The sequence below is a fragment of the Equus asinus genome, chromosome 5, assembly GCF_041296235.1.
Source record: "Equus asinus isolate D_3611 breed Donkey chromosome 5, EquAss-T2T_v2, whole genome shotgun sequence".
NCBI lineage: Eukaryota > Metazoa > Chordata > Mammalia > Perissodactyla > Equidae > Equus > Equus asinus.
In genome coordinates, this window is record NC_091794.1 from 82,691,228 (window position 1) to 82,835,406 (window position 144,179).

At 40.8% G+C, this 144,179-nt stretch overlaps 4 protein-coding genes, 1 long non-coding RNA gene, 1 other non-coding gene and 1 pseudogene across 22 annotated transcripts; 1 reads left to right on the top strand and 6 right to left on the bottom strand.

Annotated features, from left to right (window-relative positions):
- Nucleotides 1-15,997: 15,997 nt before the first annotated feature.
- Nucleotides 15,998-23,445, bottom strand: LOC106823130 (uncharacterized). 2 transcript variants are annotated; one of them, XR_011503463.1, is made up of 3 exons: nucleotides 22,935-23,445; nucleotides 21,286-21,501; nucleotides 15,998-16,590 (listed from the first exon to the last, which is right to left on the bottom strand). It is a non-coding gene; the product is annotated as an uncharacterized lncRNA (long non-coding RNA). The 2 variants fall into 2 exon arrangements; XR_011503464.1 differs by having other exon boundaries at nucleotides 16,463-16,675.
- A 2,479-nt stretch (nucleotides 23,446-25,924) lies between these two features.
- On the bottom strand, nucleotides 25,925-35,067 carry LOC123285822 (zinc finger protein 684-like; annotated as a pseudogene).
- Nucleotides 35,068-41,910: 6,843 nt separating this feature from the next.
- LOC106823129 (zinc finger protein 684) lies at nucleotides 41,911-52,929 on the bottom strand. 3 transcript variants are annotated; one of them, XM_070510234.1, is made up of 6 exons: nucleotides 52,752-52,893; nucleotides 51,546-51,633; nucleotides 51,102-51,140; nucleotides 47,554-47,680; nucleotides 47,130-47,225; nucleotides 41,911-43,475 (listed from the first exon to the last, which is right to left on the bottom strand). In XM_070510234.1, exons 3-6 carry the CDS (start codon nucleotides 51,114-51,116, stop codon nucleotides 42,571-42,573), a joined length of 1,143 nt encoding a protein of 380 aa, XP_070366335.1. In that variant the 5' UTR covers nucleotides 51,117-51,140; nucleotides 51,546-51,633; nucleotides 52,752-52,893; the 3' UTR covers nucleotides 41,911-42,570. The 3 variants fall into 3 exon arrangements, with proteins under 3 accessions (XP_070366335.1, XP_044626402.2, XP_044626404.2); XM_044770467.2 differs by lacking the exon at nucleotides 51,546-51,633 and having other exon boundaries at nucleotides 52,752-52,929; XM_044770469.2 differs by lacking the exon at nucleotides 51,546-51,633 and having other exon boundaries at nucleotides 47,130-47,317; nucleotides 52,752-52,909.
- Nucleotides 52,930-63,414: 10,485 nt separating this feature from the next.
- Nucleotides 63,415-81,183, bottom strand: EXO5 (exonuclease 5). Of its 11 annotated transcripts, none has more exons than XM_070510230.1 (5): nucleotides 80,923-81,047; nucleotides 80,315-80,393; nucleotides 80,062-80,105; nucleotides 79,159-79,241; nucleotides 69,166-73,278 (listed from the first exon to the last, which is right to left on the bottom strand). In XM_070510230.1, the coding sequence occupies exon 5, from the start codon at nucleotides 70,703-70,705 to the stop codon at nucleotides 69,551-69,553; it is 1,155 nt and encodes a 384-aa protein (XP_070366331.1). In that variant the 5' UTR covers nucleotides 70,706-73,278; nucleotides 79,159-79,241; nucleotides 80,062-80,105; nucleotides 80,315-80,393; nucleotides 80,923-81,047; the 3' UTR covers nucleotides 69,166-69,550. The 11 variants fall into 11 exon arrangements, 9 of the variants coding, with proteins under 9 accessions (XP_070366331.1, XP_070366332.1, XP_070366330.1 ...); XM_070510231.1 differs by having other exon boundaries at nucleotides 69,166-70,699; nucleotides 80,923-80,995; XR_011503465.1 differs by lacking the exons at nucleotides 69,166-73,278; nucleotides 80,315-80,393 and adding an exon at nucleotides 63,415-63,550 and having other exon boundaries at nucleotides 80,923-81,061.
- Nucleotides 81,184-93,334: 12,151 nt separating this feature from the next.
- On the bottom strand, nucleotides 93,335-108,173 carry ZFP69 (ZFP69 zinc finger protein). Of its 2 annotated transcripts, none has more exons than XM_014828603.3 (6): nucleotides 107,695-108,173; nucleotides 106,048-106,532; nucleotides 104,610-104,695; nucleotides 99,772-99,898; nucleotides 99,353-99,448; nucleotides 93,335-96,092 (listed from the first exon to the last, which is right to left on the bottom strand). In XM_014828603.3, exons 2-6 carry the CDS (start codon nucleotides 106,172-106,174, stop codon nucleotides 94,957-94,959), a joined length of 1,572 nt encoding a protein of 523 aa, XP_014684089.1. In that variant the 5' UTR covers nucleotides 106,175-106,532; nucleotides 107,695-108,173; the 3' UTR covers nucleotides 93,335-94,956. The 2 variants fall into 2 exon arrangements, with proteins under 2 accessions (XP_014684089.1, XP_014684088.1); XM_014828602.3 differs by having other exon boundaries at nucleotides 99,353-99,451; nucleotides 107,695-108,093.
- On the top strand, nucleotides 104,019-104,123 carry LOC123286179 (U6 spliceosomal RNA). The gene has a single exon (XR_006528451.1). It is a non-coding gene; the product is annotated as a U6 spliceosomal RNA (small nuclear RNA).
- An 8,129-nt stretch (nucleotides 108,174-116,302) lies between the features above and the next one.
- On the bottom strand, nucleotides 116,303-129,429 carry ZFP69B (ZFP69 zinc finger protein B). 3 transcript variants are annotated; one of them, XM_044770449.2, is made up of 6 exons: nucleotides 129,312-129,429; nucleotides 128,363-128,795; nucleotides 125,813-125,898; nucleotides 123,951-124,077; nucleotides 123,591-123,686; nucleotides 116,303-120,394 (listed from the first exon to the last, which is right to left on the bottom strand). In XM_044770449.2, the coding sequence occupies exons 2-6, from the start codon at nucleotides 128,487-128,489 to the stop codon at nucleotides 119,226-119,228; spliced, it is 1,605 nt and encodes a 534-aa protein (XP_044626384.1). In that variant the 5' UTR covers nucleotides 128,490-128,795; nucleotides 129,312-129,429; the 3' UTR covers nucleotides 116,303-119,225. The 3 variants fall into 3 exon arrangements, with proteins under 3 accessions (XP_044626384.1, XP_070366328.1, XP_014684085.1); XM_070510227.1 differs by having other exon boundaries at nucleotides 118,290-120,394; nucleotides 128,363-128,641; nucleotides 129,301-129,413; XM_014828599.3 differs by having other exon boundaries at nucleotides 118,297-120,394; nucleotides 129,301-129,428.
- Between the last annotated feature and the right edge of the window lie 14,750 nt (nucleotides 129,430-144,179).

The window sequence follows — 144,179 nt, forward strand, 5'->3', positions numbered from 1 at the left end:
ATTTTTTATTCCAACTCATCTTATTAATTTGTAGTTAGAGTGCTAAGATCGTCCTTGTTTTGGTAGGTTCCTTATTTTTACCCTAATGCTATAGTTGAATACTTGCTATCCTGTTCTGGTTCTATCCATTGGTCTCCCTAGTCTGTGGATTGTGTCCCCTTTCTCCCTTTTTTCTTTTTTCAAGTATGAGAGCCTTCTTGAGGATTTCTTGTAATGGAGGGCTTTTAGTTACAAATTCCCTTTTGTTTGTCTGGAAAAGATTTAATTTCTCCCTCATATCTGAAGGAAATTCTTGCTGGATAGAGTATTCTTGGCTGAAGGTTTTTATCCTTTAAAGCTTTGAATATATCACTCCATTCTCTCCTAGCTTGTAGGGTTTCTGTAGAGAAATCCGCTGACAGTCTGATAGGGGCTCCTTTATAGGTTATTCTCATTTTTTTATTACTTCCCTGAGTATTCTTTCCTTATCATTCCTATTTGCCAACTTTACTATTATGTGCCTTGCAGTGGGTCTTTTTACATTGACAAATCTAGGCGATCTAAAACCCTCCTCTACACACATTTCTCCATTGATCCCTATATTTGGGAAGTTCTCTTCAATAATTTCGTTAAGCACACTTTCTGCTCCATTTTCCTTTTCCATATTCTCGGGAATTCCTATGATCCTTATGTTCTTACTCCTCATTGAATCCATTCTCTCTCGGAGATTTTCCTCATTTTTTTAAATTCTTAGTTCTCTTTCTTCCTCTGTCTGGCACCATTCAGCCTGTCTGTCCTCGATTATGCTGATTTGCTCCTCTATGTTGTCTACACGGGCATTCAGGGAATCTGTATTCTGTTTTATCTGGTCCATTGTGTTTTTCATCTCAAGTAATTCTGTTTGATTCTTCTTTATGATTTCAATCTCTTTTGTGAAGTAACTCCAGAACTCGGCTTGTTTCTCTCTCTTTCTCTCTACCTCATTGAGTTTTTTTTATTATAGCTGCTCTGAATTCATTATCACTTAGTTTACCTAATTCCAAGTCCTCAGGACTTAATTCTGTGTTTTTATTGTTTTCCTTCTGGTCTGGGGCTTTTATAAATTGCTGGATGGTAGAGGAGCGGTTTTTTCTCATGGTGGTAGAATTCAGTTGCAGTTACAGCCTGTCGCCACTAGATGGGGGTCGAGAGCGGTGTGTTAGCTCTCCGCCTTGGGGCAAGATGGCTGCGCCCACTGGCTTTGCTGGGGGGGAGGGGCTGTTACTCACACGTGCCGGTCTGGGTTCAGATCAGTTCTGTTCTCTGGTCTCCCAAGGCCCTTGATTTATAGGGTCCCAGCGGACGGAAGCTTTCCCCCCATCAGCGGGTCTCCACTGAATCAGCGGCAGGAGTCCTGGATGATCCCCCGGTCGTGCGGCCCCTCCCCCGCTCCTTTCCGACCCACACCGCAGTGATCGCAGACTCTAGGGGAGGGAGTGATGTTCTCTCCTACCGTTCCAGCGCCTCCGAAGGGGTAAAGCTAGGTTTATGATCTCCACCTTCTTGGTATTGTAGGTCTCTAACGAGCTGGCATTATGTGTATTCTCTGAAATTCAGTTCTTCCAATCTTTTGTTGTATTTTGGAGGGGAGAGAATCCCGGGTCAGCTCACCCCGCCATTTTGCTCCGCCCACTCCTCTTTTCTTTTCTTTTTTAAAGACTGGCACCTGAGCTAACATCTGTCGCCAATCTTCTTTTCATTTTTCTCCCCAAAGCCCCCAGTACATAATTGTACATTCTAGTCGTAGGTCTTTCTGGTTGTGCTATGTGGGACACCACCTCAGCGTGGTCTGACGAGTGGTGCCATGTCCACGCCCAGGATCCAAACGGGCGAAACCCTGGGCCGCTGAAGTGCAGTGCGTGAACTTAATCACTCGGCCACAGGGCCAGCCCCCATTTATTTTCTTATTGTTGAGTTTTGAGAGGTTTTTAAAACATGTATTCTAGATATATTCCTTTGTTATGTGTCATACAAATGTTTTCTACTAGTCTGTGATTTATCTTTTCATTCCCTTAGGAGTGTCCTTCACAGAGTAAAAAAGTTTTTAACTTTGATGAAATCACATTTTTTCTTTCATGGATTGTGCTGTTGGTATCATATCTAAGATCCCTGCTTCACTAAAGGTCATGAAGGTTTTCTCCTGTTTTCTTCTAAGAGTTTTATAATCTTATGCTCTACATTTAGGTCTCTGACTCATTTTTAAAAAATAGCTTTATTAAGACATAATTCATGGGGCCGGCCCTGTGGCCAAGTGGTTAAGTTCGCACGCTCTGCTTCGGCAGCCCAGGGTTTCGTCAGTTCCACCCCTGGGCATGGACATGGCACCGCTCATCAAGCCATGCTGAGGCAGCATCCCACATGCCACAACTAGAAGGACCCACAACTAAAAATACTCAACTATGTACCAGGGGGCTTTGGGAGAAAAAGGAAAATAAAATCTTAAAAAAAAGAGATATAATTCACATACCTTACAATTCACCCATTTAATGTGTAAATTCAATGTTTTTTAGTATATTCAGTTATGCAACCATCACCACAATCTAACTTTATAATATTTTCATCGCCCCAAAGAAACTCCATACCTATTAGCAATCAATCACCTTCTCCACTTCCCATCCTTAGCCCTAAGCAACCACTAATCTACTTTGTTTCTATAAATTTGCCTATTCTGAACATTTCATATGATTGGAATCACACAGTATGTGGTCTTTGGTAACTGACTTCTTTCACTTAGCATATTTTCAATGTCCATCCATGTAACATGTAGCAGTATTTCATTTCATTTTATACCTGAATAATATTCCACTGTATGGATATACTATATTTTATTTATCCATTCATCAGTTGATGGACATTTTGGTTGTTTCAACTTTTTAGCTATTATGAATGCTGCTGCTATGAACACTTGTGTACAAGTTTTGATGTGGACATATGTTCTCATTCTCTTGGGTATACTTAGGAGTGGAATTGCTGGGTCTTTTGGTAACTCTTTATCTTTTTGAGGAACTGCCAAAATATTTTCCAAAGTGGTTGCACCACTTTACAATTCCATCAGTAATATATGAGAGTTCCAACCACCTCCACTTGTTATTGTCTTTTTGATTATTGCCCTGCTAGTGGATGTGAAGTGGTATCTCACTGTGGTTTAGCTACAATCCATTTTGAGTTAATTTTTGTATACAGTGTAAAATGTAGATCAAGGTTCATATCTTTGCTTCTGGATGTCCAGCTCTAGCACCATTTGTTGAAGACTGTCCTTTTCTACTGAATCGCTATTGCACCTTCCTCAAAAATCAGTTGATTATATTTGTGAGTCTATTTCTGAATTTTCTATTCTGTTCCATTATTCTATGTTATCCTTTTGCCCGTATTACACTGTCTTGACTGCTGTAGATTTATAGCAAGTCTTAAAATCAGGTATGAGTCCTCCAACTTTGTTCTTTTTCAAAATTGTCTTGGCTAGTCTAGTTCCTTTACCTTTCTATATAAATTTTTGTCTGGAATGCATTAACTCTATATGTCAAGTTGGGCAGAACTGATATCTTAACCATATTGAGTCTTCCAATCTGTGCACATGGTATGTCTCTTCATTTCTTTAGTTCTTTTTTCATCTTTTCATTAGCACTTTGTAGTTTTAGCATATAGAAGCTGCACATATTTTCTTATATTTATTTCTCTTTCTCTTTTGGAGCTATTACATATGGTACTGTTTTTTAAATTTCAGTTTCCAATTGTTCATTGCTACTGTGTAGAAATTCAATAGATTTTGTATATTGATCTTGTATCCTGCAACCTTGTGAATAAACTTATTAGTTCCAGGTCCTTTTTTATAGATTCCTTGGGATTTTCTGCATAGACAATCATATCATCTGTGAATAGTTTTACTTCTGCCTTTTCAACCAGAATGTCTTTTGTTTTTCTCTAGCCTTACTGCATTTGCTAAGACTTCCAGAGCAATACTCAATAGGAGTAGAGACAGTAGACATTCTTGTCTTAGTTTCCAATCTTAGGAGAGCATTCCATTTTTCACCATTAATAATGTTAGCTGTAGTTTTATGCAGATGACCTTTACCAATCTGAAAAAGTTCCCTTCCATTCCTAGTTTGCTGAATTTTTATTATGAATGGATTCTCTTGGGTATACTTAGGAGTGGATGTTAAACTTTTGTCAAGTGCATTTTCTGCACCTATTGATATGGTCATGTGATTTTTCTGGTTAAAACTGTTAATGTGAATAATTACATTGATATTCAAGTGTTGAGCCAGCCTTGTATTCCTGGGATAAACACTATTTGGTTAAGTGTTATCTTTTTATATACTGCTGAATTTGATTTGCAAATATTCTGTTGAGGAATTTTTGCATCTACGTTCATGGGGGATATTGGCTTGTAGTTTTCTTGTACTCTGTCTAGTTTTGATATGAAGGTACTGCTGGCTTTATAAAATGAGCTAGAAAGTACTGCCTCTATTTTCCAGAGTAAATTGTGAAGAGTTGTCATGTCTTCCTTAAACGTTTGGTAAAAGTCACCAGTGAAATCATCTGGAGCTAGTTTTCTTTTTTGGAAGCCATGAATCAGATTTCTCTAATAGGTAAAGAACTGTTCATCTTATTTCTCCTCAAACGAGTTTTGGTAATTTGTGTCTTTCAAGAAATTGACCCATTTCATTCAAGTTGGTGCATATACGTGCACGGAGATGTTCATAGCATTTCCTTATTATACTTTTAATGTTTGTAGGGCAAGGAATGATGTCTCCTCTTTCATTCTTTATGTCAGTAATCTGTGTCTTCCCTCTTTTTTTCTGGGTCAGTCTGGCTAGACATTTATCAACTTTATTGATTTTCTTTTTAAGAATCAGCTTTTGGTTTCATTGATTTTCTACTCTTATCTATATTATTTCCTTCTGCTTGCTTTGAGTTTTTATTTTGCTCTTCTTTTTCCTAGGTTATCTAAGGTGAATTACCCCATTTTGGAGACTGCATAGCCATAATACCAAATTCTGATTAAAGTAGTGCCAGGAAAAAAAAAAACTTATAGATGCAAAAATTACATATAAAATATTTTATGAAAAATAATCACATAATTAATAGAAAGCCCAATATTATATCAATAAATGCTAAAGAGCCATTGGCTCTCATTCAGCATCATTTAAAAATGAATAGGTAGTATGTTCACATTAAAACTATATTTAAAAATACAAAATGAAAAAGTACAGAAAAGCCTCACTCCCACCCCTGCTCCCCCAGACAACCATTTTATTCGTCCCTTGTTTATCCTTCCAGTGTGACATTATGCAAATATAAGCAAATATGAATATTCTCATTCCTCTTCCTACAGAAAGTGTATATTTTTATACAATATATATTTCTATATACATGCATACACACAGTGTTCTTCACCTTGCATTTTTTGTCTTATAATTTATCTTGGAGATATTTCCATTTCCATAAGAAAATTTTGTTACTTTTTATTTCAGCTACGAACCGTTCCAGTGTGTGAATGTAGTTTATTAAGCCAGTCCTTTATTGATAACATATGTGTTGTTTTCCATTTTTTACTATTGGAAACAATGCCAAATATTTTCAAAGCACATGTGCAGGTGTATCTGTGGGATAGATTCTCAGAAATAGGATAATTGGATCAAAAGGCAAATGTATTTTGGTACATATCGCCAAATTCCTCTCCATAGGAGTTCGATTTTGCAACCTCCACCGCAATGTATGAGAATGACTATTTCTCTATAGCCTCATTAACAATGGGCTTTTTAACTTTTCAACTTCTTGCTAATCTGATAGGTGGGAAATGGTATCTTGCAATGGCTTTGATGTACATTGCTCACACTAGGAGGAAAGCTGGACACTTTTTCATACATTTAAGGGCCACGTGTAGGATCTCTGAACAGTCTTTCCACATTTTTTGTACTTTTTCTTCTTGATTTCTAAGAGCTCTTGATAAATAGGAGATGAATCCCTTTGTCTGTGAGATGGCCTGCAAATATTTTCACCAGTTTGTAATTTGTCACCCAGTTTGTATTCTTCCTCAGGGAACTGGTGAGGGGGAAAGCCTTCTTTTTTCCTAAAGCCCTTCCTCAGGGTCTCTTTCCCACTCAATATTCATTCATTCATTCAATCATTCACTCATTCAGGGGGATTCAACAGAATATGGATGAAGGCAGTGACTGGAAAAAAGTAAAACTATTTCATGATCACATAAACCCCAGTGAGTTGACACTCCACCATAAACCAGTTATACTTACCTTTGCTTCATAATATGTTGATAATTGACGAGAGATATATATCATTTTGTAATTAAAAGAATCAATACTGTTGTCAATAGGGATTGGGAAGCATTAGAGACTGCTTGCAAAGTCCTAAAAAGCATAAAATAAAAAATAAAGGGGCCGGCCCAGTGGTGCAGCGGTTAAGTTCACACACTGCGATACAGCGGCCCGGGGTTCACTAATTCGGATCCCGTGTGTGGACATGGCACCGCTTGACAAGCCATGCTGTGGTAGGCGTCCCGCATATAAAGTGGAGGAAGATGGGCATGGATGTTAGCTCAGGGCTAATGTTCCTCAGCAAAAAGAGGAGAATTGGCAGCAGTTAGCTCAGGGCTAATCTTCCTAAAAATAAAAGAAAATAATAAAAAAATAATAAAAATCATCGATTGACATTATTAATATATTAGTGTATTTCTTTCCAGTTTTTTCAGAAATTTCTGAGTCAAATAGCATAGACATTTTAAAGGTTTTTTGATATATATCACCAAACTGTCTTCTGGAAAGGATGCTGCCAAAGTATTCAGGGGAAACTAAATTCACTGAAATGCACTTATTAGAAGAGAACAAAAAAGGCTAAAAATAAATAAGCTCTAACCATGTAACTCAAGAAGCTAGAAGAAAATGATAAACCTAAAAGAAGTAGAAGTATATAATAAAGAATAAAAAATTTACAGCATTGTAGAAGCACAATGTGTCCTCATTAGGAAAAATATAAGTAAACCTACATCTACATACATTTAGTAAAATGGCAGAACATTTTTCTGCTTTTCAGGATTTTGCAAAACCTCTTTAAAGATAAAGAGGCCATCTTAAAAGCAACCAGAGAGAAAAGACAGAGTGTCTCAAAGGGAACAGAAATTAGGCGAATAACAGACTTTTCAATAGCAGCACTAGAGGCTAAGGAACTGCTGAGTAAAAATAAACGTCAATCTCGACTCTATACCCAGCTATGCTGTAATTCAAGAGTAAGGGAGAAATCAAGAAGTTACTACTCTCAGACTCACTTGCATAAAAACTACTGAGGGATTCATTTCATTTATATAAGAAACTCTTCTCTAAGGCTTAGTATGTGCCAGACACCATTTTAATCATCCTACATGTATTAATTCGTTTGATCCTAATACCAACCCCACAAAGTAAATAATATTATCATTTTTATTTTTAAGATGGAGAAACTGAGGCACAAAGAAATTAAGTGATCCACTCACAGCCAGAGAGCAACAGAGCCAGATAGCAAACCCTGGCAGTCTGGCTGCAAAGCTGGTGCTTGTAACCACTATACAATCTGCCCCTAATCTGGGAGGCTGGGAAATGGAACTCAGAAGGAAGGAGGAAATGCAAGAACCAGTTGCAAGAAATTGGCAAATGTGTATGTTAATCCTAACTTGCACTGGCTATTTACAATAGTAATAACAGTGACAAATTTTTGTTGTTGTTGTTAAAAACACAGTGAAATTAAAACCATATACAACATAACATGTACCATGGGAGAAGGAGAAGAGTTAGTGTTCTCTACAGTGTTAAGGAGGGCATAACACGGACCTTAAGTTATGCTTGTTAACGTAAAACAAAAAGAGATAAAATTTGACCACTAACCTTGTAGAGGAAAATAAAGGGAGAATAAAGAGAACATAATCCAATGGAAAGAATGAAAGGAGAGAAAAAGGTAAAAAACATCCCCCCGGCCAAATCCCAATCCAACAGACTTTTTCAAGGATTTTGACATGTTGATCCTACAATTTATATGAAAGAATAAAGGGCTTTGAATAGCCAAGACAATTTCTATAAAGCTGTAATAGTCAAAAGTCTGTTCTTGGAACAGGGATATACAAATACTCTATTAAAAGAATATATATCTGATAGCTTAGAACATGACAGAAATCAAAATCCATCAATTAGTTCTAAAATATCAGCATAAAAAAATCTCAAAAATGTAATGTTCAGTGAATAAAGCAAATTGGTAAAAAGATAATATACAATATGATATAATCTATATAAAAATTTAGAATACCATGGACATACAGGTCATAAGAAAAAAACACATAACAGGAGGAATACACAGTAACTTAGGCATGGTTACCTCTGAGCAGAGTTCAGAGAAAAGATAGGGCATGAGGCTTTAGTTGTATGTGTTGTTTGGTTTTTTTCCCCTAACAAAAGATCTGAAGCTATCTGTCAAAAGTTTTAACATCTACTTAATCTCAGAAGTGAGAAAATAGTTATTTTCTGAACTTTTCTTTATGTCTGAAATACTGTATACTTAAAATATTTTTTTAAAATCTAAAAACAGAAAGAAAAAATAAAAGGGAAGAGATAGAGAGAGAAAAGAAACTAATATAAAACCTCAGAGGTGTTGTGAGAATTTTATTAATACCTTCATTGACCAATATTTGAGTGCCCCACGCGTGCCAGTTGCCGTTATAGTCCTTGAGGATACCAACCTCCTTTCCCACGTTAGGCCAATGGGCCCCGGACAGCGCAACTGGCAGCCCTCTTAAAGAGCCTGAAAGTCTTTCTAGTCCTGGATATCCCTTCCTCTGAAATGGCTGCTCAGGGGGCACAGAGAACATGTTGCTCTTAGGTGAAGGATTTGGTGGAAATGTTGACAAACCTCTCTTCTCTACCCAGATTGAGTATGAAACTTGGTTACTGACCTCTTCCTAACCTCCACTAGCTCAGGTCTTCCCTCTCCACAGCCAGGCCCCCAGCCTCTGTCTCTGATTAATCTGTGCCTCCTGAAAGGGGTCAACCTTATTATTGCCTTCATATATGATCCCTCCTTCCATTGGAGGGATAATGGTCCCACCTGACGTGGCCCACCTGGGAAAACGATGGGGCATGGAGCTGCCTGCCAAAGCCCTTCACAGCAGCTCCTCTGCTCCTGGTCCCAACTGGCCCTGATGCTAATGGGGCCCATCTTTACCCACTACAGGCCACTCTCTCGCCAGCACAGATCTCTCCCTGGACTGTACTCGGGGTCAAAACACCTGCTGGAGACTTTGAAGAAGCCTCTGGGATTTCCACCCCACCATCCCAAAACCCACCTCCCAGGCACTGTTCTTTTCCTTTTCCTTCTAACCATTCCCTACCCTTTCAGAACTGCTTTCCTCTCCTCTAACTGCCTTCCATAAACCCTGACCCAGCCCCTTTCTTTAGTCATCTCCTCTACCCTGCAGATGCCTTACCTGGTGATTTCTACAGTGCATGGTGCAAGACATCCAGCAGTTTGGTGACATGATCGACAGGGAGACACTCAATTAGGGCCAGCAGGCTCATAGCCTAGAAGGGCACTTTGCCAGGTAAGGGGCATCTTCCCCAGAGGAAGACCTTGTTAGTCACTGGTCCTGGATAACTCATGGGTTATGTCTAACACATGCCTCTTTGAGATGAAATATAAAACAAAAGAATAGCTACTGCTACCCAGATTCTAGTGGAGTCGATCTTATGTGGAGGTGGTCAGTCCAAAGCCTGACACGTAATTCCATTTAGGGTAATCATAGGATGTTTTTCCTGAATAATAATCAGATATGTGTTTTAACATATGAGTTTTGACTATTTTTATAATTGACAGTTCTGGGGTTCTGGATTCTTATGTTGAAGATATGTATTTTTAAATTTACTACACTGATTTAATAATATATCTCTGATAAAGTCCATTAGTATATTCACCAAGTTAACAGGATTTCTCTCCTGTAGGGATTAACTCATGATGAAACCTGTGATCTGACTGAAATCTTTACCACACAACATGTTTTAAAAAGGTTTGACTGGGGGCCGGCCCCATGGCTGAGTGGTTAAGTTCGCGCGCTCTGTTTTGGCGGCCCAGGGTTTCGCCGGTTCAGATCCTGGGTGTGGACATGGCACCACTCATCAAACCATGCTGAGGCGGTGTCCCACATGCCACAACTAGAAGGACCCACAACTAAAATATGCAACTATGTACTGGGGGGATTGGGGGAGAAAAAGCAGGAAAAAAAAAAAGATTGGCAACAATTGTTAGCTCAAGTGCCAATCTTTAAAAAAAGCCACTTTAAAAAATAAAAGGTTTCCATGTGTGGACCTTGAAGCCCTCACCACACATATCACACAAACAGGAGCTCTCTCCCACGTGGCTTCTCATTCAACAGATATTTACTGAGTGGCTCCTCGTGCCAGGCACTGCACCAGGAGCTCGGGACACAGGTGAGCAAAGTGTGCATAGCTGTGCTCTCATGGAGCTCCCAGAACTGTGGGAGAAACGGCCTCTCTGGTAAAGAGGGAGATGTGCACTCCAGCAGCAGATCTTACCACACTCTCCACACTCAGGTTTCCTCCCAGGTGAAATCTGATGGATGTGAAGACCTGAGCTCACTTCCCGCATGCACAGCGTTTCCACCCTGTGTGGACTCTCTAACGAACATGAAGGTTTGTGCTGCAACTGAAGCCCTTATCACAGCATCGCATTTAATGGTTTTCTCCGGTGCAGACTCTCTGATAGAGAAGATCTGTGTTCCAAATCAAACCTTTACCACACTCAGCACATCTGTAACATTTCTCTCCTGCGTGGATTTATTGAGGAACTCAAGGTGAGCCTCCTTCCAAAGCCCTTACTACATTTATCACATAAAAATGGTGTTTCTCCTGTGAATTCTTTGACAAACTCGAAGATCTACACTCTGACTGAAGAAGCCCTTTCACGCACATCACATTTGTAGAGCTTCTCCCCAGTTTGACTCTCTGGAGAATGTGAAGATCAGAGCTGTGACTGAAGTCCTTACCACGCTCCTCACTCTTGAAGGATTCTCTCCTGTGTGGACTCTGATAAGCATGGAAGTTTGTGCTTTAAGAGTTTCATACTTAAACAGTTTCTCTTGTGTGGACTTTGTGATGCACGTGGAGATCTACGCTCTGACTGAAGCCCTTACCACACTCACCACATTTGTACACTTTCTCTCCAGTGTGGACTCTCTGATGGTTGTGAAGATTGGCGCTCTGATGGAAGCCCTTGCCACACTCCTCACACTTAAAAGGTTTCTCTCCTGTATGAACCCTCTGATGAATGCGGACATTTGTGTTATAACTGAAGCCTCTGCCACATGTATCACATACGAAAGGTTTCTCTCCAGTGTGAATTCTCTGATGATAGCAAAGATCCGTGCTCCGACTAACGCTCTTGCCACACTCAGCACAGTCATAAAGTTTCTTTCCTGTGTGGAAAAGGGGATGCTTTAAGAATGAGAAAATTGGGGACCAGCCCTGTGGCCGAGTGGTTGAGTTTGCACGCTCTGCTTCAGTGGCCCAGGGTTTCACCAATTTGGATCCTGGGCACGGACCTAGCGCCCTCATCAGGCCATGCTGAGGCAGTGTCCCACATGCCACAACCAGAAGGACCTACAACTAGAATATACAACTATGTACTGGGGGCTTTGGGGAGAAAGAAAAGAAAAGAAGATTGGCAACAGATGTGAGCTCAGATGCCAATCTTAAAAAAAAAAAAGTAAGAGGTAGAATTTCAAAATAATAACAGAGGGGAAAAGGAAAGAAATAAGAATTCATTTAGAACTTCCAAATAATAAGGAGTGGGGGATTAAACAGAATGCATAAAATAAGATATCAGGAATCAAATCAAACATATCAATTACCACAGTAAATGTGAATGGGCTAAATTCCCCTTCGAGTCTTAGAGACTCCAAGATTAGGTTAAAAAAAGGCCAACCATATTCAGCTTGCAAAAGACAAAAATATACCAGGCAAATGCTAACTAACAGAAAGAAGATAAGTAATGTCAATATCTGACAAAGCAGAATTCAAGGCAAAACACACTAAACAAAAGGTATAATCCACCAGAAGAATATTAACAATCATAAAGAAATTGTCAAATCCAAAATCACTGCATAAAACTTTAAAAAACCCTAAGCAGAAAGGTACATAAGAATGTTAACTGCAACATTATAATACTGCCAGACTGGAAATAGCCTAAATGTCCATCAAGAGGAGACTAGAATGAGTTACGGTGTTTCTGTACAATGGAATACAGTCCAGCTCTTAAAAAAGGATGAGGTTAAAAAAACAGGATGAGGCAGATCTGGATATACTGATATGGAGTCATGTCCATGATGAACCAGTGACTAAAAAGTAACGAGGTTACAGAATAGACAGAAAAATAGATATCTGTGCCTCAGTTTCCTTCTCTACAAAATGGGGATGATGTTAATACCCATCTGTCTCACAGGGTTATTGTAAAGATTAAACCAGTTAATTCCAGTGAAGTACTTTGAACAACGGCTTGCATAGAGATATTTCCATTGCGGGGGTGAGTGTTAAAAGCCTTAAAATGTACTTACACTTTGACATCACAATTCTACTTCTAGAAAGTTGTCTTAAGGAAATAATCAGACAAATGTACAATAATGCAGATTGAAGTACTGTTTAACAGGAAAATAAGTGGAAAGGAGGCGTACATTCAACATGCTATGGTCTGAATATTCATGTCCCCCCAAATTAAGACCTAATGCCCAAGGTGATGGTATTAGGACGTGGGGCCTTTGGGAAGTGACTAGGTCATAAGGGCGGAGCCCTCAAGATTGGAATTAGTGCCCTTTTAAAGGAAGTCCCACAGAGTCCACCAGCCATATGAGGATACAAAGAGAAGTCTGCCACACGGAGACCAAACTGGCACTCTGATCTTAGACCTCCAGCCTCCAGAACTGTGAAAAACAAATTTCTGTTGTGTATAGCCACCTGCTCTGTGGTATTTTGTTACAGCAGCCCAAAGGGACTAAGACACAATAATAAGGGACTGTTTATGGAATGTTCTTCCCCCAGATATCCCCAATGCTTGCTCCCTCACTTCCTTCAGATCCCCGACCAAACGTCACCTTATCAGAGAGGCCTTCCCCGATCACAATCCACCCTGCCATTACCCCCACCTTTCCTCACCCTGCTTCGGGGCACCCACTGTCATTTAATACATACTTATTTATTTATTTATTGTCTATCTCTCCCCCCATTGTAAATGTCACATGGTGATATTTGTTTTGTCCACTGCTGTATCCCCAGTATCTAGAGCAGTGTCCAGTATATTTAATTCAATTAATAAATGTTTGGATAAATCAAGGTAGTTCCACACAATGGAACACTATTAAAATGGATAGGGGTTCACAGATGGGCTTAAGGAGTTGATGAATCTCCTGAAACGTATAAAAAATTTTGTATGCATGTACTTCCGTTAACTTTTAGGGGTAAGGGTCTTCTGAAAGAGATTGATGAGTCAGAAAAGATTAAAAAAAAAGAAAGATGGGCACAATAGATTGAATGCAAAGTGCAGATTACAAAAGTATGAATTGTATAACCCCATTTTGTATAAATACATATTTACATATGTGTATATATTATGTATCAGAAATAATAATGGAAGCACACACATGAAATGTTACAAGATGTTTTCTCTGGTTTGTGGGTTTGATTTTTCTAACCCCAACTGCTTTACTTTGGTTTTTTGTTTTTGCTGCAGTGTTTTGTTTTTTAAATAAACTTTATTTTATAGAGTAATTTTAGATTCACAGCAAAACTGAGCAGAAAATATAGAGTTCCTATATGCCCCCTGCCCGTTCCCCTTTTCCCTCAACAAACCTCCCTCACTATCAACATCCCTGGACAGAGTAGTACATGTGTTATAATCAACAAACCTATGTTGAAATTATCACCCAAAGTCCATACTTTACATTAGGGTTCATTCTTGGTGTTGTATACCCCATGGGTTTTGACAAAGGTATAATGACATGTATCCACCATTACAGTATCATACAAAATATTTTCACTGTCCAAAAATCCTCTGTGCTCTGCCTAATAATTCCACTGCCCCTCTAACCTCTGGAGACCATCTTTTTTATTGTCTCTATAGTTTTTCCTTTTTCAGAATGTTATACAGTTGGAATCATATAGTATGTAGCCTTTTCAGATTGGCTTCTTTCACTTATCAATATGCATTTAAGTTTCCTCCATGTCTTTTCATGGCTTGATAGCTCATTTGTTCTTAGCACTGAATAATATTCCCTTTTTAATAGAATATACTTAAAAACAAAATGTGGGGGCCAGCCCCGTGGTCAAGTGGTTGAGTTCACATGCTCCACTTCAGCAGCCCAGGGTTTCACCAGTTCGGATCCTGGGTGCGGACGTGGCACCACTCATCAAGCCATGCTGAGGTGGCGTCCCACATGCCACAACTAGAAGGACCCACAACTAAAAATACACAACTATGTACCAGGGGACTTTGGGGACAAAAAGGAAAAATAAAACCTTTAAAAATAAAATGTGGAATAGAATTTCATTAATCATCTGTATTTTCTAAGATTTCTACAGAAAATATATTTTTTCAAATCAAATTTTTATAATTTTGCTTCCATTTAAGATGATGAGGTCAATAATTCACAGACCTCATTCGAGTTTCACCAATTTTATATGCACTCATTTGTGGGTGTGTGTGTACTTAGTTCTACGCAATTTCATTACATGTGGAGATGTGTAACTCCCACAGTCAAGACGTAGAACCGTTTGATCACAGGACCCCTCATGCTGCTCTTTCATAGCCAGATCCATCTCACTCCCCACTTCTCCCCATCCCTGATCCCTGGCAACCACTAGGCTGTTCTGCATCTCTACAATTTTGTCTTTTCAAGAATGTTATATAAATGAAATCATACGGTATGTAGTCTTTTGAGACTGACTTTTTTTTTTTTTTTACTTAGTACAGTTCCCTTCAGATCTGTCCAAGGTGCTGTGTGAATCAACTGTTTGTTCCTTTCTACTGCTGAGCAGCATTCCATAGCATGGACGTACCACAGTTTGTTTAACCATTCACCAGCTGAAGGACACTCATATGAAAAGGTTTGCATTTGAATTAGAGTTTTAAAAGATGAGAGTGATCGCCATATGAAAAACGGGCCTGGATGGGGTGAGGAAGGAAGGAAGGCCAGGCAGGAAGCTACCATAATGAGGGAGGAAGGTTGGCCGATCAGGTTAGGGTACCGGCAGTGGAGGTGGTGAGGGGTTACTGGATTCTGGATACAACCTGAAAGCGAGCTGGCAGATTTGCTGATGGATTCATTAGGAGGTGAGAGAGAAACGGAGTCAGGGATGACTTCAGGGTTTTTGGCCTAAGCAACTTGAAGAGCAGAGTTTCTATTTTACTGTGAGGAAGAGAAGACTAGCAGAAAGTCAGAAGATGGTAATTTCTACTTTTCAGACAGGCAAAGAATAAAAAGATTACGAGTCAGTGAGAGTGTGGAGAATGGGAATTCTCATGATGAGAAGATAACTGATTCAAACTTCTCAAGGGGCAATTTGATAGCAAAGTAGAGATATCATCTCTGACCCACCAATTCCTCTTCTAGATATTTATTCTATAGAAATAATGGAGTAAGTATCCGAAAATACAAGTACAAGGACATTTATTTCAGCATTATTTATAATAGAGAAAAATTAGTATCTTAAATATCCATCAATAAAGCACTGGTTAAAAAATCAATTTCAGTACATCAATACATCATACAATGGAATATGATACAGCCATTAAAAAGACTGAAATAGGTCTAAATATTTTGACATGTAAAGATATCTAGTATATATTAGTGACTGAAAGAAAAGTTGTAGAACTTATTTTTGTAAAATAAACAAATAGATAAATACATGAATAGACATTAAATATATGTGTGAGCTATATATTTTCTGCTTGCTTACACATAAATAGAAAATAGTCTGAAAGACACTTTTTACTTTATATGCAATATACTTTGTTTCAATAGTCTTCTAATTAAAAAGCAATTACAGGGAGGGGGGAATGGGGAGCGACTGCTTACCAGGTAAGGGGGTTTTCTTTCCGGGTGATGAAAACGTTTTAGAGACAGAAGAGGTGGTCATACAACACTGTATGTAACTAAACGCCACTGAATTGGACACTTTAAAGTAGTTAACATTGTTGTGTGAATTTCACCCCAACAACAACAAAAAAGAAATACAAATGGGGGAGGGGAAGCAGGTTTTTACTTAGGTAGCAACATTTTTCTCTCAATACTGATTTGGACATTCTGATATTTGAATCGCAAGCTCTCGCTTAGTTAAACACTTTAAGAGCTGACAGCTTTTAACGACCAAGGAAACAAAAGTTCTTGAAAGCACATTTGTCCTCACCCACTGAGACCAGGCTGCCGTAGATCTCCAGCATCACCTCTTTGTACAGGGCCCTTTGTGCAGGGTCTAGTTGCCCCCACTCCTCTTCGGTGAAGTCCATGGCCACATCCTTGAACGTAACAGGTTCCTAAAACACCAATGAACGGTAATGCCTCTTCAGTGAGCAAGCATCTACACCAGCGTTCGTGGTACAAAGGGTCAACCTGGCAACACTGAGAAGGGAAGGCAGAATCAAAGGGGCTTCAGAGCTCTGCCCCGAGCCATAAGGATAATTAAAAGAATAAAAACAATTTAAAAGATACGTATATCTAACATAGATGCTCACCAACCCTACTAATACAAAAGGCTCTTAAAAACCAATTTAAAGGGGCCGGCCCTGGGGCTGAGTGGTTAAGTTCACGAGCTCCGGTTGGGCAAAATCCGGCAGCCCAGGTTTCGCTGGTTCAGTTGCCGGATGCGGACATGGCAGCGCTCATCAGGCTGTGTTGAGGTGGCGTCCCACATAGCACAACGAGGCATTCACAACTAGAATATACAACTATGTACTGGGGGGCTTGGGGAGAAGAAGAAGGGACCCAGGATCTGAACCGGCAAACCCTGGGCCACCAAAGTGGAGCATGTGAACTTAACTGCTATGTCACCAGGCCAGCCCCTTATCTCTTATTTCCTAAGACTATATATTATATACTTGAAGGTACCCTTAATATGTATGTTCTGGATACCTATCCACTGTCTTAATTCTGTTTCTCAACTATCAAAAAGTTATTTCCTATATAAAATATTCATCATAACAGTGAATTAATGCAAAATTGCTAAATCTAGAGATATAGCAACTTTAAAAACAAAGCGGATCAAAATAAATTCCCAGTAATTAGGTATGTTCATACTCTAGCACTCATTTTCAATTCTTAATTATGGGAAGCTTTTGGGAACTGGCTGTAAAAATGAAAATATTCAAGGTGGTCTTGAATATAGGGACACTGCTAATATTTTGACTTGGTCTTGAATATCAGGAGATTGACAAAACTTATTGAGGAGTTTGTTTTACAAATTTACTCAGATACATACATAAAATTGGATTTGTTCTTAGTCAATAATGAATAACCACATCAGTTACAGTTTGTTATTTTCTAAAATTTATTCCTAAATATAATAGAAATATGTCATATAAATGCCTAAAACTACAGTTTTTAATGCCCAACCCTAGGTTTTAATTTCAGCTATTAAAGCACAATCAACCTCAAGTGTATACATGGCTGTACCACTACAGATTATGCTGAAAAATCACTTGCAGTGTTGAAACGTTCTCATATCTATAATGATCCTGCACACAGTGAGTAGCAGACACACATAAATTAGCTGCTGATATAAGGGAAACCTCTCAGCCCATGCTCTATTTGCTTTTATGTAAAGAAAGTACAATCTCTGGTTTTTCTTTACATTCCTTGCTTCTAGAATGTCTCTGCAATACAGCTGTACTATTTATTCACTTGGCTTAGGATTTTTCTAAATGCTCCAAACTCTTTTTATATAATAAAAAAAAATACATTGGCAACTCTTAGTCTCTAATCTAGCCTACCAGTTTGACACGGTGCTGGCTTGTATTTCTAGGCTAGACACTTAAATTATGACTTTTTTCCTAGGGTACGTACTGACATAATTACCATTCATCTATGGAAAGAAAATTTGATGTCAAAACAACAAACACGTCAAATAACCCCCACCTCCCACCCCCACAAAGAGAATCACATTTCGTTTGCTTTTTTCTGATAACAAAAGTGCTAATTATTATAGAAAATAAGAGAAAACTACAGAAAAGAATACAAAATATATAATCACATTGCCCAAAAATAACTACTGCAGTGGTCCCTCCTTATCTGCAGGGGACACATTCCAAGATCCCCAGTGGATGCCTGAAACCGCAGACAGTACCCAACCCTACATACATTGTGTTTTCCTGTATTTACATACTTATGATAAAGTTCAATTTATAAATTAGGCTTAGTAAGAGATTAACAACAATAACCAATAATAAAATAGAACAATTATAACAATATACTGTAGTAAAAGTTACCTTAGATCTTAGCAACCTCAGCATACAATTTTTTTCTTTCCTTATTAAGTAAGAACTTTCACCTTTTCACTTAAAGGAAGCACCTTACGACTTCTGTTTGGCATATCTGAATTGCCAGCATCACTACCCTTGTGCTTTGGGGCCATTATTAACTAAAATAAGGTTACGTGAGCACAAGCACTGAAATACCACGACTGTCGATCTGATAACCAAGAAGGCTACTAATGACTATGAGGCAGGTAGCATATAAAGGGTGGATACATTGGGCAAAGGCATAATCACATCCCAGGTAGGACAGAGTTGATGGCAGACAGCATGAGATTTTATCACACTACTCAGAACAGTGTGCAATTTAAAACTTATGAATTGTTTATTTCTGCAATTTTCCACTTAATATTTTTGGATGGCAGTTGACTGTGGGTAACGGAAACTGTGGAAAGTGAAACCATGGATAAGAGAGGACAACTGTACTTACATTTTGGAATATATATGAAAATTTTAAAAATTGGAGATTTTTTTTTAACATTTTTGAAAGAAAACATCATGAACATTTTTCCTTATTAGTAAATATTCTTCCACACCTTGTTAATGACTGCATAGTGGTTCACCACGTGGTTATATCATAATTTATTTAAGAATCTCCCTATACTGGACACTTAAGTTGCTTCCCAGTTTTCATTATTATAATGGTACCGCAAGTGATATCACTGTATTTAAATTTTATACATTCATCAGCTCTTTTTCTTATGGAAAATTCCTAGAAGTAGAATTGTGAGGTCAAAGACTTTTGACACATATTTCCAAAAGCCCTTCAAAAAGTTTGTGGCAAAATGACATTTAATTTAAAAGTATTTGAGAGTCTTGGTTTTACTGGAAATCTCTGCCAATTTGACAAGTGGCAAAAATGCCATTTCATTATATTATAATTAACATCTCCTGGATTACTAGTGAAGTTGAAAAATACCAAATCAGATGGTAAAAATATTTATAAGTTTTACAGGTCAGTAACATTATTTTACAAAAACAAGGAATTCCATCTAACTAGAACCAAAGAAAAAGGACAACTCTTTTCCCCACAACTGAAAAGGAAAAAATAAAACAAAACAACCCAGTGACCTGAGACCAGAGTGACAGGCAGTTGGAAGGGATGGGTTTGCCCCTTGGAGAGATGCCAACAGCAGCAATGCTATGGGATATGGGACCCTGTATCCTGCAGGACGGGGAGCTTAGCCTAACCCGGGACCCATGAGGACTTGGAATCATCCCATGTTAGTGGCATCTTCTAAGCTACTGGCAGAAACAGAAGTCAATTCTCTCTGGAGATAAATTTCCCATGGGACTCATACATATATACTAAGAGCAATCAGTGAGCTTACAATTAAAGTCAAAGGTGAGAGTCAGCAGAAAACAGATTTAGACTACCAACAATTACAGATATTTAAACTATCAGATACAGAACCAGAACAGCAATACAAGAGTTATTTAAAAAAATAAAAGATGCAATTATAACATGATCAAGCAAAGAAATTATCTGGAAATAACATGCAATTGTGAAAAAAAAAACCAAATGGAATGTCTAAAGATGCATTAAAAGGGAACGTCTAAAGAATGTACTTCCAGAAAAAGAAAAGTGATCCCAGAAGGAAGGGCCGAGATACAAGAGGGAACAACAAGCAAATAAGTGGTAAATATATACGTAAATCCAAACAAACACTGTCTGTATAAAATAATGGCTTGAATAACATCTAATTTATTAAAAGGACAGAATTAAAAAGCAGAAAACAATAGCTTATAAGTCAAACAGGGATATGATCAGTACTAAAGAGTTTTAAAGTCCTTGCATTATTCTAAAAGGGATTAACACATTTAAACTTAAACTTGCAAATATGCATAATAAAATTTCAAGGGTAATCTCCAAAACAATAGATATAGGTTATAAATTTCAAACAAGAACACAGGGAAAGAAGCTCTGACCACTTAAAAAACAACAGGAACAAAAAGGTAAGAAAGGAGGGGAAAACAGGAAAAAAAATGGACAAATAAAATTAAAATGTAAGATAAACACATCAAATATATCAACTACACTAAATGCAAATAGACTAAATTTGCTAATTAAAAAGGCAGAGATCATCAGATTGAGGGGCAGAGGGGGAATTCAGCTATAAACTGTTAACAAGATATACACCAAAAGCAAAAGGCCATGAAAAAGTTGAAAGTAAAATTATGGGAAAAGATAAACCAGGCAAATAAGACCAGAAGAAAGCTGGAATAGCTATACCAACATCACACAAAATAGATTTCTAGACAAAAAGCATCACCAGTGATATAAAATGTGACTACATAAGGATAAAAAGTTCAATTCTCCATGAAGATATAACAACTGTAAACTTATATACCTCATAAAACATCTTCAAATTACATTTTTAAAAATGGAAGTACAGAGAGAAATTGAGATATCTAGTACTCAAAGAGATTCCACACATATTTTTCTCACTTACTGATGGGTCAAGCAAAGAAAAATAAATTAGTAAAGGTACAGAAATTTTGAACAAGTCAGATTTTACGGACACCTACAGAAGTTGGCACCTACTGTTAGAGAATATACATTTCACTCAAGCACACATGAAACATTGTAAAAAACTGATCAGATACCAGCTCATAAAGCAATTATGAGCAACAAAAGAGAAGACTTGAAAGAGGTATGGAAGCTCACTATATACTCCAATCTTTAAGAAATATAAAGCTCACCTCCTTCAGGAAGTCTTCCTTGATCACCTGGTGCACACTGATTTTTCCTCTTCTCTAGCACAGATACCACTGACTGCAGTCCTCAGACTGGCACTCAGCGATGGCTTCTTTTCAATTTATTTACTGTATACATGAGTAGTAGTCTCCCCTTACCCGTAGTTTCACTTTCCTCAGATTCAATTTCCAGACTTTCAGTTACCCCAGGTCAACCATGGTCTGAAAATAAGAAATGCAAAATTCCAGATATAAACAATTCGTACATTTTAAATTGTGTGCCAGTTGTGACCCGTGCTGCCAGCCTGCCTGGGACGTGAATCATCCCTTTGTCCAGCGTATCCACGCTGCATACACTACCCGGCTGGTAGCCTGTTGCTTAGGAGAAAACACAGTATGTATAGAATTGAGTACTATCCATGGTTTCAGGCACCCACTGGGGATCTCTGAATCCCTCCCCTCAGGTAATGGGGGACTGCTGTCATCTCTATTTTATGCATGAACATATTGATCTCCCCCAAAGAAACTGCACACTTTGAAGTAAGAACTGTATCTAAGTCAATTTGTTTTGGTCTTACAAATGAGCACAGAGCAGCCATGACTGAGCAGATAAATGAATGTTAGGTACAGAAGAGACCAAAATTAAAGAAGGGAGCACTTCCTTTGGAGTTCTTCATTTCACAGATTAGGCCCAGTCCTCTAGTTGTGGACAATTTAGACTCAGTCCCTGGATAAGAAGACTTGTCCACTGACAACACGGACAGCAGAGACAACAGACTTAAGAGATGAATCCCGGCTCCACCATCTAATAGCTTGGCGAATTTGACAAATGTCTACACCTCACTGAGCTGGTTGCTTCATCTATAAAATGGGAATATCATCCACTTCTCACAACCGTTGTGAGAATTAAGAGAAAAATCAACGTTATGTATATCTAGCATGCAGTAAGTGCTCCATAAATGTTGGTTTCTTTCTTTCCTAAGGAAGGAAGAGGAACTATCTTTTTCCTCTAGACACCTTCTAGACTGAAAAAGGAAACCTGTACCTCACCTGGGAATTGGTCATCTCATCTTCCTCTTGGGCAAGGTCAGGGAGTTAAGGAGGCAGAGCTGGGCGAGAAAGGAACCATGAGACACCAAGCCTGCCTTGCAGCTCCCAGAGCGGCCAGCTGGGACAACTGTTTATGCCCTGCCCGAACCATTCCCTCAACCGCCCTGACCTATGATGCCCTCTCTTCTCCACCCTACAGATCGTTCACCATCTTAGGTAAATCGTCTCCCCTCTATTCTGAGTCAAAACCCGCACGGTCCCTCCCTGTTCTCTGAAAGTGGCCGCCTGACCCAAGCCTTGCTAAGTAACCTCTGCAGCCCCAGCAGCTCCAGAACCCCTTCCACCTCCAGACTCCAGCCTTAGCTCATAGTTTTGGCAGGAGGCCTCAGGTCACAGGTGCGTGCTCTCAAGACGGGTACCAGCTGCCTGTGGAGGGGCAGCCTTCACTCGAAAGAGCACAGCTGACTCCTATGGGCTCGCGAAGAGCTTTTTCTTGGCTGGCGTTTTTCTCCCGGGCCCCAAGTCTCTGCGCGGCCAGCGAGAGGCCCATAGTCGGAAACCCAGCCAGGCTCAGAGTTACACTAAGCTCGTCCCTGGATACATACCTGGAGGAACTCAGGATAGGGGGCTCTGGACACAGGATTGCAAAGCAGGCGACCAAACACTTAGGGAGAAACCTGAGGCACCAAAGGGTGGAGGCACCTTGCACACACTGCTCTGCGAGGGGAGAGACACGGCGGACCCGCACTGCCGCTACCCAGTGATCGCGGCCCCGATTTGAGGGGCTCACAGCCGGGAGCAGCCGGGCACAGGGCTGTTGAGACAAGACTGGAGTCTGAAGGAGAAAGGGACCCTGAAGTCACTCGGGCGGCAGCTTCCACTAATGCTCCTGCCCGCGGTGAGCGGAGCTGGGTGAAGAGACTGCTTTGGAGAACCCTCCACAGGCAAACCGCAGCGCCACACTCTTTTGGGGACCATCGCTCCCGGGCCCCAGATTTGAAGTTTCAAGTCCCTCAATCCCACCCTCATTCTGGCCCTTTGATCTCCATCTTCCCGCTGACCCAGGAGCCCCTCCAGTCTTGCCGTGAAGAGCCGCCCAGCCTCACCCCCACGGCGCCTGGCGTGTGGAAACGCCTCTTTCCGCCTTGCTGAGGGGAGAAAGACCACTTTTTAATTTTATTTCCTGGTCTGCGACAATGGGAGTGCCCGCAGCCTCTCTCCTGCCGCTGTAGAAGCTCGGCTGTCCCGCGGAGCTCCTGGAGGGGCGGGCCGGGATGACTTCTCCTCCCTCGCACGTCGGGGTCGGGCTCCTTTGGGGGTTGGGGACTGAGAGTGCGAAGAGGTATCGGTGTCTCCCTCGTGGCCTGTCGCTCTCTGGGATGTCACCGCGCTGGTTCCCACTGACGGCTGCACAGGCGCCTCTGGCGGGCAGGCGTTCTAAGGCAGGGTGGCGCGGCGCCGGTCTGGGCGGCCCTCCCTCCCGCACGGTCCTCTGATGGGTGGCTCCACCCCAGTGTGACCTCTTCCACCCTCTGGGTCCACCCCTCCCCCAGATAGTGTGCTTAATGTGGTAGCCACTTGGCCGCCCCTCTCTGCCTTGCTGTCTCCATACAGGCTTCCAGGAGCTTCTTGCAAGTAGCCCCAGTCTCTGTGGGGGGAATCTCTTGGAATCCTTACTTGATTTTTGGAGAGAAACACCAGGGCACTCTCCCCCAGGGCTGATTCATGACGCTTGTGATTCCCATTCCGCCCCTCCAACCAATCTTCTAGTTATATGAGGTTGAGGGGATGGGTGGAGCAGGTCTGGAAAGATGGTTGAGGATGCAGAAGTCGGTTTGGTTACTTTTTACTAAGTCGTGGAAGTGGAGAAGTTGCCTGGCCCCCAATTATTTGTGGCTTTAAAAAAAATAAATAATGTAGGGTATTTGATGCTCCTCACTTGTTGATCCTAGTTTCCATCCTGGGCTAAAGGAGAAATCCTGCTTAAGATCTGTTAGAGTTAGAGTTACATCATGTTCTGTACGTGGATGTATCAAAAATTTTAAACTATTCTCCCACTGTTGAACCTGCAGCTGTGGTAGTCAGTGCCACTCACAAATATAATGGATTTCCTTTTCCCAGTATGTGGTAGAATTGCAATTTCCCATCCCTTGGAAGTTAGTGGTGACAACACGATTTGTTTGGCTGCAAAATATGAGCAATGTAATGTGTAGTAATGTAATGTAATGTGTGCCACTTCCAAAAGGAATCTTTTAAGAGCCAGTGCACAATTTGTCATGTTTCTTTACCCTCTGCCCCAGAAATTGTAATGTTCACTGTGGCAGGCAGCCTCTAAAATGGCCTCCAGTGACCCCTTCTTCTGATACTCAAGCCCTTAAAATCCGCTATCCTTGAGTGTGGGCTGAACCTAGTGACTTGCTTCTAAGGAACAGAATATAGCAAAAGTGATAGGATACCACTTCCGAGATTAGGTTACAGAACGATTCTGGCTTCCATCTTGCTTGCCCTCTTTACCCTCCCTCGCTCCCTTGCTCACTCTAAGAGCAGCCAGCTGCTTTGTTGTGAGCTGTTCTTGTGGGACCTGGAGAGGTCTGTGTGGCAAAGAACTGATGTCTCCCACCAGGTAGGACCTCAGGCCTGCCAACAGCCACATGACTAAGTTTGGAATTGGCTCTCCTGAGGCCTGCCAATCACCACATAAGTGAGCTTGGAAGCATGTCCTTCCTTTTGTTGAGCCTACAGATGACTGTAGTCCCAGCCAACACTTTGACTGCAGTCTCATAAGAGACCCCGAGCCAGAGGATCTAGTAAAGCTATGCCAGATTCCTGACCCACAGACTGTGAGCTAATAATTGTTTGTTGTTTTAAGCTACTAAGTTTTTGAGTAATTTGTTATTCAGCAGTAGGTAACAAATATGTTCAGGATGGTTCCAGAGTGAGGCAACATGGAGTTGAGTCCCCAGCCTGTCCAGCATGGGCTTGTGTTAGAGGTGAGAAATAAATTTATGTTGTTATAAGCCACTAAGTAGATCTGAGGGCTGGTTGAGTACTGCAGTAACCGTTGCTAGTGTAGATAACACAATGATAAATACCTTTGTACACGAGTCATTTACCAAATGTCTAATTATTTCCTTAGGACAGATTCTTAGAAATGGAATTGCTCAGTCAAATGGTATGAAGTTTTAAGACTTTTAATCACATTAACAAACTGTGGTCCAAAAGATTATGCCAATTTACATTTCCGCCACTGAGGAGGAGTTCGATTCACCAAACCCTGACCAGTTCATTCACCTTGCAATCATAAACACATATGTTGATGTAAAAACCTGTTCATCCCCGCCTCATAAGTATCTTTTAAATATAACGCTTTCTATCCCCCAGCACCTAACAATGACTTGGTTTAAATAGTAAAATAAATAAATAAATTATACCTTGTTTCAATTTTCAAACATCTGTTTAATTTTGATTCATTATGGTTCATACTTAGCTAATTCTTTTACTCTATTAATTCTGGCATTTAAGAAAGGGAGCAAAGAGCACAGAGCGCAGATCATAATGCCAAATAAAACTCAAAATTTTCTGTAATCTTTTCAATAAAATTAGTAATATTACTTACAGAATATGAGTTTCAGAACATGCTTTTCCCTGTTTATTCAGTTGACAGGGCTTTTTCATGATGAATTCTTTGCTGCTTTATTAAAAAGCTAATTTTAAGTTTTCCCACATTCACAAAGCTTCCATGTTTTTATGACTTCTTTGATGGAGAATGAGATGAATCTTCTGGTTAAAAGATTTCCCACGTGTGACATTTATTTTGTTGCTCTGCTGTATGAGTTAAAGAATGTTTAAGGAGATGTGACTTCTTGATGAAGGCTCTGCCACATTCAGGACACCCACGGGGTTTCTTGCCTGTATGAATTCTCTGATGCATGACAAGCACTGATGAGTCTGCAAAGGCTTTGCCACATTCTCTGCGTCTGTACGGTTTCTCTCCTGTATGAAATCTAGAATGTTTATAAAGGGACGAACTGTACCTGAAGGTTTTCCCACATTCCTTACATGCAAATGAGTTCTCGAGTGTATGAGATTTCACATGTTGAGTAAAGGAGGAGTTTCAAGTGAAGGATTTCCCACACTGACGGCATTCATAAGGTTTCTCTCCAGTGTGAAGTCTCTGGTGGACCACCAGTTGTGCTTTATGCATAAACGCTTTCCCACAATCATTGCACACAAAGGGTCTCTCTCCACTATGAATTTTTTGATGAGCTATAAGGTGTCCCCTACTGTTAAAGGCTTTCCCACAGTCATTGCATTCAAAAGTTTTTTTTTTTTCCTTGTATGATTTTTTTCTATGTCTAATGAGATGAGACTTCTTTTGGAAGGTTTTCTCACATTCATTGCATCCAAAGGCCTTTTTTCTTGTATGCTTTTTTTTTCATGTCTAATGATACAAAACTTGTTTTTGAAGGCGTTTCCACATTCTGTGTATTCATAAGAGTTTTCTCCAATATAACTTTTATTATAACTAAGTGTAAATTAGGTTGCAAATTATTTCCATTTGATTCACATTTATGTTGTCTTGAAGAAATAAAGTTTATACTCAGATTACAATTTTGGACTCTCTGCTTGGTCAGTGCTTTCTTGAAAGTGAACATAAAATTGTCTTTGCTACCCTCCTGTTTCTCTGGCTCATCAAGTAAGTAGATAACTTCTAAACAGGAGCAAAATGAAACATTCCCAGTTACTCCTTCCAATATCATGTTATAGAAAGAAAAATTTTAAAGACTACTGTTCTAGGCAAGATGCCTATCCTGACTGCTCCTATTCAACATAGTACTGAAGTCCTAGCTAGACCAGTTAGGTAAGAAAAAGAAATAAAAGACATCCAAATTGAAAAGGAAGAAGTAAAAGAATCTCTGTTCACAGATGACATGATTTTATATGTAGAAAACCCTGAAGATTCCACAAAAAAACTATTAGAACTAATAAACAAATTCAGCAAAGTTGTAGGACACAAAATCAACATACAAAAATCAGTTGCGTTTCTACACACTAAAAACAAACAATCCAAAAAGGAAAGAAAGAAACCAATCCTATTTACAATAGCATCAAAAAGAATAAAATACTTAGGAATAAATTTAACCAAGAAGGTGAAAGACTTGTACACTGACAACTACAAAACACTGCTGAAAGAAATTAAAGAAAACACAAATAAATGGAAAGACATCCTGTGTTCATGGACTAGAATACTTACTATTGTTAAAATGTCCATACTACCCAAAGCGATCTACAGATTCAATGCAATCTCGATGGCACTTTTTGCAGGAATAGAAAAAACAATTCTAAAATTTATATAGAACCACAAAGGACTCCAAATAGCCAAAACATTCTTGAGAAAGAAGAACAAAGCAGGAGGCCTCACACTTCCTGACTTGAAACCATATTAGAAAGTTACAGTAATCAAAATAATATGGTACTGAAATAAAGATGACATATAGGCCAATGGAACAGAATAGAGCCCAGAAATAAACCCATGAATGTACAGTCTTCAACAAGTTGCCAAGGCTACCCAATGGGAAAGGATAGTCTCTTCAACAAATGATGCTGGGAAAACCAGATATGCACACATAATAAGAGTGAAATTAAACCCTACTCTTACACCATACACAAAAATCAACTCAAAATGTATTAAAGACTTAAATGTAAGACCTGAAACTATACAACTCCTAGAAGAAAAGATAGGAGAAAGACTTCATCACATTGGTCTTGGCAATGATTTCTTGGATATGATAACCAAAAGCACTGGTAACAAAAGCAAAAATGGACTAAAACTAACATCAAACTGAAAAGCTTTTGTGCAGCAAAGGAAACAATCAACAGAGTGAAAAGGCAACCTACAGAATAGGAGAAAATATTTAAAAAACACATATTGGATAAGAGCTTAATATCCAAAATATATAAGGAACCCCTATAACTCAATAGCAAAAAAAATGGGCAAAGGACTTTAATAGACTTCTCTCCAAAGGAAACATACAGATAGTCAACAGGTATATGAAAAGATGCTCAACATCACTAATCATCAGGGAAATAGAAATCAAAACCACAATAAGATAGCACCTCACATCAGTTAGGATGTCCATTATCAAAAAAACAGAAAACAACAGTGTTGGCAAGGGCATGGAGAAGTTGGAACTCTTGTGCACCATTGGTGGGAATGTAAAACAGTGCAGCCACTATGGAAAACATATGGAGTTTCCTCAAAATATCAAAAATAGAACCACCACAGTATCCAGCAATCCCACTTCTGGGTATTTATCAAAAAACCTGAAAACAGGATTTCCTAGAGATATTTGCACTCCCATGTTCATTGCAGCATTAGTCACAACAGCCAAGAGCTGGAAACAATCTAAATGTCAACTGACAGATGAATGGATAATGAAAATATGGTATACACATATTTTAAAAAAGAAGGAAATCCTGTCATATGCTACAACATGGATGAACGTCAAGGACATTAAGCTAAGTGAAATAAGCCAGTCGCAGAAGACCAAATACTGCATGATTCCACTTATACCAGGTATTTAAAACAGTCAACACACAGAAGCAGAAAGTAGAATGGCGGTTGCCAGGGGCTGGGAGGAGGGGGAAATGGGGAGTTGCTGTTCAATGGGTACAGACTTTCAGTCACGCGAGATCTGCTGTACAACACTGCGTAAATGGTTAGCAATACTGTACTGTATGCTTAAAAATCTGTCAAAGGGTAGATTTCATATCATGTGTTTTTTACCACAAAAAACATCTCCGGTTTCAGGTCTAGTTTCCCATTTTGGACAGCAAAACAAAGGAGAAATCTGTATTTCTCCTGCCCCTGAGCTTTAAGGAAAACATTGCTGAAATGGAGGCTTCTGGAAAACAATAATGAGAACAAGTAGCTTTTTCTATTTGTAAATATGACTTTCCAACCTGTGAGAGATGGTGAAACAGGCACAAAGTCAAGTCATAACGATGACATAGGAAGTTAAAGAGGACTCTCGACAAGGATGCAGAGTAAGCTCTGAGAGGGCAGTGAGCCATTTCAGAGGAATGACTGAGTCAGGTAATCAGGGAACAAGGAGATAAGGCTTTATGGGGAAATGAGAAGAGGTGGATTGGTTTGGAGAAATTTGATCAGAGTCAAGGTCTACAACATCTAAAATTTAAATTATCCTGTTAGGACACTCCCTAGTCTCTTTCATACACCTCTCTTTCTCCTTACTCATGCCGCACATAACTACCAAATGAATTTTGCTAAGCCATTAACTCCCTTGTATCTAGAGGCACATTTCTATATCCTCCTAAACCATCCAAACCACAGTTGTGGCATATTTGTAGAAAGTTCTCCAACTCCCCGTCTAGCTAGGATTCATTCTCCAACGCCTAGATATACCCAGGAACACAGAGGCCCAGCAGAAGGTTTAAGAGAGACCAGACTTAAATTCCTTTTGCTTCTATCATCAGCTGTTTCTACCACTTGATGTGAAATTTGTCCTAATAATTAATCCTGCTTTTTATAACCTCTTTCAGTCTGCCAGATGTACTGGCCTCCAGAATCCTTCTTTGCCCCTGACACCGCACTCTTCAACTCAAATTTCACATTTTGTTTTCCATACTTAGGGCTTCCATTAACTCTGGGGACCTGAAACACAAGACTCCTAGTCTTTACCAACCTTTGCCTTTATATATTTTGTGCTTAAGAAAGTTAATTCTGACTGTTACCATGATGCCACACCATGTCCAGTGTGACACTATCCCTGCCAAGCTCAACACTCTACAAATGCTAAGTCCACTGATATGATAAAGTCAGGGAAAAGGGAGGAGAAGAAAATTCCTCACTATTTCTGAGGTTTCCTTCTTTCAAGAGGGAATCTTATTAGTGCAACACTCTGGACTCTTTTATCATTCCTCATTTCTCAAATCCACACAATCTGCCTACATTGTAAGAACTAACTGTATGGAAAATATCTGCGGTCACGTGGAGGAGGGAAGAATGAGGATTGCAGGAATTGAGGGAACAAAGCAAGGACCTCGCTGAAACAGGCAGTGCGAGGAGCCAGAGGAGAGAGGAGAGGCACATCCCTCCACACGAGAGCTGAGCAAAGAGAAAGAGCAGCTGTGTGGGGACAGTGAAACGGAAGGTGTCATTTGGGGAGATGATGATGCTATGTCAAGTGTACCCAGTCCCTTCCAAAGGTGTGTGGCTTTTAAGAGGTGCTTCCTGAAAAGTATTTCCAAGCTGCCTGTCGCTCACTGACCCACCGGCATCTCAATTCCAAAGACTCCACCTGCCTGGTTCCCACACTCACCTGGACAGCTCCAACGTGGGCTCTCTCCCTCTCCCATCCGCGCCTCTTGTCCCTGCTCCACCTTGAAGATCACTTTAGTTTTGGCAACTGGATCCCCTGTTCATGGGAAACAACACAGAACTGGAGGCAAAGTGCTAGGGACAAACAACTACCTCACAATTCAGGGCTGCCTCCTTGAGTCTCAGGGCCTGTAAAGGATGACAAACGGGCTTTAGAACAGAAAAGACCCTTCTCCTCCATTTGGGAGGGAGAAGCATAAACAGACTATCTGATCCCTAAAGCAGATTAAGAATCTCTGACCACTAAAACTCAGGACCAAACTTACTAATTCAGAACGGTCACAGCCTTCACAAGTCTTAAAGGAAGGGCGCTATTAATACATTCTGAGTTACACGGAAAAGCTACCACCCACTGTCCTTACCCACTGAGACGAGGTTTCTAAAGTTCTCCAGCATCACATCCCAATACAAGGTTCTCTGATCACAGTCAAGCAGCTGCCACTCCTCTGGGGTGAAGTCCACAGCCACATCCTGGAATGTCACTGATCCCTGTAACAGCACATTCATTTTCAACCTAGAGAGAGCTCCACTGGGGGATGTGGAGCGGATTCAGAGCAATTCCTCTGATTATACTCACTGTTCAGAGTTTGCAATAAGTTATATAGGATAACCAAAAACTACTATGTACTTGATTTGGAATTAAAATTTGTGAGAGAACAAAATCATATGAAAACTCTCCCAATATATACATTATATACATACATGTATACATATATATGCAGAGAGGGAGAGAGGAAGAGAAGGAAAAAGAGACAAAATATTAAGTTCACTGAGCACTGCTCTGGCCTCATGTATTCTGCTTACATAAAGTGACACTAAAAAATGGTCACATGAAAACTGCTACTGCATTTATAACAAAATCTCCTACGTAAACACTCATCAAAAATTTTTCTTTTATAAGTGCCAGGAAAACCTTTACTTATGGAATTGTTACACCTTATTCTCTAGGACAAGGCTGATAATTTCACTGATTGAGTATTCTTTTTCTATAACTTTCAAGATTGGCATCTCAACATTACAAACTTGTGTAGACCCTATAGCCTCCATATCAATTTTCTAACTTTCTGTTCAATTTAACTTTCAATCTATATTTTTCCTGTTTATATTCTTATCTATTAATAGTTTTCTACTTTGATATATGGATTCTTACAAGTCACTGCAATTCACCAGAAAACAAAGTAGCATTTGAACGAATAAATGGATGGATAGGTGGAGGGATGGATGGATGTCTTGCCTGGAAACTGGTTATTTTCTGCTGCTCATGGGAAAGGACACAGATCTACGAAAACAGGACTTGGGGGAGTTCCCTGCCTTTTCAGCCAAGAAATAAGTGCCCATACACCAGCTACAGAAAAGGCTATTGGTGGAAGAATGACCTTTCAAACAAGTCAGGGAAGGCCGTGTTCTGGAAGCACAACTTGTCTCCTTTTAATTCTGATATGATTCTAGGTAACTTGCACAAGGATGTTCTCTCTTAGGTAGATATACATTTCTGCCCTTTTGATCTATTGCAATATATTGTTAATTTATGATCTAGTGATTTCTTTTCTCCCAGAAATTTATCCTAAAGAAATAAAAATGGATGGATAGAACTATTAAAAGCCTGAGCTCTGGAGCTAGGCAGCCTGAGTTCAAATTCAGCTACTCCACTTACTAGTGGTGTGACTCTGAGAAAGTTACTTAACTATTCAGTACCTCGGTTTTCTTATGTGCAAAATGCTGATAACAGTACACACATCATAGGATTTTTATGAGGATTAAGTAAGTTGATACACATAAAGCTTTCAAAGCAATATACGGCACATACTAAGCATTCAATAAAATTGTTATTATCTTAAAAAATGAGTGGCCATCCTGGTGGCATGGTAGTTAGGTTAGTGGGCTCTGCTTCAGTGGCCTGCGGTTGGCAGGTTTGATCCCAGACGTGGACCTACACACTGTTCATCAAGCCATGCTGTGGTGGCATCCCATATACAAAATAGAGGAAGATTGGCACGGGTGTTAGCTCAGGGACAATCTTCCTCAAGTGAAAAAGAGGAAGACTGGCAACAGAGGTTAGCTCAGGGCCAATCTTCCTCACCAAAAAAAAGGAAGAAAGAAAAAGAAAAAGGGAGAAATACAAAGTAATGTTTTCACATCGTTGCTTATAATACAAAAACACTGACAATAACTTAAATGTTCATTACTAGCGTGTCGATTAAAAAAAAGATGCTGTAGAAAGATATTGTTATGGAAAGAGTCCATTTATACTTGTAGCTTAAAGAAGTACATTGAAATATATAACATGATCCTCCCCTCCCCTTTTTGAAAAATGTGCGCACAGACACAGAGACACACAATCTTGGTGGTCATATATCAAAATGTAAATAATTATTTAGGGTTGCAAAGATAGCAGGATTATACGTAACTTTTATTTTATTCTTTTACATACTTGTACTTTCTAAATTTTTTATGTTACTTTTTCAAATACATATACATACATACATATGAAAATATAGATATACATATACAATTTACAAATAAACTCTGTACACCCTTAATCTGCCTCTATTTTTCTCCATAGCTCCTACCACCAAATGACAGATTACGTATCTGTATATTTGGTTTTTGTTTATCACCCCCCCCACCCCTCCCCCCCCGCGGGAAAACAGAGACTTTGTTTTGCTCATTGCAGAACACTGGTCCACGAGACACTCTGTAAATATTTGCTGAACTAATTAATGGACTAACCTCTCTTCTTGTTGGTTCTCTCCTTGTTACACATTTTCAAAAGAAACTTATTTAGCAACTTTGGCCCAGCCTAACTGAACTGTGATGCAGTAAAAAGAAGAACAGCCTGAGAACTGAAGATTGGATTTTAGGCTTGATTTAGCCACTAACAAGCTGTGAGATTCTTGGCGCTCGACTGCCATCTCAGGGCTGGTTTTATTCCACTCAAAATGAAGAAGCAGAACTACAAGATTCCTAAAAGTCCTTCTAGCACTACCAATCTGTGATTACTCTGTAAACTATTTCTTTATTTAGGTTAAAGGGAGAGAAGGAACCAATACACCACCATAGGCCAAATGTGACAAGTGAAATAGTATGGAGCTGGCTTAATCTTGAAAGAACCAACCAGGAATGAAGGGTGTTCACTGGTGTTGATGTGTTTGCAAGAACTGATGAGAAACAGAAAGACAGAAAGAACGTGTTTAGTAAAGAAGCAGAATTTCTTCTGTAGTAGCTCCTGATTCCTCCTGTCCTTGACCATATCCTCATTGTCCTCCTATGAGTTTCCTTTTCTTTCCTTTGGGGCCTGACCACATAAACCCACATTCTCCATTGTTCTGTAATTCTCACCTCTCTCCTCAAACATTTGGGACAACACCTCCATGGACACACTCCTTGACAGCACGTACATGTAATGCCACAAGCCAAGCTCTACTCACTAGAGAGGAGAGACAAACCTTGACTTCCCCTGTCCTTTCTCCTAGGAAAAATGGACTGGATGACAGAGACGCAACACTCCTTCAACTGGAACCTTCAGATTGGGCCCCAATTCTGTGAACTCACCATCACCTGTGGCCCTAGGGTGGCCTTTTGTAGATTTTAACAAGGGCTGCTGGAAACTGAGAAAGTCAGGAATACGCAAGAGGAACCCACGGCGACAATTACTCAGTGTTCCTGCAGAGACACCAAAAACTGTCTCAAAAACAAGGGTCACAAGTTGAAATTCACTTAGCATCCACTCCTCAGAAAAAAGAATACAAAGTAACAAACTAACTGTTTTAGGCGGTACTATGTTGCAAAAAGAATGAAATTTCGGGTAAAACTGCGTTGAATTTGAATACTACCTCCATTTACTAGCTGTGTGATTTGAAGCAGGTAACTTACATCTCTGTAAAACGATGGGGATACTTACATCACACAGGAACTTTGGTAGATAAATGCCATACTCTCTTAAAAGCGCTTACGGTGCCTGGCCCTGGCTATACTGATTCTCCGCCTCGCTGCCTTGAAGGGGTTTACTGCCGTCTGAGTCAAAAGGCTCCTGAATGTGGGGAGGTACAGTTCAACGCACAGGGCTCCCTACGCGGAAAACACTGCTTACAACCCAGCCCCGCACACGGGCGCGCCGCACCCCAGCCAGACCAGGGCTGCAAACCAGGGCAGCGCAGCCCTGCCCTGACTCGGCTTTCTCTGAGCCAAATGCCCCGCACATGGGGGTCATCTACAATTCTAGTTCCTTCACATGAACCAACAAGCCGGTCTTTGCCCTTCAACTGTTCCCTAAACCCTTCAGCATCAGCACCTATCAGCCCCCAAGCAGGCAGACCCACGCAGAACACTCTTGGATCGCCCCACTGCGCGTGTGCGGAAGTAACGCTCCACCCAGATTTCCCAGGGTCCTCCGGGGAAGGCCACCTGAGACTACATTTCCCATGAGGCTCGTAGAGCTTATGCCCGGAAGGCCTCAGGGGTTTCCTTTTCATCTAGTGGAGATTTCTAGTTTAGTGTCGCTTGGCTTCATGAGGAGCTCTAGTCTTATGGAAGGGAAACGTGTAGTTTGCACTTATTAATATAGATATGACATATAGAAAACATATGCCATAGAGACATGGCAAATAGAAAACATTAAAACCATGATTAAATGCGTTTTCTTTCATTTTCTTTTTTTAAAAAAATTAAATTCACTTCAGTAACACGGGAATAACATAAATATATCTTAACTGTAAATAATGCAAAAATATAGATTGTGTAAAATTTACACAAATTTAAGCCTGTTAAATAGGCTTTTTGTTTCAGACAGCCTAGTAATGAATATGTTTCGAAGTTTTATTACCGGGCTGGCCTGGTGGCTAGTGTTTAACTTCTCATGCTCTGCCTTGGCAGCCCAGGGTTCACGGGTTCAGATCCCAGGCGTGGACATTACACACCACTCATCAAGCAATGCTGTGGCAGCGTCCCATATACAAAGTAGAAGATTGGCACCGATGTTAGCTCAGGGCCAATCTTCCTCACACACTCACAAAGTTTTATTACAATCCGCTGTAAGTGAACAGCGGGAGGCCAGTTTCAACTTTCACTCAAAGGATACATGTAGGAAAAGAGAAGGGTTATGTAATCATTGCTGGCCAGCTACAGAAAGGAGAATGTATCCTTTTTGTACAACTAGCTGGGTGGAAAACTAGTTTCTAGAACAAGTATTAATCCCATTAAAGTCGTTTAAAAATTGCTTATTAGGAATGATAATTTTTCCCAGAAGGAAGTCATGAATTATAGCATGCAAAAAAATTACTTTCCCAGACCAGGTTTGGGACAATTTCCCTTCTACGGGGTTCTTCTAGACCCTCTGTCTCCCTGCCCACCCCTCCCCACCTTTTTTTTTTTAATGTGTATATACCGTCAGGCTTTATGGTAGGCACATATCTAATATTCATTCAACAAAAACATGTTGACTGAGTTCCTGTTAGGTACCAGGCATTGTTTTAGGTGTGCAGTAGTGAACAAAATAGACAAAAATACCTGCCCTCGTGGAGCTAATGTTCTATTTTATTAGATACTGATAAATGCTATGGAGAAAAACAGCACAATAAAAGAGGATAGGAAGTAATGGAGGGTTACAATCTTAAATAGAGTAGGCAAGGAAAGCCTCATTTAGAAGGAATTTAAGCCAAGATTTGAAGGCAATGAAGTTGCAAACTCATACCAGATGAAAAAGAGTTTTAGGTAGAGGAAACAACTAGAACAAAGACCTGAGGCAGAAGGTACCAAACGTGTTTAAAGAACAGCAAGGAGGGCCATATGCTTGGAGATGGGAGTACAATAGAGAGGTAAGGAGGGGTGAGGGCCCAGACTGTGGAGGGCCTAATCAGTGTAGGGACTTTGGCTTTTCCTCTGAGAGACAATAGAAGCCACTGAAGAACTTTGAGCAGAGTGGCTTGATCTGACTCAAGGTTTTTTTAATTTTTTTTTTTTTTTGAGGACGATTAGCCCTGAGCTGCCAATCCTCCTCCTTCCATGCCAATCTTCCTCCACTTTATATGTGGGATGCCTACCACAGCATGGCTTGCCGAGCAGTGCCATGTCCGCACGTGGGATCCAAACCAGCGAACCCCGGGTGGCCGAAGCTGAACGTGCACACTTCACGGTTGTGCCTCCGGGCCGGCGCCTGACTCAAGTTTTAATTAGACCACTTTGGCTGCTGTGTGGAGAATAAACTAGAGGGGAGCAAGGGGGCAACCAGTTAGGAGGTTATTTGAATAGTCAAGAAGTAAGATGATGGTGGCTTGGACCAAATCATAGCAGAAGTAGTGAGAAGTAATTGAATTCAAAGTCTAACTTGAAGGCAGAGTCTATAGGATTTATCGTGGATTGTATGTATGCTATGAGAGAAAAGGGAGATTCAATGGTGATTCCCAAGTTTTGGGTCTGAGCAAGTGAAAGGATGGAAGTGCCATCAGCTGAGATGGAGAAAACTGTAGGAGCACAACCAGGGAGAGAGGGACATCAGGACCTCAATTTTGAACATGTTGAGTTTGAGATGCTACTAGAGACATCTAAGTGGTGAAATTGGGCAAATATGCTTGAATTCAGAGGAGATATCCACGATAAATAAATTTAGGAGTTATCATGAGATAGATTTTAAAACCATCAGACAGGGGATGGCCTGGTGGCACAGCAGTTAAGTTCATATGTTCCACTTTGGTGGCCTGGGGTTCATCAGTTCCGATCCTGAGTGCGGACATGGCACCGCTTGTCAAGCCATGCTGTGGCAGGCGTCCCATGTATAAAGTAGAGGAAGATGGGCATGGATGTTAGCTCAGGGCCAGTCTTCCTCAGCAAACAGAGGAGGATTGGCAGCAGATGTTAGCTCAGGGCTAATCTTCCTCAAAAAATATTTTAAAAAATAAAAAAAAATTTTTTAAATAAAATAAAACAAAACCATCAGACAGATGAGGTTACTAATTAAAGGGGTATAAAAAGAGAATAGGTCTGAGGAGTGAGCCCTGGTATATTTCCAAGTTAAAAGGTTGTAAAGATGAAAAGAAATCAGCAAAGAGACTGAAAGGAAAGATCAGTGAACCTAGGAGGGGAAGCAGCAGAGTATGAACTTTATAAGCCAAGTGAAAAAAAGTGCTTCAGAGAAGGGAGCAATACATTCTGTCTAAAACTCTTGATAATTAAGACTGACAACATATTTTTTGGTGTGGAAATTAGAATTTATTGGTGACCTTGGTAAGAACAGTTTCAGTGGAGTGGTGTGGGGAAAAGCCTGTTTGGGGCGGGTTGAAGAGACTGTGGCCTGAAAAGTCTAGATTGGGGGAATTTCAATAGGACAAAGAGCTGGTTTCTTTGGCAAAAAAAATTTCAAGAGGGAAAGAAAAGATGGAAGGAAACCTACAGATTAACAGAGATTTAGAGTTAAAAATTAGCATTCTAGTGAAAGTTTGATGAGAAACAGAATATTATTTCCCCTGCTAATGACTCAATTACAAAGGGAAAAATAGTAATTTTACAATGGAGAAAACTGGTGGTTGCCACCTTAACCAAGTGATCAAAGTTAAAATCACCAATAATGAGACAAATTGACATTGTGTCTCCTGACATGAAACGATGAGAACAATATCACTTGTGTGACGTACTTATGTGATATACTTGCCAAAAATGCATGACTTGAATCTAATCATGAGGAAAGATCAGACCAGCCAAAACAGAGAGACATTCTACAAAATAACTAGCCTGTACTCTTCAGAAATATGAATGTCGTGAAAGAGGTTGAGAGGCTGAGTGCCGGACGCCGTCCTGCAACCGCTGCAGCCCAGTGACACAGTCTGGGCACACGAAGCAGGGGAGTTGCAAAGCCACCCTGGCAGGAACGGCCGAGGGTCCTCCCTGCTCAATCTGCTGTCACCACTTGCTGTATTGGCTCTCTTCATGACGCTTGTGCTTACCCAGGGGAATCTGCTGGGAAAGGTGAATCCCACTGCAATAGACAAGAAAGACCCTCTTCTGACTAACACTCCTTCAACATCCCCAGGGCCCTGCCGAAGAAAGCGGGTTAAAGGGTCAGATGTCTCAGTGTGGGAGTTCTATAAGAGGATGTGGGGACCTGTATGTGCCTGGTCTAGACGTACCTTGACTCACCTTTGCCCCAAGGCTTGTTCCGTCCTCCAGCATAACCCGAGTCTCACCCCCTGCAAAGAATACTGTAGAGATCTATAAATATTAACTGCACTTACCCAGAAAATGAAAAGAACAGCTCTTTCCCAAGACTGAATAAGGGAAGTAACCTTTAGAGACTGCTGATGACCCAAATAAATTAAGGAAGTAAAATGATATCATGGGGAAAAATCAAGCTACTTCAGGGGAGAAAATAGCTGTACCCCAGATGCTTATGTAATCCTCAAAATATATATAAACGCATGCTTGACAATAAAGACTTCAGACTTGCTTCCACCAACTTGGTGTGCAGTCTCATTCCCTTTGCTGACGCCGTTCATCCCTCAGGAACCTGGACTCTGTTGGAGCTGGACTCTGGCAGCTGAGGAATTGTTCCAGATTAAAGCATTCTGAAGAGGGTCTGGCCAGGTGGCACAGTGGTTAAGTTCACATGTTCTGCTTCCGCGACCCGGGGTTCACTGGTTCGGATCCCAGGTGCGGACATGGCACCGCTTGGCAAGCCATGCTGTGGTAGGCGTCCCACGTATAAAAAAGTAGAGGAAGATGGGCACGGATGTTAGCTCAGGGCCAGTCTTCCTCAGCAAAAAGAGGAGGACTGGCAGTAGTCAGCTCAGGGCTAATCTTCCTCAAAACAAAAGAGAAAGAGGGCACTTTGAAGTGATCTTTTTACAGAGTAACAAAAAGAAAGAATATCTCAAGATATGACAAACTCTTAGAGGTGGGAAGAAATCAAAGGATTTCTCACTTAGATTGTGCATGGCTGTTACAGCACAGAGCACAAATAGACTAGGGAGTTCTGGGAATCTGAGATGTTCTGATGGAGCTGAGTATAGTTTGGTTTGCTTCTTACCAAAATCTTGTACAGCCTAAGACGATGAGGTCAGCAACAAAAGGTCTCCAGGGGGCAGTTTGTATTTGTCCAGTACTGGATATATAGTTTAACTTATTCTACTATACTCCTTCTTTCATTTAAGGAAAGGAACAAATTAATTTATGGAACCCAGACCAGATGCTTCCTGATATATTACAATAAAACTCCCTTATTATTTTTTTATTGAGGTCACATTGATTTGTAACATTATATACATTTCAAGTGTATATCATATTCCGATTTCTGTATAGACTGCATCATGTTCTCCACCAAAAGTCTAGTCACCATCCGCCACTGTACAAATGTGCCCCTTTACCCTTTCACCTTACTCCTGCCCCCTTCTCCTCTGGGAACCACCAATCTGGGCTCCATATCTTGGTGTCTGTCTGTTTGTAACCAACTCCCTTGTCCTATTCCCTTGTTCCTAGAGGAGACCATTGCACACCTCTTCCTACCTTGGCGTCCACAGCTGTTCTTTCAAGGGGACCTCACATCATGCTGGTAATACTGGAGCCCTTTGCTCCCTCCTAAAATGTGTCCTCTTCCTGTAGTCTTAAGTAGTTTGGAGTTTCTCAGATGAGAAGCACGAGCATGGGAAGGGAAGATAGGATGGGAATGGTAACCGCTAAGTAGGGGGAAATGAGGATTTCATGTAGGAAATGAGAGAAAACTGTTGAGCTGAAAAAATGCAAGTCCTGTGACTATAAATACCTGAAGAGTTTCTGCGCGGCCGGCAAACTGATTCTGAAGACAATTCCAAAAGAAGGTTTCAGCAACTGTTGGAATGACTGAAGTGAAAGTAGCATCCTAAAATAGCCTCCTAAAATAACGTGGGAAGTGTTAAAGAAAAAAGATATTCCATGACACTTGTTAAAGATGGTAACACCGACCTTATTCAGGACCATCACAATAGGTATAGGGACCACTGCAATGGAATTTTAGTGGAGGAGACAGATTGGGCTCAACTCCAAATACAGCACGAGCAAGTGAGAATGTACAGCCAAGGAGCAGGGTCAGGGGTCAGCGGATGGAAAATCACTAAGAGGAAACCTCAGGGGTAAGGGGGGTTCTGGCTAAATCAAGCTAAGAAATTCCTGCTGAAGACAAGCCAGAGTGGTCAGACATCACCTGGATGGTGGAGGATGAGGAACTGAGCAGACATCGAGGGTTGGGGTTTCTCACTAAAACTAAATTTTACAGGGAGGCGCACAGATGGGCCCAGGAGAAGGTTGAGGAGCCTGACTAAAGTTTGGTCAAGCAAAGATTCTTTGTCAGTAGACAAGATTTAATTTAGATCCTTAAGTTCTGGTATGCTTGTTCAAAAAAGCGCTATCCTTTATTTATAATCACTACGCAACATTACTCTTCAAAAAATAGCTAATGCAGGAAAAACAATACAACATAGTTGTAACTGAGCTTAAACTTGAAGAGGCTTGATTTCTGAATTTAGGGTCAAGCTGTTTTGTCACCAGTCAAGGAGAGGCATAAAGGTTTTTCGACATTATCAAGGAATACTGTGGACAGCGATAAAAAGTCTAGCTTAAATAATGGATGGTTCATCCTTTTAAGGGAGAATGTAGAACTTAAAAAATGTCGCATTCCAGGGTCCGGCCCCATGGTCCAGTAGTTAAGTTCACTTGCTCTGCTTCAGCAGCCTGGAGTTTGCCAGTTCAGATCCTGGGCACAGACCTACACACCACTCATCAAGCTATCCTGTGGCAGCATCCCACACAGAGGAACTAGAATGTCTTGCAACTAGGATATATGACTATGTACTGGGGTTTGGGGGAGAAAAAAATAAAAGAGGCAGATTGGCAACAGATGTTAGCTCAGGGCCAATCTCAAAAAAAAAAAAAAAAAAAGTCACATTCCAAAGGGAAGTTGCTAAACAGAAAAGCTTGCTCTTTGTAACTTGATTAATGCTGACTATGCTGTCACGTGGAAAATTCCAGGCAGTCCTAGGAGCTAAACCTGTATCAATTTCTTACAAAAAAACAAAAAAAAGACCCCAAAACTTGCTCCCTTAAAGCTGAAAGTATCATGACACCACTTTACTAAAATCAAATACAGATGATGCCCCAGTTAAATGCTACTTGGACTACTCTTACATCTTATGTAGATACACCAACGAAAAAGAACAGGAATATTTGAGTGCAAATGTTTTATTTACATGCTTAAATACTTCTTTTCCTCAATGCATACTTACTGTCATACAGAAATCAACTGCTTTTTCTCTCTCAATTGGCATCTTGTTATATTTTTTGTTTTGGTGTTTACATATATAGGAAAACATTTTTAGAATGAGTTTTATAAGAGGAGACTCTGAGGTTCAGTAACGCTGCCACGCCCATTAAAAGTGCCAGCAAATGGATGAAAATATTACGGAAATTCATACTACATATTAAACCATTTCTTCACTTGCATATTATTGTTAGGACTGGAAGAAAAAAATGATGATATTGACTGTAGAAACTTAATGGATATAATGTATAAACATATTTTATACTCACATTTGTATAATCTGTTATAAAAATAAAAAATCAGGGATGGTAAATTTAGTTTCACTGATTCCTTGATTAAGTTATGCTTCCTTTCCAAGCTCTATGCTCTATTACTGATAATTTAATGTTTTCTGTGATCTTTTCTGTAAAAACTTTATCAATTCCAGAACATGACTGGCATTATTTTTTATGGGAATCTACTCTTCCAAATTCATTCAAATTGATGGATCTTTCCTCACCGTGAATTCTCTATTTAATAAAATTTAATTAATATTTAAGGCTTTCTCATATTCATAAAGTGAATATTATGTATGAATTTTCTGATGGACAATAAGATTTGACTTCTGGGAAAATGCTTTCCCACATTTGTTACATTCATAAGGCTTTTCTCCTGTGTGAGTTATCTGATGTCTAAGGAGATGTGACTTCTTGATGAAGGCTTTGCCACACTCAATACATCCATAAGGTTTCTCTCCTGTATGAATCCTCTGATGGGTAACAAGCACAGATGTGTTGCCAAAGGCTTTGCCACATACAATACATCGGTAGGGTTTCTCTCCTGTATGAAATCTAGAATGTTTATAAAGGGATGAACTGTACCTGAAGGTTTTCCCACATTCCTTACATTCAAATGAGTTCTCAAGTGTATGAGATTTCACATGTTGAGTAAAGGAGGAGTTCCAAGTGAATGATTTCCCGCACTGACGACATTCATAGGGTTTCTCTCCAGTGTGAAGTCTCTGGTGAACTACCAGTTGTGCTTTATGCATAAACGCTTTCCCACAATCATTGCACACAAAGGGTCTCTCTCCATTATGAATTTTCTGATGAGTTGCAAGGTGTGCCTTCCTGCTATAGGCTTTCCCACAGTCATTGCATTCAAAGGGTTTTTTCCTTGTATGATTTTTTTCATGTCTAATGAAATGAAACTTCTTTTTGAAGGCTTTCCCACATTCACTGCATTCATAAGAGTTTTCGCCAGTATAACTTCTATTATAATTAAGTAAGTCTAGAGTAGGTTGCAAACTCTTCCCATATGATTTACATTTATATGATTTTTTTCTTGTAGGATTAAGACTTGTGCTCATATTATAACCGTGGACTCTCTCCATAGCCAGAATTTTATTGAATGTGAACAAAACTGAATTCAAAAAGTTGTCTTTGCTTTCCTGGTTCTTCTTTGATTCATCAACAAGCGGGTAGTCAGCTTCTAAAAAGAAGTACAATAAAACATTTCTAGTTAATTTTTTCCATCAATATGTTATGGAAAGAAACTTTCAATCTAGTCTTTCATTCTGAAACAAAGCCTGTATTGGCCTTGCTCCTAAGCTTTAAGAATAAAACTGCTAAAGAGGAAATGGGAGCAGATAAATGGCAATAATGAGAACAGATGGCTTCACTTGTGACCTGTGGAAAGACAGTAAAATAGGCACAAGGTACAGTGAGTAGGGTACAAAGGAAGTCAAAAGGTTGCTCAACAAGGGTACACAGTTAGCTCACAGAATGAAGACAGCCCATGGAGATCTGAATAATGGATAGGGTAACCAGGGGAACAAGAGACAAGGGGGTTGAGGGAAAATATCAGAGGACAGACTAGATTTGGAGGAGGCAGATCAGAATCAGAGTCTTCACTACCTAATTCCTAGACCATCCTGGCAGGATAGCTCCCTATTCCCCTCATTCACATCTCTTTTTGCTCTTAATCACCTGGCACAATGTCCGTTCCCTTCAGGAGCATTCTTACATTTTCAGCCCTCTAAAACTCCATCCAAACCACAGCTGAAACATGTCTGTAGACAGGGCTCCAACTCTACCACAGCTGGGTTCATTATTACATGTGCTTGTGAGCCCAGGCACACAACTGTCCAGTGGGTCATTCCAAGGCAAGTCATCCTTAGCCCGGGCACAAATTCTGTCTGCTTGCTATCATTTTTATTCTAGCTAGCTTTCTATATATGACAACTATTTGTCATATTTGTATTTGACAAGTACTGTTCTTACATCCTCTTTCAATCTGCCTAACAAACTAGTCCCCAGAAGGCTGCTTTGCTCCTGAAGTCACATTTTTTCACTATCTTCAAAATCCTATAAATCCCAAATCCACTGCTCCATTAAAAGAGAAAGAAATTTGGGAGACAGGGTTATAATTTCCTACTCCTGAGTTTCCTGCCATGTGGAGTGTTAGTACAACCCCCCAGACTCCTGCTCCCTGCCTCATCCTTCTCTGTGAAGCCGGAAGGAATAGTGAGCTATACAGCCCTTAGTATACATTTCTTTATAGAGTGGTTCTAAATAAGAGGATTTGGAGTCTGTCTTCTTTCTTCTCCACTTCCACCAATGGGAAGCCGCATCCTGTGTTACCTCTCCCAACAATAACCAACTGAAAAATCCAGGGTAATCATTCCAGTGAATAAAATTACGCAAAATAATGCATTTACTCATGGTGTCTAAGCATGCATTCCACCAGTCCTCAACAAATACCTTCTGTTCCACAGATTCTAGACTAAATAATTACAATATTTTGCTCATGTTCCTTCCCCACCTTAATTTCCCCTCCCTCATCCCCTCTCATCCTATTCTTTATACTCTTTAGGGAGGAGCCAGTGTTCTCAAAAAAAGACTTCCAACCTTTGCATACTTTGAACTTTAAGCTCCATTTTCTCTGAACTTCTAAGATAGTCACCACTGCTACCTAAACCATTCATTTTGACAATTAACTAGAACAAAACTACAATGCTATTGTGCATTGAACAAATGTGCCAAACTTCTCAAATTTTAAGGTATTTTATATGGCTATGTTTTGCCTTTTCAACTACAATTTGCACACCTGGAAAATGGAAATGGGTTTTTTTTTTTTTCACTTTCTTTGAATCCTTCTCAGGAAACATTAAGAAGCTTTGTTGAATGAAAGAATAAGAAACATCCCCACAATGTCTAACTTTACAACAAGGAATTAATGAAATGTTCATTGAATGCCCATTATGTGCTCAGCAATGGTGTAAAGGAAAAAATGATACAGGACTTCCTCTTCAAAGTGTTACCACAAGAAAACATGCCTTAAAAGCTACAAGGTTTTAAAAAAAAATCTAAGATAGTATACATCAAGTTTTCATGATAGAGCCATAGTAGAGTTGGGATGGCAGTTCAAAGAAGGTAGAGATTAATCTAGGCTGGAGTTACCATGAAAGAGGAGAAAACTGAATTCAGACTTAATAGATGCCAATATTAGTTAGGTGGAGCCCCCCAGAAACAAAAGGACTGATGAAGAAAAGAAAATTGTGTATAGAGGACACTAAAAGAGCCCAACTGCCATGGAATAGGGAAAAGATGGACAATTCTGGATAAACAAAATGGGATCACATTAAAGAGGGCCTTAAAAAGCCATTTAAATATTACAATACAGCTTATAAAGGAGTGACTTACATTTATTTGTCAGAAGAGTGACAAGAAAAATGAAATAATTTGGATAAACCTTATGAGAACATCTAAGATAAACCAGAAAATAGAAGTGGCAATATAGGAACACAAATAGCCTAGACACCATATCAGGAGTTAGAATTCATTTGGTTTACGTCAGTAGAAGTTAGGGTCCCAGGGAATCTCCAGTACTCTTAAGTGGTGTCTTAATCATTTGAAACATATTTCTTTTATGGGCTCTATGGAAAGGGAAAATTTTATTTTGACTCAGTCTGAGATAAACTAACAGTTGAAATCATAGGCATTAAGTCACAATAATATCTAATGAGAAACTCTCGAGAGGGAATAAACCTAATCGCTTACCACAGAGATTCTGAGATTGCAAAGCAGTGGGCCAGTCAACATCCTTTATTGTAATGTAAAGATGAAAGTGAAGGCTGAAGAATATTAAAAATTGGTTACTATGAAAAAACAGAGAATAAGGCCAGGTTGGGTACAATTATAGGAATGGAAAGATGGCGAGGCAAAGATGCCAGAGATGGCATAAAACAAATAACCTGAGACTTTAGACTGATGAAGTTTCTGAGGGAGCTCCTGTGGAGAGAAGCTCAGAACATGGAAGAGAAGGCAAGAGGCAAAAGATGAATAAGTAGGAGGAAAGGGTGAGGGCAGATTAGCAAGGAACCAATGCAAATAAAGTTAGAGAATTATTACCAAGTGAAGCAGAAAGATGCACCAGAAGGTAGATACCCCAAGTTAGCAGGGGGACTAAAGATGAGTACGGTCGGGTACACAGGTGGGGTATATGATATAAGAAAAGGAAAGAGTTTAAAAAAAAGGAAAATAATTAGAGCATAATGTTACTAAAACTTTTGAAATAAAAACTAAGAAATACTGGACACTTACCACCTGCCAACTATTTGAAGGGCTTTGCATGTATTAGCTCATATAATCTTTACAAGAAACCTGAGGTAAGGATTAATATTATCCCTATTTTATAAATAAAGTAGTGCTACAAAATAATTAGGTTAGACAATGACTGTAGAGTAAGACTTCAAATCCACACAATCTGACTACATTGTAAGAACTAACTGTATGGAAAATATCTGCGGTCACGTGGAGGAGGGTAGAATGAGGATTGCAGGAATTGAGGGAACAAAGCAAGGACCTCGCTGAAACAGGCAGTGCGAGGAGCCAGAGGAGAGAGGAGAGGCACATCCCTCCACACGAGAGCTGAGCAAAGAGAAAGAGCAGCTGTGTGGGGACAGTGAAACGGAAGGTGTCATTTGGGGAGATGATGATGCTATGTCAAGTGTACCCAGTCCCTTCCAAAGGTGTGTGGCTTTTAAGAGGTGCTTCCTGAAAAGTATTTCCAAGCTGCCTGTCGCTCACTGACCCACCGGCATCTCAATTCCAAAGACTCCACCTGCCTGGTTCCCACACTCACCTGGACAGCTCCAACGTGGGCTCTCTCCCTCTCCCATCTGCGCCTCTTGTCCCTGCTCCACCTTGAAGATCACTTTAGTTTTGGTAACTGGATCCCCTGTTCATGGGAAACAACACAGAACTGGAGGCAAAGTGCTAGGGACAAACAACTACCTCACAATTCAGGGCTGCCTCCTTGAGTCTCAGGGCCTGTAAACGACAACAAACGGGCCTTAGAACAGAAAAGACCCTTCTCCTCCATTTGGGAGGGAGAAGCATAAACAGACTACTTGATCCCTAAAGGGGATTAAGAATCTCTGACCACTAAAACTCAGGACCAAACTTATTAATGTTTCAGAATGGTCACAGCCTTCACAAGTCTTAAAGGAAGGGCGCTATTAATACATTCTGAGTTACACGGAAAAGTTACCACCCACTGTCCTTACCCACTGAGACGAGGTTTCTAAAGTTCTCCAGCATCACATCCCAATACAAGGTTCTCTGATCACAGTCAAGCAGCTGCCACTCCTCTGGGGTGAAGTCCACAGCCACATCCTGGAATGTCACTGATCCCTGTAACAGCACATTGCTCTTCAAACTAAAGTGTGCATCATTTGGGGACTTGCAAGAGAATCATGGCAGCCTCTTATGATCATATCATATTCATTGTTGAGGTTTCAGAAAGTTACATATGATAAGTACTGTATGCTTTATTCAGAGATATACTTTTTGAGAGAAACAAAAATCTTTTTTTCTTTTTTTAATTTTTATTTTTCTCAGATGTACATTATGCTGAGTGAAATAAGTCAGAGGGAGAAAGTCAAATACCATATGATCTCACTCATAAGCAGAAGATAAAAACTACAAAAAAAAAAACCCAAACACACAGCATTGGAGATTGGACTGGTGGTTACCATTGGGGAAGGAGGGAGGGGGGAGGGCAAAAGGGGTGATTAGGCTCACATGTGAGGGGATGCACTATAATTAGTGTTCGGGTGGTGAACAAGACGTAATGTATACATAAACAAAAATCTTATTAGAAATATTCAACTAGTGCCAGGACAACAACTGGATATCCACATGCAAAAGAATGAAGTTGGACCCCCTCTCCCCTACACCCCTCACGTCTTATATAAAAACGAACTAAAAATGGATCAGAGACCTAAATGTAAGAGCTAAACCACAAAATTCTTAGAAGAAGACATAGGAGTAAATCTTTGTGACCTTAGATTATTACGCAGTGGTTTCTTAGATGTGACAGAAAAAGTATAAGTGACAAAACCAAAAAAAGATAAACTGGAATCCATCAAAATTTAAAAATTTTGTGGTTCAAAGGACACCATCAAGAAAGTGAAAAGACAACCCACAGAATGGGAAGAAATATTTGCAAATTATGTATCCGATAAGAGATTTGTATGTAGAATTCAAAAAGAACTCTTATAAAACAACAATAAAAAGACAACTCAACTTAAATATGGGCAAAGGATTTGAACAGACATTTCTCCAAAGACATCCATGGTCCACAAGCACACAAAAAGATACTCAACATCATTAGTCATTAGTAAAATGCAAATCAAAACCACAATGAGATCATCTCTTCACATCCACTAGGATGACTAAAATCAAAGACAGACAATGACATGTTTTTGGCAAGGATGTGGAGAAAATGGAATTCTCATACATTGCTGGTGGGATTGTAAAATGGTGCAGCAACTATGGAAAACAGTTTGGCAGTTCCTTAAAATGTTAAACGTAGAGTTACCATATGATCCAGCAATATGTACAGACCCAAGAGAAGTGAAAACATATGTTCACAAAAAAAACCTGTACACAAATGTTCATAGCAGAATTATTCATAATAGTCAAAAAGTGGAAACAGTATGGTTATCTATCAACAGATGAGTAGAATAACAAAATGAAGTATATCCATGTGATGCCATATCATTTGGGAATAAAAAGGAATCTACAACATAGATGACTCTTGAAAAACTGTGCTGCGTCAGTCAAAAGATTACATATTGTATGGTTCCATTTGTATGAAATGTTCAGAACAGGCAAATCCATAGAAACAGAAAGTAAATTAGGGCTGAGGAGGGGAGGAATTGGAAGTGACCACTTACAGGTGTGGGGTTTCTTTTGAGGGTAATGGAAATGTTTTGAAATTAGATAGCGGTGATGGTTTCACAATTTAGTGAATATACTAAAAACCACTCAATTGTATACACTTTAAATGTGTCAATTTGTAATATATGAATTATTACATATTCTCAATATATGTATATTGAGTAAAAACTCATTATTTTAAAATACTGCTTATATGTTCTTCATTCACTCATGAAATATTTAATGAGGACCTACTAGATACTATAACAGTGATACAAAAAATAATTAAAATCATGTTTAATTAACTTAAACTGAAATTTAAAAAGCTTGTGGCTACATGTCTATCACAAAGAGATAGTTAAGACCACATAGAGCAGGGGTCAGCAAACTACAACCTATGGGCTGTCCTCCTGTTTTTGTAACTACAATGCTCCTGGAACATAGTTACACCCATTCCTTTACTTCAGCTACAAGGGCAGAGTTGAGTAGTTGCCACAGAGGCTATATAGTCTTTAAGCCTAAAATATTTACTATCTGGCCGTTTAAAAAGTTAAGAGACTAGGTAGGGTTTATCCCACGAATACAGAGTTCAATATTGGAAAATGTATTAGAAGTTCTCTAAACTGCTATATTAAAGAAGATAAATGATTTTATTGACAGCTATAAAAAAAAGGATATGAGGAAAAAAGTTCCCAATTTATGAAAACAATCTTCACAAGCTAAATATCCTTAACTTGATTAAAAACGAAACCAAAAAACAACTATATACCAGAATACAAGAGGAAACAGTGAAACACTGGAAGCATTCCCATTAAAATTGGAAGAAAAAAGATTCTGGCCAGCAATTACATTCAAAATTATAGTCCATTGCAATAAGACAAGAAAAAAAATGGAGACTTACATATTGGGCAGTAAGAAACAAAATTCCATTTGAAGAGTATACGATTGTCTACCTAGAAAATCTACAATCAACTGAAAAATTCTTTGACTTAGTAAGAGTTCTGTAAGTTGACATACAGTCAAATAGATAAATTCATGCTTTCCTATACACCAGAACAGTCGATTAAAAATATAATGAAAAAAGATCCATCCCATTCTCATCAACTTACATCATATGTAAGAACAAACATTATAAGAAATTTACAAGAGTTACAATAATAAACCTATAAAAATGCAATGAAGGTTATAAGGAAAATTGAATAAATGGAGGATTCATTACTGAAAAGTTATGAATTCTCTCCAAATTAATCTAAAAGTGTAATGCAATCACAATAAAATATCTAATACACTCTTTTATGGACCTTGACAAACTGATTTTAAAATTCACATGGAAGAGAAAATGCTCAAGACTAGCTGGATACTCTGGAAAAGGTACCAGGTTTACTTATGGATGAACATTAAACAGACTATGTAGGTGGACTTACAAATTGAGTTCATACAGTGCTGCTTGGCACCGTGTTCTCTGCTTGCTCTAGGGAACACTCAAAGTCATAGGAAATCTGATGTTACATTTATCGCAGGGTCGTTGCTGTGAATGTTATTTCTAACATTATCTCTATGAAAACCCATTATAAGATATTTTCTTCAGAGAATTATGCCAGGAAAAACTTTACCTATTTGGGGAATTGTTTTCCTTTCGCCTCATAGACAATGCCAATACTTTAACTTGTTGGCTATCCATTTTCTATGATCACCAGAAAGACTGAGTACACATACACAGCTCAAATTTATTCCAACTACGTACACACCTTATGACCTGGCTATCAATTTATCAACTTTCTAAATTCCCTTTTGGATCTGATCTAGTCAATCTACATTTTCCCTGAGTGTACCTTTCCTTTTTATGTGGATTTTCCAGAGATTTGAATGACTGAATAAACGGATATCTTACCTGGAAGTTGATCATTTTCTGAAGCTCTTGCACAGAGATCTATGAAAGTACAAATAGGGAAAAAAATAGAAACACATTAAAATCCAGGACTGCAATGTAGAACTCTGCTCCATCAGAACAGAATCACCCACACTGCAGCCTCAGAAAATGCCACCTAGTGGGAGAATGACATTTCTAACAAGTCAGAACAGTCCATATGTTATAAGCACTGATCTCTACTTGTGATCCTCTTTTGAATATATAGAGTTTAGATAAGGATATTGTACATTTCTGTCCTACTGATCTTACAGCAAGTTGGTAACCTTTGAACCAGTCCTCTTTTTTCCTCCCAGAAATCGACCTTAAGAAAATAATAATGAATCAGTTAAAAGACTAACTAAAAGCCTGATCTCTGAAGCTCACTATCTCTAGAAGTCATTCCATGGGGCCAGCCCGGTGGCTCACCGGTTAAGTGTGCACATTCTGCTTTGGTGGCCTGGGGTTGGCTGGTTCGGATCCCGGGTGCGGACATGGTACTGCTTGGCAAGCCATGCTGTAGCAGGCGTCCCACATACAAAGCAGAGGAAGACGGGCATGGATGTTAGCTCAGGGCTAATTTTCCTCAGCAAAAAGAGGAGGATTGGCAGCAGATGTTAGCTCAGGGCTAATCTTCCTCAAAATAAATATATAGAAGTCATTCCTGCCTGTCTTTCTCTGGTCTCTCCTCTGAAGCTGGGGTAAGAGATCTCAAACTAGGTTGAGCTTTCTTGAGAAGGCAGGACCCAGGAACATTTTTTTTGTTTTTTTAACTCGAAGCCTTCAGTTTTGACTCCAAATCTGTTTCTCTCTCTCTCTGGGAACTCACCATCTCCTTGAGGCCAGTCTGGGCTTTTTGACATTCTAACCAGCAGTGCTGGGGCCCTAGAAAGGCTAAAATGAACAAGAGGGACTCACAGCTTTATTTACACGGTCTCCACGGAAAGATCGGTAGAACAAGAGACTCTTTAAAAAAAAGTAACAAAGCGAAATTTACACAGCATTCATTGCTCAAACATTTCAAAAGGAGAATAAATCCAATTCCGTTTTTTGCAGAGTGCTCTTGCAAAACAGAAGGAAATTAAGAGAAAACTCATCTAGGTTTCAATCTCAGCTCTTTTACTTACTAAGCTGTGTGAGTCTAGACAAGTAACTTCACCTCTCAGCTTCAGTTAATTCATACGCAAAACGAAGACATTTACTTCAGATGATTCAGATGTGAGAATGCCCTAAGAAGAGTGCCTAGCAGTTTCTCTAGAAATGCTTTCCTCCCAGATCGCTTGAAATGGTTTATTATTTCCTGTTGTCTGGTGGGGCCAACGGTGCTCCTGTAACCAGGAAAGGTACAGTTTGAAGCACAGACTCCTACAGATTCACCTGTGCCTACAAGGGCAGGGACGCAAACTGAGCCCGCCCCAGCCCCACCTGGGATCTGAGAACCCACGAATGGCAGGCGGAGCTGTGCTCTTGCTTTCTCTGAATCACTCCAGAACCGGACAGACCCACACATGAAAACACGAAGTCATCGCACGTGGGGGTTGTGAAGTTTTATCCTCGGTTGAGTATGCCAAAACACTGGTCCCTGTCTTTCTCTCCGCCCTTCCCTTACGTCCCCCGAGTCCGGCAGAATCCTACCTGAGAACTTTCACCGCCAGGCTCCCAGCTCGGGCTCTAAGCCTGAGGCCAGGCTACAGAGATGTCCCAGAGAGACTCCGCGAGTAACCCCCGTTCTCACTGCTCTGAGCGCTGGTTTGAAGATTACAGAACACCAGCTACCGCCCCACTGCGCGTGTGCGGAAGTAATTACCCACCCAGAGTTCCCAGGCTCCCCTGCTGCGCAGGCCATCAACCGGAGACTACATTTCCCATAAGGCCGGTGGAGCTCGTTTACGGAAGGCGTCAGAGGCTTCTCCTTTTTTTGGGGGAGATTCCTGGGTTGGTGTTTCCGGGGCTGCTTTGAGAGCCACGGTCGTTTTCGAAAGGGAGGTGTTAATATCATTTTCGTTTAAAAAGATAGACAACAGAAAATCTAAATCAGCTGTATGCTAAGAGAATAATTTTCCCTTACTCAGTTTAGTTTCTTCTAGCAATGCACTAGCTTAGGCCAGGGAGATGAAGAGGACCCAACAAAGACTGAGAAGGCTTAATCCGTGAGGTAAATGGAGAAGTAGGAACGTTTGGATGTGCAAAATCAAGGGAAGACAATATTTCAAGAAGGAAGTGATCCACTGCGTTAAATGCTGCTGATGGGTCAAGAAGGATGAGAACTAAGAATTGACCATTGGATTTAGCAATGTCGAGGTTGGTGCAACATGCCATTTTGGCGTAGTAGTGGAAGTCTGATAAAGTCTGGTAAGAGTGGGATGGAAGAATGGGAGGAGAGGGAGTGGAAAAAACATATATAGACAGTACTTTTAAGAAGTTTTGCTTTTTTAAGATGAGCAGAAAAATAATGCTGCTGTTGCATTTGGATTTGGGGTCCAGAATTTTTTTTTAAGATGGAAGAAATTACAGTGTGTTTGCACCCTAATTAAAATCATACAGAAAGGGGGGAAATTGACAATACAGGAGAGACAGGACAGTTGCAGGAAGAAAAGTTCTTGAGGAGAGAAGGAATGGAATTCAGTACACAATCGGAAGGCTCAGTTCTACATTAGAGATGAACAATTCATCCATTGAAATAAAAGAGGAGGCAGAGTTTATAGGTACAGATGCAGATAGGTGGACAGATTTGGTGGGACAATGAGGATGGCCTCTTCTGAGTGCTTTTGTTTTCTTGGTGAAATGGGAAGCTGAAAGTGAAGATAAAGAGAAGGTATTGGAGGTTTGAGGAGAGAAAAAATAAATACTGTATTACATTGATGCTAATGCACACTTTTCATATTTCAACATGTGTGTGATTGCTATCTTAGAAATGATGGCATGCCATCGTTTAATTGGCAGCATTTTTGTCTTTCTTAGTAGTACAAAAAATAATAATGTATTTTATAATCAATGGCATTTGACATTCTAATGTTAGTTATTTAGGAATATGGGAGAGTGAATGGATTAAGGAAATGTAGTCCTATTGCCTGGCACTTAGGAGTCCACTTGATACTAGTGGTCATTGACTTTACTGGCATTTCCAATCTATGTCATAAAGTCATGTTTTTATATCTCATCTTTAAAAAATCCTTTCTTGACCTATAGCCCACTTGAGCAATTGCTCCATTTCCTAACTTTCCTTCATAGAAAAATATTTTTGAAGAGTTGCCTCTTGTTGCTGCCTACATTTTCTCACCTCCATTTCTCTCCTCAGTCAACTTTAATTGGCTTCTTGACCCTGACTACTGTCCTGAAACTACTCCTGTCAAGGTATCAATGGAATTCCAGTTGAATAATTAAACAGACTCGCTCTGTTTTCATCATATTTGACCTCAAAAGCATTCAACAAAATTGAGATACTTCCTTATCTTGGTTTCTAGAACATCTCACAAAAGGTAGTTTCTCCCACCTCATGAAGACTACTTCTCTATTTCCTTTACTGAATACTCTTCCTCTGTTCCACCTCCAAAAGTTGGAATACTCATAGGTTTGGCCTTGGGTCTTTTCTTTTTGAAGTTTTTCTCTAAATGATCTCCTTTGGTCCCATAGCTTTAAATATGATTTACATGACTATGGCTTACAAATCTCTATCTCCAGCCTTCACCTCTCCCCAAACTTCAAGCCCCAATTCCTTATGCCTACCTGAAGTCTTCCCTTGGATATCTAAAAGCCACCTCTAATGTCACATGTCCACACCAAACTCTTAATTCCTGCCCTCCTGCCCAATCTAGCATTTCTCCTAGTTCAACAAATGTACCATCATCCACCTAGTTACTCAAGTGAAAATTTAGGAGCCATCCTTGAGTTCTCTTGTTCCTTTTCCTTTCTTTGTCTCATAGTATGTATGTTTTATGAGGGTATATATATATATTTTTTTGTTAGTTTTTGTTTTTGTGATATTGTGAATGATAAGAAATATATTTTGTCTTCATCCTCATTTCTAGTTCAGAGGTCCTAAAACTCTTGGAATTTTTTAAGTGATGAGAGTGATAATACTGTTTTTTGTTATGTGAATGAGGTGACTTTTGGACTGCACCTAAGAATGGGGGCTGAGTGCCAGGAGAACCAACCATGTGATTAGAGGGTTGGAACTTTCAGTCCCCACCCCCACTCCTGACCTCTGGAAGGAGGAGGGGATAGAGGCTGAATCAATGGCCAATGATTTAATCACTTGGACCTACGTAATGAAGCCTCCATAAAACCCAAAAGGATGGCGTTCAGAGCGCTTCTGAGTTGGTGAACAAGTGGAGATGCAGGGAGAGTGGTGCACCTAGAGAGGGCATGGAACCTCCAAGCCATTTCTCCATACCTTGCCCTATGCTTCTGTTCCATCTGGCTGTTCTTGAGTTATATCCTTTTATAATAAGCTAGTAATCTAGTAAGTAAAATGTTTCTGAGTTCTGTGAGCTGATCTAGCAAATTAATCAAACTCGAGGGGTCGTTGGAACCTCCAATCTATAGCCAGTAGGTCAGAAGCACAGGAGACAACCTGGACTTGCAATTCGTGTCTGAAGGGGAGTGGGAGGGGAAGTGTTGTAGGATTGAGCCCTTAACCAGTGGGATCTGACACTATTACCAGGTAGATAATGTCAGAATTGAGCTGAATTGTAGGACACTCAGCTGGTGTTGGAGAATTGCTTGGTGGTGGGGAAAAGACTGACACACTGGAATTGGTGTGAGTAGAATCTTAGTTTTATTCATGACTATATCTCCAGAGCCTGGCACATTATAGATGCTAAGTAAATATTTGTGAATACTGAATAAATGTGAAATTGTCTATAGTTTCATCTCCATAAATGCATCATGGAACTTGTCTAGCTCAGGGTCTTGAATCTGTAGATCAATTTGGAGAGAACTGATATCTTAAAAATATTGCTTTCCAATTCATGAGCATGGTATATCTACTCATTTATTTAGGGTTGCTTTAATTTCTCTCATCAGTGTTTTCTAGTTTTCAGTGTACAACCCTTGCATATTTGTGGTCAGATTTATCCCTAAGTATTTCATAATTTTTATGATATTATAAATTGTATTTTTAAATTTACATTTCTGATTGTTTGTGACTATGTAGAAATACAATTTGTTTTTTAATGTTGATCTAGTAGCTTTTTAAAGATTTCCACAGGATTTTCTACGTAGACAATCATACTCTCTGCAAATAAAAAGTTTTATTTCTTCCTTTTCAATCTGGATACCTTTTATCAATTTTCTTTGACTTATTGCACTGGCTCTATCCACCACTACAATGATGAATAGAAATAGTGACAGGGGATGTAATTGCCTTTTTCCTGAACTTGGGGGAAAAACACTGTCTTTCACCACTAAGTATGATGTCAGCTGTAGGTTTTTTATAGTTGCCTTTCATGAGGTTGAAGGAATTCCCTTTCAGTTCTAGTTTTCCAAGAGTTTACTGAAGAATGAATGGTGTCTTTTGTGAAATTCTTTTTTTTTTTTTTGCATTTATTGAGATTATCATATGGCTTTTCATTTTTGGTATATTAATATGGTGAATTACATTGATTGATTTTTTTTAATGTCAAGCCAATCTTGCATACCTGGAATAAACCTCACTTGCCTGTGGTGTATTGTCCTTTTAATTTATTGTCAGATTCTATTTGCTAAATTTTATTTAAAATCTTTGCATCTGTGTTCATGGGGTACACTGGTCTGTAGTTTTCTTTTCTTGTAATATTCTCGTAATATTTGGTTTTGGTATCAAAGTAATGCTGGCATAATAGAATGAGTAGGGAAGTTTCCTTCCTCTTCCGTTTTCTGGAAGTTTGTATAGACTTTAGTATTATTTCTTCCTTTTTTGGGGGGGGGGGAGGAAGATTAGCTCTGAGCTAACATCTGCTGCCAATCCTCCTCTTTTTGCCAAGGAAGACTGGCCCTGAGCTAACATCCATGCCCATCTTCCTCTACTTTATATGTGGGATGCCTGCCACAGTGTGGCTTGACAAGTGGTACATAGGTCCGCACCTGGGATCCAAACTGTCAAACCCTGGGCTGCCGAAGCAGAACGTGAGAACTTAACCACTGCAACACTGGGCTGGCCCCTATTTCTTCCTTAAATATTTGGTAGAATTCATCAGTGCAGTCATTGGGGCCTGGATTTTTCTTCATGGGAAAGTGTTTAACCACAAAGTCAATTTCTTTATTAGATATAGAGATGTTCAGGTTACAAATTTCTTCCTGAGAGCTTTAGTAGTTTGTATCTTTTGAGGAATTTGCCTATTTCAGCTAAGCTGTCAAATGTATTGGCATAAAGTTGTTCATAATATTCCTTTATTATTATTTTAATATCTGTAGTGATGTCACATCTCTCATTCCTGATATTGGTCAGATGACTTCCCTCTTGTTTTGTTCTGATCAGTCTGGCTAGAACTTTATCAATTTTATTGATCTCAAAGAACCAGCTTTTGGTTTCATCAATTTTCCTCTATTGTTTATGTTTTCTATTTCATAGATTTCAGCTCTGATGTTTACTTCATTTTTTATGCTTCCTTTGGGTTTCATTTTCTCTCCTTTTCTTAGTCTAAGGTGGACACTGAGGTGGGTAATTGAGATCTTTCGTCTTCTCCAACATAAGCATTTAGTGGTATCAGTTTCCCTCTAAGTACTGCTGCATCCCACACATTTTCATATATTGTGTTTTCATTTTCAGCCAAATCTGAATAATTTCTCATTTTCCTTGTGATTTCTTTATTGACTCATAGGTTCCTTAAGTGTGTTTAGTTTCCAGGTTTTTTGATTGTTCAGATATCTTTCTGTTATCAAATTCTAATTTAATTCCATTGTCATCAGAGTGCCTACTCTGTATGACTTACACCCACATATATTTATTCAGACTTGTTTTATGGCCCAGAACATAGTTTATCTTGGTAAATATTCTGTGTGCACTTGAAAAAAATGTGTACTCTGCTTTTGTTGAGTAGAGTGTTGTATAAGTATTAGATCAAATCATTGGTAGTGGTGTTCAACTCTTCTATATTTTTACTAATTTTGCCCTCTATCATTTATAAAGAGAGGAGTATTGAAATCTCACACTATAATCATGGGCTTTTCTAGTCCATTTCTCCTTGTATTCCAGTTTTTGCCTTATGCACTTTGATGTTCCATTATTAGAAGCCTAAACAGTTAGGATTGTTATGTGCTCCTAATAAATTGACCCCTTTACCATTAAGTGCCCCTCCTTATCCCTGGCGTATTAGTTAGAGTTTAATCCAGAGATAGAAACAGCAAAGTATTTTGAACAGGGAAAATTAAACATAAAGAATTATTAACAGGGGATTGGTGTAACTGGGAATTGGCTAATAAAAAGTTCTCTAAAGAATACCCTAGAGCTTGTGAGGGTACCCCAAATAGGGATAAACTTGGAAGGGTTAATCCTTCCCAAGGTGGGATTCAGGTGAGGCTATGTTTGATCCCCACTGAATGACAGTTACCTGAATTGTCACAGGCCACAGCTGATGCACAGTTGACAATCCAAGGCTGTTGAGTAAAGAACCACTTGCTAGAATGCCGATGAAATTTGCTAGGAAACTGCCTGCAGGGATGGAGGTGACTTGCTGGAAAGCCAGCTGAAGCATGGACTGGACTCATAGGAAAGCCTCCCAGAAGCCACTTGATGAAAGGGTAGTTGTTGACTCACTGGAAAGCTGTCACTGGTAAAAGGCTAGGAAGTGCATTGGGGCACACGTGCAACTCATTAGCTGCCCTTGGGAGTGCTGAACTCACAGGATGAAGCCATTCATGGAGAGGTGCTGCTTGCCTCTTGAAAATGCTGGAGATGGGGTGTGTGCAAGAAGTTGTTCATCAGGAGGTACTACCAGATACTTTTGGAAACTGCTGGAGCAGGTTGGAAGTGGGGAAGCTAGCTAGGTACCACTTGCTGCTGGGGCACTACCAAAAAAGATATGCACCCTGCCAGAGGCCAGTCAGATGAGAACACTGGAACTAGGAGAGAAAACTTCTGTATTTGTCAGTATTTTCCAGAGAAACAAAACCGATAGGGGAGATAATATTTATCTCTATCTCTATCATCTCTATCTCTATCTCTAACATCTCTGTCACCTATCTATCTATCTATCTATCTATCTATCTATCTATCTATCTATTATAGGAATTGGCTCAAGCAGTTATGGAGGCTAAGAAGTCCCCCAGTCTGCTGTCTGCAAGCTGGAGAACCAGGAAAGCCAGTGTGTAGAATTCAGTCCAAGTCTGAACGCCCAAGAACCAAGGGAGCCGATCTTGTAATGCCCAGTCTGAGGCCAAAGCCCTGAGAACTGGAGTAGAGTGGGTGTGCTAGTGTAAGTCCTGGAGTACCAGGAGCTCCAGTGTCTGAGGGCAGAAGAAGGATGTCTCAGCATGAAAGAGAGCAAGAAATTCCCCTTCCTTCACTACCTTTTTTTCTATGCAGTTCCTCAATGGATTGGATAATGTCCGCCCACATTGGTGAGGGCAGATCTTCTTTACCCCATCAGAACCCTGATTCAAATGGTAATCTCTTCTGGAAGAACTCTCACAGACATACCCAGAAATAATGTTTTTCCAGCTATCTGGGCATCCCTTAGCCTAGCCAAGTTGACACATAAAACTACCCATCACATCTTCCTCCTCCAATGTACCTCCAGCACCCTCTATTGACAAAGTTTCTGAGTAGCGCTAGCACAGTATATATTTTTTCCATTCTTTGAGTTTTAACCTATTATCTTTATATTTAAAATGAGTTTCTTTTAGGAGCATATATTTGGGTCTTTCTTCTTCATACAATCTGACAATCACTGCCTTTTAAGTGAGATCTTCAGAACATTTACATTTAATGTGATGATCGATGTGACTGGTTTAAATCTACCAACTTGCTAAGTGTTTTCCATTTCTCCCACTTATTCTGTATTCCTTTTTTCCTGCTTTCCTTTGGACTGAACATTTTTTATGATTGCATTTTAATCTTCTTTGTTGGCTTATTAGCATATATCTGTATTTCATCTCTTTAGTGATTGCTTTAGTGTTTATAGTATACAGCTTTAACTTATCAGGCTATCTTTCAAGGTATACCATACCACATCACTTACCAGAGTATAAGAACCCTACAACATATAATGTCATATGTCAATTATATCTCGATTAAAAAATAATTTTATAAAAGAACTTTATAACAGTAAACTTTCATTTCTCCCTTCCTGATTTTTGTGCTATTATTGTCATACTTCTACATATGTTATAAATCCCACAAAACACTCTATTACCATTACTTTAAATAGGCAAGTTATCTTTTAAAGAGATTTAAATAATTTTTAAAGTGTTTGTATTTACTCATGTAGTTCCCATTTTCTGTGGTCTTCTTTCCTTGGTATATACCCAGATTTCCATCTGGTATCATTTTCCTTCTGCCTGAAGGACTTCCTATAACATTCCTTCTACATAGATCTGCTTGTGATTAATTTTTTCAGCTTTTCTATGTCAATAGGTCTTTATTTCACTTTTGAAAAATATTTTCACAGCATAAAGAATTCTAGGTTGACAGTTTTAATTTCAGGACTTTAAAGATATTGCTCCACTGCTTTCTCTGTTTTCTATCATTTCCAACAAGCAATCTCCTGTCACCTTTTTTCCTCCTCTATATTTAATGTATTTTTTCCCTCTGGCTGCTTTTAAGATTTTCTCTTTATCACTGGCTTTAAGCAATTTGATTATGATGTGCCTTGGTGTAACTTCCCCCATGTTTCTTGGGCATGGAGGACATTGAGCTTCTGTGGGTTTATAATTTTCATCAAATTTAGAAAGTTTTTAAATCATTATTTCTTCAAATATTCTTTCTGTCTTCCCTCCCTTCCTTTTCTTTGTGAACTACAACTATACCTGTATTAGACCATTATTTAAATTTTCCCATAGCTAACTGATGTGCTGCTTTCTCCTTTTCAGTATTTTTTCTCTCTGTGCTTCATTTTGAATGCCTTCTATGGCTATGTCTTCAAGTTCACTTATTTTTTCTTCTGCAATGTCAAATCTGTTGTTGATCCCACCCAGTGTATTTTTCATTTCTAGCAGTTCAATTTGGGTATTTAAAAAATGTCTTAAGTCAATTATTATCAAGGTCTACTAAAACAGAGGACCCATGTCATTAATAACTAATCTAGACTTCTGGGAATTATGACTTCCAGTTTCAAAGGCTAATATGTTTGAAATTAAACAAAAGGGAAGTTAAGAAGTGGTCCAGAAGATAAGACACTCATCTTGATCACTGAATGTAACATTTTCAAGATTTAGAAAATTGAGACAGTTACAGATGAAACAATTATGTCTCTAAGTAGGAGTCCAGAGAGTATGTTAGGAGAGAATTTATATTTTTATCTGTATAATGCACCTAATAAACTGTGAGATTAAAGATAAAAAAACTTCTATAGTCATACACCACAATAATGACATTTCTGTCAATAACAGTCCTCTAAGATTAGTACTATATAGCCTAGATGTCTAGTAGGCTATACCATATAGGTTGTGTAAGTACTCTATGAAGTTTGCACATCAATGAAATCATCTAACAATGCATTTCTCAGAATGTATCCCCATGATTAAGTAACGCATGACTGTATTAGTTTCTATATAAACATAAATCTGAAAATGAAATATAGGTATAGCTACTAAGTAACCTGCATGTACACATCCCTGATCCCTTTTACATGAATACTAATTTTATATATTTCACTCTATTCAAGGTATTGATGAGATTACTTTCCTAGATATAATCTCTTTTATGGGGTTAGAAACTGTGAACTTCACTAAAATGTTCTCCCCAAATTTCACATTTAAGCATTTCTCTGTATTTCAATGTATAAGAACAGAGAGTAGAATGGTGGTTAGCAGGGGCTGGGGGTGTGTGGGAATTGGGCAGTTGTTTAAGGGTACAAACTTGCAACGAATAGATAAATAAGTTCTGGAGATCTAATGCACAACATAGTGATTATAGTCAGTGATACTGTATTATAAACTTCAAAGTTGCTAAGAGACTAGATCTTAACTATTCTCAACACAAAAAAGAAATGATAATTATGTGGCACAATAAAGATGTTCACTAAAACTACTGTAGTTTGCGATATATAAATGTATCAAAAAAGAGTTTCTCTGGCTTTATCGATTCTCTTTTGATTTTATTTTAAAGATTTTACTTTTCCTTTTTCTCCCCAAAGCCCCCCGGTACATAGTTGTATATTTTTAGTTGTGTGTCCTTCTACTTGTGGCATGTGGGACGCTGCCTCAGCATGGCCTGATGAACAGTACCATGTCCGGGCCCAGGATCCAAACCGCCGAAACCCTGGGCCGCCAAAGCTGAGCTTGCAAACTTAACCACTTGGTCATGGGGCTGGCCCGATTCTCTTTGTAATTTACACTATTGAAAAGGCCCTTACCATATTGGTTAACAAAGCAAATAATTATCCACTGAATGAAACTCTGACGTTCATTTTTATAGACTTTCTCTCCTGTATGGCCTGTGCAACAAATGTGAAGACCTGTCCTCTGACTGAAAATGTTGGTACACTTTTCACTTTCATAAAGTTTCTTATATGTGAAAAGATGATTTTGGTCATCTACACTTTGATTGAAGCTCCTTAAACTAATCCTCTGCAATGGGCTTTCTGATGAATGTGAAGACTTGAGCTCTAACTGAAGGCCTTACCACAATTAGTACATGTACAAAGTTTTTCTCCAGTGCGGACTCTCTGACGAGTATGAAGACTTTGAGCTCTCACACAAGCCCTCCCCGTATTCTTCACATCTATATGGCTTTTCTTCCGTGTGGACGCTCTGATGTACGTGAGGAGAGATTTGCACTCTGGCCGAAGCTCTTACAACACAACACACTTACTGGGTTCCTCTCCCGCATGCGCTCTGATGGAAGTAAAGTTTGAGCTTTCACTGAAACCTTTGCCTCTCTTCACACCTTTATAGAGCCTTTCTCCTGGATAATCTCTCTGAAGAACTTGAAGATCTGTGCTCCAGCTGATGCTCTTGTCACACTCGCCACACCTGTAGGGTTTCTCCCTGTATAGATTCTCTGAGGAATATGAAGATTTGAGCTAGCACCAAAGCTTTTCTGCATTTCTCACATTTAAATGTTTTTTCCCCTCCTTTCAGGAGGACATGAAGAATTATGTTACAACTGAAGCCTTCACCACATGTATCACATTTAAGTGGCTTCCCCACTGTGTAAGCTCTCTGATTATAGCAAAAAGCCAGGCTCTGTTTGAATCCCCACCACATTTTTCACATTTAAAAGGTTTCTGCGTGGACTTTCTGATGAGCTCAATACTCAGGCTAAAGCATCTTGCAACACTTCTAACATTTACTCCCTGTGTAGAAAAAGAGGAAAATCAGAGAACAGCAAAGGTTGGGGGCATGAAAAATAAAATCACCAAACAAAAAACTTCAGTGGCTACTTGAGTAGCAGAAGACAAGACTGGAAAATGCAGGAATATCAATTAGTTCACTAGATTACCAGGTCAAAAAATTCTTAGAATGTAGAGACAAAAAATTTAAAAAGTGAAATATAAAAAATAACAGGTTAGAAGGCAGGTCAAGGAAATTTAATATATATATAATAGGCAGTCCAGAAGGAGAGAAGAGAAGAGAGGGATAATAATCAAGGAAATATTTTCTAAGTTGAAGAGCAGCACAAATAATTTTCTCAGTATTAAAAGAAAATAACAAAGAGAATAATGAGAGGGAAAATTAGGAGACATAGAAAGTATATATAATAGGAATACACATAATAGGATTCCAGAAAGAGAAAATAGAAGAAAGAAGCAATAACCACAATAGTTGAAAAAAATTTTTCTTTACATTTTAATGTATTGTTTCGATTCTTTACAATGAGCATGCATTATTTAATCAGAAAAATCCACCATAAGGGAAATTAAAATATATGCAAAACTGGCTTTTAAGAATCATTTAAAAAGATTGAGATCTTCATTATAAATGGGCAGTGAACATGAGCAGTCAATTCATAAAAGAAATACAAATTACCAATAAGTAAAGGAAAGATATGCATCTTCCCAGGTTATGTGAATAGTGCAAATTAAAACAATACTAAGGTTAAGATATCAATTACCCATCATGTTGGCATCACTTAAAAAGAATTATAATACTAGCATTAGGGTGTGGAAGAACATACACTTTTATGTGCTTCCTTCTGGAAAATAATTTGAGTTATTATATCATATGATGATAATGTAAGGATTTGAGGGATCTTGGAGTCCAAAGTTATACTATTTCTGGAGGGCAGTCTGGATCCAGATGTATTTTAAATGTGCACATCTTATAACCCAAAATTTCTTGGCCTGGGAGTAAGAGGGAGAAAATCAGAAAAATATTCACATTATCAATGGACATATATAGGCTATATACATTTGTGTCTATATTTGCCCCTAAATCTGCCTATAAAGAAGGGATAATTATGTGAATTATATTACAACCATACAATGAAATACTATATTATCCAGCTATTGATATGAAACTATACCCATGATAAAACTTAACAGAAACAGGGAGGTGACAAAGGATTATTTTATGTGTCTAATCACATACACCCCAATACACACATTTGTTTTATACTTAAATATATGTTGATATGTCCATAAAAATATCTTAAAGAATCTTATCAGCTTCCTATCAATGGTTATTTTGGGGTTCAGGATTACTAGGTGTGTATGTCACAGCAACTTTCACTTTCTACTTTATATATTATTATAGTGTTTGTAGTAGAAAAAGACAGGAAATAAACTAAATGTATATAAATAGAGATCTGGTTAGATAAATAATAATATATCTTTACAATGCAATCCTTTGCAGCTGCTAAGAGGGAAGAGGTAAACTATAAATACTAATATGAAACAATTTCAAAATAAATTGATAAGTAAAAGAAGCAAGGTGTGTTGAAGTAGGAAACCGTATCTTAAATGGGACACAAAAAGCACTAACAAACATTGAGACTGGGCTTCATTAAAATTTTGTTCCTCAAAAGACACCACGATAGAGTAAAAACACAAGCCAAAGACTCAAAAAGATACTCCCAATAAATATATCCCATGAAGGTTAGGGCTTTTGGAGTCTATTCAAGGAGGGTGGAAGGGACATTCAGTGCAGCTGGAGAAACTGAGGCTAGGATGATTCTTAGCTTACTTGTGCCCCACACTCAGAGATTCTGCTTATGGGGCTTAATCATCATTATTTCTAGGATACTGAACTAGAATTCAATACAGCTCATTTTTCACTTCATCTAGACCTTCAGGGCTTGCAGCCTCCCCTTTCTTATGTGCCAACAGGACCTCTCTGCATTGTCTGCTTCTACATTTGAGGAGCTGACAACCACACAACGTGGTGGACTGATACCACTACAATATTTCTGATTTCAGATCTGAGATAAATCATTCTGCAATATAACTTTTACCAAGTCAGCTCCTCCTCTAGAATCCTGCTTTGCTCCCACTTACTTTTAAAAGACATTGACATAACGGAATATTATTCAGTCTTAAAAAAGGAGGAAATTCTGACACACACTATAACACTGGATAACACTTGAAGACATATGCTAAGTGAAACCTGCCAATCACAAAAGGACAAATATTGAATGATTCCACTTATATGAGGTACCCAGAGTAGTTAAATTCATAGAGACAGAAGGAGAATAGTAGTTGCAGGGGCTGGGGGAGGGAGGAATGGGGAGGTGATGTCTAATGGGTACCGAGTTTCAAGTGGGGGAAGATGAAAACCTTCTGGAGATGGGTGCACAACAGCATGAATGTACTTAATGCCACTGAATTCAGTATGTGTAAAAATGGTTAAAATGGCAAATTTTATGTTACATATTTTACAATTTAAAAACTTTTCAAGATATTGAAAATTGAGAAAAAGAGACATTAGGGGAAAGCAGGCAGGAAATTCATCAACTCTCACTCCAAAATTCTCAACAAGATTTATAAGGTTTTACATAATCTGTGCTCTGCTTACCTCTTTAGCTTCATCTCCTCCCACTTCCCTTCATCCTATTGTCTAAGTTTAATAAACTTCTTTGATTCCTGAACCCACTATGTTCTATATCTGCCAGGCTGTTGCACATACCACTCTCTGCCTGAAGAATTATTGCTCAAACTCTCTCGAGTCAGCTAATTCACTCTGTTTAGTTCTTAGCAGTCTTCTCTTCTACCAGAAAGCTGTCCTGACCTCAAAAGTCCGGTGTAGATTTCCTTTTGTGAGTCTCTAGTATCTTGTACACCCTATACCAGCTCTTATTACATAGCTCTGTCACTGCCTGTTTACTTGTCTGTATTCTCTGCTAGACTATACAAAGCCTGAGGGCCGGAACTGAACCTCTTTTGGCTGGATCTTCTCAAACCTGCTCTCTTCTTTATGCCTCAGGATGCCCAGAATCATTAGTTAAGCCTCCAAGAATCTCATGGCCTTGAGGTTCTGCACCTCCTGCAGGCCTTCAATGGGTTTCTAAGTATCAAATTCTGAAAGGTGACCCTCTCAACTTGATGCTTTTGCCCCAGAATATACAACGAAGGGAAAGTTGTCCAGACTGCATCTAGCAGACGACATCAGATTTTTAAAATTATGAGCCTTAACCTACAACTGTCAGTTCTGATACATTTTGGTGCCAGGATGGAGTTGTGGGACCAATTTAGGACAAGTCATGTTCATCTCTTCCTTTTTTCCCTAAGAGTGTAGGGTCCTTAACAAGGTAAAAAGTGCCAGCTCTATTCCTGAAATCTCAATGGGGCAGAGATTCCAAGCTGTCACTCAATATCCATTCTCCCTTTTTTGCAGTTAATAGACTCTCCAGTTTGTGTCTGGGCAAATGCTTTCTCAGAATAAAAACTACATATCCCAACCTTCCTTGCAGCTGGCTATAACCAGGTGACCAAGTTTTGGCCAGTGAAATGTAAGTGGAAGTGGTGGTGCCAATTTAGGAAGTGTCCTTACAATGATGCTCTTTTCCAGTTCAGCTTTATGCTGAATGTGCAGTGTGTGACTGGAGCTTGGGCAGCCATTTTGGACTACAAAGTAGGAAGATACTTGTTGATGTTAGAGAAATGAGAGAGAAGGAACCTGGGCTCCTGACACCATGAGGTCCCTAGACTAACTATATTTAGGGTTATTTTTCATAAGAGAGAACAAAATTTCTATTTTGTTTAACCACTATTTTTTGGCAATTTCTATTATGAACAGTTGAACCTAATCCTAATTAATGTATTTAACCCATTCTCTGGCCTGAGAAGAAAAAAAAAAATCAAGAAATAGCTTTATTGTGATGTCTCTCTCACTGAACAAACATCCAATAGGTCCATAAGCTGGAGTTCAGACAACTTCAGCAGAATTCACAAGGGAGAGATGACATTATCAGATATGCGGAGGCTACAAACCAAGGAAGTATCTGATGAAGAGAACAGCATCAGTGATCCTGGGGTGATCCCAACTACACATGCCTCTACTTATTTTGTGAGAAACCATAAAGCAATAACTAGAAGATGTTAATTTAAAAAAAGGACTTGAGAGCTCAGGGAACTACTGAACTGCAGAATTGCTGAATTCTGACAGTGTCACTGTCTGAAACCAACTAATTTTCTCTTTTTCCTCTACTTAAAGCTTCCAGTATAACTAAGGTGAGGCCAGAACCCTGAGCAAGTTATTTTCTTGAAGACTATTGGCTGGATACTGTTTATCCCATAAGGTCCAGTTCACTATGCCAATTTTATTCCAAACTTCCCAGGGCCTAGAATCGAATACAGCACAAGAGGCTTAACAGCAGCAAGAAAAACTTTACAGCATAATGGTTAAGCCAAAAGCACTGCAGACACACCTAGGCTACAGTCTACCACTTTCAAACTGTGGGATCTTGGGTAAGTTTTATAACCTTTCTAAGTCTCAGTTCCTCATCAGGGATAATGGATACATAGGTTTAATCATAAATTGTGCTCAGCACAGAGCCTGGCACATGACACTCACTCAGTATACAGGAAGAGTTATCACCAGATTCCCATTATCCCTCAGTTGGCCTCCAGAGGCAACCTATTTCATCTCCTATAAACGTCCAGGTTTTATCAGTTCATGTATAACATGGAGCCACATTAACAATATTCGCCATGTTCTGCTGGCTCTTGGCCCTCCAGTTAATATAGAAACCCCACCCCTGCCAACTCCTCTCCCCTTCCATCTACTTTTGCAAATTCTCCAGAAGTGTTTCCATAAACAAGCCTTCATCTTCCAGGTGATGTCCATGTCACTCTTTCCTCTGGCCTCTTTGGAGATGTTTGCAGCTAAGGGCCCCATTGCCTTCTAAGATGCACTGAGATTCCTCTCTACTATCTTTACATTTTCCTTAAAATGTTTTTAATTTTTTTTTGTTTTTCACTTTATAAAAAGGGTATCATACCCTATGTAACCTTTTGGGACTTACTTTTTCACTTAATATTGTGCTGCTAAGATTCATCCACATTGCTGCATGTCATTGTAGCTCATTTCTTTTGGCTGCTGTACCACATCATCCACTCTTCTGATGGGCACCTGGGTAGTTTCTAGGTTTAGGTTTTGCTATTGTGGAAGTGCCACAAAGTATATTCTCGTTCATATTTCCTGTTGTACTTGTATAAGGGTTTCTCTTAGTCTATACTTAGGAGTGGTATTGCTGGATTGTACAGTGTGTGAATGCTACATGTTACTTCATGTATTATATTTTTCATATCTAATACTGCAATTTTTAATGACTGCATGTTCCTGCTTCCTTTTCCCTTATTTCATTGAGCACATTTATTATGCATATTTAAAATTCTTGGTCTGCTCATTCCACTAATTCTGCTTCAGAAATGTTTATGTATGTACTTAAAGGCTTGGAATAACACACAACTATTTATAGCAGTCATCTTTGAAGGACTGAGATTGTGGAAAAAAACCATCAGCTCAACCAACCTGGACAACATTACATTTTATTTTATTATATAAAATGTAGAAAGCCTTGATTGAGAAAAAAAATAGGGAAGAGACTTAGAAACTGAAGAATCTTCTTAGGAAAGCAATGATTGCTGAAGGGTACCTCTGCTCCAGCCATGATGAGCATCTGTCTTCTTGGTACTCAATAGCAAAGCTCCAGGGACAATACTGTATAATCCCAGATCTCTCCCACTCATCCCTGAGCCTTGGTCCTGGAATTGAGTAGTTAGAGGTTGAGGAAATATGAAAAGTATGAAAATAAGAACACTCTCCATGAAAGCCAAGCTCAGAGGCTGGTCCTCTTTTACTCTGTTAAATACATTAGGAGCAGGAAGGATCAAAGTTCCCGAAGGCATACCCTCTCCTCATTTGGCTTTTTTGGCTTGGGGCTCCAGCGTGGAGCTGTGCACCCCACCGCCCTGCCTCCACTCACAGATATCTGCATAGTTGCACGTCCGGCATTTCCAAGCCTCCTCTATATCAACCCCTTGGGGCTCTCGGTGGCCCATCCAGTAGGCCATACAGTGCTGCACTTTGCCTCTCACCTCCTTCTCTTCAAAGGCCACAACCTCCGTAGCCAGAACAGTGGCAGTCTCTTGGTGGATATACTCAATCTTCAGGATATCAATAACTGGGAGGTCAGACAGTGTCAGAGACAAGAAGACCAGCTCCATGAGGTCACCCAAGGACTTCACAGAGAAGCCTCCCTGCTGGGCATGCCTCAGCACTGAAGGTCCCAGTGGCTTTTCTGGATGCAATTTTGTGTGGTGGATTAGGCTAGCAGTGGTCACTTTCCCTTGTACCATGGCATCAAAGATGTATTTGTATAGGCTGACTTGAAAATAGTCTTTGTTCTTCTGTGCTTCCAGAGGGAGCACAGGGCGCCTGCGTGTCTTGAGTTCAACCAGTTCCAGTTCTCCCTTGGCTGTATAGTGTAGCTCATCAATCACTCCAACAAGAAGCACACCGTCCACTTCTCCAAACACTGGAAACTCTCTGATGCGTCCTTCTGACTGCAGGGTAGGAATCATCAATAACATGTTCAGAAACTTAACTGCCCAAGCATCTTCTTTAGTGGTGATGGGGACAGTCCTAAGATCATGAACTTCTAGTTCTCTAGCTAGGTGGATGCTGGCACCAGTATCCAAAACAGCTGCCTTCTCAGGTACCAGGAAATCAGGAATCTCCTTCCCATATACCATTTGCTGTTCACACCAGTTCTGAGTAGACAGGTCAGTGACATACAAATAGTTAAGGTGGAATCGCTCCATGGGTGATGAGACATCCAATCCTCTTTTCCCCTTTGGTAAGCTTATGAGCTTGCCATCCTTCCCAGGGAGTTCAGATGAAGGGCCAGGATTGCTAAGTGAAGCACTTGACTCTTGGCTATCATCCAGGTCCAGAATCTCTAGAAACTCTGAGTCACTCAAGTCTGAGAACCCTGAGGCCTCTGCTGACACCATCTCCTCTTCCTCAGTCTCTGCCATGGCACAGCTCTGGACTGGGCAAAGGCTCTGCATATCATGTTAAAGAAAGGCATTATTCAAATAAAAAATTTCTCAAAAGCACTTTCAAATTCCAATGATGTAAAAAGAATCATGGCTAATTATATATTTACATTATTTAAAGAACTCTATTTATTTATGACCCAGCAGTACTGCTACAGAGTTGTGGTATGGGTACAATTTACAATAATACAGCTCCTTGGATCATCCATACAAACACTTGGCCAAATTTTTTAAGTGCAAAATAGTTTTATTCCTAAATCTGGCACTAACATTGTGTGTGACTTTCAGCAAATCACCTTGCTTGGCCTCAATTTCTTCACATAAAAGGAGATTTGAGGTTTGCCTTTTCTGCTTCAAAATTCTACTGACTTAGGATATTATTTCTTTAAGCGAATACAGATCTTTGTAAATGTTGGACCAATGTCTGACAGTTTACCAAGGGCCACTTTGACAGTTTCTTTGACATGAAGTCCTTGACTAGGAAAATAAATCTCCATTACAAACTGTTCCTGTCTGACTGCACACCTAGTTGGGCAAGCAGTTCTGGAAACGCAGTGGAAGAGACCGAAAAAAAGACTTGGAGATGGTGTATGAGCTTAACAGTTTATTGGGAACTACACACAGGGAGTCCAGGAGCAGCCAGCTGGACAGAGTTGCACACCATTACCAAGAACTGAGAGGGGGTTGCTTAAGTAGGCAGGGGAACAAAGGCTACATGCCTGCCAAGAGGGACTGTCCTCACATGACCAGCATTCCAAGGACCAGTAGCTCACCTGGAAGGGCTCTGTGTTCCTTCAAGACGTGATGTTCTTTGAGATAAGCAGATCCAGGTTGGCCAGGCCCTGAATCCTTACACTACTAGATGGTTGGTGTCATGCCTAGGAAGGAGGCTAGTGGACACGATTACTATAGGACACGTAGGTTATTGCTGGGCAAGTGTGATCCTACACTCCACCCCTCTATGTGTCCAAATGGCCCTTACAATCTTATCACGCCATTCTTCCGTGGATCCCCTCAGGCCAGACACATAGAGGTGCATTGCAACCATCTTACACCATCAAAAACGGAGTATTCCGCTTTTGGGGTTGTCTTAACCTGCTCACGCACAAGCTGAAACATATGATCTCAAGAGGCATTATAAGAGGGCAAGGAAAGGCTGCTGGTGGGAGGGGAGGAGGAACAGGAATGTGGTAAGCATTCCTCCAATCTTGCAGGGCTCTCCAGTCAGTCGTTGGCAGCTTGGAGATGCCATGGTAACTACGTGGTCAAAGAGAGAGGCTGCCTGCTACATACCTAGCAGTTGGAGCCATTTTGTGAGCAACAACGTACGCCCAATCAGTGAAGAGGTTGGCAGACCTTGTCCTAAGGACAAAAGGTAAGACATTTAGAGGGAACTAAAACAGGGAGGTCATGACCATCCAACAAGACACACGTGGTTGCAATGTCTTGCGTTAGTGTGGTACTGGCCTATGGTTTTAGATGAGGACAGCAATATCATACTACTTGTCCAGTTGGGTTGGGCGCCACAGGGGCAGTGGTGTAGGATAAGGGAGGAACACCACCACCAGAGGGATAGGATGAAAGTGCCTTGGGGAATTGGAGGCCCTGGATTACTAAGTTTGGAGGTTTTGGGTGGTCCTCCCACAATAAAGGCTGTTACTATCTTGTCCTAAGCCTGTCCCCCAAGTGGCTAAGAGACCACACCAGTGGGGCTCCACCTGGCAGTCCCACGGCCAAGTGATCACGTGGGTCCTAGTAGGAGTTCTTATAGCAAAGGCATAAGCAAGTTGTTCTGAGTGCCTATTTGTGGTTGTATAGTTTCTACTTAGTGTGCTCTTGTCTGTAGGCATACAGTTGGATCGGGTCCTTGTATCAACATCCGATACGCGCTGGGTCGGGTATGTTTCTCATGTTCATTTAGTTGACGTATTGCAGTTGTTAGGCATCTCAGCCAGTGGGCTAGGGTCCTTTCTTCTGTCCTTAATTGTTGTTTCAGCAAGCCATTCATTTGTTCTACCAGCCCCGTGGCTGTGAGGTTGTATGGCTGGTGAAAATGCCAATGTATGGTCCATTTGGTCAGCCCATGTTTGTACCTGGTGGCCAGTAAAATGAGTATCTTGGTCACTGTTGATGTCCATGGGAACACCATAAGCAGTGCAGAGGTGATCTGGGCCTCTTATGGTGGTCTTCAGTGTGGCCCGTGTGCTGGAGTACGCCTGCAGCAGTTCTGTATATGTGTCTATGCAATTAAAGGCATATTGGCAACTGTTGGAGAGAGGTTAAGGGTCCAACGTAATCCACCTGCCAGCATTGGATGGGTTGGTTGCCTCTGGTGATTTAGCCTACATCCTGAGGAATGGCCCAGGGTCTCCGCAAGGAACAAAAAGGGCACGCCTGGTGACCCATACTACATCAGCACAGCGTAGGGAGAGGCCCCAGGCCTTGGAAAAAGTCCATAGGGTCCTCTGTCTTTTACGTCCAGTTTTCTAGTGTAACCATTCTGCCACTCTCTCAGCTGGTACTTCTTCTAGGAGACGAATCTGGGCTAATCTGTCTGCTTGTTGGTTTCCTGGTGGCACTGTCACCTGATGTACAGATACATGATACACTGTTATCATCATTCCCTGGACCTGCTGCCAGATATCATCCCAGAGCTCTGCCCCCCATAATGGGTGACCATTGATGGTTCACTTTTGTCAAGCCCACTGGGCCATCCACAGGGTGAGTCCCTTATAGACTGCCTGTCTATACAAAGATGTACTGGATCGGGTTCTTGAGTCAGTACCATCCAGGTGGCCAGCAATTCGGCCCACTGACTACCATACCCAGAGCCAGAATCCAACCACAAGCTCTTGGCAAAGGCTGAATGGCCACTGCTGCCAGTGGGGGAGCCTCTCCTGTGGAGCCATCTATATACCAGGCCTCCGCGGGCATTGGTCCTTCTCCTTCCCATACATTCAGGAGGGTTTCAGGTGTGGGCACTTCATCCAACAGGGTTGCTTCTTCTGTGGTCTACGTCACTGGTCATAGGATGGCAAGCAATTCCACACTTAAGGGACTATTAGTAAAGGTCCCTCGTTGTTGTAAGTAGGCATGCAACTTTGCCAATGTCTGTGTTTGGGCTGTTCCTGAATGTGGCTTCTGGAAAGCATCTTGCAGCCACGCTACAATGGGCAGATGGGTACGGACTGTGACCGGCAGGAAATGGGTTATGGGCTCCACTTGTTGGAGGGCCAAATAAATAGCATATAATTGTTGTTCCAGGGTGCTATATCATCTTTCAGCCCCTTTCCACAATTGTGACCAGAAGCCAAGGGGAACTCATTTGTTGCCTTGCCTCTGCCAGAGACCCCATCCGAACCCCTCTGGACAACTGGGAACGTCCAATTCGCATGATTGTCCTTGGGTTCAAACACCCAAAGACTGAATGTGTTTTACTGCTATTTTAGCTTGGGTGAAGGCCTCCTGCTCAGTGGTCCCCCAGTCCCAGATAACACCCTTTCGTACCAACTTATGAAGAGGGCAGAGTAGTTAGGCTAAACAAGGAATGAAAGGGCGCCAATAACCTACTAAGCACAGAAAGGTCTGTGGTTGTTTTGGGGTGCTGGGTGTAGGGAAAGCCTGTATCTTATCTATAACAGCAGCAGGAACCACTATTGTCTTACTCGACCAGACAATCCCCAACTACATGTCAGATAACCCAGGCCCTTGTAATTTGTTGTCGTTTACCACCCATCCTTGTTGGTGTAGGAGGGTGATGAGGGAGCAGGAGGCTTCCTAGAGGTCTGAAAAAGACTCAGAGGTTAACACGACATCATTGATATAACGGAACAAGGCAACATTAGGGGTTTGTGTCCACTGGGCCAAGTCAGTGGCCACAAGACCATGACAAATTGTGGGACTATGGAGATACCCGTGAGGCAGAACAGTGAAAGTCTATCGTGTGCCCTGCCAAGTAAAGGCAAATTGGTCTTGACTACCTTCATCCAAGGGGATACTGAAAAAGGCATTAGCAAGGTCCAGAACAAAATGGTATGTTCCCAAGGCATCCCCTATTTTTCTAAGAGGGAGTCTATACTGGGGATGGCGGCATACGTAGGCAGCATCACTTTGTTTAATTCTCGACAGTCCCCAGTCATTCGCCAGGAACCATCTGGCTTCTGAATGGGCCACACCAGGCTCTTGAACGGACTATGTGTGGGTCTAATGATTCCCACTTTTGCCAATGCCTGTACAGTTCCTGTGATTTCATCTTCTCCCCTGAGGAGACAATACTGTTTTATCATCACCACACAACATGGTTGGGGCAAGCTGACCAGGGTCCATTTGGCATGTCCCCTTATGACAGATTTAACCAAGTGGACCTGAAGGTGGAATTCTCCAGCAGTAGTCTGTAGGGTCAGGCCAGTGAGGACACCCATTCCCAGGGTGTATTTGGGTATGGGGGCAATATATACCATATATCATTTTGGCAGGAGACGCCGTATCCACAGCACTAGCAGCACCAGTTTCACCTTGACTGTGCCCCCACTGTAAGCATCTATGACAGAAATAGGGCCATCAAAACGGGACGGATTTCCATGAATCAGAGTACATTCTGCTCCTGTATACACTAAAACCATATGTTTATTTTTAGTAGACCATTATATTGTTATTTCCACATGTGGCCTCCGGTCCCCTGATACCTGGGCCACCTGCACAGTGTTACAGGGGTGTGCTGGGGGGTCCCTTGGCCTTTCCCCTAGTCACAGGGGCTAGAGTGTTCCTAGGTTGTAGCTGGGGGTGCTGCTGGTTTGGGGTGCTCTGTGGGTGGCCTCATGAATCTTTGTTTTGGCTCCAGCTTCTGCCACAAAGCCAGCAGAACACTGTTTGGTTGTCCATCAACTTTTCCCAGAAGGGTGCCTGCTGCCACCAGGCCTTGCCACATATGTCTACGTGTTACTCTGATAGAGCTCTTGGTGGTTTTGGCTCCTTTGTTGCCTGTTTTTCTGGGGGGCCCAGGAGCCCTCACTCCCCTCCGCCTGAACTTATCTGTCTCCCCCAGGTCAGCGGCAGCTTGGGCTGCCTGGGACACTGGTTGACCTCCCAAGGGGTTTAGGATGCAGACTAAAGCCACATACCATTGGCTCTGAGCTGTCTGTAACACAGTGTCTTTCATTCCTGCACTGAATAGTTCATTGTCAGGCCCTCGGTAATGTTTGGCATAAACTGCACGTTTCATGCTTAGTGTCCTAAACAAATCCTGTAATTCTTCCATGGTCTGCCACCGGGGAGGAGGCATAGGTATGTCCCCTTCATTAGGCCAGGCCCCCTTACAGGCAGCCATCAACCAAGTCAAGAGGGAGACGCTTGATCTTCATTGACAACGCTAGAGAGGCGTTGCAGTAGGGTGGGGTGAGAAGTGATGAAAGCCATTTTGCTCATCTCCACTCCTAACAGCAAAATACCTTCTGCTTCAGTATCCCAGAGGCGCAAAAGCCACCCGGCAATGCTTTCCCTCCCTTTCTGTCTAAACTTATTTCCTAGTTCTACCAATTTGGAAGTGGGGTAATCCTGCATAGGAGAGGGCACATGCCAAACCAGCGAGGGTAACTCGGTCGGATCAACCCCTGGGGGCCAGGGTTGTTCTGATTCCATTTTTTGGGTGACAATTGGACGTGCCACCAGGACAGGTACTTCTATTGGGTCATCCCATCCTGCAGCATCCTCACTTTCCTCACTACTAGATTCCCATGGGTCCCACTGCTTTGGGTTCCGATCTCCTTGGGTCACAAGGGCTTACACTTTTGCCCATGGTAGCTGTCACCCCTTAATTTTAGCAAAATGACAGGCTAGTGTCTCCATTTTCTCATCAGATTCCCACAGGCGAGTACACGGTGCCTCAGTTGTCTTGGCTTGCACCAGTTGAGCCTCTCTTTCTAACTTCAGTTCTTCTTGCAACTGCCTTACTTTTGCTTTTGTTTCCATCTTGGCTTCTGCTGCAGCCTTACCGGAGTGAGGAGGGGCCACCCCACAGCTGCTGCAACAGCCCAGGCTTCTGATTTCTTCCTCCCTACATCTATTGTGCCCAGGACTTCCCTTAGGCCCTCTGGCGTTTTTAGGGTGTCCCTATACTCACAAGGTGGGCCCCACCCACCTATGATGGCAGTGACTGGCCCCCACATCAAGGATGCCAGCCAACCTGGGATTTCCTGCACAGAATTCCCCTTCCCATTGCCCACAGTCTCAGTGCTCACTGGGGTTTCCTTGGTCTCCTGGCTGGCTCACCAACTGTCTGACAACACACCTAATTGGGCAAGCACTTCCAGATATGCAGCAGAGAGATGGAAGAAAAGACCTGGAGACAGTGTACATTTACTGGGAACTTACATACCAGGAGCATAGGAGCAGCCAGCTGGACAGAGTTGCACACCACTACCCAGAACTGAGGGTGTTGCTTAAGTAGGCAGGGGAACAAAGACTACATTCCTGCCAAGAGGGACTGTCCTCGATGACCAGTATTGCAAGGACCAGTAGCTCACGTGGAAGGGCTCTGTGTTCCTTCAAGATGTGATGTTCTTTGAGATAAGCAGATCTGGGTTGGCCAGGCCCTGGATCACTATAATACCAGGTGGCTGACGTCACCCTGGAAGGAGGCCAGGGGATACACGGCTACCGTAGGGCACGTAGGTTATTGCCGGGTAAGCGAGCCCTACTGTTCCTTAAGAAAAATCAGCTCCACAGTGACTTTTTAAATGGAGTTCTCGGGAACACAGTATGGCAAAATTCAAACACTAACTATAGATAAATACAAATAAATCTACTCATGCACGAAGTAATAGCATGAAGTAATGAGAGGATGTTCACAGTAACGTGGAAATCAGGTGCTTTCTATCGTTGAGCGATATTAAGGAAATGGCAAGGAGAAAAAGCTCTTGGTAGGTTTTGCTTTACCTTACTGGCTTTATAAATTATTCTCCTAACGTTACTGAAATTGGTGTTTCCCACTAAGTTTATTTTTTCCCTCCACGAGGGAAAATGGAAAATAAATGTCAATAAGTACTATTAAAACACTACTGTATTTGTTATAAATAATAATGAACATTTATTGTGCAGTTATTGTGTGCTAGACACTGAGCCAAGTGCCTCACATCTAATACCTCACTACTCTACTGTGGGATAGGTACTCTTTTAAAAAATTTTTACTATGAAAAATTTCACACATACAGAGAAATAGACAAGAACAATGAACACCCATATACACAGCATCTAGATAAACAACTGTTGACATGTTGCTGTGTTTGCTTCTTTCATTTACAGATTTTTTTTCAGCTGAACTATTTTAAAGTAAATTACAGACATCGTAACACTTCAAATATACACGCTTCAGCATACATTTCCAAATAAGGACATTCTCCTACATTAACTACAATACTATTATCACATCTAACATTACTAATAATTCCCTAACACTCCAGTCTGTATTCAAATTTCTCCAGCTACCCTAGAAATGTCTTGGATAGCTTCTCTTTAAACCAGGAAACAAAGACCACGCAGTATGTTTGATTGTTTTTCTCTCTCAAGGGTTTTTAATCTTAAGAAACTAGGCAAATTATGCTGTGAAGATACTTTTTTAAGTCTTCTTTCTAGGCTCACATATCTAATCTTGCACAGAGAAAACAAAACAAAATAAGGGATCACAAGGGCACTAATATTTGACTTTGGGTGCCAGGAAAATAAATAATTTGACATAGAATTTAAGTTGATGGAGGTAACTATAAGCCGTTTCCTACTTGCTATTCTGATAAGCAATGAATAAGCTGAATGCACCAACTTCCATGTTAAAAGCTCCTTGAAAGTGGTATTATTATTTGTTATGATTGTACTTAACTAATTTTTCAATAGTCTGAATGTCCCTAATGAAAGAAAACATAGCTAGCTGGAAGAAAAGTTGTTTGCAATGAACAAAAGTAATACAATGCTAAGACTTTTGATTATAAACTATAAAGTTATTGCTTTATAGGATACTTCAACAGTAATAAAACACAGAAGCTACACATTTGCACAAGTGTCTTAAACTGTAAATGTGCCTTAAATGATGACAGTTTCAAAATGAGTAATGTTATTTCGACTAGGAAATCCCTGAAGGTTGGAGAGACTCTTTAACCCCCACCAATAAACTAAAGTTAAATGGCATTTAACATGTATACTTTTGTTGGTTGGTTGGTTGGTTGCTTGGTTGGCTGGTTTTCCAGGGGGAGGGCACTACATCCAAATCAACTGACCTTGAAAATATTTTATTTCATATATCTATACCTGGGCTGTTCAATAGATAGCCACCAGTCACACGTGGCTATCTAAATTATAAAAATTAAATAAAATTGAAAACATTTTCCCAGTTGCATTAGGCACATTCCAAGTGCTCAGCAGCTATAGTATGTAGCTAGTGGGTACCACACTATAAGGCACAGATACAGAACACTTACCTGATCACAGAAGTTCTATTGGACAGTACTGATTCAGATTATTTCACATGTATGTATTAACTCCTCAAAGACAGAGTAAGCTCCTGAAAGGTACACACTTTGTTTTACATACAACATTGAGAACAGGGTAGCCCTGAACAGGTCAGTGAAATGTTTTGTAGAGAAGACACAAAAGGGGGGCATTCTCTGTGGAATTATTTATCTAAAGGAAGAAAACAATATACTGGGGATGGATAATTTAGACTTAGATGTGTTGCCTGGACCTTCCTATGCAGAAAAAATCCAGGCAAGAGCATGATGCAATGCCTTGTGTCCCAAAATGCAGTTTGTATCTTTTTGACACAAGATGATTTTACAGGGTACATGGACCAACATTTTTAGATGTATCTTATAATAAATATAAAGTTATTACAGCGTCCATCAAATGCATAATTTCATAGATAGTGTTTCTTAGGACAAGTTTGATTTTTAAATAAACGTAAGTAAAAAATTTAAAATATGAGACTAACAACAGGGGTAGGTACATAGATGTGGCAAAAATCGTTAGGTGGTAAGTGAATGAGATGTTAGGAAAACATTGTATAGTATCAAGAGTCTGAGAGTCCCACAGATGTGGATTCTGAACCTGATCCTAACTAGGTCAATAGTATTAGTAGTATGCTACTTGCCTTATGAGTACTCTTGGGCAAGTGTTTAGTTTTCCTGAGGCTACTGACACATCTTTAAAATTAGAGTCCTCCTTCCAAACGTACTCACTACCCAAAAGATTGAGTGATAAAACACAGGACCTATATTAACACTCAACAAATGCGGATCTCCTTCCCCTTCTCAAGGCAGAGATGAGACAGCACATCTATTCCCTTTGACAAATGAGACTAAACTTTAGAAGAAACTTCTACTCACCTGGGACTCGGCTGATCTTCCTTCTCGAAAGGAAAAGCAGAATGCTGAAACGACAAGGCCGGGGGGGGGGGGGAGAAGAAAGGCGCTCTGAAAGACCAGGTCTGCATGGAAGAATCCAGATTAGCAACTCTGGGCCTTGCTGTGGTAGAACGGCACTTCGGTCTTTGTCACCTGACCAGTCCCTCACATTGCGGCGGCTCCTCCTCTCTGCTCCACAGACTGTTGCCCACCCCAGGTCCTAGGTAACGCTTGCCTCTCTCCAGGGGCAAATTCTCCATGACTTTTCATTCTCCCATCCCCTGGATACAGTTACTTGATGCAATCCCGGCTCCCTGCAAGTAAAAGGGTCAAAAATAACCAAGGTCCCCCAGGAGCTCCGATGTCAGTTCCCTTTCCAGCCCCAACCTCAGCCCAGAAGCTGGGGCAGAGACCACAGGTCAGCCAGAGGCTTTTCCTCTCTGATGGGTTCCCACGGCTTTCTGAACTGCCACGGCCTTCACCCTCAACATCCTCACTTGTTCGGTGCAGCCCGGACTTGTGGGCTCCCAGGACGTTTGCCTTCAGCGGGGCACCTTCCCACTGGCCCCAGACCACTGTCTCCCCGGGAGTTCCATGCATACCCCAAAGTTTACCCAGCACTTCCTACAATGTCCTGGAGGAGCCAGGAATGACAGCCAGGGGCCGCCGGCCTCAGGAAGGGGGTCCCAGCCGACCGCGGGGTCTTCCGAGGGCGAAAGGTCCAGAACCCCCAGGGGCCGCTCCCACCCGGAGAGGAGGGTAAGCGGGACGCGGCAATGGCGGGGACAGGTCCCAAACGCGGCCTCTCAGCCCGCCACCCCCATTCGCCGGCCTTCCCCGAACCTCGGACACTCCTCCGAACCCCCGACTCCACGCGGCTCCGCCACTGCCTCGGAACTGCTCCCGGACTCTCCCCACGACCAGCAAGAGCACGCCGAGCCGACGCCCTTTCCGCCCGGGTTTCCCACAGCGCCGCCTGGAGACCCGGCCCAGAACGCCCAGCGGCTGCCCTACGCCCCTCCCTCCCGGAGGCCTCAGCGGCGCCGCTCCGTCCTCGCGAGTCTGCACCTCGCGCGGGAATTCGTTTGGCCGCCGGGCGGAGGAGGGTCCTGATGCGAGAGTCGACCTGCGGCAGTCCGTCACTGTGCCTCGATGGCTGTGCGTGAGGTTTAGTTCTGGACGGGGCTGCGTTGTCACTGGACCTAGAGGTTCCCTCTCTGGCTCAGTCTCACTGCCAAGCCAGGGTCCGAGAGAGCTCTGGGCGTGTCCCTTTCTCCGGTGCACCTGCCTCCGCCCGTTCAGCGCCGCGTCTTCGCTTTGGCGCCCTTGGATTCTGTATCCCCCTCTCTGCACCTCGCACCGGCCGTTCCAGCTGAGAGAATAAGCGTGAACCCACTTTCAGAGATGCTGGCGCACGTCTCATCAATGTATTTCTTTTTTCTGTTTGCTTACTTTTTAACTAATTTTCTTTTTTAGGAAATATAACACAATTATATTCTGAAATATAAATTAAAGTATAATACTTATTGAACGGATATGTCGTCATCAGAGCAAAAATAGAAGCGTCAGGCCCTTCCCAAATACGCTCCCATGCCTCCTTCCTGAGGATCCACTAGCCTGACTTTTATAACAATCGCATCTTTGCTTTTCTCTACAGTTTTATCACATAGTTGGGAACTTGATTTAAGACAAAGGTGGCATTGCATAGCAATAGAGAAAAGGTGGTTTTTTCAATGAATGTTCTGTGACAATAGGATATCCTTATGAAAACATATATATAAAATGAGACCTTCATCTCACCTCTTCACAGAAATAAATTCCAGGAGGATTAAAGACCTGAATGTGAAAGGCAATACTATAAAGCTTTTAGAATATGATATAGGAAAATATCTTTTGGACTTCAGAATAGGGAAAAATTTCTTAAGTAAAAATACAGAAATGTTAAAAAACTACAAAGGACGTTTTGGGTCAATTGGGGAAATTTATGTATCTGTTAGATAATAGCATCAATCAATTATAAATATCCCGGTGTGATAATGGTTTTGTGGTTGTGTAGGAAAACGTCCTTGTTCTTGGAAATGTGAAAATCGAAGAAAATCTTTTCAATCAAGTGAAATATGAGTAGGCCTTGCTGGACTGAGGCCGGAGATGGTTTCTGCCTCCTCAGTATAACCTTCCTTCACTAGGATGTAACTCCCAATGCCAGGAAAGCCTCTCCTGAACCTGTTCACACATGGCCCTATCTTCCCGGGGTGGGGGTGGGGGGCGCGGCAAAGCTGCTGGGTGGAGTGAAGCAGAAGAGATTCAGAAATGATCATGGAGTCTATGATTTAAAGAAATATCCAAGACAGCAGGGCCGTGTTCCCCAAAGCTTTCATGCTCAAGACCGTGAGACTCAAATTTCAGGAAAGGATGTTCTTACCCCAAAAGGCTATCCTAAGAAATCTGAGCGTTTAAGACCCATCTGTATCCAAAAGTCACTGATTTAATTCCTCCATCTCCAGGGATATCTGTAACCGTGGAAATACAGCTAGACACAAATGGTCTGTTTTCCTCTCTTCCCATCTTTCCTTCCCTACTCTTTCAGAGCACAGTATTTGTGTTTCTCACATCACACTGATTGCAATCTACCATATAAGTGTTTATCTATATGATAAATGTGTTTATGAGTACTCGCTAGAGCTGAGCTGTCCAGCACAGGAGCCACTAGCCACATGTGCCTTTTAAGCACCTGAAGTGTGGCTGATCCAAAATGAGATGTGCTGTAACTATAAAAGGCACATCGTATTTTGAAGACTTAGTACAGAAAAGAATGTAAAATAACTCACTAATAATTTTTATATTGATTACATGTTGAAATGATAATATTTTGGATATATTGGGTTAAATGAAATATATTTTTAAAAATAATTTTACTTATTGCGTTTCGTTGTGTTAATGTGACTGCTAGAAAATTTTAAATTACATATATGTTTTACATATGTATTGTGGCTCACATTATATTTCTTTTGGTCAGTGCTGCTCTAGAGCATCAGAGCCTAAGGGCAGGGAATTTATCTTGTTCAAGTTTGTGTTCCTCACAGGTGCTAGAACAACTTACTGACATAATTTTTATATGCTCAAGAGAAGCCCATTGACAATATTCTGTATTTGAGAATCTTCTCCTCTCCATATTAAGATCTGCCTCTCTTCAGCCAAATACCAATTTCTGGTCATTGAAAAGGGCATTGCTTAGTTGGAGAAAGCCAGAGAAGGTAGCCCTAAGCTAGGAAGTTGAGGAGGAGGATGAGCTAAGTGTTTAAGACTGGGATATGCTTCTGTTAAAAACAGGCAGCTTCAGATATAGGACATTTGAAACCCTGAATCAATTAGGGTTTTTTATTTATAAGGGTTTGGAAACCTAGGAGCTCTAGCTTCAGGTGAGGCTTGATCCAGGGGTTAAACACTGTAACCAGAATTGAGTTTTCTCTCTCCATTTTTTGGATCTATTTCCTCTGTGTTTGCTCCGTTTCTGGGCAGCCTCCCTCCTCTTCCACTGCCAGTAGCTTCCAAGGCTCCAGCCTTCCAGATTTGTGTCCAGTGGAAAAAAATGAAGTCCATTTCCCTAATACCACAAAGATAAATCCAGAAATCATCCCATTGGTCTTTATTAGTCAAACTGGGGTTTTATCCCTGTCTTAGCCAGAGCCTTCTAGAATACAGAGCCTAAGACAAAAATTATGTGCTTTTTTTTTTTTTTTGAAGGTGCAAACCCGTGGGAGCAAGGGTAGGAAAAGAAAGACATAAAGCAAGCAACAGTGTGAAGCAACTAGAAGTGGTGGATTAGTGCACTGGCTATTGCTCTATGTTGAGCCATGGTCTTCCACACTGATTCCAGAGGAATTTTATAAAATTAAAATTCCATGTTCTCACTCTCTGGTCAAAAATCCCATAAGATAAGCCCTATCTGTTTCATTTATTTAGTAAATTCAGCCAAGAATTCAAGTGTTCATCCAAGAAGGCAGAAATTTTGTGAAGTGATGATTCTTGATGATGTGACACAAAGGATGACTAGGAGCTAATTAAACAAAGACATTAGGCAGAAGGAAGAAAAAGTGGCACAGTCGAGGACCAGAAACCATGAAATAGCATGGAGAACCAGTAAATCTTTATGGCTGGAGCAAAGTATGCTTGAGGGGAAATTTGGTAGCCACCGCCAGAAAAATAGGCAATGCTCTATACCAAGTGTTCTTTGTTAAGAAATCTGAACTTTATCTTCAAGTTATGAGAAACAATTGAGGGATTTTAAGCATTGACGTAGTTTGATTAGATATGTGGTTTAGAATGATCACTCCAGTAGCAGAGGGGAGGGTGGAGAGATGAGTCCAGATTAGATATAGAAAAACCAGTTGGGAGTCTATTTAGCTAAGCAGTTAGGAAGTGCTAAGAGCCTGATTAAAGCACTGACAGCGGGAATGGAGAGGAGAATATAGACTGAAGAGATCCCAGATAGAATATATAGGCTTGACGACTGATTGGGAGGGGTGATGGATGAGAGGAAGAGGAAGTTTAACTGGAGAATTGAATGGAGGATGGTACCACTTTCTAGACTAAGGGATACAGATTTTATTGAAAAGATTATGAGTTGAATTTTGGTCTGGTGACCCTAAACGAATAGATGACCAGTTATTTCTCCAGTAAAAATGGGTTTATTCGGGATCAACAAAGAATTGCAATTTGGGCCCTGCAACCACGTGAGCCACGTGCAAGTTCCAAGCAACAAGGGGAGAAGAAACTCTTTTGTAGAAGGGAAGAGGAAGTTGGGAGGGCGATTGTAAACAGAGTCCATTGGAGGAATTGAGAGTTCAAAGTATAGTGGTTTTTCAGTGGCTGAGTTGTAACAGTCTCTCATTGGCTGAGCTCTTGCTGGGCAAGAAGGTGAAGTCTCTCCTCTTTCTGTTGCACTTGGCCGGCCATCATCGTAGGGCATGAGAGCTCTCCCTACTGGCCTCCCAAATCCATTTAAAATGAGCTTTCTGTTTATTAATTTTCACATATCCCTTCTTCATCAAGATCTTTCTCTAAAAGCATCGCTGATCAAGAGTCAGGTTTTTCCAGTTTCACTGGCCTTTTTTTTTTTTTTTTTGAGGAAGATTGGCCCTAAGCTAACATCTGTGCCCATCTTCCTCTCTATGTGGGATGCCTGCCACAGCGTGGCTTGATAAGCAGTGTGTAGGTCCATGCCCGGGATCTGAACCCATAAACGCTGGGCCACTGAAGTGGAATACAGAAACTTAACCACTATGCCACCGGGCTGGCCCCCAGTTTCATTGGCCATTTTTCCCCTCGATGCCAAGAAGGACCTTTCCTGGGTGTCATGTCCCACATCAGAGAGAAAGTGCATAGATTGGAAAGCTATTTAAGTCACATTCAAGTAACAAGAAGGGGCAGGAGGGAGAACTCTCAGGCTTTTTTTTCCCTACAGTCCACATGTCACCAAGCTTATAGGCATTGGAGATCATCTGAAGTGTATGTCATCATCATCATCAAAGATTTGGCAGACAAACTTCCAACAGACCTGGTCTGTACATCTCAGGAAGGATGTCTCATCAGACATGGACTGCTTCGATTTGGGGAAATCTTTACTTTTAGGTCACCAGATAATGTGCGGGTGAATTCAGGGTTTGTGCTTTGTTTGCCTGTGACACATGAATCCAACAGTCTATTCCCTGGAGTTTTGTGGCACAAGAGTTAGTTAGCAGTACCTAATGGGGGCCTTTCCAGTAAGGTTGAAGAGACTCCTTCTAGGGGCCAGCCCCATGGCCGAGTGGTTAAGTTCTTGTGCACCACTTTGGTGGCCTGGAGTTCTCCAGTTTGGATCCTGGGCGCGGACCTAGCATGGTTCATCAAACCATGCTGTGGCGGCATCCCACATAGAGGAATTAGAACGACCTACAACTAGGATATACAACTATGTACTGGAGCTTTGGGGAGAGAAAGAAAGAAAAAAAAAAAAGATGATTGGCAACAGATGTTAGCTCAGGGCCAATCTTCCTCAGAAAAGAAAAAAATTGAAAAAATTTTAAAAGAGTCCTTCTAGAGGTGTCTTTTCCAATAGAAGAAATCTCCAGGTTGCAAGATGTGAGGCTTAAGGTCTTCATCTCCCTGGAGTGCACTGTGAAAAGATTGCTCTACCAAAACATAGTTGGTTTGGGTTTTTTTGAGGAAGATTAGCCCTGAGCTAGCATCTGCTGCCCATCCTCTTCTTTTTACTGAGGAAGGTTGGCCCTGAGCTGACATCTGTGTCCATCTTCCTCGGTTTTATATGTGGGACGCCTGCCACAGCATGGCTTGATGCACGGTGCATAGGTTCACGCCCGGGATCCAAACCAGCGAAACCCGGGCCAACGAAGCAGAGCACGCGAACTCAACCACTATGCCACTGGGCCGGCCCCAAAACATAGCTATTTTTAATAGAAGCAGTTGGGCCTTTGCAACACTGGACTACATCTCCTTTTATCAGCTGTGGGTCAAAAGAGGAGGAGCCAAGTGCATTGGGTGTCCAGTGACTATCTCAAAGGGTGAGAGTTTATGAGTTGCAAAGGGGGTGGATCTGAGATTTAGAAGGACCAATAGCAATGCTTTTGGCCAAGGTCTTTGGAGGGTCCCTACAGATTTTGCCAATCGAGTCTTAATAATGCTGTTAGTGCATTCAACTAAACCAGATGGTTGGGGTGGTAAGCTCAGTGAAGGTGTTCGAAAACCAGCCAAACTTGCCAAGGTACCTGACCGGTAAAGTGGGTTCCTCAATCACTGTGAAGTTCAAGAGGAGTTTCTCAAGTAGGGATAATCTCTTCCAAAAGGACTTTAGCTGCAAAAGAGGCAGTAGCCTGTCTGCAGGGGACGGCTTCAGACCGGTGAGAAAACACACAGGCCATGACTAAAACATATTTATTTTCGTGACACGGGGGAAGTTGTATGAAATCCATTTGCCAAACCTCAAATGGTTCATTAGGCAGTTTAAAATATCCGGGAGCAGTACGAGCAGGCTTCCCTGAATTGTATTTTGGACAAGCAGGGCAAGTGAAGGAGGTGCTGTTTGCAGCCTTGTTGATATTTCCCTACCATTAGTGAATCATGAATGCTATCATCTTGTCAGTATGCTGGTGGTTTAATGCACATGCAGTGGTTAGGAGTGAGAATTGGAGTCTCCAGTAGGACTGGGGTTTGGTTTTTGTTTTTTTGTCTGAACCAGAGCTTTTCCTTTTTATCGAACTAACAATTGCTGAATTTCCTCTCTTGTTTTTCCTTTTCTGAGGCCCATTTTTGGGCTTCTCCAGTCAGTTTTCCTAAGTTATCATTTAGGGAAATACTCCTTTGGACCATGACAGAGGTTGGCTGCTGTGGGCTCCTTTAAGGGCAGCTTTCCTTGCAGAAGTATCAGCAAAGTGATTTCCCTTTAGCTTCCGGAGAGTCAAGTTCAGAATGCGCCAGGATCTTAACAATAGCTAAGCAGCAGGTGAAAGTATAGCATCCAATACTTCCTGAACGTAGGAGCCATTTTTAATTATTTCCACTGGAGGTAAGGAAGCCATGTCGCTTCCACAGAATCCCCAAATCATGAGCTTCTCTGAAAGCGTATCTTCTATCAGTGTAAATGTTGGCAGTTTTGCCCTTGGCTAAAGTACAAGCCCAAGTAAGAGTGTATAATTCAGCCTGTTGGGCTGAAGTAGCCATAGGTAAAGGTGCTGCCTCAATGGTATCAAAAGGAGTTGCAATAGTATACCCAGAACCATATTTGCCATTGTCACTTTTTAAATAAGAACCATCAGTGAACCGTGAGAAGTCGGTGTCACTGAAAGGAATTTCTTGCAGATCAGGGGGTAATCTGTCAGTGTTACACAGTTGTGAGGGGCTTCCTCAGTAACAGAGGGGAGAAGAGTGGCAGAGTTAAGGTTATTACAAAGAAAGTTATGTGAGGAGCAGTTAACAAAAAGAATTCGTAGGAGGTGGGGCAGCTGGCCGAAACATGAGAATTCATGAGGGCTTCTACTGCATGAGCTACAAAGATAGTTAAAGGGGACCCCACAATGATTTCCTTGGTGGCCTTGACCGAAGAAAGAGCAGCGGCAGTAATGGCTCTAAGGCAAGAGGGGGTTTCCCCGTGCCACAGGGTCCAGTCGCTGGCTATAATGCCCATGGGTCCATGGCGGTTCCCGTGTTTTGGAGTGAGTTCCCCAAGGGCATTCCCTCCATTTTCAAATACAAAAAGGAAAAAGGGAACCTGATAATTGGGATGTCCGAGGGCAGGTGGGTTCATCAAACCCTCCTTTAAGGACCTAACGCCTGTGTCATCTGGTTTTCCCGTACAGTTGGGTCAGGGTTTTTGTTCTTTAGTAAAACACACAGAAGTTTGGCCGTTCAGCAACAACCAACTAGCCCGAGAAAACCTTGTGATTGACAGTTAGTTTTGGGTTTCAGGAAAGTTAGGACACCATGAAACCTATTTGGATCTGGGTGTAGCCCTTGTTCTGATATCAGATGCCCTAAATATCACATCCGGAGGTGGGCAAACTGCAATTTCTCTTTGGAGACCTTATGTCCACTTAAGGCTAAAAGTTTTAGCAAGTGGATGCTGTCTTCCTGCGAGGAGACTCGGGAGGGAGAGCAAAGAAGCAAATCATCCACCTATTGCAACAAAGTAGAACCCCTAGGGACCTTTATTCCCCAGATCAGTCTTCAGGATTTGTGAGAAATAAGAAAGACTCGGTAAAACCCTGAGACATTACTGTCAGGGGAATCGTTTTCCTTCCCAGGTGAAGGCAAAGGGGCTAGCTTCATCAACTGGAATACAAAGGAACGCACTGCTCCAATCAATTATAGTAAAGAATTCACTTCCAGTAGGATGGCTGTTAGTCGTGTGTGAGGGTTGGGAACAACAGGGTTTTGAAGGAGAACAGTATTGCTCAGAGGTCCTGGACCAACCTCCACCCTCAGCCCTTGTGTTTTCTCACGGGTGAAACAGTATTACAGGGACTAGTACAAGGGGTAATGAGGCCTCGAGCCTGGTGATCTTCTGTTGTGGGCTTTCCACCTTGAAGGGCTTCTTTACTTATAGGGGATTGATTAATTCTGGGGAGAGCTTTTGATGGATATGTTTGAATCTCAATAGATGCACTGTCAATTTTACCAATACCTGTTGGAGATTTTGCCATAAAGAGGCTGGTAGCTGATTCAATAGGGACAAAGGAGCAATGTTTCAAGAATCATCTCTAGTACCATCAGAGACAGAGCAAATAAAAGATGTTTAAGGGTCATTTAGTTCATTTGGTTGGCTGTTTTGATGACCACTGTCAAATTCTAGGATTATTTCCCCCTTTTGGGAGAAAGAAATGCTGGCATGGTACTTTTCCAAGAAGTGTTGGACTAATGAATGGGGTGGAGGAACTAAGGAGAAAAGGGTGTGTGTCTCTGAAAGGGCCTAAACAAAAGGGAATAGGTTCAGAGACAGGAACCTGTCGAGATTTGTTAATAATCCCCACTATGTGAGCTGTGTTTGGTGCTCTGTGGCAGCGGCTGCTTTATAGTCATGGGGTTGAGCACCAAGAGTGTGGCTCCAGTGTCAATTAGGACAGAAAAAGATTCATTCCCAATATGCAGAAAGGTTTCTCCAAGCCAATTAAGAAGGACGATTGGGAAGAACCCCTGTGGTTCCTCAGAGTCCCATCACTGAGAATTTGGAGGACGTTGGAAAGTCTAGTTAGAGGGCTGAGGGCACCTGAAACACTTAAATTTGTAACAATCCTGTTTCTGATGTCCTGGCTCTTTGCAATAATAACTAGAAACTAGAGGAATTTTGGTTTCTTTTAGGGGCCTTCATTTTCTGGAGTTGAAGATTAAGAATTTTGGCGGTCTTTCCTTCAGGCGACGCATCTAGGGTACAAGAGAGCTGGTTTGCCAGATTAACTAAGTCTGGAGTGGACATAGTTTCCCATTCCATCCTGGTCCTTTTCACTAGAAGGAGGAGGCCTTGGTTCAGCCCATTAATAAACACAGAGTTAAAAGCTACCCAAGTGGAACCAACATCTGAAGGGAGACCAGAATTTTCTTTAAAAATAATCTGTGGTTCATTGTAATAGTCATCAACAGGCTCATCAGGTTTTTGTGCAAAAGCCTGAATTTTGCTCCAATCAACAGGCTTGGGAAAGGCCTAGGAATTGCCCAGTGAAGTCGCCTAGCAATTGCCTGAGCCTGATCATATAGCAGGTCAGTGGGTTGGACTCCCAGTTTTAATTCTAGAGACCTTTCAGGATTTTCCCAATTTGTGGTTTTCATCCAATGCTGGGCTGGCCTTTAAGTCAGAAAAACGAGGTTGATGGGTTTGAATGACTATATTAAATTCCCCAGCAAATCTGTGAGGATCTTTGGTTACTTTGGAAAATCTTTGACAATGGCTCACAGTTCAGCTTTGGTCTGAGGAATATAAGAAATTAAGGTTTTAGCCTTTGGAACCTCAGAAGGCTTAATTTTAAAGGGACGGGTTCTGATAGGTTCAGAGGAAGAGGGAGTGGGGAGAGGTTCAGGGAAAAGGGGAAGTTCGGTGAGAGAGTTAGTTTGGGGGAACTGAGGGTATAGAGGGAGTGTAGATGGTATGGAAAGGAAGAAGGAAGATAATGCTGGAGGTGCAGCCTGAGCACAAGGAGCTGGGGGAGAGCAACACGAGGCTATGGAAGCTATCTTATCTTTATTTAATTGTTTGTTTGCCTCAATTAGTCTTAAAATTTTATTTTGTGAAGAGACAATTTTAGACTCCTGGTAAACTTTGGAAATACCAATCAAATACCAATCAAAATAGGCACTCTGTTCAGTTTTGGAAATTTCAGAGTCATGGTTGTTCAATTCAGTTTTAAGAAAAGTAAGTTTGGGGAGTTCAAAAGTTCCCTGTAATGGCCATTGATGTTCTAAATGACATTTGCTTACATCATTCCACTTAGTAAGAAAGGCACATAAGGAAGGACTGTGGTTTTAAAACATAAAATCAGCCACAGTCCTGTAGTGGGGGTGCCCTTAAAATATTTAGATAACTGGGATCCCATTTCTCAGAGGTTTTTCTCTAGCATAAAAGAATAGTTTTCACACAGCCTAAACAGCTTGTAACACAAACGGTTCGAACAGCTCAAAGAGCCTGCAGGCTTAATATCAGCACAGTTCTAATAGAACAGCCTAATCCTGAAGGAGTCAGGTCGAAAGCTAAACAGCACAATTCCAATAGAACAGCCTGGCTGCAAAGGAATCAGGCTGAAGGCTGAATGGCACAGTTCCAATGAAACAGTCTGACCCCAGAGCAACAGAACAGAAGGCTGAGCAGAAGAGTCAGGCCAAAGAGCCAACCAAGTGCTCACAGACAAAACAAGTCCTAAACCAAAAAAGGATGAAGCCTTAAAATAGATCCTGAGTAAAGCCTGGAGAGCTTCAAAATGCAAAGAGAGTGGAAGCTTGGATGCAGGAGAAAGATTTACCAACCTTCAGGGTCAGTGAGAAAAGCAAGTGAGCTCAATGTGGGCACCAACACCTGTTTGCCCACCAGCCTCAAAGTTGTTGGGGATCTTCTCTAGATCCCCATACAGGCCACCAAATGTTGACATTAAACAAATAGCCAATTATTTCTCCAGCAGAATAGGTTTATTTGGGATCAACAAAGAATTGCAATTTGAGTCCTGCAGCCATGGCAAGCCATGTCCATGTTCTGAGCAATAAGGGGAAGAGAGACTCTTTCATAGAGGGAAAGAAGTTGAGAGGGCTATTATAAACAGAGTCCATCGGAGAAACTGAGAGTTCAAAGTATAGTGACCTTTCAATAGCTGAGTTGTGACAGAGGTCTCTCATTGACTGAGCTCTTGCTGGGCAAGAAGAGGAAGTCTTTCTCCTTCCTCTTGGGCTCTGACACCATGGTAGGACATGAGAGCTCCCCCTTCTGGCCTCCAAATTCCATTTTAGAAAAGGTTTTTGTTTATTTTTCACAGGACATACTGACTTTGAGGTGACTATGTGATATCCAACTGGAGATATTCAGTGAGAAGTTGAATATAATGTTTTGGAGCTTAGGAGAGATTTCTAAGACATAGATCTAGATGTAAGGAATGTTGGGATGTTAATAAGATCAACTAGAGAAAATGTGTAGCTTGAGGACAGAATACGCTAAGGACACAGCCCTAGGGAAGATTTACATGATCAGAAGAGGGAGAAGTGCCTGTGAGATAAACAGAATCAATGAACAGGCAGTGATAATAGGCAAAGCCAACGGGTAGGCTCTGAAGCATAATTTATGAAGACCTCCTGGGGCAGTAGTAGATCTAAGAAGTAAAACTCTTAGAACAGCAAAGAGCAGCTATGTTCAGCCATTGAAGGCAGGTGTTTGGAAAGCTAGGCTAACAAACTTGGAGGAAAAAAATGCTCAAAAATGTGGCTGAGGTGAAAAAACACGAGTAACTACAGAATGAGATTCTCCATTTCTTCATCTATAAAGTGAGGCATTTTGATTAGGTGAATTCCTGCACCTTTCCAATTCTAAAATTCTGATCCTATGGGCTGGCATTGAAGAGTAGATAGGACTTGGAATTCTATGAACAGTAACCCTTTCTTCTCTTCTCTTGCCTCTCTAGCTCCCCATTCACCACCACACCATCCACATAGTTCCCACAGAAGCTGAGATCTGTCTACAATTGCCTTGTTTAGGGGTGGGCACCTGACCTAGCTGGACCAATAAGAGACCTTCCCCAGGATTTTGAGATTGGAAATGAGAAAGAGAAGACAGCTTTTCTCTGGATGATGGAAACTGAATATATGTAAAAGCTGGAGCTGATGGTAACCATGATAGGCAATTAAATGTTAAAAAAAAAAAAAAAAGCCAGAATGAAGATGACACAAGAAGCAGAGGGGAGTGGTGGAGAGAAAACTGCCTGGATTTTCCAAAGTGCTTCAGATTCTGGTCCCAGTCCACTGTTAGAATGTATCACACCTCCTGAATTACAGGAGCTAGCCCAATATCACTCTAATAACACCCCTCTTTGAGACCTAAATAGCCCTAGTTGATTTCTGTTACTTGCAACTTTATGATTATATTGAATGTAGTCAGAGCCCATATGGGAAGGAGAAAAGTAACTGGGAGATGAAGCTATAAGGTAGGACTAGATATAATGGGGGCTCTTAAGTGCCAGGCTTTGGTTTCTAACTGGAGTAGTGGTTGTGGGGTGGAGATGAGAGGAAACCATCAACATTCCACAGAATCACTAAAACTTTAATAAAACTTTACCGGAATGAAAAATGAAGATGTACAAAATCACTGTGGTCCTGACCTTGGTGCTCAGTTTTCACAACATAATAAACAATGTTAGCTAATTAATTAATGCTCTCATTCACTAATTAATGTTTATTAATTAGAAAGTCATGTCCTACCTCTTTTCCGTCTCCCGCCATGTGTTAACTATAACTCACTAACATAATCATCCCGGAAAATGCTACATATGGTCAGTTGATCATCTACAATAGATCCTGCCATCTTAAGTACCATGACTTAACTGTCAGTTTTCCTCCATTCCGAACAAAAGGGTTGCAGCCAAGATTATATTTGCTAAGGCAGGTGGATCAGTCTCTTTAAGGGAACTCTCATTCTTCAGAGGGTTCCATCCTCAGAAATCAGGGACTGGAACAGTTGGTGGAGAGATGTCTTCTCCTTTTCCAGCTGAGGCTTTGGTGGCTTGGCTGCTATTTGGTAAAATGCAGACCTCTCTTTGGTTTCAGAGACAGCAAGTCCTGCTCTTTTTGGGACGCAGCTCAGCTGGTACTTCTAGACTATGTTATTAGGATAAAAAGCTGATACTTCTTTGACGGCTGATATGGCTGTTGGTCCAGGAGATGCTTCAGCACCAGATATGGCTCCTACAGTTCTGTATCTTGCTGAGGGAAAATAAATTGGTCCAACCTCTATGAAGGTCAATTTGGCAGTATCCATCATACATATGCACATACTCTCTAACACAGAAATTCCAGTTCTAGGAATTTACCCTGCACGTATGCCTACACGTGAGAAATGAAAATGTACAAGACTATTCACTGCAACATTATATAAACAAAAAGTTGAAAATCCAAAGTCCATCCACTGTGAACGGGCTAAATAAATTACATTCAAGTCATGGAATACTACGCAGCTATAAAAAACAATAAGTAGGCACTTTATCTACAGATGTGGAATGACCTCCATGATATATGGTTAAGTAATAAAAGTAATGTGCAGATGTGTTTGTATAGGAGGCTGCCATTTATGCTTAAAAAGAAAAACTGTATATTTGTATTGTCTTGGATTTAAATAGAAAAATCTCTGGAAGAGTACACCAAAAAATCAGTTACAAAAAATGGTTGCCTCTAGGGAGAAATTTGTGGTGAGCGAAGGAACAAGGAGGCTTTTCACTTATATAGCTGTCTGTGCCTTTTGAACTTTATACCATGTGAAAGTTTTCCCCATTAAAAAAAAAATAAAATTTTAATTAAAAAAATAGGGGTGGTGATATTTTAAACAGTAGTTCCCAAATGCTGGTCTGTAAATCAGTGAACGCTCAGGAAGAATAACTTATTAATCTACCATGAAATCAGAAAAATAATAATAATGTGTGAATTTTCCATATTGCTGAATTTAATTCAAAGGACCATCCTTTATTTGTAAGCACTTTGTATGGAGGTGTTAGTAGATAGCAGCTATCAACATACTGTTTATTTACACGATAGGCAAAATGAAAAGTTGGCATCATAATAGTAATTCTGCAAATTTAGAGTCCTGAAATTTAAAAGTGTAGAATCATTGATTTAGACTTGGCTTTTGTTTTTATGTTGAATAATCTGCTTTTACACACTATTTCGGAAGGCATTCCTCCTGTGTATTTCATGGTGTCGGGTAAGTGATGAGTTATAGCTGAAGGCTTTTCCACATTCATTACATTCATAAGGTTTTTCTCCTGTGTGATGTCTCTGATGTTTCTTGAAGGATGAATCATGCCTGTAGGCTTTCCCACAGCGGCTGCATTCATATGCCTTCACTCCTGTATGAACAGTTTTATGGTTGCTGAGGTGTATCCTCTGCCTAAAGGCTTTCCCACATTCCTTACATTTGTAGGGTCTCTCCCCGGTGTGGATTCTCTGGTGATGCGTTAGATACGCTCTATGACTAAAGGTTTTACAACATGCAGTGCATGCATAGGGCTTCTCCCCAGTATGAATTCTTATATGTTCACTAAGGTGTCTAACCTGTCGAAAGGTTTTCCCACATTCATGGCACGTAAAGGGTTTCTCTCCAGAATGAGTTCTCAAATGTTGGATCAAGCTAATGTTCTGGCTGAAAGCTTTCTGACATTTATCACATACATAGGGTTTCTCCCCAGTGTGAGTTCTGTGATGCTGATTGAGAGATGAGCGATGTCTGAAGGTTTTGCCACATTCTTCACATTCAAAGGGTTTCTCACCAGTATGGATTCTCTGGTGTGTCGTAAGGGATGCACTTTGACTAAAGGCCCTTCCACATTCCTTACATCTGAAAGGTTTCTCACCAGTATGAATTCTCATGTGTTCAGTGAGGTGAATGGGTTGTTTGAAGATTTTTTCACATATAGTACATTCATAAGTTTTTGTTCTTATGTAACTTGTTGGATGATTAATCATATCTAATTTGAATCTGTTCCTCTTTCTAAGTGTGTCACATTTACGGTGCCTCTGTTTTATGACAACATTTGAACTCACAACGTTTTCCCCAAATTTGTTAGTTTCTTGGCCTCTCTTCTTGTGGATTGAGATGGCTTGACTCACGTCTCTTCTATGAGTTTCCTGGTGCCTTTCTAACTCATCATCACATTTGGAGACTTTTCTCAATGTAGAATAAATGACATCATCCCTCATGAGCCTTTCCATCATAATGCCATGACATAACTCTTCCTGTAAAATGTCATTCTTTGCAATTGATATATTGGTTTCTGGTTTACTCTTCAAGTCTGGAGGAAATGGAAAAAATGCAAATAACTCATATTCATTATGCTTTGAAAAATCAATTATTGTAGTGGGTGTGGAATAGAGATATAGATACTAATACATATAAAGTACAGGAGGTTTTTATTATATTTAAATATGGCTAGGCAACCCAGAGAGGTAGTGGGAAATTAAGAAACAGTGAACATGGTAAAAGTGTGATTTTATATGTAGAGAAAATGTGAGCATTTTAGTCCTGCTCTTTCTCATAATACTAAATAATGAAATTTCAGAGCTATGTCTTAATAATACATCTCTTTAATCGACAACTACTTTTAGAAAACAATTTCAGAAAGATAAAAAGATGTCCTTCTCCTCACTCCAGCAGTAGAAAGAGAGACACTAGTACAAAAAATAACGTTCAAAATAAGAACATTCACAAGAACGTTAAGCTGTCTTTCATTGAAACTTGTATTACTATTTACACATTGCTGTTTCCTATGGTCATTAATCTGTCCCTGGAAGTGTTATTTATGTAAAGGAGACCAAAAAAACCCAGACTGCTATGTTGCTACTGGTGCTATGTTCTATGAAAACATCCTCTAACCTTCAAAATTCTGACTGTTTTTCTCACTTGCTAATTTGTTGTACCCATCACTAGTATTTCAACTGACTGCTCCATATTCCTGAAAGGTATAACTTATTTAGGAGTTTTTGGTCAACACAAAAGGATCATTAGCGCTTCCAAATTCCAAATGAACAGAGGCAATAATAGAGTCTGTGTTCTCCTGGCCCCTCATTCTGGTCCTGAGTAGGGGAGGAGGGAGAGAAGACAGGGAAAGAGAGAGGAAGCATCAGTGTCCCCCTCCCCAGTTCAATATCCAAGCTGAATCAGGCCCAAGCTCGAGCAGAAGAGAAGATTTAACTTTGAACAAAGTTGGCAGTTTTTACTATTGCATTGAACTAAACATTTTACTAAAATCAGACTGTCTTATTATTTAAAAGGACTAGGCCATCTATGGGATCTCATCAAGATTTCATCCAGAGACAGGCAAAGAACATTCAGGGTAGCTTTTGTTATTACTTTCATTATTATAAGCTGAAGAAGAAAAAACCCAGGAGGAGAGACAAAAAAAATTACTGGAATTAATAACAGAGTGAAACAAGGTGGCTGGCTATAAGAGCAATACACAAAATCAATTGTGTTATTACATACCAGCAACAAACAGAAAATGTAATTTAAAAAAATACACCATCTACAATAGCAACAAACTATAAGGTCTGCAAGATCAATCTAGCAAAAAAGATGTAATATGTACAAGACCTTTATGGGGAAAATCCTAAAACTTTTTTGGAAAAAAAATTAGGAAATTATCAATAAATGGAGCAATATACCCTGTTTTGGGATAGAAGGACTCAATACCATAATAGTAATTCCCCCAAAAATTGATCTATAAATTTGATTCTATTCCAATCAAAATACCACCAGAGTATTTGTGTGTGTGTGTAATTTGATGCACTCATTACACAATTTGTATGGAAAAACAAGGGGCTAGGAACAGCCAGGACAATTCTGAAGAACAAGGTAGGAGAACCACCTCTACCAGATATTGAGTTCCACTATGAAATACAGTAATTAAGATAGCCCGGCATTAGAGTGGGGATAAAAAAATAGAAAAGTGGAACAGAATAGAGAGAGCCCAGAAACAGACCCAAGCATAGAAGGAAACTTGACAGGTGACAGTGGCATTAACTATTAAACAAAGGGTTCCTGGACTGATTATCCACATGGAAAAAGTTAAATTAGATCCTCAGCTCACACTACATACAAAATAAATTCCAGGTGAATCAAACCTAATTAAACATAAATATGAAAAGCAAAATTTTAAAAATACAGGATAATATATCGTATATATATATTTCTATAAATCAATAAGAAAAGATAAGCAATAATAGAACAATTGGCAAAGGATATAAACAAGTAATTTACAGAAGAGAAATCCTAGATGGATGGTCAATAAACATGAAAAATATGCTTCCCTTCATTAGTATTCAGGAAAATAAAAGAAACAAGATACGATATTCACCTCCTGCCTTTACAAAACTTTTAAAGTTTTGCAATGCCAAGTCTCAACAACGATGCTGAGTTCTGGAAACTCCTAAAACCTGCTGTTGGGAGTTCAAACTGGTGCAACTGCTTTGAAGAGCAATTTGGTAACACCCAGCAAAACAAAGCTGCAGAGACTCCATGAGCCAACTATCTTGCTTCTACCAAATCTCTCCAGGAAACACTTACATAGGTACACAAGAAGATATATACATGAAGATTTACTGCAGCATCTCTGTAACCCCCAAATTTGGTAACAGTACCATTGTCTATCAACAGAAAAACGGAGAAATAAATTGTGGTTTATTAATTCAATGGAAATGAATGAACTAGAACAACACGGATAAACATCAACAGTGTTGAATGAGAAAAGCAAGTGGAAGAAGTGTATATACCAATTTTTAAAGAATAAAAACATGCAAAACCATGCTATATATTGTTTAGGGATATACACATGTAATAAAAGTAGGAAGACACATGGAATGGTGATATTTCAAATCAGAAGAGTTGGTTATTTCAAAAGGTCGGGGCGGGGGGACAGCAGGGTGAACTCTGTTTTATTTCTTAATCTAGGTGGAAACTACATAGGAATTTGTTATAATGTTCTCTATGCCTTTATGAATGTCTAAAATATTTCATAATAAAAGCAAAGTGTAAGGAGATTGTTAAAGACCACTGATTTGGTGAGAAGGAATCCTGTAATTTCTCTTGCAGGAGTTTTCGTAAAGTAGTTGTTACAAAAAATTAAGATGTGTGAGTTAAAATGAGTGAAAGAATTGAAAATGGGATTGTAAAATGAAATTGGTGAGAAGTGGAAATAGAATCCAAGAAAGAAAATTAAAGCTTTGTAGAATGCGAGGACAGTCCTGAAAAGAGATCTGTCTTCTGTGGGAAAAGACCATGGACATGTGACTGCTTAGAGAAAGGAGCTTCTGATTGGCAGACTTTAGGACACTGAAGAAAGAGGGGAAATCAAGTTTAACCTTAAAAAGATAAGACTTCTCTTCCCTCCAACTCCAGAGAGACTTTTGCAAGGGTAAGTGAGGAAAGGGGTGACAGAGGGAGGGGTGAAATTGGGTTTAGGACATGCCCTGTCCAGTCTCAGCCTTCCCCACGGCCTAGGAAGGCTTGGAGCACTCTGGCCTATATATTAAAAGGTACCATTTCCCCTGGTCTCACCTGAACTGGGATCTCCTGAGCCTTCTTTCTCTGTTATCCATGGCTCTTCTCCTTTCTCCAACAGGGAAATCACGCTAGGTTTGGAAAGTTGATATCCTGCTTATGGAGTTAAAAAAGAATATGAATGCTTATGTTTCAGTCTAAGAACCATCCCCAGAATTTAGTTCCAGTCCTCTGGTATTCAGGGTCTCTGAAATGGAAAGGGCAACACAGCATGTCTCTCTATTGTAGCTCTACAAAGTAAAACTGTTCCCCAAGGAAGGAGAATCAGCTATGCCCCGGCTTGATCTTCAAAATGAGACATCTCTAATATAGAACCCAAAGCCAAGCTCCAGGGAATCCACAACACTTAATGATGTAGAAATAATGACTCTTCTATAATGGGCAGGTTTCTGGATGTATGTTTCACCCATCCTTACCCACTGAGACCAGGTTCCCATAGTTCTCCAGCATCACCTCCCGGTACAGATTCCGGTGACCAGGGGCCAGCTGCCCCCACTCCTCCTGGGTGAAGTCCACAGATATGTCCTTGAAGGTCAACAGTTCCTAGAACATCAAATATGATCCTTTTCAGCCAGAGACCACCTCCATCGAGGTCCAAGGAGTTCTGATGGTATTCTAAGTTCTGCGAGAGGCTAAACCAGTTTTACTGGGAGCCTCCTCTGGATCTATTTGGAGATTACTATCAATAATTAAATAAGTAGAAGGACAGATGGTCATAAGCGCCTTAGAAAAAAATTAAGCAGGATAAGGGGAAGGGAGAGACATAGTGAGGGGAAGGATGATCTTTTATGTAGGGTAGCTGGGAAGACCTCTCTAAAAGGGGTCCAGAGATATGAATTCAGTGAGGGAGAGTCATATGGAAATGTGAGGGGAGAGTGTTCCAGGCAGGTACAAAGGACCTAAGGTGAGAGCATCCTTGGCTTGTCTGGGAAACAGGAAGGCCTGAGGCAGGTTAATGAAGCGGAGAGTGGAAGAAAATGAGATCAGAGAGGTTGGGGCAGGAGAGAGAGAGAGACTTTTAACATTTACTGTATGTATTATAGAATTACAAGACCATTGCATCCTTGCTGAGCTTAAATTCTGGGGCCCTGCTGGAGTTTAATGCAAAGATGAACAAAACTGCCTGGAACTATAGTCTAACCCCTTCCTGGCTCAAATACTGAAAAGATAAAAAAAGGTCAGCTCCTCAGCAGTGGTGGCATGGGGCACTGGTACCTGGGTTAATCCCAGAAGTAAAGGGAATCATATTAAAGCTGTATTTCACCCAGAGCTCAGCCCAGCTCTAGGAAGAATATGAGTAATCAGACTTTCACCTTAACCACCAAACAGAGGAAAGGGCTTAGAGCGTCTAGGAAATAAACAGAACAGAACAAACAATGTATATATATCTATATATATACACACTTCATCCTCCACTGTTCTTTTATACACAATATTGGAACTACGCTAAAAAAAATATTACACATGTGAAGAAGGAAGAAAATCTGACCTGTAATCAAGAAAATAAAAATCCACAGAAGCCGATCTACAGGTGACCGAATCTTTGGAATTAGCAGACAAGAAATTTAAAGTAACTATTAAAATAGGTTAAATAATTTACAATGAAATATGGAGAGAATAGGTGAAGACATGGGGATTTGAGGAGATAAAGAACTAAATAAAAATTCTACAATTGAAAAAAACAATATCTGAAAGATCCATTGGATGGGCTTCACGGTAGATTGGACTCTGATGAAGACAAAATCAGTGGAACTTGAGGCAAGTCCATAGATATTATTCAAACTGAAGCAGAAAGAGAAAAAAAACCTGAGATAATATCAAATAGTCTAATATACATGTAATTAGAATCTTAGAAGGAGATGAGAGAATGGCCAGAAAAAATTTTCGAAGAAATAAAGGCTGAAAAACTTCCAAATTTGATGGAAAAAAACTCAACCCACAGATCCAAGAAGCTCAGAAAACCCCAAAAAGAATAAATTCAAAGAAAACCACACAACGCACATCATAGTAAAAATGCTGAAGAGCAAAGATAAAAGGGAAGATCGTAAAAGTAGTCAAAAGAAGATAGGAAAGGACAAACAAAAAAACCAAGAAAGAATAGTTGGTATTAAAAAAAAAAACCAAGCAGACACATCACACGTAAGGAAAGAGTAAGAACAGCAGCTGACTTATCCAAAATAACATGAGTTAAAAGATAATGGACCATCTTTAAAGTGCTTAAAAGAACAAGTGGGGTCAACCTAGAATTCCATATGCGGTAAAAGATTCTCCTTTAGGAATAGAATATAGAGACATCTGTAGATCCACAAAAGCTGTGAGAATCTAACATCAGAACACTCACGCTACAAGAAATGCTAAACGACCTTGTTAAGCTGAAGGGAAATGATACCAGATAGAACGTGGAACTAAAGGAAAAGTGCCTGAATTGGCAAATAGTTGGGCAAATATGAAACACTCATTTTTTTTCCTTCTCTTAATTTTTTTTTTTTTGAGGAAGAGTAGCCCTGAGCTAACATCTGCTGCCAATCCTCCTCTTTTTGCTGAGGAAGATTGGCCCTGAGCTAACATCCGTGCCCATTTTCCTCTGCTTTATATGTGGGACACCTACCACAGTGTGGCTTTTGCCAAAGGCACCATGTCCGCACCCGGGATCCGAACTGGTGAACCCCAGGCCACCGAAGCGGAACGTGTGCACTTAACCACTGCACCACCGGGCCAGCCCCTCCTTCTCTTAATTTTTTTATGAAACAATTTACTGTTAAAAGCAAAAATAAAAACAATGTATTGTGGGGTTTATAATATGCAAAGTGAAATGTATGATCGCAATACACAAGGACAGGAAAGAGTGAATGGAAATATAAGGAATTCATATATATGTGAAACAGTATGATAATTCAACTGTGATATGTCAAAAATGCCTATGTTAATGGCTAGGGAAACCACTAAAAACAAATCAAGGAAGTATAGCTAAAAAGTCCTTAGAGGACATAAAACGGAATACTAAAAAACTACGCAATCCAAAAGAAGGCAGAGGAGGAGGAATGAAGAAGAATAGATGGGACAAACAGCAAACGAGAACAAGAATATACGCTTAAATCCCACCCTATCAATGATCATGTTAACTGTTACTGTTTGTTGTATCCCCTTACACGGACAAAACATGTTAGGACTAAACATGTTCGTTTAGTCCATTTACCTGGGCTAAACAAGCAAGACCCAGCTATGTTTAAGAAGGTCACACTTTAAATATAAAGATGCAGATAGGTAAAAGCAAAAGAATGAAAAAGGCTATATCATACAAGCAATAACAAAGAGAACACTGGAGGAGCAATATTAAATCAGACAAAGAAGACTTAGGAAAAGGAGCATTACTAGGCATAAAGAGAGACATTTCATTACGATAAGGGTCAGTTCATCAAGAAGACAACAACCCTATGCATTTATGCATCTGATAACAGAGCTTTAAAACAAATAAAACAGAACTGACAGAACTACCGAGAGATACAGACAAAACCACAATGATTTAGACATTTTAACATTCCTCTCTCAGTAACCTCTACAACATGTAGACAAAAACTCATCAAGGATATAGATCTGAACAACCTATCGACCAACTTAACCTAATTGACATTTAAACAATATACCTTACAACTGCAGAATATACATTTTTTTTAACTAGACATTTTATTTTGCGATAATTGTAGATTTACATGAAGTTGTAAGAAATAACAGAGGTCCTAGGTACTCTCTACAGGGGGCAAAGCAGAGTTTTAATTGGAAAGGGGCCTGAGGGAACTTTCCGAGATGGTGGAAATATTCCATGACTTGATTTGGCTGAATAGAACTGTATGCATTCTTAAGTGTATTTTCCTATATGCAAATTATACCTTAATTTAAAAAAATTTAATCTTTTCCCAGTGCTAAGAATCCCATTAGTTTTTGATAAATGCCAGGAAAGTGAGAAATTCCAGGTAAGTGGAATGCAGAAACAAGGTAACTCTTTAAATAATGAGACCATTATTATTTCTTCCATATTACTATAAATAACTCTGGAATGCATTTCAATCCTAGAAGGCATTAGCATCTGAATTAGCTGAGGAAACCAAGATTGTAAATGGCTAAAAAAATTGCCCCAGATCACCAAGCAAGTAAACAAAAGAGAGAATTCAAATTGTGTACTGTCTAATTTCAGAACCCAAGTTCTTTTGATTTAAAACTCTTCTGTCCTCGAATAACGTCTCCTCTTTAATAAGAGTCTTCCTTTCTCATTTACTCTACAATTTTCCTTCTATTTCACTTGTGCTTCCACCAGGCAGTGAGGACACCATTTTCAAAAGTCTGTTGTACCCGCCCCGCCTGTCTAACGCGTGCGCCATGTGGCCTGCCCATTTCTTCTCCACTCACTTCTCTGTCGGTTGCAGTATGACTTCTGCTGCCAATACCACACTAAGGGGCACCTCAAGAAGTTCACCAGTGATCTGTGTACATCACTAAGAATGTCAGAACTTCCTTCTCACTTACAAAGTTTGCTTTTGAGTACAAAATACTCCCCCAAATTGAAGTTTATCTTAGATCCCCAAGGTATCTGTTGGTTTTGAGGGGCTAGAATTCTATCACTCATTTTGTTTTCTCTACAGAAACTGGCACAATGTTAGATGCAGATGTTGGCCAGAAACAAGAGTTACAACAACTGAAATGATACAGAGAAGGTTAGCATGGCACCTGGCCTAAGGATGACATGCAAATCTGTGAAGCATTCCATATTTTTGATAATGTTATATGTCACTTTTATCTCAATTAAAAAAAAGAAAGAAACAAGAGTTACACAGAGGGAGGCCACGTGAGTAGGGAAATTGCCACCACTGTGGCTCGCTTTTCTGTATGAGAACATCTTGCACTGAGCTCCCTAGGTTGAATTTGTTAGGCTCAACACCCTCTTCTTCTTCAAAAAAGGCAAGTTATAGCCTTAAAAACCAAGAAGCAGGGCCTGGCCCCGTGGCCAAGTGGTTAGGTTTGTGCACTCTGCTTCAGTGGTCCAGGGTTTCACTGGTTCGGATCCTGGGCGCAGACCTAGCACCACTCGTCAAGCCATGCTGAAGTGGCGTCCCACATGCCACAACTAGAAGGACCCACAACTAAAAAATCACACAACTATGTACCAGGGGGCTTTGGGGAGAAGAAGGAAAAATAAAAATCTTTTAAAAAACAAAAACCAAGAAGCATGTCAAGAAAATGAGAGGGAACTCCAACCCACCTGGGATTTTGCTGTCAGGGGCCCAGAGGTCACTTCATCCTTTAAACTTTCTCCCTGGGTCTCATCAGCATCTGGAGACAGCAGAGCTGGGGAAGGAGAAGAGCCATGAGGTTTGCATCTCGCCAAAACCCCCAAACAGAAAAAGTGTCCTGCTTTTCTATTTCTATGCAGGTCTATTCAAGAGACTTGCTGAACGTGGCTCCTCTCTCAACACATTCACAAAGAGGGACATTTGGAGCAACACAAGAACAGCCCAAAGCCTCCTTAATGAGCACCTGCCGTGCACTGCTTCAGGCATCAATGTCTCCCAATGGTCAGTGCTGGTCCAAAAGCACAGATCTACCAGGCTTCTCCTTTGACTAAAGGTTTGAGACAAGAAGGAGAAATCCAAACACTCTCCTGTGGACTAAAAGACATTGGTTTCCTCTAACCACTGTCCCCTTCATATGTGGGACACATACACCCATCACATTCTTAACTCTGTTAGACTAGTGTGCTGTGAACGACTCTTCAAGGTACCCACTTTTGTATCCGTTCCCCAAATCTTCTATAAAAAACTTAGCCATCCTTCAAGGCCCAATTCAGTGCCATCTGCTTTGTGACAATTTCTCAGATAAGTACAGTCAGAAGAACGTTTCTTGTCTCGTGTATTCCCAAAGAACGTCACCATAGCGTTGTCTTAGGCTACCTTCCATTATTGCGATCTGGGTACATGACTATCTCCATCAATTAGGAATTAGCATTAGAGATCATCATCCATTTTTCCGGCTCTCAAGATGCTTAGCAAAGTCCCTGCCTGACACAGCTAGAACACAATAAATGTGGCTGAGTTTGAAGTGTTAAAGGTATTTACCAAGAGACCACACGAGACACATGAATTCCTGTCCATCCATCCTCACCAGACCACTAAATAACATGTAATCTTCAACATGTTTCCCCAGTGAACCCATATATTTCAAGGTAAAATGAGAGTAATCAAGTGTCATTTCTTCCTCTCAGCAAAAGATGAAAAGAAAGAACTGATACTTGTGAAAAAGACTGGTTTAGGGCTAAAATGACTGCAACTTGTGAAGGAAAACCACTGGAGGGCTTAAGAGGGAAGAAACCTTTGACCCCACTGTTGGTGAATCCCATTCACACACCAGGAGCCGCTGGTGGGGAACACACCTGCATGCTGTCTTCCTGCTGTGTGTTGTAATTGAGGACAGGAGATGGGAACAGCACGGTACACGTGTCGCAAGGAGCTTGTGCTGAGAGCCCAACAACATTTCCCTCACAGCTATCCTCTTCCCAAAAGCCACAAGCATGCACCCCAAAGACCCGCTTTCCCCCAATTTTCTCCCCAAGAGACCACCTCAAGGAAGTGTGTACTGACCTTTTCACACACAAATGAGACCTCCCTCCTCCCTCTCCGTCCCCTCCATCAGTCTATTCTCACCTTCTCCTTCAAACATCTTAGTCACGTCGTCCCACAGGGGCGCCCCCTCCTTGGCCATCTTTGGATGGTGCAACTTCACCCAGGTGCTGGCCTCGGCGGGCAGGGTGATCAGGAGCCGCTGCAGCATGATGACACCCAAGCGATTGGGCTGGTCCACTTCTGGTGAGGAAACTGCTAGAACCTCTCCTGAGAGGCTTCACAGCTGTGTGGTCCTCCTCTGATCACAATCCCCTGCCCTGAAGACTTTGGTGTGTCCCTGTAGCACCAGAACCCGGGGGCTCCTACAGGCTGATGTGACTTCAACAACTCTGAAAAACTGACTCCCCTCTTAAATTAAGTACCGCCTCCGTGGGAGGCAGCCAGCCAAGCAGGTTTGAGGGCATGCCTCTATATTCTTCTGGAGGAGCAAAAGGCAGGAGAGGAGGGATCCAGAAGGGTCGGTCAGACAGCGGGAACTCCAGAACTTGCAGAGATAATATTTAAAACTGCAAAAGATCCAAAAACAAAGATTTGGCATCAATGTGGGAATAAACATAATCAATGCTCTTGGATGTGGCTCATTCTCCCAGTCCCACACATCCATACACAAATAGCCAAAGATACACAAACACGCACAGACCGTGCCTTGACTCCCCTCTTTGTATGCTGCAGGCAACTTCTGCCTAGATACAGACTTGGGATTTAAGAGCGCAGGCTTTGAAATCAGACAGCCTGGGTTAGAATCCTGACCCTTGCACTTAAAAGCTCTAAGCCATTTCATCTTTCTGAGCTTCAGTTTCTTCATCTATAAAATGGGGATAATAATTGCACTTCATGGGGTTGCAACGTTGACTAATTGAGACAATGTCGAGCATACAGTAAACCCCTAATAGACATTATAAACTTTTTGCTTTAACACTGTATCATAGTGCTATCTTTTTAAGTTATTTTTAAAAGCAATTAGAGATCTAAATTTAAAGTTCATTTCAAGTATCTCAACTGACAGAATAATCACACAGCTGCATTTTCACATGGGCGAGCGGTGACAGACACGTCACCAGCCACGCAGATGCCCAGCAGCTGGTGAGTCCTTCTGACCCCTCTGTTAAGATGCATCCTGGTTTCAGAAATGTTAAAATAGGGGGAGAGAGGTATGTCTTCAAATGGAGGAAACATAGGACTTCCAATCCAACGAGGACTACACAGAACGGTTTGAACAGGCAAATCTGGAAACAGCCCAAATCCATCCTCTCGTCCAAGCCTCCGGCATCTGAGCAGCTGCCTCCCAGTGACCAGGTCCAGTGTAGGCGGGGCCCGAAGCACAGTCCTAGCTCCGTGGAAAGGGAGCCGGCCCAACTTTTTTAAGTTTGTGAGGAAAGGCTTATGGGCTCCTTTTTTTTTTTTTTTTTTTTTTTTTGTCTTCCCAGCTGTGACCGATCCAGAGAAAGGAGCTGCATCCTACACTGGATTGGAGCAGTGGAAAATACCCTGCCCCTGAATATGTAAAAAGTCAATGTCCTGTTACAAAGTGAAGAAACTTTCGCATCTTGCTTATGGAACGGCTAATGCCCCAGAAGCTTCCTTTCGCAGATGCCCCTTCTGACTGCTCCCAGCCGCGCCTCCCTCGGACATGGAGACTGCAAACACACAGCGTGGCCTCCTACTCACCAGATCGGCCTCGAACGCTGCTAGGACCAGAGATGGGGGCGTGAGAGCGCCCTTTCTTGAAGCTTTCAGCTCCAGACGGTGTCTCTTTAGAGTAACTGATTTTGCTCTCTCCCAGCCTTTCAGAGACAGACCACATCCCCCACTCAACACAATGATGCTTCAAAAAACGCCCACCGTTCACGTAGGCTTGCTTCGGGAGCCCAGAGGACCCTCAGCCTGAGAAGTGGACGTGGGTCTTTTCCAAATTCCCAACGAGAGGCGGCCTCGGGCGGGGGCTGCGGCACCAGATCCACCCCCCCCCCAGGTGGCCTTTCCCAGCAGCACCCCCGGGAGTGGAGCTCGGGGGGCCGCCCCGGGAGGGATGCCCTGACCCCGCTCCCCGCAGACCCAGGCGAGGATGCACCCGGCCGGCGGCGGCCAGGCCCCCCGGGCGCCCCGCCTCTTGGGCCGCAGCCCGGCGTCTCCGGGCGCCTCAGTCCTTCCGACGCGCGTGGCCGCTGCCGCGCTGCCGGTCGCCCTCGCGCCGGCCCCCGTGGGCCTCGGGGTGCGGCCCACCCCCGCGGCCCCGCGGCTCCCGGCCCAGCGGCCGCGCGTCTTCCGGCGGGCTCGGCGCCCCGCGGCCCGCTCCGCCCCCGGCGGCCGCCCCAGCCCGCCCTCGCCGGGATGCAGGGCGCTGCCGAAAACCCGGCACCGGACGCGGCGGAACGCGCCCCTGGGCACGCGCACCCCCGGGGCTGCCCAGACCCAGGGGCGGAGGCCACGGGGCGGACCGCCCTGTTTGCTGACTGGGGTCCCGGGGGACCACGTGGCCGGCCAGTGCTTCCGGTGGGGAAGCCCTTTCTCTGTCATTCATTCATTCATTCATTCACTGACAACTATCTTCCCAGTGCCTACCTCTGCACTCATTGTTACAGGCTCTGAGGATACAGCAGTGTTCAAAACGCAGGCCCGGCTTTCTGGGATCGTAATTCTGGCAAAATTAAATACTCGATAATTATAAACAGAAAATTAGATAGGTGATACCCCAGGTGACGGTAAGGGCTATGAGGAAAAAGGAAGCAGCCTATGGAGATGGGGGTAGAGGATGACTGGAGTTCCTCTTTCTGATCATAGTAGGCTAGGATATTTATATGAACCCATTTCAAAAAACAATAAAATTTAAAAATAAAAGTCTGGAATATCTATTTTTAATGTTCTCAAAGGAGTGTATTAGTTTGCTAGGGCTGCCATAACAAAACACCACCGACTCGGGGCCTTAAACAAGAGAAATTTATTTTCTCACAGTTCTGGAGGCTAGAAGGCCAGGATCCGGGTCTCAGCAGGGTTAGTTTCTCCTGAGACCTTTCTCCTTGCCTTGCAAATAACTACCTTTTCCTTGTGTCCTCACGTGGTTTTTCCTCTGTGTGTTTGCATGACCCTGGTGTCTCTGTGTCCAAACTTCCTCTTCTTGGAAGGTCAGATTGGCTTAGAGCATACCCTAATGCCTCGTTCTAACTTAATCACCTCTTCAAAGTGATTTAAGTTTGTGAAAATTAATAAACAGAAACCTCATTTAAAATGGAGTCCGGAGGCCAGAAGAGGGAGCTTTCATGCCCTACGACAGGGCAGAGCTCAAGAGAAAGAAGAAAGACTTCGTTTTCTTGCCTGGCGAGAGCTTAGCCAATGAGACAGTCACACTCGGCCAGTGAAAAGCTACTACGCTTCAAACTTCCAGTCTCCTCCAATGGACTCTTCCTTTACTGTAGCCCTCCTGACTTCCTCTTCCCCTTAATAGAAGTTTCCCCTCCCCTCGCGTCTCAGAACTTGAGGTGGCTGGTCAAGTTGCAGATCTTGAGTTGCAATTCTTTATTGATCCCAAACAAACCCATTTTTGCTGGGGAAATAACTGGCTGCATATTTGTTTAAGGTCAGCAAGTTTAATCACTTAAATATGTGACTTAAATACAGTCACATTCTGAGGTACTAGGGGTTAGGGTTTTGACATATGAATTTGGGGGTAAGGGGACTGGACACAATTCAGCCATAACAATCGAGAGATGGCAGGATAGTAGGGAACTAACAGGCCAAACACTGGAAAGCCAAGATCCAAGATAGTAATCCAACTTGGAAAGAACTTTTGCCCTGAGGTCATTTACCTCACTGAAAAATTATAATCTTCCTTTTGCACTTCAAAAAGAAAAAATAAATAAAACACAATGTGTGGGAATGAAATAGAAAGCCCTCTGTACAATAATTGGGACTCGAAAGGGCTACACCCTTAGGATGAGGATGAATTAGTGGAACAGCAGAGGAATTTACAGGCTGGGGTCAAAATGCCTGTCTCAAGTCTCAGTCTTGGTTTAAGGTGGTCTCTGACTGTGATGCCATCAGATGCCTGGCAAAAGCAAATACAAATCCTCTCTGGAGAAAAGCACTATAACTGTAGGCCTTAAGTTGTTCCTACATATAAGTTTTCATAGAAATATTAAGTACAGAATTAAAGATAACCAGGTACACAAGGAAATTAGACTCTTTTAGTGAGTTTTTCAGCAGAAACACAAACAACAGAAATAGACCTGTGAAGATAATTGCTTTTGGAATTATCAGATGTAAACTATAAAACAATTTATGTTTTCTTTGGTCAAAGAAATGAAAAATAACTCAGTTTTGGCAGGTACCTGGAAACTATAAAAAGTAACAGAACAGATATAATAAACGAAATAGAAATTCTATGACTGAGAAATATAGTAACAAAATGAAGAATTCAGTGGATGCATATAACAGCAGATTAGATATAGTTGAATAGAGAATAAATGAAATGGAAGGTAGGTCAGAAGAGATTATTTAGAATGAAGCATTGAGAAACAAAAGGATGGAATATACAGAAGAGAGAATAAGAGACATCGATGATACTGTGGGAAGATCTAGCATAAGTTTAAGAGGAGAGAAGGTAGGGGAAACAACAGTATTTGAAGAAATAATGGCTGAACATTTTTCAGTACCTATGAAAGCCACCAAAAGACAGATTTAAGAAGCCAAATAACTCTCTAACAGGATAAATAAAAAGAAATCCACACCTAGACGAGTCATAGTGAAACTTCAAAAAACTAAAGACAAAAAAAGAAAATCTTAAGGGTTGTTGTGGTGGCCTTAAAACACGCCCACATCTTCCTCCAATAGGTGGAGACTAATTCCTCTCCCCTTGAATGTGAGGCAGACTCAGTTCTGAAGAAAAGAATGTGGTGGAAGTGATAATGTGTGATTTCAGAAGCTAAGTCTTAAAGGAGGTTGCCACTTCTGCCTTAAACACTCTTTAATTGCTTGCTCTGAGGAAAACCAGCTGAATAACCAGCATCAGTTTGCCAGCCACGTGAGTGAGCCATCTTGGAACTGTACCCTCTAGCTCCAGTCAAGCCTTCAGATAACTCCAACCTTGGCCAACATCTTGACTCCAACCTCATATTGACTGCATCTGAGCCAGAACCTTCCATCTAAGCAGCTTCTGAATTATTGACTCATGAAAAATGTAAGATTAAAAATGTCTATTTTTAGGCCATTAAGTTGTGGTGTTATTTGTTACGCACCAATCACTAACTAATAACAGTGGCAAAATTTGATAACTAACACAAGTGGCATTGTGACAGCTAACTTACCATCAGCAATATTGGAAGTCAGAAGACAGTGCAATGAAATCTTCAATGTGTCGTGAGGAAATAGTTGACAGCCGAGAATTCAATGCAGAGTTAAAAAAAAAATACTTCGGCCGGCCCAGTGGCACAGCAGTTAAGTTCACATGTTCTGCTTCAGCAGCCCAGGGTTCACCGGTTCGGATCCCAGCTGCAGACCTACGCACTGCTTGTCAGGCCATGCTGTGGCAGGCATCCCACATATAACATAGAGGAAGATGGGCACAGATGTTAGCTCAGGGCCAGTCTTCTTCAGCAAAAAGAGGAGGATTGGCAGCAGATGTTAGCTCAGGGCTAATCTTCCTCAAAAAAAAAAAAAGAAAGAAAAGAAACAGACTATAACTACAGACAATGATATCGATGAATCTCACATAGTGTTGAGCAAAAGAAACCAGACACAAAAGAAATACACACTGTGTGATTCCATTTATATAAAGTTCAAAAACAAGTGAAATTAATCTATAGTGCTAGAAGTTACCCTTTGGAAGATAGTGACTGGAAGGGGAGCACAGGAGTGCTTCTGGAACGCTATAATTTCTAATTGTAATCTATGAGCTCGTTACATAGATGTGTTTAATTTTGAAGATTCATCAAAATATTTGTCTACATGAATGTACTTTTCTGTTATAACTTTCAGGGCAACCAAGAAAAGAACAGAAGTATAATATTTAACTTCAAACTAGGAAAGAGGAAGAAACGAAGATAAAATATAATCAACCCCCAAGAGAATAGCAATAAGAAGTGGGGAGTTGTTTTATAGAGGATAATCAAGGAATGTCCCTCTGATGAGATGCTATTTTAATAGAGACCTGAAAGAGGTCAGGAAGTGAGCCACTTTGATAACTGGAGAAAGAGCATCTTCGCAGAAGGTAAAGGCCCTGAGGTGGGAGCATGTGTGGGCATATCACAAACCAGCAAGGAACGCTGTATTGCTTGAAGCAAACTATAATAAGAACATTGGATCTATTCTGAGAGAAATGGGAAACGCTTGAGGGTTTTGAACTTAGAAACAGGATGGTCTGACTTACATTTTAACAGAATGATTTGGGTGCTAGCTGGAGAATGAACTGTGGGGGATACAAGTGAGCAATAATCCAAGTGAGGGAAAATAGTGAACTGGACCAGGTAGTAGCAGTGGAGGTGATGAAAAAGGTACCTTTTGAAGATAGAACCACAGAATTTTCTGATGTATTGAATATAGTTTAGAGAAAGAGGAGTCAAGAATGATTCTGATTGCTAACATTGGTAATACCTGCATTCTCTCGTTTGTTTTCTTTATACCTTGCTGTTTCTCCATAAATGAGCATTTACTTTTTTGTAGCAAGTTAAAAAACCATAAATTGAAATATTGATAGTTTCTATTTTTGAGTGGTTACGGGTACCTAGCATAACAAACCTGTTGTTTAGTGCCTATAAAAATGCCTCTTTACAGGTGGAAAAATAAGATTAAGAAAAATGAAGTAATTTGACTAATATCACAAAATTAGGGAGCTGTTGAGCTGGAATCTGAATATAGACTTTTATGACTCCCGAGTGCAAGCTCTTTAGCACTCTGCTATGAAGGCTTAGGACCTGAGCACCATCTAATATTCAGTGAAAAACAATTGCAATTCCAAAAGCATCTACAACATGAGCCTAATGATGTAAAAGCACAAACAGACAAGAGGACTCGAGAGAACAAAAATGATCTTCTATGTTATTGTTATCCCTGTAATAAAGGATACCAAAGCGTTATTTTAGCCCTAGTGGACTGTGTACTGAATTGTCCAGGTTGGCTTTCCCCATGAAACACCACCTATGAATAAGTATTGCATTTTTAGAAAATTAAAATGAGAGAGAAAGAGAGAAAGTAGAGTGAAAGGGGAGAGGACACACATCCCATAGAGTTGGGAGAAGTAGTGTAGAATATTAAAGTTCATCCAGAAATTTAAGTAGGTATGATATTGTATTAGTCTGCTCAGGCTCCCATAACAGAATAACATAGCCTGGGTGGCTTAAACAATACAAATTTATTTTCCACAGTTCTAGAGGCTGAGAAGTCCAATGTCAAGGTGCCAGCAAGGTAGGTTTCATTCTGAGGGCTCTTCTTTTGGCTTATAGGCAGCGGCCATCTCACTGTGTGCTCATGTGACCTCTTCTTTGAGCTCCACAGGGGAGAGAGAGAGAGAGAGAGCCCTCTGGTGTCTCTTCTTATAAGGGCACTAATCCCATCACAAAGGTCCCACTCTCATGACTCATCTAACTCTATTTATGTCCCAGAGGCCCCATCTCCAAATACCACCACATTGGGGCATTAGGGCTTCAACCTACAAATTTGGGGAAGAAACTTTTAGAAAAATAAAAGTAAATAGAGGAGATTTACCTGTTTTGAAATATATTACATATGTTTCTGTCATCAAAACCATGTCTCATTGGAGAATGTAAAGACACAGATGGATGTCACACACAGCCCAGCCTCCCATCTCAGCAGTTTAACCCAATAGCTGAAGTATAGTTCCTATCCAGCTCTGGGACTGCTTAGCTGTGCAACCTTGGGCATACCACTTATCCTCTCAAATCTTTAGGGTCTTCATTTATAAAATGGGGGTAAATAATAGTACCCACTTCACAGGGATGATGTAGTTCTAAATAAGGTCATCTATGTAGCTGTCCATAGTTTATTTGGCACATACAATCAGTTGAGAAAGGATAACATAGAATGAGGGGCATCTGGATAGTTGACTAGAAATTTGGAAAGCACAAATGTTTGGATCCTCAACTGCGTCGGATGTAAAAACACAAACTCAAAATATAGGAAATAACCTTCTCAGTGATAAGATTCTCAAAAGTTACAAAAATAAATTCTATATAGAGTGATGAGCTACATATAAAAAATGTAAAAATGGAATACACACACGCACAAACAAAACTGGAAGATAATTTGGATGTTTGTGTATCTGAGGGAAATTTTTCTATATGGATCCCTGACACTATTTATTAATTATCTCAATTTACAAATGGAAAAATTGAGTTTCTTTTCTGCCCTCTCTGTGGGGGACCCCTGTTCCCTGGATCCTTTGCCTCTTTTTTGTTTACTTACTTGTTTTGGTGAAGCCCATCCTCCTATACCTTTCTAAGAAAGGGTGCATGGAAGGTAAATTTTGACACTTGGCATATCTAAAAATGTCTTTATTTTGCCCTCACTCTTGTTTGTAGTTGGCTGGGCAAAGAACTCTAGACTGAAGGTCATTTTTCTGAAAAATTAGAAGACATTACTTGATTGTAACTGTCAGAAGTCTAAAGCTGACACCAAACCTGAAGTGAGTTCTCTCACCTGTTGTGCAGCAAGCCAATCTCTGACACGGTCTGTAGTGGAAGAAAGTAGGAATTTTATTATTGCACAGCGCTGAGCAAGGAGAGAGGGCAGCTAATTCTGAAATTCCACACTCCCCAAAAAGCTAAAAGGGTTTTTATTTGGGGTTTTAGGTAGGGGAGGGGGAGCGTATGGCCTTGCTGCTCGGAGCTTTCCCACCAGCCTGTCTTTGGCCTTGAGACACTTGCAGAGAGGAGGGAGCCCATGAGCTTGCTGCTCAGCAGCTTCCCCACCAGCCTGTATCTCTTTGCAGGGAGGAGATCACGAATCCAGGTGCTTGTCCTTGGCTGTGCCTGTCTCCATGGAGGATAGTGGATTCTGGAGCCAGGAAGCCAGAGAGTAAGCGGGGAATGAGTGTTTTGGTTTCAATCCCATATATGCTGGGTTTAATGTAGGGAAACTTATATCAGGGTTGGTATCAAAGCTTTTCTGATTTCCATATAGGTGAATGACCTATTATCTTGCTCCAGAAGCTTTTAGGACATTCTCCTTTCCTTTGGAATTGTGATATTTCATAATGATGTTCCTTGGTATGGGTTCTTTTTGGAAGCAGATTGCCTGGGTTCAAACCCAAGCTCTGCCATTTACTCTCTGGGTACCCTTATTGAGCCTCTCTGTGTCTCTATTTCCTCACCTGTAAAATGAGAATAACAGTATTACCCACTTCAGATGATTTTTTCTGAGAATTAAATGAGTTAATATCATAAAGTACTTAGAAGAGTACCTCATACATTGCAAGTGTGTGATAAATGGTAGCTATTGGTATTTACTGTGCTGAGCACATGGATCCTTTTAATCTGAAGATTCATGTCGTTCAATTCTGAAAAACTGTGTATATGCACGTATTTCCTACCATTCAGTTTCTCTTTGCTTTCTGGAGTTTGGGAGCTCAGTCTACATATGCAGGGGGTTTGGGTCATTGACCTTGATTTTTCACTGAGGTATCCATAATTGTCAGTGCTTTTGGGGAGGGAGGGGCAAATAGTTTCTCCAGAGAAGACTCCTCCAACCTCCTGCCAGGGTGAAGGTGTGGACTGTTGAAGTGGGGGATCCTGGCTTTCACTGACACAGGGGGCTGAGGGTCTCACAGTTCAGTATGGTGACTTACATTAGTCTCCATTAGCCCTGCTTCTTACGCCTCATCTCTACTGTGTCTGCTGTCCCCAATTCCAGATCAACTCCGGTCCTTCTCCAGAGAACAAACTTCTAGTCTCCTTTGGGATGAGGGAAGGTGGTAATGGAATGGAGAAAGGCATGAGAGGAAGAGATGTGCGTTCAGCAGCCTACAGTGTAGGGTAGATGAGAGGACCTCAGGATCTAACCACAGAATTTCAACCAATCCTGATTTTCAGCCCCTTGTCTTCCATGATGCCTGGTGTCTCCAAGGCCTCAGCCTTCCTGGGGACCTCCTCTGGCCTGTATACTTTTCAGTAGGCACTGATGAATCAGTAACTTCTCTTCTGTTTTCTCACTACCAAAAATGTCTTGACATTTGTCTACTGCTGTATTCTCCCCCTCCTCCTGTATTGTCTTTTATCTTCCCCCAATTTTTTTCTTTCAAATTGATTTTTCTTTTTTTTTTTTTTTTTTTGAGGAAGATTAGCCCTGAGCCAACATCTGCCGCCAATCCTCCTCTTTTTGCTGAGGAAGACTGGCCCTGAGCTAACATCCATGCCCATATTCCTCTACTTTATATGTGGGATGCCTCCCACAGCACGGCCTGACAAGTGGTGCACAGGTCCACATCCAGGATTCAAACCTCTGAATCCTGGGCCGCCAAAGCGGAATGTGTGAACTCTGGGCCAACCCCTTCCCCCAATTTTTTATAAACTCACATTTACAAGACAAAGATAAACTCATGTGGTTAATCAGCCATATTTAGCTGCATTTTTAGCAAATTAATTTAAAAATACTCTTCTATCTTAAAAGTGTGTCATTTATGACTTGCAGTTCTTATAGGCCTATCAATTCTGATCTATTTGCAAAGAAAAAAAAACAGATTTCCTCACCTACACAATCTAGGTATGCAAGTATAGAGATCGCCTTTATCTATCGTCATCATGGATACATAATTCAACTCAGTTCAAATCAAAACAACCCAACAAATATTTATTGAGTCCCTACTGTGTGCCAGGCACTTTTCTAGGCACTTGTGATCCATCAGTGAACAAAACAGATCCCTGCCCTCATGAAGCTTACATACCAGCAAGGGAAGACAACAGTAAACAATAAGCATAAGAGGTCTGTAAAGTATCTAGAATGTTAGGCGATGCGTGATGGAAAAAGAAACAATAGAGCAAGTTAAGGGGGCTTGGGAATGTTGGAGTAGGGCATAAGGGACAGGGTGCGGTATTAAGTAGCATGATCAGGATAGGCTTCAGTGAAAAGGCAACAGCTGAGCAAAGATGAGGTGGTGAGGGTGCAGGATATCTGAAGAACAGCTAGTGCAAAGGCCGAGGGCAGGAAGAAGACTGGGGTTCAGGAGGGAGGTCTGGGTGGAGATGTGAATTTGGCAGTTAAATAGAGATGGTATTTTAAGCCATAAGACGATATGAGGTCATTGAGGCAGGGACTGTAAAGAAAAGTGATAGTCAGGACTTCCACTTAAAGAAGCAATCAGAGAAACCCAAATTCTTGGGAAATCTAAAACCATAGAAACATGGTAGAACATACAGAAGGAACAGTGTGTATCCCCTCTGTCCTTTGACCCATCAAAGTCACACAAGGACTTAAGAGTTAGAGGCCAGGAAAAAAAAAAAAAAAGTAAATGTAGTAATGGGAAAAAAATCTAGAAATAATGGCATATATTATAAATTCTGGATTTACAGCTTTACTTCTGATAGTTTATACTGACAATGTTCAGTCAACTGAATTGTTCTGCCACATAAGAGTAAGAAGTTGAGACTGACCTACCTCCAATTATGTTGGGACAGATGCAGTATCTATTAAGTGTAGTGAAGTACTATGAGTCAATTCCTCCACTTTCTCCCTCATACTTCCCTGCCTCAACATGGCCCCTGCAGTCACCTGCTCCCTGGTCCTCTTTGGTGGGCCCCTAGATGTCTTGTTCTGGGGGCTATCTCAAAACACTCTCTCAATCAACAGAAAGCACATTTTCAAGTCTGCTTGTCAAAGGGCAAGTTAAAAACAATTAAAATGCAAGCCACCAATCTCAATATAGCTATCTTCAAAAGGCATCACTATGTACTACGGAATTATGGCCCAATATTTTTAGGTGTAGGTTGTTTTTAAAGAGTGCTTATCTTTTAGAGATACATCCAGAAGTACTTATGGATAAATTAAAAAAGCACCATTATGGACTGAAGTCTGCATAAACATTGCCATAAATAATTCCTAGGCTTCTTCAACAGCATTACAAATGTGACTTTTAAAAAATTCTTGCAACAAAATACCAAAGGCATTGACAAGGAGATGAGACTTATGGCATAGATATGCACAAACATACTAATTTGACATTACATAAGAGTCTCTTGCCATTATTAATCATTTGCATTCTCTACAGCAGGAGAGGCAAACTACGGCCCTTGGGTTAAGTGCAACCCGACACCTGTTTTTTTAAATAAAATTTAATGCAACACAGCTACATCCATTCATTTATGCCAGTGTTTCTGGAGTAGGGACAATCTTGAACCCCAGGGGACATCTAGAAATGTCTGGAGGCATTTTTGGCTGTCACAAGGGGTGTGGGGACTACTGGCATCAAGTACTGGCATCTTGTGGCCAGAGATATTACTAAACCTACCAGAGCTGCCCATAACAAAGTATCCGGCCCAAAATATCAGCAGTGCCAAGGTCGAGATACCCTGGCTTACAAACTGTCTCTGGATGCTTCTGCACTAAAACAGCAGAGTCGAGCAGTTCTGACAGAGATCCTAAGGCCACAACACCTAACATATTTACTATCTGGCCCTTACAGAAAAAGTTTGCAAATTCTTCTCTATACAAAAATCATAAAACATACATAAGTATCCCATGTATAGTAGGTTATCTATCAATTCTAGAAAGCTTCATTTAACATTATTTCTTTGAGAAATGAGCCAACCAACATTTTTATTTATACCTTTTCTAGCCATACAAAGGCCAGTAAAAGGTTATACTATATTTTATTCTGATTCATTAAACGGATATGTAACACAGTGATTCTCAGAAGCCAGTCCACAGATCACCGATCTGCCTTGATGAAGTTTTCACTGGCCCATACTGAAATGAGAAAAATAATTTGGGAGATTTTCATAAAGCTGACTTAACTCAATGTAAAGCTCATTCTTTATGATTATATCCTTCTTGCCCACATTTTTAAATATTAAAATGCCCTTTCTTTTCTTAAACAATGCTGATAATAGGTAGGTTTTTTAATATGGCAAAACTAATAGTTATAACATTGGGTCAAACCATTAAAAAAAAGGTATTGGTTCTTGAAATCCAAAAGTCAAAAACCCATTAACTTAGAGGCTTTTGCTCCAATATGAGGATGCTTTGATGTTGAACATATTTCACATATCATTGCTAAAGGTATTTCTTAAATGTGTTTTGCAATGTCTAATAAGTGATGAACTGCAGCTGAAGGCTTTTCCACATTCATTACAGTCATAAGGTTTTTCTCCAGTATGAATTCTCTGATGTTTAGCAAAGGATGAATCATGCCTAAAGGCTTTCCCACAATGACTGCATTCATAAGGTTTCACTCCAGTGTGGACTCTCTGATGGATAGAAAGATGTATTCTCTGGCTGAAGGCTTTCCCACATTCCTTACATTTATATGGTCTTTCCCCAGTATGAGTTCTCTGGTGTTGAGTTAGGTACGTGCTATGGCTGAAGGTTTTACTGCATACCTTACAAATATAAGGTTTCACACCAGTGTGAATAATTTCATGTTGCCTAAGGTGTCTAATCTGGAAAAATGCTTTTCCACAGTCTTTGCATGTAAAAGGTTTCTCTCTAACGTGAGTTCTCAAATGCTGGATCAGCCCAATGCTCTGGCTGAATGCTTTCTCACATACACCACATTCATAGGGCTTCTCCCCAGTATGAATTCTAACATGTTGAGTAAGAGATGACGGATGTCTGAAGGTTTTCCCACATTCCTTACATTCATAGGGTTTCTCGCCAGTATGGATTCTCTGATGTGGAATAAGGGATGAACTTTGGCTAAAGGCTTTTCCACATTCTTTACATCTGAAGGGTTTCTCTCCAGTATGAATTCTCATGTGTTCTGTAAGGTGAATGAGCTGTTTGAAGATTTTTTCACAAATATTACATTCAAAGGTTTTCATTCTTGTATGACTCTTTGAATGATTAATTAAATCTAAATTGTATCTACTTCTCTTTCCAGATACGTCATATTCATGGTTTCTTTTTCTTGGAGGACCTACTGGTCCTGGAATAACTTCTGAGCTCACATTAATACTTCTCTCAAATCTGTTAGCTTCTCGGTCTCTCTCCTGAGTGGGTGTGTTCTTGTGGGTCAAGGGGATCTGCCCTTCACCCATTCCTTGATTTTCCTGGTGGCTTTTTAACTTATCACATGTTGAGACTCTTCCCAATGGAGAATACAACACGCTTCCTCTTGTGGACCTTGCCATCATCAGGCCATGGTGTAATTCTTCCCATGACATGTCATTCTTTAAGGGTGACTCTTTGGTTTCTGTTTTACTCTCCAAGTCTGAAAGAATTCCAAAATTACAAATGACCCATATTATTCACTGCACTTTAAGAAATAAATGGCCATAGTGAGAACAGGAAGGAAAAAATATAACATATACGAGGTAAAGGAAGCTTGGACTGTCTTCAAATGCGATCTTGCCACTAGACTGCTAATATGAAAGGAAGTGAAGAAATGGTCAAAGAAGCTGTTAGAAGTATGTGACGTGACTTTAAGAAACTGGAAGGAGTGTATTTATGTGAATTGCAAGAGGAAATGGAATAAGAAGAGAGCATTATTGTAAGGGCAAACATCAAGAGTCAAGATTAAAGAAGACAGGATTCAAATACCATATCATCTCCAGCCCATATTTCTATGACAAAAATTTCTTTATTAAAAAAAAGTTTTTAAGTATTTATCTCATACTTTTTACACATTAAAATAAAACATTAAATAATATACGGATACATTCACCAAAAAAGAATAGCCTCTCTCAATCTCATCCTCATTTCCTCTGGTCTCTTAGGATTTTGGAATACATGCATTCAGACATTTCCCAACAATCTGTATATGTGAATGTGTGCATTTATATATATATGGCCATAAATGTACATATGCACTAAAAAAAGGGATCACGGTGTACATATAGTTCTGTAACTGTTTTGTTTTGCTTTTTAACTCAACTATACCTTATGGGCCCCCTTCCATGTCTGTACATTTAGATTTATCTCATTCTTTTTAACAACTGCATTGCATTCCACTTTGTGGACATATCGTAATTTGACTTTTCCCTCCTGAAAAATATTTAGGTGGTCTCCAATTTTCACTTTATCATTATACATACATTTGTATACACTCCTGTCAGTATTTCATAGGATTTACTAAAGAGGAATTCTTGGGTTGTGCTCTCAGTAAATGTGGGCACCTTTCCCTGCAAACTCATTGGATTTTTATCAATCTTCATGATTTTTGCCTATATATTAATTAATGGTTTCTAAATTTGTGACAAAATATTAACTATGCTGTAAAATCTTAAAGGATAGAGAATAGATATTCTATTCATAGTATACATGGCACAATATTTTTGGATGAGGGCATTTCCCTGATTTTTACTCTTCCTATTCCTATCTATCCATTCTGGACCCTGCCATCCTAAAGCACCAATATTTCCTGTTCAGAGCAAAATCTTATTCCCCAGGATTTCTAATCTCACTTGAGTAACAGCACATACAAAGCGCTCAGTGATAGCTAGACACATTTTGCAGCGGACTTAAAAAGCAAATAGAGATGTTTATATTACTTACTATCCATAATAGGGAGTCACTTAACTTTTCTTTTTACGGTAAGAACAAGATAAATGTTACATTTCAAGTGGTCAAATGTAGTGGTAGCATTCAAAACGATTCAGAAAAAGAAAATAAGACATCAACAAATGCAATGAGAAATGATAGTCCTAGGCATGAGGTGATGGGAACGTGGTTCAGCACATCATCAAGAGAGATGAAAAGAAGTGCATCTAGCAGTAACATCAAAGAAGAAGCCATGGGGCATGAGGGAAAAACTGACAGTAGGAAACATGATACAGTCTTGCTGGCACATGATTTCTAGTGTTCGAGACTGAAAGGAATGAGGAGTCAGGATGAGAAGTTCATTTGGGAGAGATGATGGCTTCTGTTTTTGGACATACTGGGGTTGAAGTGACACAGTAACTCTATGTAGAGATGCCCTAAACACCAGGGATATGTGGGAATAGAGTTCATACGGACGTGTAAGGCAAAGATGAAAATATGGAGAATACAGGTGTCAAAGGGCTAGCTGAAACCCTCACAATGCATCTGTGGGAGTTTCTACAGAAATAGAAAAGCAGAGTAAAAGGCTCCTCAGGGATTGTGGCAGAGACTGCTGGCTGTTCACTGAAATCTGCTCTCCCCATTTCTGGACACACAACTACCCTGTACTTCCCAATCTTCCTTGAATTGATTGACTGAAGTGGCAAAGGTCCCCCATTAAACAAATTAATGTAAGTGATGTGGACCGCTCCAGGCTGGCCCATAAAAACCTCCCGAAGGAGCTCCTCTGTACTCTTATTCTACTGCTGCTGAACTTAGAAGATGCGGAGGCCCTAGGGGATGCTGGAGCCACCGTGTGGAAGGAATCTTGGTCCCAGATTCGCCAGGTGGAGAAGAACTGTCCATTGAACTAACAGTTCCCCCAGACCAGGACACGAGCAAGAAACCCCTATTGCGTTTGAGCCAAGATTTAGAGTCTATTTGCTACCGTAGGTTAACCTATTCTAACGAAGGCGGAAATGATACGTCTGCATTAAAAAGGATGTTGATGAGAAGTACTGAAAAAACAATGAGAGAGAGAGACAAGACAGAAAGAATTAAATTAGCTGGTGGAGGAAATGATACCAAGGAGGTGGCGAGGTCTCTGGGCCGGAATTCTGCGTGTAGGACAGCAACATAAGAACATAAACTGGAGACAGAATGATTAGAATTCAAACATTGACTCCACCACGTAGTAGCTAAGTGACTGCCATACAAATTTCTTAGCCTATGAGGCCTCTTTCCCTCATTTGTGAGATGGGGCTGAGGGAGGCACAGGGCTCACAGAGGCCAGCTGGGCAAAGAGCTGTCATTATTCCTGATCTTACAAGTTGAAGAATACTGTTAAAAGCCATTGGATTTGGTAAGAAGGAATGCAGTGGCGATTTCTCAAAGAGTCATAAATTATCTGAAATAAAATGCTAAATTACACAAGTTAGAATCAGAGTTGAAGCTATGATCACAGAATAAGATTTAGGAAAAAATATTAAATAGAATCATGAGAGAAAGTGAAACCCCTGATAAATGACATGAGAATCTGGGGAAGGGCGGTGCGTTTAATGAGGAGAGATCCATGAATAGCTGAATGGACAGGAGAAGGAAATTATGATCAGGGTAAGGTGTGGAATGCTGGAAAAAGCAAGAAAATCATGAAAGTCAGGTCAGGAGAAATGGTGCAGAAGGCTAACGCTGATGAGAAAGGCATCTCTTTTCCTCTGACTCCAAAGAAACTAAAGAGAAGAGGCAAGTGCAGGAAAGGGTAACAGAGTGGCAACCAGGTTTCTCGTGGGTCCCATGCAGATGGCTTTTGCCTTCCCCACAGCCTGGAGAAGCCATTGAGTGGAACTCTCTCGCAAAGCTGACCAAGGCCCCATCTGTCTTGCTCTTACCTGAAGTTGGACCTTCTGAAATCTCTCTCTCGATCAGCCATGGTTCTTCTCCTTTCTCTAGCTGGGAAATCACAACAGGTTTGGAAAGCTGATATCCTGCTCATGAAGAAATAAAAACTACATGTGCTGAGGTGAAAGAGTCATCCCAAGAATTTAAAGATAGTTTTTTGGGATTCAGGCCTTCTGAAGGGTAGAGGGGAAAGACCAGTGCAGAAAAGACCAAAGCAATCCTGAATTGCTGTTCAGAATGAACTAGAAACCTCTGATACAGAACTCAAAACCCAAGCATAGCACTCAACTTAGAAATAAAGATTTTCTTCCAGTAGGTAGGTTCTAGTCACAAGGGGAACCCATCCTTACCCACTGAGACCAGGTTCCCATAGTTCTCCAGCATCACCTCCCGGTACAGAGTCCGGTGAGCAGGGGCCAGCTGCCCCCACTCCTCCTGGGTGAAGTCCACAGATATGTCCTTGAAGGTCAACAGTTCCTAGAACATCAGATATGATCCTTTTCAGCCAGAGTTCAGGAAAGTTGTTCTGACCTTGTCCGGATGCTAAGAGATTCTAGCCAAGTTTTCCTGGAGACTCTCTTGACAACTGATTGCCTGACTCTCTGCTGGAGGTTACAAAACAAGGCAGAGAGCATGTAAGTTGTCTTTTGCAACTTATGATTGGGCTGAAGGCAAAATGCTCATGCAATACTAAAGAACGCCACAGAAAAGCATATAGTATTTTAGATTAAAAACAATAAATACCAGGAATATTTGAGAAAGGGGAGAGTTCAAAAGGGGCTAAGGCCACAGGAGAAGACGGACCTTTGTTGGGCTGAAAGAATTGGTTAAAATGAGAACATTTCAGCATAGGTAAATACCCTTAGCTGGGCATTTCTTTTAGTAAGGAAAATATGCAAGAACAACATGTTTGTGGAGGGAGCATGAATTCTGCCTAGTAAGGAAGATCCCTTGACCAAAGCAGACACTGTGTTGTGCAGTACCAAAGCCTGTTACGTATCATCTACGTAAATTAAACCATCATTTGATAGTTTTTCTTTTGTGAGGAAGATTGGCCCTGAGTGAACATCTGTTGCCAGTCTTCCTCTTTTTGCTTGAGGAAGACTGCCGCTGAGCTAACATCTGTGCCAATCTTCCTTTGTTTTATCTGGGATGCCACCATAGCACGGCTTGACACGTGGTGCCAGGTCTGTGCCTGGGATCCGAACCTGCAAACCCCGGGCCGCCAAAGTGGAGTGCTCAAACTTAGCCAGTATGCCACTGGGCCAGCCCCTGATAGTTATTTTTTTAAAAAACTATCAAATGCAAAGAGAACCCAGAAGCCAGAAAGCTGAGATAATAAAAAATTCCTTAAGTATGGATTTAATGCTTTTTATGTATTGTAAATAATTCTGGAATGCATTTCAGGCCTATTAGGCTGACATTAGCATCCACCTTTAACCAATGAGAAAACTGAACTTGAAGGTTAAAGACGTGGGATTGAACCCTGTACCATGTGACTCTGGAAGCTAAGATCCACTTTAAAACTCTTCTGTTCTCTAATAATATCTCCTTCTATATCGGTTTTCTCTTGAGTACTCCAGAATTTTCTGAGTTTCCCTATGCTTCCAGGGCTTGGCAACATAGAGCTTTGCCAGTTGCCAGTGGGCTTTCTGAATAGCTCATTTATGATACACAGACAGTGCTGAACTGCTCTTGGAAGTCTGCTTTCCTTTTCCGCTCAGCTTATTTAGTTTGTGCCCTTTGTGACCTGCCAGTAGGTTCCCTACTCACTTCTGTTTTCGTCTACACTTCTGCCCCAGGACGTGACCAAAAATCCCCTCTTACTGGTCATTAATAAAGCGTATACATCTGCAAGAACATCAGAACCTAAAATTAACCTCCTGTTAATTTTTAACTGTTGCTAAAAAGGTTTTACAGTGTTTGCCTTTCCCCCAGATGACATCAATGAGGTTTAAGGACAAGAACTACATGACACCCTGGCACGATTTTTAAATTTGTTGGATAAAGGACTAGAGGTTTGCTAGAAACAAGAGGGTTCCTGAGGAAGGTTACTACTCGTGGGGAATTATCTGTGAAATCAGTTGATGCAGCCTGGTTTCAAACAGGCTAAGAAAATCCAATCCAGGAAGTTGAGGCAAAGAAAATCAAAGTCCAAGGCTCTTAAATTCTGAGAAACAATTTCAAAGAGTGACAGGAAACTCCAACCCACCTGGAATTCTGCTGTTGAGGGCCCAGAGGCCACGTCATCCTCGAAACGTTCTCCCTGAGTCTCATCAGCATCCTGAGACAGCAGAGCTGAGGAAGGAAAAGAGCCACGAGGTCTGCATCTCCCCAAATCCCCCAAACAGAAAAAATGCCTGCAGGCCAGCTGAATGTGCCTCCTCTCTCAATACCTTCACAAACAGGGACATTCAGAGCGACTCAAGAACAGCCTGAGGGCTCCTTAATGAGGAGGATCTGCAGTGTGTTGTTTGGGGATTAATGTCTCCCAATGTTCCACGCTGGTCCAAAAGCACAGATCTACCAGGCCTCTCCTCTGTTCAAAAATCCTCAAAGCTTCCCCACCGACAGGAGGAAAACTCCAAACACTTTACCAGGGTCTTCAAGATCCTCCGCAACCAGGCCAAAGCAGCTTCTCCAAACACCATCCTTCATCCCCTGGACACACCCAACCACATAATCCTACTCACCCTTCTTTGAACGTACCCGGATAGCACCCACCTCAGTCCTTTTACCAGGGGCCTACTCAGTGAAAAACTGAGTTAAGCTTCTGGACCAGTTCAAGTGAAGTTTTCTCAGACACCCTTAATGAGAAGAAAAGTTTCCTCTCCCCTCTTCTCCCCAAAACCTTGGTTTTGGTCCCTACTCTAGCATCTATCTCAGGCTGTCTCCTATTATATTTATTTGTATAAATAAATATACAAATTTATTTATATAGCATATAAATGTATACATAAATACATAAATATATAAATTTATACATATATATAAAATATAAAATTTATTTACATAATAAATTATCGAGGGGATAATTATCTCCCTTGATTGAATATTAGTATGAGTATATGGGTAGAAACTGTATCTGATTCATTCTTCTTCCATCTGCTCAAGTGTTAAGCACAACATCCTGCCAGGTGGCTAGAATTCAAGAAATCCTGGCTGAATTTAAGGTATTAAAAATATAAACCAGGAATTAAGACACACATATTATTGTCCTCGTGTTTTTTCCCAGCTTTTTATCATGAATATTGAACATTCTTATATCCGCCACCAACATGCAACAATAGTTCGCATTTGCCATATTCGCTTCATCTACCTATATTTTTTTCCTGAACCATTTCAAAGCTGCAGACCTCATGATACTTCATCCCTATATACCTCAAACACGGATCTTCTCCTACACAACCACAGCACCGTTCACCACCCCCAAGAAAGTTAACAGTAATTCCATAGTATCTAAACATTCAGTCAATATTCATGTTTTCTCAACTGTTCCCAAACTGTCTTTTATTCTGGATTTTTTCCAAACCAGGAGCCAATCAGGGTTCACACATTCAAAGGGGTTGTCACCTCCACGCTCTTATTCTAGAATAAAACTTTCCCTTTTTTCACGACATTGGCTTTTTAAGAGACCAGAGCAATGTGACTATCCTCACAGTGGGGTTTACCCTATTTCTCCATCCCCTGTCTTTTCTTTAAACCCCAAGTTCAGCCTTTAAGCTTAATCTAGGATCCGGTAAAACATTTTTGGCAGGAATACTCCATGGGCGACACCACATGTTTTATATTACATTACCCAGAAGGCACAAAATGTCAAGTTATCCCATCTTTGGGACACTTGGTTAAGATAGTGACCACCAGATGTCACCATTGGAAAAGTATGTTCTCTCCTTGGCACTTAGCAAGTAACCTGTGGGGGTGATACTTTGTCACCATGTGAATATCCTGTTCCCCATCAGCCTTATTTCATTTACAGTAAAATCTTCTATCATTCCTTCTACATTTATTACTGGCAGGTATTGTCTACAAAGAGCTTTCCCTCAACAACCTAAATGATTGTTGATCTAAATGATCTAAAATGATCTTAATGATCTGAAATGATCTAAAAAGCAAGGTCAATGCACCCTCCATTCCCATAATAATCTATTTTCAAAGTAAGAAATCAGTGTATTAATCACCTCCAATGTAGACAAATGAGTCCCCCCACTTCTTTCTCTATTTTAAGTGTCATCATGAACTTGTGGAATTTTATTTATTCAAAGTGTTACAATCAACCTGGACACTTAAACTGTCTCAAATTTGTCCAGTGGAAGCCCCTCACACCTGGCTGTTCCATCCTTCCGAAACATGTCCATTAGTCTTCGTGCTCTTCCTTGCTTTCTAACCCAAGTTGCTCCAGGTTCACCAGGACATCCCCTGCTGCCTCTGCTCTTGACCCAGCCACCGAGCACCCGGACAGGGCCCTCATCTGATTCACATTTCCTCACCATAAAATAAGGAAAGTCGGGCAAGTCTTCCCTGCCCCATACGCCCATGAGTGAAATGAAAGAATATATACAGCCATGACACTGAAATATTGGTTTTAGGTTGAACTGACCACTCCTGCTAGGAAAACCCCAGGCCAGAAGCCATAATCAAGAACTCCAGAGACCTTTTACCCATTGTCTCCCCAAGAGATGCTTCTGTTCAGGTGTCTCCCTTCCTTCTCACACTAGAGGATGCTGCTTTTCCTCCATCCCACCCATCAGTCTATTCTCACCTTCTCCTTCAAACATCTTAGTCACCCCCTCCCACAGGGGCACCGCCTCCTTGGCCTTCTTCGGATGGTGCAACTTCACCCAGGTGCTGGCCTCGGTGGGCAGGGTGATCAGGAGCCGCTGCAGCATGATGACTCCGGCACTCCTTTCCGGGGGCCTCTCGAGCCTCAGGCCACAAGGCAGAGAGTCCAGGTTGGGCTTGTCCACTTTTGATGAGGAAACTACCCGAGACTCTGACGGGGAGCTTCGCAGTTGTACAGGTGTCCGCCGCTCTCAGGCACCTGGGGAACACAGGGTAGCAAAATCCAGAGTCTGGACCTTTTAATGTCTAGGCTTTCAAGGAACACCTCCCATCTCGAGCTCCATCTCTCAGCAGGCAGCTGAAGGCTCCAGGTATGGATTCTAAGCAGCCACCTCTGCAGTCTCCTGGCGATGCTGGGCAGAAAAGATCAGAGTCAACAAAAGGATCTAGAAGGCTCAGCCACAGGGTTAGAATTCCACAACTTGCCCCAATCACTGAAAGATTTTTACAAAAGATACACGGAGACCGCGGATATACACAGCCCACACGGTCCAAAACACTGTGCTGGTGTCAGGAAGCAGAGAGATGACTAAAATCCAATTCTTTGTTTTAGGCAGTAGTACTATGTTTAACATAGTCTGAGATTTAGAATCAAAAATGATCTGGGTTTGAATCCTAGCTCCTTCCGTTGTCGGCTGCATCAAATCACGTAAGCACTTCAACCTCGGTTCCCCCTTCCTAACCGGAGAGGACAAGCCCTCCTCCAGGACTGCACCCGCCGGGCCCTGCCCTCGCAGTCTTTGTCCGACTCCGGGGGCGCTGGGTGCACCGCGCGCCACGGACGACCGCGGACGGGGCGGAGCGGAGCCGGCTCTTCCTCGCTGGTCCCCTCCCCAGACCCCGGCGAGCCCCGCTCACCCCACTCTCACCGGCTCCGACCGCACGCCCACGCCTTCGCCCTCGCCCTCGCCCTCCAGCAGCCACTGAGATGCTCCCACGGAGCGCAGCCGGGGCCGCTGCGCCTGCGCGGCAGCAGCCTCCGCGCGTGGTTCCCAGCGTCCTCCGGGGCAGCCTGCCGGCTCGCTGCATCCCCCACGGGATGCTCGCCCGGCGGTCCCGTCCCTCTCAGCTTGCCAGCATCCCCGGACCCGAAGCGGGGTGAAGCAGCCCTGCTCCTGCGGAAGGAAACGGGGCTGTGTTCTCGTCCACCCTAGAGCCTACTCAACGGAACCAGCTCTCCTCTGCGGAGAATAGCTTGTGAATGTTTCTGTGGGGAGACGTGAAAGCCTTGACAAACGGGAAACATCTGTATCATTTTTTTTTTTTGTCGAAACAACGTTGGTATAAAAGAATCGATACCTCTTTCACTTAATATGTACGTGGAAAAGACTAAAAATGGAACGGAATCCAATGTTTCATTAAAAGAATACCACGATCAGGTAGTTTTTTGTTCTAGTATTCAGTAAATTCTTAGGTGAATTGCTTTCCTTTTATTTCTGAAATACCAGAAAATAGACAATAGCAAAATAATTGTTATATATAATCTCACGAAACAGAGGTAACATTGCTAACATTTGGTGTACAGACTACCTACACACACCCACGGTTTATGGTTTTTCATGTATTTTATGTATTTTCTGCAAAAAATGACTGTAATGTAATACTGTTTCATTGCTGGGTTTTGTCTCCTCGATAAAATAGGAGTACATCATCCCAAGTATACTTCTACATCAATAGCTTACAAAAATAACAATTTACAAAATAGAATAAAATTATGTACTTGCTGGCTGTTACTGACTAAATGTTTGTGTTTCCCCCTCTCCCGCCCTCAAAAAGTTTCCTATGGTGAAGCCCTAACCTCTAGTGCAGCTGTATTTGAAGTAAAGAAGTAATTAAGATTAAATGAGGTCATAAGGGTGGGGCCCTGATCCCTTAGGGTTAGTGTCCTTCTAAGAAGAGACAGGAGAGGGCTTACTCTCTCTCTCAAAGTGCAGGCACGGAGGAAAGGTGATGTGAGGGTTTAGCAAGCAAGAAGACACCATCTACAAGCAGGAAGAGAGCCCTCACCAGAAACTGACCCTGCCAGACCTTGGTCTGGGACTTCTAGCCTTCAGTACTGTGCAAAAATAAATCCCGTTGTTTAAGCCACCCAGTCTGTGATTGTTATAGCTGCCCACGCAGACTAATGCATTAGCATGTAGTATTTACATAGTATGAAGCTTTGTTCTCAGTACATTACAGATTTTAACCGATTTAGTCCTCATAACAATCCCTTGAGGTAAGTACCATTATTTATTCCCACTTTGCAGATAAGAAAACTGAGGTTTGGAGAAGTTGCCTCATACAGCTTGCAAGTGGTGAATCCAGGCAGTCTACGCTCCTTTCTGCTGCTCAACAAAAACACAGCATAAACTATAGTAAGATGTGAATGGTAGAGTCTGGTAGTGGTGCATGGATGCTCACTGTAAATTCTTTCAACTTTTCTGTATGTTTGAGTATTTTCATAATAAAATATTGGAAAAATATACCTAAGAATAAACAAGAAGAATTATGCGGGACATCATAAATAAAACTACAAAAGTTACTGATTTAAATAGAGAGAATAGTGACATATGCCATATCCATGGATTGGAATGGAACATTCTAAATATGTCACTTTTCCTCTGTTTTAATGCTCCTTAATGAAAATCTCAACTTTTCTTTTTACTAAATTAAGTGATTCTAAAATTTACCTAGAATGGTCAGTATTCCAGAATGGCCAATAAAATTTTCGAACCATGATGAAGTCAGACTTCCCTAACCAATGTAAGTGGTATAAATTGCCCTACAAATATAATACAAGATAAAATCTTGTATTAGAGAGGCAAAATAATCGAAATAAGAAAAAACTAATGCCAAAATAGACTCATAAATTAGTGAAATGAAATTGGAAGCCCAGAAACAGGCTTGATAATTTAATTAAATTTAGTATATTATAAAAGTGGCATTTCAAATTAGTGGAGTAATGAAAGATTATTCGATGGGTCATTAGGACAGCTAGTCAGCCATTTTGGGAACTGTATTAGTCTGTAGTCTGTTTGGGCTGCTACAACAAAATACCGTAGACTGGATGGCTTGAATAGAAGAAATCAACTTTCTTACAGTTCTGGAGGCTGGGAAGTCCAAGATCAAGGTGCTGACAAGGTAGGTTGCATTGTGAAGCCTCTTCTCTTGGCTTGTAGGTGGCTGCCTTCTCACTGTGTGCTCACATGACCTCTTCTTGTGTGCGTATAGGATGAGAGAGAGATTTCTTTGGTGTTTCTTCTTATAAAGACACTAATCCTATCCTTATGATCTCATTTAACCTTAATTACTTCCGTAATGGCCCTATATCCAAATATAGTCACATTCGGGCTTCAACCTGAATTTGAATTTGGGAGAGACACAAACATTCAGTCCATAACAAGAACAAATCAAGTAGGGTTTCTACTACGTGTGTTACACATCATAGAATTTCAGGAAAGCTAAGTTTTGTTTTAAAGGGAAAGCAAAACTATCAAAATATTCCAAGAAAGGTGATTTTATACATGGTTTTGTGATTGTCTCTTCTATTTGCAAGTAACAAGTTCACCAGAATTGCTTTCTAAGTTAAAAAGATGATGATGATGATGATGATGGTGATGGGGTGATTATTGGAAGGGATCTGGAGTGTCTTTGGCAATCCAGAGAAGTGATTAGCACAGTCTGTGGAAGGTTAGGAACTAGTGTGTCTCCGGGCACGGCGAAGTAAGGTGCCCAGAAGGATGCCCTCTAAACCACCGCCCTTAATATGGTTCAGTTTTAGCAACTCCCCGTCTGTGTTGCTCAATTCAAAATTCTCGATATTGGCAAGATCATTTGATCAGTGAGCTGTGACCAGGGGGCAGGCAGTGTCCCGGTAGAGACCTGGTTTCTGAGCACTCACTCCCATGAGTAGGCCAAAGTCTCCAACAAAGGGGAAATGTTCCAGACTAAGGAAAAAAGATGAATGCTCCTTAATTCATTTAATGACACAAATAGAACTTGAATGCTAAAATTTACTTTTTTAAGTACAAAAAAGTATAAATTTAACTTATGACTACATTTCAAATATTCTAAATAAAATATAAGCAAATAGAACTAGCAATGCATTAAAGAAATAACATATATGATCAAGCAAGGTTTTTCCCATGGTGTTTCAATCTGAGGAAATGTACTGACATAATCCATAACATCAAATTCAAAAGGAAAAACCATATGATTGTGTCCATAGCTACTGAAAAGGATATTAATAAACTTCAGCAAACAATAATGTATCTTTATTTGTTTAAAAAGTAGTTTTACAGCACTTACTGTTTATCAATCATTGTTCTAATTAATATACTAAAAACTCTCAGTAAAATAGGAATAGAAGGAAATTACTTAAATATAACAAAGACAATTGACAAAAGACAATAGAAAATAGCATCCTAAGTGGTACAACACTAAAACCATTTCAATTAAAATCAGAAACTTGCCAGCACGTTATTTTTAACATTGTCTTGGAGGATTTATCAAATACAATAATACAAGGAAGCTAGCACAAATATTGGAAGAGAGAGAGCTATATCTTTTTGCTGATGACATGATGGAATATCTAGAAAAACCCAAGTCTCTAATAAAAAATACTAGCATTCATAGGAGACTTTCATGTGAGGGACTTGCCTCATAACAAATACACAAAACTACGTATCTTTCTTGCTCTAAAAATGAGCACCTAGAATGGAATGGGGGAAATATTCCATCCTTAATAGCAGTGAGAAATTAAAATATTTAGAATAAATTTAATAATAAGAAAATGTAGAGGAAGAAAATGAAAATAAAAGTTATTAAAAGCCATAAGACAAGTTTTGAATAAATGTAAAAGCATATTAAATTTGAGAAAGATTTGATATCATAACTGTCAAATAAGATAAAACTTTATTGCAATTTCTATTAAAATCCAAACAGGGTTTCATTTTGATTTTGGAACTAGATATAAAGATCTTAAAATTTACACGCAAGAATAGGGTTCAAGAAAAGACAAGAAAACTAAGAAAAAGAACAGTGATGGGACACTCGCCTCACCAGATATCACAACATACTGAAAAGTCATTATAGCCAAGAGTTATGATACTGGTGTGAGAAATGCCAAATAAACCAATGGAACAGACTTGGGATGCAAGAATAGATTCTAGTAGATGTGAGAATTTTTTAAATGACGAAGATGGTAGCTCAAGTCCATAGGAAATGGATGAATTGTTTAATAAGTGAAGCCTATAGAATTTATCAATCTGGAAGAAAATAAAAATAGATCCCTATCTTGAATCATATTAGAAATAATTCCAGTTGTATTAAACTCTTGTTACTGAACTAGGTCCGTTTTGCCCGCCGCACAGTATGCCAATCACTGAGATAACGAGTTTTGCATCAGAGGAAAGGTCTATTCACAAGGCAGCCACACAAGGAGATGGGAGAACAAGTCTCAAATCTGCCTTCCCGAAAATGAGGATTAAGGATATTTATGGGATAAACGGGCAAGGTGGTCTGAAGTGTGGGGATAGATGATCAGAGGTAAGGAAAAGTGACGTGACTGATGATCTGAACAAGTGTAATCAAGCTTCACGGCTCTTCATAGGATGCATGTTCACAAAGTGGTGGTGGTAGCATGATCTGAGGGTGGAGTTTTGCCTCCCTAACGTCAAAGGCTCACCTATCAGACATTCTCACAGGCTCAGTTGATGCGTTGGTGGTCTCAACTGGCCTAAACTGGACAAGGGGTTGACTCTCAGCTCCTAAAAAACAACTTAAGCACCTGTTACCATGGTGACCCAAGCATCAGAGATGTTATCCATAAGGAACCTTGTGAGAGTCTGATAATATGCTATCTACATGACTTTTAAGAATAATCATTAATGGCTATCTGGCCACCGGTTTCACTCTCAACGCGTTGTCTCTTAAAAAACAAAACTAAAATCTTGCAAGAAAATCCAAAAGAGTACATATACAGTCTAACAATGGGAGAAATGCTTTTAACTAAGTCTGGAAACCCAGTCAACATATTTAGCTATATAAAAATTAAAAACTTTTGTAGGCAAAAGATGCCTTAAATAAAGTCAATATACAGATGACATATATGAAACAAATGTTTGTAATGCAGATGACAAAATATGTATTTGATTGACTCTAAAATATAATTTCTTTTAAAATACGCCATTATTTATGTACCACTAATAAAGAAAAATGCTGCAATTTAATTAATGCACAATGCTTTCTTATAGCTTAAATTTTATTTTATACTTTGTTAAAGCATTCTTTCAGACTATTTTTAGGCATAGATTTTTATCATACCGCATACTATTCTGTTTCTGCACCTTTTTATGTACATTATAATTTTTTCATTGTAATGCCAAACCTCTTTGTAACTTTTAAGACATTTAAAATCGTAATTAAACTCAACACATTCAGTACCAACAATGTACCTAACTTAACTGATGCTTGGGCACTCACAGTCAATGACAACAATACCTAAACTACTGACTTCAGGTCAGCTTCAGCCATGTAAAAAGGGGTGGGGGTGGGGAGAGAAAAAATAACCCTATGGGGAAATGGGCAAAGGATATGATGCCATAATTCACATAAGAGAAATCCAAATAGTCAACAAGCACATGAAAAGATAGCCAAATATGCAAATTAAAAGTAATAATTAGACACCACTTTACACCCAAACTGGGCAAAAATAAGAACTATAACAGCTATTGCAAGTGGGAATGCAGAGAGAGACTATTCCCATACATTGCTGAGAGAAGTGGGCACCAGCCTTTTTGGAAAGCAATTGGGCAACATCTCTCAAAATAAAAAATATATACGTCTTTTGGAAGATATACAGATCGCCAATAAACACATGAAAAGATGTTCAACATCACCAATCCTTGGGTAAATGCAAGTCAAAACTACACTAAGATACCACCTTACACCTGTTAAAATGTCTATAATCACTAAGACTAAAAATAGCAAATGTTGGAGAGTGTGTGGAGAGAAGGGAACTCTTATACACTGCTGGTAGGAATGCAAACTGGTACAGCCACTATGGAAAATAGTATGGAGATTCCTCAAAAGACCAAAAATAGAAATACCAGGGGCCGGCCCGGTGGCGCAGTGGTTGAGTGCGCACATCCCGCTTTGCTGGCTCAGGGTTCACCAGTTGGGATCCTGGGTGTAGACATGGCACCGCTTGGCAAGCCATGCTGTGGTAGGCATCCCACATGTTAAGTAGAGGAAGATGGGCACTGATGTTAGCTCAGGGCCAGTCTTCCTCAGCAAAAAGAGGAGGATTGGCAGCAGATGTTAGCTCAGGGCTAATCTTCCTCAAAAAAAAAAAAAAAAGAAAGAAAAAGAAATACCATATGGCTCAGCTATCCCACTACTGGGTATCTACCCAAACAACTTGAAATCAACAATCCAAAGTAACATATGCACCCCTATGTTCATCGCAGCACTATACACAACAGCCAAGACACGGAAACTATCCCAGTGCCCATCGACTGATGATTGGATAAAGAAGATGTGGTGTATATATACAATAGAATACTACTCAGCCAAGAAAAAAGACAAATTCATTCCATCTGCAACAACATGGAAGGACCTAGGGGAAATGATGTTAAGTGAAATAAGCCAGACTGAGAAAGACAAACACCAGATGTGAAATACAAACAAGCACATGGACAAAGAAAACAGTTCAGTGGTTACCAGGGAAGGGGGGTGGGGGGTGGGCACAGGGGGTGAAGGGGAGCACCCATGTGGTGACAGACAAGAAATAACGTACAACTGAAATTTCACAATGATATAAACTATTATGAACTCAAATAAAAAAATACATATATATATATATATACATACTTCTTTTGGTAAAGGGACTCCCAAGAATGTATCCCTGGTAAGAAAAGCTCTCTTACAAAGGACGACCGTATGAGGATGGCTGTTGCAGCTCCGCTTCGACTGGCAGAAGACAGGAAAGTCAAAGCCCACCAGTATGCAAACCGCTGAATAAGTGATGATATACCCACACCCAGGACACAGTAAAGGCCTGATAAAAGAATGAATTAGCGCTCTGCCGTCATTTGGCAGGATTTCCATGAGATATTTTTAAGTGAGAAAGTATTACAGTAAACCATATGAACTTCTTGATATTTGATCAGTTTTAACATACGAAAAGGCAGTTTCATATGATTTAGCTTAATAATTATCCCCCAAATATGTGTATTTATGTATATATGCATATCTATGTCATATATACTAATATATACAAACATATGTTGGTAAGGATTGTCTGAATATAGAGAAAAATACTTACCGGGTTGTTAACATGCACAAATTAAAAAGAATATAACATGATCTGAAAATAACATGATCTGAATATAACATGATCTGAAAGCCACTGAACTCGATCTGGGGTTTTATGCCAGATGATGTTGGCTGCATCATACTGAAGCCCTCAACTTCCTTTTTTATTTCAATACATTCAAAAAGAGAACAAATTTGTCTACTGTAAATAGGAAAGTATTACATGCCACAAAAGTACAATAATAATATTAAATCCAAGAAGTTAAACATTTAAATAAAACAATGAACAGAAGTAATAAAAATCCAGTCAATTTACAAAAGTGCATATCTGAAAATAAGTTTCTCAATGCAAAGAATGAAATTGTTTATCCATTTAAAAGTGGGGAGAGATATTTATATTGATGTCACTTACTAAAAAAAAAGATAGGCTTCTATATTAATCAGAAATTTCCATCTTTCAGTTTTGATATGAGCCAGCACTGGAAATCCCAATTCACATGCGTGCATAGTGGATAAGGGCAAGATAATTGCATTCTTGATGGAGTTAGAAACTCACCAAAATTAACGGAATTTTTAAATAAACTCTTATTTCAATAGGACATCTAATGTCATATCTAGAATCTGTTCTTCAGAATGTGCCAAGTTATTTGGTTATATCTACAAAGATACTGGGGAAAGGGCCCCTTGTCTATTCATCTCTGCCATCAGATTCGGAAAATCCCTATGAAGGCATTTTATCAAGTCTTTTTAATGTCTCTTCATAATCTTCAAAATATAGTCTCAGGAGGTAGTTCAGATGGGTTAATCACCATATCGTTGGAACAAAAGGAATCCAACTCACCATTTTAAAGAGCTACACCCCACAACTCCAGTCACACAACATTGTAATTTAAGGCACTTGATCTCTCAAGTGGAAAACTGGTTTAAACCTAGCCTCGAAGGACTGAATTTAGATTGCTCAAGTGATAAATACATCTTGAGGCAGTTCCAGTTAGTCACATGCTCTCACAAAGGGTATGTGATCCAGAAAGATGAAGTCATTTTAGCATCTTCAAGAGATGCTGCGGGAAAACCAATGAGCTTCTGAATGAAACAGAAGCTGTTTGAAATCATTGCCCATCTCTTCATGGATCTGAGAAAAAGGGAGAATTCAGTGACCCACTCTTATACGACTAACAATCTTAACAGCTTTGTTAGGCATTTGTCTTAAACCTTCATGCCCAGGTTCTCCCTGTGCATAATTAGTAAATTGTATTCAAATCATCTCTACTGTTCACATTTCCATTATAATTTTCAGCCTTATCCTTTAGAAATACCATTTTCACCACTGATTCATGATAGGGTCAAAAGGAAATTAACATTATCAATAATGACAGAGAGAGGTCCAATTCCAATTTACAATTATATAACCTTCTACATACTTTCTGTAACAAATGGTTGTCAACTTCTAGCAGAAGAATGCTGAAAGGAATGCAGAATGAGTATGTTCTAGCACTGAGAATCATCTATACTCTCCATGCTTCCAAGCATTTATGGTCGAAAGTTTAGTTACAGTAGCTGGTGCTGTTTGTCTCTGGTGCATATGCTGCAGACCTGCCAGTGGATGCGGTGGCTCCAGTGGATGCCAGTTGCCAGTATCTGCATTTCTGCATCTGAAGCTGGGCTGCCTCAGATGTCAAGAAAATAACACTGACTAGCACCTCCCCCTCCCTGCCCCCATTACCCCCACCACCAGCCCTCAACCAATGACTCTTGGCAGTTGGTATGACATTGCCCAGTTTGCTCTCCACTAGGTGGCATAATTCTGAGGTTTTGTATTTTGCAGTTTCCCGGAGTTTCAGTGAGATTAAGTTCCAGTCTCCTACAGTGATAACTAGCTTAATGGTATGTCCTTCCTGGCTATCTTCCTTTATCTGTCTCACTTCCCGCAGTCCCTATTGGTATTTCCTGTGTTTCGCAAATAGACTATTTGCAGTCCAATCCTTGTCTCAGGGTCTATTTCTGAGAGAACCCAAATCAGACAGTCACTGAATATGGGAACAATGATCCTGTAAGTCATGCAGTCCTTGTAAAGTGAGCGCCTTACCAGCCTACGCTACCCTCAGCTCAAGCAATAATATCCTTGAAATTCTATATTTAATGTATCAGTTGGTTTCCTTGTAGTACACATTAAAAATAAAAACATAGACATCCAGCTTTACATTTATAATTTGTGTACTTCCCTATATGTAGGATACGCTTCAATTAAGCAGTTTAAAAGATAAATATGTAACAACTGAAACCGTCTTTCAGACTCACAGTCACCCCTGGCTCTGAGCTTCTGCTTCCAGTGAATTCATTCAGTTTATAAGCCATCTTGCCACTCCACTTAAATAATTCAGAATTTTGCTGGAGTCCTTCTTTCTCTTCAAAGGAACAACCTTCACTAACACATGAGAGTAAACAGAAGGTTATTCTCTCTTCTCTTGTCCTCTCTGGGACAATCCTCCAGCATCTGGGGTCTCTTTGCAGCTACCGGTTTCACTAGGGGTGGGTACTCAGAGCTAATGCCCCTTCTCCATCCTGGGATACAACAGGAAGAACAAAGTCATCTTCATCTTGTTTTCCTTAAGTCCTCACAACATTAGTAAACCAGACTGTACATTTTTATGATAATTTTTGTGGGAGAGTCAGGGAAATTCAGAATTGAAATTGTAATTAACTTGAACCCTCTAAAAGAGAAAATACTTGACAGCATGGGACTTCCCATGGACTGTACTCACAACCCTCATCCCACAGGTGCCCTTTTCTTTGAGACTTTCAGTCTAAAACTCCCTTCCCTAGGAAAACTACACCCCTTCACAAAAGAAGGCTCTCGTCCCTGGCCTGTCTGCCTTCCCAGTCCCTGTCTTGTGGTCTTATATTCTGGTTACAGGGGACACATGGAACACACGTATTTAGCTCCACTCCCTCACAAAATCCCATCGTAACTGCAGAAGAGGGGATTTAAAACCAAAGGTATAAACCCACAGGGACAAATGGAATGCAGAGGAGAAAAACAACAGAATTCTGAAAACTAGAAACAGATTGGGTGAGTGGTGACAGCCTTATGAGTCCTGAAAAGGCTGAATCCTAAGCGAGCAGTGTGTAAAGCCAAGAAGCAACCCAATTTACATTGCAGAATCCCAAAAAGCAAAGAAATTGATTGCCTGGGGGTACCTCTGAAAATGGGAAGTGAAAGTGATGTTAAAAAAAGAATACTGGCTGCAAATCTGTTGGAGAAGCTGTTAGATTCCCAGCATCCCTACGCTACTCTACAGTCAGGTGACTGTCCTTTTACCTCTCTGCAGGAGACTGGAGGAGTAGTCTGAGGAGAGGATAAAACAGAGGGGTCTCTGAACTGAAGGACACCAGGCACAGTGGAGGGCAGGGTACCAAGCTGAAAATGAAGGAGGGAATGGGGCGAGGATATAAGAAAACTTACACACCTAACTTGAGATGCCCAACCTTTTTCCCAGAATGTTCCCACCCACTTCTGGACTCCATGGGCAGCAAATTTGAAAAACTTCTCCGGTGACTCCAGTCAACCTAAGAGAAGAAGATCTAAGGATACTGACATTGAGGATTCCCCAAGGATATGGCCCAGGCCAACCACCACCCAGTTCATGATGGGCAGCTCTGGTTCATGGCCCTAGGGTGTCAAGATCTGGGATTCCATCCCCACCAGGGCCAGGTGGGGAAATAGTTACTTGCAAAAGAGGGCAGAGCTTTGAAAACCATAGTGGCCTCCTTGGTGGTTCTTTAATTGGGGCTTGTAAGAGTCTCCATACTGTATCCTGATCTGATACTGGTCATAAGGGCTGAGGGCAGAGTTGCTTATAGCCTGAACAAGAAGAAACTTCTGTTATTCTGGGCTCCACTTGCAGTAGGCAGCTTTTCAGGCCACCCCAAAAATTGGTTGGGCCATCACACCCAACTGTAATATATATGCTTCACAAATCCAAAGAGATTCATCAAGTACTATATCTCTTTTTTAATACAGAGGGTAGAAATTTCAGTAACTTGTTCTTCACTTTAAAAGAGTTATCCCAATGGGGCTGGCCCCATGGTGTAGTGGTTAGGTTTGGCACAATCTGCTTCTGTGGCCTGGGGTTGCAGGTTTGGATCCTGGGTGTGGACCTACACCACTTGTCAGCCATGTTGTGGTGGTGACTCACATACAAAGTGGAGGAAGATTGGCACAGATATTACCTCAGGGCTAACTTCCTCAGCAAAATAATAATAATAATGATAATAGTAATAATAATCATATACAAATAGGGATATATCCCCCCCTCCCAAATTATCATGGTAATAGATGTATATTAGGTGTCAGGCACTGTCCTGATTTGATTCAATAAGAAAGTGAATTCTGGAATAGCAGCTGCAATGGGTATCTCACAGTTTGAAGCTATTAGCCTGATGAAGTTAATGATAATCTACTGTCCTTCTCCCGAACCCACCCATCTTCTGCACCAGCTACACTGACCAGTTAAGTGGACATGTGACAGGAATCATCACTGCCGCATCTAAGTCTCTGTGGTAACACTAATCTCTACAGCTCCCCCAGAGATGGAATACTGCTGTCAATTTATTATTTTGGTAGGGAAGAGCTCCAGGAGCTGCTGCTTCTCCATTTCTTTCTTAACAGTCCTTACTTCACAGGTCAGCAAGGCAACGTGGGAATTCTATCAGTTTCTAAGGACATCTTTTCTAACTAGACATTTGAGAACTTGGGGAAACAATTATAGGAGGGACTTAAGGCTCCACTGGGCCAGTGGTGAGGCTGACTTAGGTCAAAACTCCATTGTTACTTGATCCTCATATGCTCCCACAATGACAAGTGGCCAACGACATTATGGGTATTCAGGAATCAGCGATAGCTAACAGCTAGCGTCCAATTGTTGCCAAAGTGTTTGTGTGGTTTCTCCAGTGTAGTTACCCAGATAAAATGGTAATGAGTCACTTTGGGGAAGGCCAGGAGTAAGACACACATTATGCACTTATAGGACTTTTATAAGCTCCCCCGCTCCTGGGTTCCCCATTATTCAACAGGCTTTAGATCTGTGAACTAGCCCAGGTCTAGCAATAGAATGCAGGGTTACATTTCTGTCTTGATGGTATCTGTCTCCAAACCTGGAGAAATTTTGGCTCTCCAGATCAAGTAGGACTTTAGTGAGCTGCCATTTATCTGAGACCCTATCCACAAGTAAGCACTTCCTAAAATCTTGGTATGCATTCTGATTACTATAAATTGCAAGTGGGCCACTGTTAAAGGCTACTACTGGAAACACATCAACTCCCCTGGAAACAGGAAGTACACGTCACTAGCATTCTTGATCTATGGGGAACACCTACTAAGTCACGTTTTAATGTTCTAGTACTTCTGTAACAAAGCATGTCTCAAGTCTTTGGTAAAGGGACCGTCTTCAGGGTTCTGCCCAGGACAGGTTGGGAAAAGGGATGACATATTTAGTAATTCATTCCAGAATTCTTGGAGTCTTGAATTCCCTTCTCCACATTATACAAAGGAATTTCTGTCATCCCAGCTTTTAGGATTGGCCAATGTTATGTTCAGCTTTGTCTATTAAAACATGACCAGATGCCGGATCCAGAACATTAAATCTAAAAATCTGTGGTAGGTGCATCCATATCAATAAATACTACCAGACCTTCAATTACATCTTCTCTTCTTGATTGAACACCCTCAATATTTTCACATGAATTCCTCATACTTTTGCCAATAACTGTATAAGCCTATTCCTCTGGGTATTATTTGCTCCCTGGTATGATATGCTGTACGCAAAATAAATCATGTGGTATTCTTTCCAAAAATACCTGAATCTAATCAAGACTCTAGACCTAATTTCCAGTTTCCAGGTAGGTCAAAAGTGTGGAAATTTCTACCAAACAATTGGCTTAAGCCCCTCAAAAGTCAACGTTGTGGAAAACAGAAGTTAGGGGCATTGTTCCAAACTAAAAGAAATCAAATAGACATAATAACCAAATGGAATGCATAAACCTAGATTGGAGTTTTTAAAAAGCAACAAGAAATTTTTGTGATAACTGGGAAAAAATTGAAAATAGACTGACTTGTAATATGAAATTATTGTTTTCATTGGTATGAAAATGGTGTTAGGATTATATAGAAGTGTATCATTCTTAGGGGGCACATGCTCACATATTTAGGGATGAAGCATTACTATGTCTGCAAAATACTTTCAAATGATATAGTGAAAAATGTGTTCAACATTAAGTTTGTGAGATTCCTCTATGCGGTTGTATATAACCGTAGTTTGATAATTTCTATTGCTGTTTAGCGTTGTATCATATGAATATACCACCACTTATTTATCCATTTTTCTGCAGATGGACATTTGGATTTCCGGTTTGGAGCTATTATGAGTAATGCTTCCTTCCATGAACATTCTTTTCTCTTAATGCTTACATACATGCATTTCTATTTGGTATATACCTAGGAGTAGGATTGCTGGGCCACAGGTATATCTATCTAGCAACCTTAATAGATAATACTAAACCATTCTCCAAAGTAGTCGTATCAATTTGCACTCCCACCAGTTGTATATAAGAGCTCCCATTGGGGCCGGCCCAATGGCACAGAGGTTAAGTTCGCACGTTCTGCCTCAGCAGCCCGAGGTTCACCAGTTCAGATCCCAGGTGTGGACATGGCACCGCTTGGCAAGCCATGCTGTGGCAGGCATCCAACATATAAAGTAGAGGATGATGGGCATGGATGTGAGCTCAGGGCCAGTATTCCTCAGCAAAAAGAGGAAGATTGGCAGCCAATGTTAGCTCAGGGCTAATCTTCCAAAAAAAAAAAAAAGAGCCCCCATTTCTCCATTCTTGTCAACACTTGGATTATCTTTTTCCATTTTGGCCATTCTGGTAGGTGTTTAGTAATGTCTCATTGTGGTTTTTATCTGTATTTCCCCAATTACTAACGAGGTTGGTCATCTCTTCATATAATTGTTAGTCATTTGGGCATCCTCTTGAAGTGCCTGGTCAGGTCTCCATTGACTATTTTTCTGTTAGATTGTCTTTTCTTATTTTGCAGTTCTTCATATTCTGGGCACAGCCATATGTGTTTTGAGTATTTTCTCTTATTCAGTGACGTCTTTCCACTCTCTTGACAGAATCACTTGATAAACAGTTCTTAATTTTAATCTAGTCAACTTTATCAATCTTTTCCTTTATGATTAGTACTTTTTAACTCCTGTTTCAGCCTTCCCTCTCACCAGGGTCATGAAGATATTCTCTCATATTCTCTTTTAGGAGCTTTATCATTTTGCATTTCACATTTAGACCTGCAATCCATCTAGCATTCACTTTTGTTATGGTATGAGGTAGGGGGTCAACTTTTACTTTTTTCTGTAAGTATATCTAGTGTCCCAACATCCTTT

Bases quoted from the DNA above. Each gene is read 5' to 3' on its own strand.
- EXO5 (XM_044770453.2), bottom strand. From the start codon at position 80,339: ATGGAGAATTTGCCCCTGGAGAGAG. The intron at 80,106-80,314 runs GCAAGCGTTACC...TTGTCGTTTCAG, and splicing joins GAATTTGCCCCTGGAGAGAG to CATTCTGCTTTTCCTTTCGA. The intron at 70,700-80,061 runs GTGAGTAGAAGT...CATGATATGCAG, and splicing joins GAAGATCAGCCGAGTCCCAG to AGCCTTTGCCCAGTCCAGAG.
- LOC106823129 (XM_044770467.2), bottom strand. The intron at 47,226-47,553 runs GTAAGGACAGTG...TCCCATGAACAG, and splicing joins TAGAAACCTCGTCTCAGTGG to GGGATCCAGTTACCAAAACT. The intron at 43,476-47,129 runs GTGAGTGTGGGA...ACTTCTTTTTAG, and splicing joins CCCACGTTGGAGCTGTCCAG to AAGCTGACTACCCGCTTGTT.
- ZFP69B (XM_044770449.2), bottom strand. From the start codon at position 128,489: ATGCTGCAGCGGCTCCTGATCACCCTGCCCACCGAGGCCAGCACCTGG. The intron at 125,899-128,362 runs GTGAGAATAGAC...TTCCTTCCTCAG, and splicing joins TAAGATGTTTGAAGGAGAAG to CTCTGCTGTCTCAGGATGCT. The intron at 123,687-123,950 runs GTAAGGATGGGT...CTTCATGAGCAG, and splicing joins TGGGAACCTGGTCTCAGTGG to GATATCAGCTTTCCAAACCT.
- ZFP69 (XM_014828602.3), bottom strand. From the start codon at position 106,174: ATGCTGCAGCGGCTCCTGATCACCCTGCCCGCCGAGGCCAGCACCTGG. The intron at 99,899-104,609 runs GTGGGTTGGAGT...TTGATGTTCTAG, and splicing joins CCCTGACAGCAAAATCCCAG to GAACTGTTGACCTTCAAGGA. The intron at 99,452-99,771 runs GTAAGGATGGGT...TAACTCCATAAG, and splicing joins TGGGAACCTGGTCTCAGTGG to CAGGATATCAACTTTCCAAA.